Source organism: Argentina silus, assembly GCF_951799395.1.
Source record: "Argentina silus genome assembly, chromosome: 17".
In the NCBI taxonomy this organism is placed as follows: Eukaryota; Metazoa; Chordata; class Actinopteri; order Argentiniformes; family Argentinidae; genus Argentina; species Argentina silus.
In genome coordinates, this window is record NC_139671.1 from 3,024,502 (window position 1) to 3,168,680 (window position 144,179).

The 144,179-nt window shown below is 43.7% G+C and overlaps 5 protein-coding genes and 1 long non-coding RNA gene across 10 annotated transcripts; 3 read left to right on the plus strand and 3 right to left on the minus strand.

The window, feature by feature from the left end:
• Nucleotides 1-2,543: 2,543 nt before the first annotated feature.
• On the minus strand, nucleotides 2,544-5,872 carry xrcc3 (X-ray repair complementing defective repair in Chinese hamster cells 3). 2 transcript variants are annotated; one of them, XM_083688482.1, is made up of 7 exons: nucleotides 5,727-5,872; nucleotides 5,431-5,568; nucleotides 4,856-5,068; nucleotides 4,528-4,682; nucleotides 3,753-3,965; nucleotides 3,468-3,514; nucleotides 2,544-3,370 (listed from the first exon to the last, which is right to left on the minus strand). In XM_083688482.1, the coding sequence occupies exons 1-7, from the start codon at nucleotides 5,797-5,799 to the stop codon at nucleotides 3,142-3,144; spliced, it is 1,068 nt and encodes a 355-aa protein (XP_083544608.1). In that variant the 5' UTR covers nucleotides 5,800-5,872; the 3' UTR covers nucleotides 2,544-3,141. The 2 variants fall into 2 exon arrangements, with proteins under 2 accessions (XP_083544608.1, XP_083544607.1); XM_083688481.1 differs by having other exon boundaries at nucleotides 4,856-5,086.
• Nucleotides 5,873-7,033: 1,161 nt separating this feature from the next.
• brf1b (BRF1 general transcription factor IIIB subunit b) lies at nucleotides 7,034-46,647 on the plus strand. Its single transcript, XM_083688616.1, has 19 exons — nucleotides 7,034-7,242; nucleotides 7,565-7,775; nucleotides 19,195-19,275; nucleotides 20,806-20,979; nucleotides 23,127-23,158; nucleotides 23,686-23,758; nucleotides 31,544-31,693; nucleotides 32,137-32,230; nucleotides 33,115-33,241; nucleotides 33,758-33,797; nucleotides 34,118-34,213; nucleotides 35,164-35,481; nucleotides 38,951-39,012; nucleotides 39,225-39,306; nucleotides 39,904-39,956; nucleotides 40,342-40,616; nucleotides 42,448-42,499; nucleotides 44,407-44,611; nucleotides 44,969-46,647. The coding sequence occupies exons 2-19, from the start codon at nucleotides 7,592-7,594 to the stop codon at nucleotides 45,004-45,006; spliced, it is 2,136 nt and encodes a 711-aa protein (XP_083544742.1). The 5' UTR covers nucleotides 7,034-7,242; nucleotides 7,565-7,591; the 3' UTR covers nucleotides 45,007-46,647.
• Nucleotides 23,865-28,488, minus strand: btbd6b (BTB (POZ) domain containing 6b). Of its 3 annotated transcripts, none has more exons than XM_083689026.1 (5): nucleotides 28,418-28,488; nucleotides 26,943-27,234; nucleotides 26,662-26,752; nucleotides 26,269-26,387; nucleotides 23,865-25,557 (listed from the first exon to the last, which is right to left on the minus strand). In XM_083689026.1, exons 2-5 carry the CDS (start codon nucleotides 27,143-27,145, stop codon nucleotides 24,525-24,527), a joined length of 1,446 nt encoding a protein of 481 aa, XP_083545152.1. In that variant the 5' UTR covers nucleotides 27,146-27,234; nucleotides 28,418-28,488; the 3' UTR covers nucleotides 23,865-24,524. The 3 variants fall into 3 exon arrangements, with proteins under 3 accessions (XP_083545152.1, XP_083545151.1, XP_083545153.1); XM_083689025.1 differs by lacking the exon at nucleotides 28,418-28,488 and adding an exon at nucleotides 27,486-27,734; XM_083689027.1 differs by lacking the exon at nucleotides 28,418-28,488 and adding an exon at nucleotides 27,497-27,589.
• On the minus strand, nucleotides 34,855-35,289 carry LOC310817888. Its single transcript, XR_014554703.1, has 2 exons — nucleotides 35,151-35,289; nucleotides 34,855-34,976 (listed from the first exon to the last, which is right to left on the minus strand). It is a non-coding gene; the product is annotated as an uncharacterized lncRNA (long non-coding RNA).
• Nucleotides 46,648-51,558: 4,911 nt separating the features above from the next.
• ppp1r13bb (protein phosphatase 1, regulatory subunit 13Bb) lies at nucleotides 51,559-97,264 on the plus strand. Of its 2 annotated transcripts, none has more exons than XM_083688964.1 (18): nucleotides 51,559-51,855; nucleotides 52,861-53,047; nucleotides 69,739-69,886; nucleotides 75,133-75,252; nucleotides 76,231-76,301; nucleotides 81,669-81,770; nucleotides 83,619-83,793; nucleotides 84,470-84,669; nucleotides 85,727-85,891; nucleotides 86,387-86,579; nucleotides 89,049-89,182; nucleotides 89,772-90,234; nucleotides 90,756-91,528; nucleotides 91,773-91,910; nucleotides 92,112-92,245; nucleotides 92,642-92,808; nucleotides 93,140-93,339; nucleotides 94,811-97,264. In XM_083688964.1, exons 2-18 carry the CDS (start codon nucleotides 53,039-53,041, stop codon nucleotides 94,850-94,852), a joined length of 3,234 nt encoding a protein of 1,077 aa, XP_083545090.1. In that variant the 5' UTR covers nucleotides 51,559-51,855; nucleotides 52,861-53,038; the 3' UTR covers nucleotides 94,853-97,264. The 2 variants fall into 2 exon arrangements, with proteins under 2 accessions (XP_083545090.1, XP_083545091.1); XM_083688965.1 differs by having other exon boundaries at nucleotides 89,772-90,225.
• Nucleotides 97,265-99,065: 1,801 nt separating this feature from the next.
• LOC310817753 (voltage-gated delayed rectifier potassium channel KCNH5-like) lies at nucleotides 99,066-139,365 on the plus strand (the record flags this gene model as incomplete). Its single annotated transcript, XM_083688453.1, has 11 exons — nucleotides 99,066-99,138; nucleotides 107,891-108,014; nucleotides 111,197-111,303; nucleotides 111,695-111,823; nucleotides 115,274-115,389; nucleotides 116,121-116,513; nucleotides 123,209-123,638; nucleotides 132,194-132,393; nucleotides 133,508-133,760; nucleotides 134,622-134,818; nucleotides 138,274-139,365. The coding sequence occupies 11 exons, from the start codon at nucleotides 99,066-99,068 to the stop codon at nucleotides 139,363-139,365; spliced, it is 3,114 nt and encodes a 1,037-aa protein (XP_083544579.1).
• Between the last annotated feature and the right edge of the window lie 4,814 nt (nucleotides 139,366-144,179).

Genomic DNA, 144,179 nt, shown 5'->3' on the forward strand with positions numbered 1-144,179 from the left:
TGCAGCTTTTGGTACTTCTGCAGCAAAGAGGGTCAATAGGTTTATGGCTGAGGGAGGGAGGGAGCCACTCCTGCTACACACAGAGAATGAGAGAAAGAGGAGGAAGAGTTGAAAAGATGGCAGGATCTCTTTTGTGGGAAATCAGTTTGCATGTACTACTGTTAGTAGTTTGGCATGAGAACTCAAAGTGGCTTCCGTGCCTCGGAGCCAAATTCAATTTCAACTTTATTTGAAGTGCCTTTAACGTACAAGGCACGACACACTTCACAAATTTAAAGTCACTCGATGCAAGTAAGGCACTTACCCCTGATCCCCCTGTCGACATGCAGTGCCTTCCATAAGCATTGGAAAGAATAAGCATTTTGTCTTCTTTTATCTCTATACTCCGACAGTTTCGCCAATTTCGCCCAGTCAAATTTTTCTCAGTGGATAACGCTTGGTCCTCTTTTGGGCCATGTGGAATTTCACCCCAAATTCAATATGGCGGCCAAAATCCAATATGCCTGCCATAATACCATTGAATGGAAGTTTAATTGAAACTAACTAACTAAAAATAAGTTATATATCAGTGCCCATACAGACTATTTTGGTGTAAATACTCATTACTGTGGTCGTCATAATGAACCCTTTTGGGTTCCACATAGAACCCTTTTCACAGAAGGTTCTAAATGGAACCCAAAAGGGTTCAACATGGAACCCAAAAGGGTGCTTCAAAGGGTTCCCCTATGGGGTCAAATAAAGAACCCTTATTTCTAAGAGTGTACTACCTTGCATGAGATGAGACTAATTTAGTATTCAGCCTGATTCTCCTCTCTCCTAAGCACAGTAGCTAGCTGTACCGTGGTGGGTTGGCGCGGTGCTCTGTGGTAGAGGGTGCTTGTGTGTTTGTGTACATGAAAGATGATACCGCACCACTTTCGCAGCAGACAACTCATCTGGTGACCCAGCCAAACGTGAGAAACAGAAGCGCCAGGTCCAGTTTCATAAAAGGGCCTTGCGGTCCCGATGCAGAATGTCCCTGCAGCTGCAGCTCCTAACCCACCTTGGGATGTTGGATGAGCCCATTTGGCAGCAAAGAGGAGGGATCTGCTGGAAGGCCAAAGGTGGGGAGGGATTCCAGAAGGATTTAGACTTTTGGGGGGAAGTAGGGGTGAGGGTGCCAAAAGCTTGACTGGGGGGGGGGGGGGGGGGGGGGGTTGGCTCATGCTAGGCGGGTTTGGGCTTTATACTTTCTGAGATTCAAATAAAGAACAAAGAAATCATCACAAAAACACAACTAAATTGTGTATCATCTACAGTTATACATTCTAAACCCAACTATTGCCACCTCGCACATACATATTGAAGCAGAATCAGAGGTCTTTTGAGTAATGTACACATTACTGTCTCGTTTGACACTAATTTGTGTTGTTGAAATGGAGACCTGCAAGCGATTGCCAAGGGGCGAAGAGGAATCAGAGCCAGATGGAAACCACAGCCAACTCTGGAAACCACAGCCAACTCTGCGCCTAAATCAGAGGAGTGCCACCAAGACAGACAGCCACTGCTGAGGTGTGTGTGTGTGTGGGGGGGGGGGGGTTGCTCCTAGAATAGGGTATTGGAACAGGGGAAAGGACACATTGTACCAGCCCAAAGAAAATCCCCAGAGGAACTGCATGTCCTCTGTGGTCAGGAATAAGACTCTGCTCCATGTTTCCGGGACATGGCATTACTCCACCCCAAAGGTCTCAGACTAGCTAGTCCAGGTTGGCAAGTGCAAGTGAATCTTGAATTAAGCTTAGTTGACTCTGCCAGGACTGAATTCAGATTTTTTTGTATGTAACCTTTATTTATGCAGGGGAGTCTCTCTGAGACCAGGGTTTCTGTAAGCAGGGCTCTCCTGAAAAAAGGCACAAGAGGAATAAAACAAGAAACAAAACAAGAAAGACATTTCCAGGTATCCATTCTTGGGAGCGAGTGGTATAACAATATGCCAACCTTCGAGGTAGAGGTTGCTCTTAACCATAGACTGAGGATAAGATTACCCTACCCTCTCAGTACTAACTGTAAGTACAGTATTAGAAGTTTGAAAAACCTGTGTTTGTGGTAAGGGTAAACTTCATCCTAATTCGCTCTAGACAACACTGCTCAGAATGCAATTAAAAACAGAGGGGCACAATGGATTGCCGAGCAAATACAGTACTGAGCGTGGCTGACAGATGCTACACTGCTAACATGGCTGACAGATGCTACACTGCTAACATGGCTGACAGATGCTAACATGATATCAAACATTGAGGAGAGAGACTGCAGTGTAGACATACTAAGGGGAGGAGAGAGTGCAAGGGAAACATAGCAGTAAACATGATGGTCTATGTGTGTGTGTGTGCAAAGTGTTGAGTTTGATGACTGCGCTTGGGCCAGGGTTTTTGCATGTGGCCTTGCTCACACTGCCCCCTGTTGACTGACCTCTGGGCCTGCAGCCTCCAACTTTGTGAAATGCTACCAATAACCCTACTGTTAAAAACACTCAATTCCGTATAAAAAGAGGCAAGGCAAGTAAGTACTGTATAAAATAGAATTTATTTTTCAAAATAAAGAGGGACAGACTTTAGTTTATATGGGCATGGTCAGCTTAACATACGTAACATAGTGACCAATCACCTAATTAAAAACAAGATCCAACCTTTCCATACTGTTAGAAACAAACAAAAACCTGTTATAGACTAAATATTCGAATCTCTCAAATACCTAATTAAAAATTATTTCAGTTAAACAATTGATCAAGAATAAAGAAATTAATATAACTTAATATAACATAATATTCATCTTAAATACTATTTGTTCCATTTCCTCATAATATGTCTTTTTTACAATACAGGTGGATGTTGAGGCACAAGGTAAGACAGCAGTCAGTTATACCTCAGTATCTTCTGTCATGTCTCAAAATGGATCATATTATTATTAAAAATAATAAAAATTATAAAAATGATTTTTCCAGAGCAAGTACAATTGAAATAAGAGTGTCCTAGCAGTGTGTTGTGGTGTCATGTTTGTATTGTAGTGCAGTGTCTGAGGGCCAGCGAAGAGCAGCATTGTGCATCCATTAGATAGAACCCTTTCCTCTCCTCTGCAGTCTTACCATTGTCTGTGTCTGAGCCGTCACTGACCAGAGGCTGTGTCTGGTAGCCCTCTGACTCCTTCCTCCCAGACCCCACACAGGCAGCTGGCTCGAGAGAGATGGGGCGCAAACACAACCTCCAGCCTGCGGAGGGCACTAGCCTGGCCTCCTGCACCTGTGGACTCTTGCAGGCGCCTCAACATCAGTCTCACCATCACCTGGCTGGCCCAGGCCATGCCCAGGGCAGGCAGCACCTTGTTCCCCACCAGCCTGGAAATGTCCGCACACACACACACACACACACACACACACCTTTAGCCAAGGACCAATATCTATACAGATTTTTTTTACAGATAAGAGGACTTACCCAAAATTACAGAGTACTGGATCTGAGCCATCAACAACATCAGTCACCTGAGGAGAAAGTGAAAAAGATCATTTGAATAATGCGATTTTAATAATTACCACCCTATCTCAAGGCTTTGTTGTTTAGCTAAAATATCAATTCTCTGCGGCCCCTTTCAACACTAGAAGCCCCAGAGAGACATAATTAAGTCACGTAAGACGAATGTGCACCTACTTTTTGTTTACCAAGTATGCACAGATCTGCATGTTCACGTCAACAAAGGTATATTGCAAAGGTCTTGCCTACCTGGTTAATGCACAGCACAGGTGCACTGTAGTTATGACTCAGGTGGTGGAGGGTCCCGGCGAGGGCCACCAGGTGGCGCGCTCGCTCCACACCCTCGTTGGCTTGGAACTCGCAGCGGAACAGGGAGGCCACAGAGTCCACCACCACCAGCCTCACCAGGCCCCGGGACAGCAGGATGGGCACCCGCTGAGAGACACAGGCCTGCAGCGCCCCCTATGGGACAGAACACAAACACTACCACTCAGTTAAAAGCTACTGTCCACTGTGAGCATAGGTAACTCCGGTCCATGGGAGCTGCAGTCCTGATCATTTTCTCTTATCCCCTATCAGGTCATTGATTCATCAATGTTACTGGTGGAATCCAATCTGAAGGGGTCATCCCTAAACCCTGCTCATGTTTACCTGAACACTACAGAGATGCAATTCACTAATTGCCATTTTTTCATTCTGAATTAACCCCTGATCCCCCTGGAGACATACCGTGCCCTCCAGAAGTATTGGAAAGAATAAGCATTTTGTCTTCTTTTATCTCTATACTCCGACAGTTTGGAGGGTCAAAGTAGAGATTCTCATCTTTAATTCAATGTTTTTTTTCTCTCAGATTGGGTTCACCATTATTTTTTTTCGAAGTGTTGAGTTCTGAATGTACCTCAAAGGTCCTATGCAAACAGATCTGACCAACTTTCAAAGTGTAAATTATACAATGTTATATCTATATTTGTGCTGACAACCGTTCAATGCTATACAAACAACGACTGCTGCGGTCATGTCTCACCAGATCGGCAGCATGCTCAATGTAGACGTTGTCACTGAAGCGGATGCTGCGTACCAGGGCCTGGGGAAGGTCTGGCCGCAGCCGAGGCTGCTGGGTAATCAGCTGCCGCAGCCGCTTGATGGGGAAGGTGTCCTCTGTGCAGATATACACTGCTCCTGCAGGTGAAGAAACAGGACTTACAATTTACACAGAACTGGCCTGTACTGTGGCTCGTGCTCCATGAAAAAAAACAGCAATTAGCGACTGCTCGATGAAACGAATGTCAGTTGACAGAACAAAACAACCAAACTGTCGATTATTCGGGGCAGCCCTCCTATGTTGTTGTTACCTGAGTTGAGCCCCCCGTACTCCCGGGGGTACTGGACGCTGAGGCTCAGCTGGAGGCCAAACTGGGTCTTCCCTGCACCACTCTCTCCAGCCAGCTCTGTGATTCCACTCAGGGGGACTCCACCTCGTAGCAGAGCATCCAGGACAGGACAGGCCAGAGTCAGTCTGTGCCCGGGCTCCAGAGAGGGACGATCCCCGCGGTGCAGTTGGAGGGCTGTGTGGGCATTCAGTTCTGTCATTTATGATAAAAAAAAATATTGAGGGGTTGGAGTCCCTATATGCACTGGCACAGGAGGCTTTCTTTAGGCCCTGAGTGTGTGTGTGTGTGTGTGTGTGTGTGTGTGTGTTTGTGTATCTATGACCTCTAAGATATGGACCCTGGATTAGGGTTCAAGGTTAGGGTCAGGGGTGGGGAGAGGCTAGGATAAGGACCCTGGATTAGGGTTCAAGGTTAGGGTCAGGGGTGGGGGAGGGGGGATTGGATAAACACATCACTGTCAGGTTTGTGTTCTGATTGTGTTGGGATGCGGCTGCCCACCTTGCGAGGTGTGTCTTAAACAACATATTGTGGCTAACCTGTTGTAGGTGGATGTCTGCGATACGTGACAGCAACAGCAGTGTGCAGGTGGTGGACGTCGGACTTTGACAGACGGGTAAGTCGCTGCAGATCTGGACCGGAAAGACTGAGAATCTTCTTTGCTGAATTCACGGAAGCTGAAAATTATTATAATAATTGGAAAAGACGCACCCCGTTAAATCATGCATTTAGCGACAGCACATCCGACAGTATTGACAAACGATTGCTTCAGTTTTGTGCAAGAAAGCAAGAGGACACATTGTGCAGTGGCAAGCTAGATAGTTAGCTAGCTTACCTTTTTTTACGGCTGCTATAATCCTTGGGTTTAGTTCAAGTTGTTCCCAATCAATATTTCCCACAAAATCCATTTAGTCTGTGTTACATCTCGTTACTCTAACTTCAAAACTTTATTTTCTTCACTTCACTCTGAGAACTAAAATGAATCTGTGTTCTCCGCGCTCCTTTAGTGGGACTCCGCCCACCTACTTCCGATCAATGTAAATGTATGTAAATTAGGATTTCTTCCAAATAAAAGCGCTTAAGATAAACTTTATTTTGCATTTAAACATGGTAAATAAGGATCAAGGAACCACAAACAATATACGAATTACCTTTTATCCTTAGTGCAACTTTAAACTTCACTTTTAGAAAGGCATTTATAGCTTGACATGTAGATCTTTCCACTTATTTTACATTTAAATGTGTTTACCTTTTTAAATGTAAATGTTGATATTTAAAACTAGGATGTATAATGTGTTGGTTGTTTTAAATAAAATAAATTCTCTAATACTAAGTAATCTGTTTTTGTCATCTCTTACTTGGACTTGCTAGAACAGTACCTATTGATTATATAATGGAAATGCTTTCAGGACCTTGGATAGCACCTCACAAATAAATAGATTGCTTGCTGTATGGCCACAGTAAAGCCATCAACATTTGGTAAGACACCGCTTTAGACTCACTCACCTGACCTACATTCTAGAAGTGTAACCGTGTAGACTGGCACCAGAGATAAGGTGAAATTATTGAAACATATTTCTGTACAGTTCCGTTTATACAAATAATAGGCATGTGTATAATTACATGTAATTGCACCAATATGTAAATTGTAAAGCTCAACTTTAATTTTACTTTTGTTTTTTTAAATTACTCTTTCGAAATTGTATATAGTTTCTGTTCGGTAAATCGTCGTTATTTCAGCAAAAATAAGAGAAAATATTGTGATCCATTAATCTCTTATTTCGCGCTTTTATTTTGGTGTCGCGAAAACGGCTAAAAAACAAAACCGGAAGTTTTAATGAAGGAAGATGGTTATTATAGCTCATATCACAGCGCGCGCGTCGTAAATAGTTGTGGAAGGAACCAAATACAATTATGGGGATATAGACTTAGAAATAATCTTGAAAGCAATACAATACACGTTGCCACGAGCAGCTAATTATGTTAGTTCATAAATGTTTATCTGAAACGAATATATTATGTTTACAAAGTTAAATAAATCATAGATTGATCCATTCTCCCCTCAGAATATGGCATTTCGGTTTGCCCCACTACGTCAAACGTGTAGGTTCCTAAAGTCAAAACATTCGCTCTCTACCAAGTCCGATGGGAAATGTAGAATGATAGGAAAATCATTAGCACTCAAACAAAGGACATTTTGTTATTATTTCTTATGCACATATTGCAAGCAATGATAATAAACATACATGTCCGACTTTTTTGGAATGAGAAACGAGCTTGCAACAAGCTAGCCAGTTGTTTTTGTGTTTCCCTCTCTGCGTTTCTTCGTCGCTAGTTAGCTTGCTAGTAACGTAAGTATCCGGAAGATAGCGAGACTGATTTGAACGAGTAGCAAACGCCACCTGAACGTTCGTAGTCATTTGTTCGTGTCTTGACGAGGTTTTACCGTAGTTTGACAATATGTTGCATACAGCTAGCTATATCTTGTGCAATTGCTAATACACTGCAGCCACAGTACTAGTGCCGTGGGCGTGCCGTGCCTAGCCATGTTGATGGTATTGTCAACATTATTACCAATGCTGTTCTGTCCCATTGATATTGCCATTGAATGAAGCTAAGCCAGCCACCAGTAGATGATGAACAGAGAACTATCGTATGACTTTCTTGAAATAGGTTTATTTTGGGCGGCACTCGGACATCATGACTTCCCGCGTCTGCAAGAACTGTGGTTGTTCGGACATCGATCTCGACCAGGCTCGGGGAAATGCCGTCTGCACCAGCTGTGGCTCCGTCCTGGAGGACAACATCATTGTGTCCGAGGTGCAGTTCGTGGAAGGCAGCGGAGGGATTTCGTCGGCTGTGGGACAGTTCGTCTCGGCAGACGGTGAGAGACCATGCACATTGAATTGAACAGTGTATGAATAGAATGGAAACAACAACAGGGCAAAGCTGTAGTAGGCTATTACAAAAAGAAACACCCAGAAGCCCATATCAAAATGTGGAATAGTTAATTGAGATTAAGGCTGTGAGAAGTCAAAGATATTAAGACCCAAAGTCAAAATCCTTAAAATGAACAAGTGTACAGTAAACATGTTGACCCCCACGAATGATATAGCGCCCCCTATAGAGTGATGGAGAAGCCTGTGAATGAAGCAAGACATTTTTCACTATGGTTGTCTGTTTTACAGTGCAGTGTCCCCGTTGCGGAAAGAGAGGGTTTTTCTCTTGGTGCGATCACCTTCTGTGACCAAAGAGAAATGATGTGGGTGTCATTAGGCTACTATCGTACTAACTGTATTGATATAAGGCACCTTTATTTCAAACACAAATTTCACCAATAGGCTAAGACAAAATATTTGGTTACAAATGCAGCAATGTAACTAGGTTACACAACTTTTGTAAAGTTTGCCTTAAGGTCAAATAAAATAAATAGGATACATTAAATGTAAAGTTAAAATATGCATAATCTTATGCCAGCATGTAACTGGTTGCCATAGCCTACTGCTTGAGAAGCTCCCATTGAATGCACGCCATCTTCCTACTTTCCATGGAAATCACCACAAGGCAACAGTCCTCAAGAATAGAGAATGTCTGCCTAAAAAGGCTCCGGCACAAAATCTCAATTTGAATTTTATTACAACAGAAAATCTTGACATGCATGACTGTTTCCACTGGCCGTGACATATTGGCTAGAGGAACACAATTTTTAGAGGTTACCAGATATGTTTCAGAGAGGTGTCCAGGAAATGGTGCTCAGCTCATCTTTTATCTTTGAGGGCATGTTGAACTGGGCCACGTTGACCTGGGGGTAGAGTGAACATGCTTAGAAGACTCACTTCCTTTACTTAAGTGTCATTCTGTTCACCATGCACAAGTTATGGCAGGTTATCAAAGCCAAGCAAACATCTTCACATAGTAATTGAAGAACAAGGTGTTTTTGCTGAATCTGCATCCCATATCCAGCGCCTGCAACTGCATTTAAAAACTTGAAAACTAGTTTTAGCTCCTTAAAAAGTACACTTGCAGATGTAGCCAAAATGTTATATGTTGCAACCCTTCAGAGCAAATATCAAAAACCCATTTAGAAAACATTGAGGTTCTTAGAATTCTCATAAGGAAGTTTACCCACCTCTTAAAATGCCTTCATGCACACTTGCCCCGTATCTGGCCTGGCCACTGCCTTTCATGGTGTTCGAATTTCCTGCCGAGTTGCCAGAAGAACAGTTCTCATAAGGGTCCTGTCTCTCAATGTCAATATGTCTACCACCGACTCCTCCAAGCTGATATGCGTCTTGTTCTTTTACCGTGGAGATGCCGTCATCGGAGGCCATGTCTTCATATTCACTTCCACTAGGAGTAGCTTGAAAGGGGTCAGGCTGGCCAAGAATGTTCCCTCCTTGAGATGTTTGTTGGAAATAGGTGGGGGGTTTCTGAACAACACTAGTCTGGGCTATTCCGTGTTGTTTTTCCATAGATTTGGCGCTACTACTTTGAGTTGACCCATAGTTAGACAAGCCATAATCAGTTGGAACACTTCTTGGATTGTATTGGGCTCTACTGCCTTGGGCAGCAGCATGGTGGACAGCAGGGTGGGGTACTCCAGTTTCCTTTGAATCATACTGGCTTAGTATAGGAAGTAATACATCAGTGGCAGGCCTGACATCGAATCTTGAGAAAGCATACTGGCTAGAGGCAGGTTTGCTTTTGCTACCCTGTGAACCATGATAAAGACATTTGGCTGGTTTTATGCCTTTGAGTTCAGAAGCACCATGCCAGCTAGGAGCAGGTTTAACTCTGCCACTTTGTGGTCTTCCATAATGATCAGTTTCTGATTTGATCCTTAGCCGTTGAGAGGGCCCTGACTGGCTTGCATTTGGCACAACTCTGTGGCTTTGTAAACCTCCATACTGGCTAGTAGCTTGTTGGCCAATGTTATCTGGAAAAGAAGCAGACTTGATGGAAATGGGTTTAACTGTTACGCTCTGTGTACCACTGTCCTGGCTAGAGATAGGTTTGATGTTGTGAGAAGCACCATACTGGTGAGGAACTGACACAACTCCTTGTGAACCTCCATACTGACTAGTAGTTTGTGGGTTGACGTCACCTGGAGGAGTAGACTGGCTCTGGGTAGATTCAACTCTTCCACTTCGGGCATCTTCGTAAAAGACTGGTGGAAGCCTGGCCTGTTGAGGATGTGATGGTATGGTCTGTTGGAAAGGCCCTGTCTGACTTGGGGTACGTTCGCCTCTGCTGGTTGGTGCGCTTTCATATGTTGTTTCTGGTTGAATTCTGGTCTGCCAAGAAGGCCCTAACTGGCCAGAAGGCTCAACTCTGGGCCTTTGTGAACCCCGAAGCTGGCTAATGGTTTCTTGATTGACGTTACCTTGAGAAAGAACAAATTTGCTGCGAGTCGGTTTAACTCTGATGCTTAGTGGACCCCTTGCTTGGTTAATAGCTGGTTGGATTATGTCCTGTTGAGCAACACTTACTTTGATGGGGATATGCTCAACTTTGCTGCTTTGCGAACCCACAGATCTGGAAGGTTTTGAAATGCTTGAGGAAGCTTGTGCATTACTGCTTTGTGAAAAACTGTACTGGCCTGTGGCAGGTTCAACTCTCAGAATTTGTGAACCACCAAATGGGCCAGAAGGTGGACCAGACTGGCTTGGGATAGGTTCACCTCTGCCATGTTGTGGGCCCTCATATTTGCTACGCCTTTGAAAAAAATCATTCTGGCGAGTAGCTACTTCATCTGGAGTGGCATCTTCAACTGGACCACTTTGTAAACCTTGACTTTGGCTGGAAGCAGGTGTGATGCCAACGCTGTACTTACTAGGAGCTTGATTTACTGTGTGGCTTTGTGAAATTCCATTGTGACTCGTGGCTTGTTGGTTGATGTTACCTTGAGAGAGAGACTTGCTGAGAGTGGGTTTAACTCTGACACTTTGTGGACCCTTGTCCTGGTTAGCAGGTTGTTGGATTATTTTATTTTGAAAAAGAGTATTCTTGATTGTGGTGTGTTTAACTCTGTTTTGTGAATCTTCATATTTGCTCGGAGCAGATTTAATTCCAGTATTCAAGGCACCATGTCTGTTAGAAGTAGGTGGGACGTTGTGTGATTGAGAGGCGCCTTGCAGGCTAGTAGGTCGTTTTTGAGAACCACTGCCGTTCTGTGTGCCCTCATGCAGGTTAGAAGCCGGTTGGACAGTACTGCCTTTCAAAGCGTCATACTTGCTAGCATCAGGGACATAGTTTTTGTCTCTGATGATTCCATGGTGGTAAGAGGCTGCCTTATGATCAGTTTTGCCATAGCCACTTTGATGCGTGCCATTGTTGGGTTGCATGTCGTTTCTAGGGTTAGGTTCAGTGACACTTTCAGTGTGTGTGTTTTGGTAAGTACCATATGAACCAGGGAACAGTTTTACATTGTTTGGAGCACCATGTTGGTTTAGAGCCTTGACATTCCCAGCTGTATGGTGTTCACTGCCAGGCTTGGCAAAGTGATGGGGAGTAGTCTTGCCAATACTGCTTTGGGAAACTCCATACTGGCTGTAATCGCTTAAGCCAGAGATGGCAGTATATCCAGCATTATGTGGTGTGCCACCACTTTGAATAGAGGCATAGTGGCTTAGCGCAGGTTTGTTCACAGATTGGACAGTGGCATGGCGACTGGGGGTAGGTTTGTTCACAGATTGGACAGTGGCATGGTGACTGGGGGTAGGTTTGTTTACAGATTGGACAGTGGCATGGCGACTGGGGGTAGGTTCGTGTACTGTTGCAGAGTAACTAGGTCTGTCGCTTCCACCATTATAGTTCAGTTGAGGTCTCGACTCCAGTTGTGCATTATGAAGACTTTCACCTAGGTCACCTGTATATTGGCTGGGATTAACAATAGTAGGAGGTTGGACTTGGTTATTTGGAGCATTACTATTTTCTGTATATCCATAGACGTTTAAGGCAGGGGTGTCGTCACTTAAGTCATGTTGGCCAGTGCCTTGAACACCCTGTGTAAATCCATAGTGACTGGGAAAGTCTTTAACATGGCTGGATGATTGTGGGGAACTACTGCCTAGGAAACTGCTATAATAACGGGTAGGAGGATCATGGTTGTTGCCAGCTAAGGGAGATCCATAGTTGGCAAGATGGCCTTCAGTCTCGAACACCTTATGATGGTTGGAAGCAGATCCATAATTACTTGGGGAAATGTTGATGCTACCACTTTGGGCAGTGCCATAGCCTCCTTGAGCAGATGGAGCACCAGTTGAAGAATCCTGGGTGACACTTCCATAGACATGCCCATGTGCACCAATGGAAGGTTGCATTTTCCCTCCTTGGACAGTAACAAAGTTACTGGATGCAGGCTTTGGCTTACTTGGTGCAGGTCTGACTTGGTTTTGATCAGGTTTTGCACCGATAACTTGCACGCTCTCCATGTTGAAGGGCAGTTGCTGTGGGCAACCAGGAACGGGTCCATGGGTCCCACCATCTAATGACAGAGGAAATTATTGACCACTTGCCTCAAAAGCAGCATTCAGTTTTTGACTAAACCAGTCTTACCTATGGTGCTCCCTGTGACTTTAATGGAACCAAGGCCTGGCGCCTCAGATTTGAATATCCTGTCAATGAACAGCCCATTGACTGAGCTGAGTGGATAGAAGCATCGCACTGTGAGTCTGTAGAGGGAAAAGTCATTTTACATTAGAGCTGCCATTTAGAGGCATGGGCTCATAATGTACCCACATTTTGTGCAAATTTGTTATGGTCAGATATTTTAATGAGAAATTGTTGATTCAAATGCACACCACCATGCTGTTTCTCTTGTGGTGCAGGGAATTAAGACCCCAAAAGTCCATTAGTCATAGTAAAATAATTCCTTCACACCATAACCCCTTGTACACATTTACCAAATGTAGACCTTTTTTCAAGTCCCAAAAAAGGTCTTTGACCAAAACAGACAATTTGTGCAGAGGTAATGGTATGTGCGAGAATCTGTGTGTTACAACCAGATATTTTAATAAAACTTGTGATTTTATGTACTTGTGTACCACATGGCGTTTACCATGTTTTAGATCACTGTATGATGCAAAGATGACGGAGCATTGAAGGGCCAAACAGACATTCAGTTTCACAAATGAGTGAATAAGACTTTTCCTTACCTGAACTTAGAATCCCTGGACATCACATGTGTTCCATGAGGTATGAACTCCCTGTGAGACAGGATCTCATTCTCATACACGACATGAGAGTCACCAACCTAAGAACAGAAAGAAACGGCCATTACCCTTCGTATTGACGAAAGCTAGACAGGGTTTCTTCTGGCTCAAACAACGCCCTAGGTGTTAAAGGCCATGGCAGTGGGCGTAGTTGGTCCATTGCCACCTCCTGCCAACCATAACCCGCTTGACCTCCCAACATTTAGAGCTGAGCTCAACAGTGGCGTCACGCTCTGGTCCTGGAGGGGCAGCATTACTTATTCTTTAAGTCACTGACTGTCATTCACCTGGCCATCCAGATTTAAATCAGACATTGTTTCTGTAAGTGTACATTGGGAACAAAGCAATATTTCAATGCTCTTAGATCTTACCATAATCCTGGTCCCGCACGAGTTAACACTGAAGGCAAACAGAACTCTCGATCCGTCTGTTTCTTTGGGTTGGCAGGTACGGTCTATGAGCGTAGTACTACGTGGGTCTACTGTCGGCCTGGTCCCTGTGGTGGTGGCCACCACAGTCATGACTCCATCAGCTGAACACACTATAAAAACAAAGATCAATTTAAAAGGATAATTCATTCCAAACCAGAAGTTTTGTATAGATCCAGTTCTGTGCATTAAGACATATCTACAGGCCTCATTCAAAACTAAAGCATGTGCATTATGGATGCTTACCTATAAGTTCATCAGTTTTGAAAAGACATTGCTTTGATGTGGATTTCTGGATCTCCAGAGTCTTAGAATCTCTCAAAAGTACCTCAAATGTGCCAAAGAAATGGCTCAAGTTTATATCCTGAAAAACAAAGAAAAAGGCTTTGGTCCATAGCAGTGATATACTGTTGAAGTGACGGAAAATGTGCGCCAGATCTAGTTGACCATTGTCCATTGGATAACATACCTCATAAGTGTAGCCAACAGTGAACACTGGCACCTCCAAGGTCAAGCTCTGGCTCTCGTTTCTCAAGATGTATCCTCTCTGAGCTGCCAGTTCAGCTGTGAGGGGGACATGTCTGACACCCATCTCCCACAGGTGCCCCAATCTTGGGTTGTTCATCGTGAAGATAATTCCCCCTTCTGTGCAGACCCCATTGAGCTCAGGGGGGACTTGGGTCAGGAGTAAAGAATTCAAGCACGTTAAAGAGATGCTACAGGATTTGTGCGAGATGTATTTATGAAAAGGTCAGACAAAGCATTTAAGGAGAACTGAGTTTCTAATTGGTGTTTCTCCTGCCGCTTGTTCACAAGAGAAAATCCTTCAATCAGGAAATTGCTTCAGGAAGGGTTAGTTATATTCATGTATATGAAAAGTTATATTGACTATATATATATTATATATAGCTCCATTTCAAGGTGAAAGTAAAGGTTAAAAATGATTATCCTTCACCGGTCAACACCGAAAAATTGAGCAAACAATTGAACATCTCAGACTTAAAGTAGAAGTAAAGATGTCTCACATGCGTTGCTGAGTTGTGCCATAACAAAGGCTACATGGTAGTACGGGTCGTTCTGGGGCATGATACTCAAAGTGTAGTTTATGTCCAAGGAGTATTGGAGGAGCCCCTCACCCAAGTACTTAGAAGAGAGAGAAATAACTTTAAATCCACAAGTTCAAATTCATATCAATAATGCCCCATAGATGGCAACAGATTTTTGAAAGTTATTGGCGTTAAGTGATCTTACCGTCCTCTGCACAGCCCTGTCTTCAAAGGGGACCCCAAGAGTATAGCCATGGGTGCCGTTAGTGTTGACAAGCTTCCTGATGACATAGCCGTGCTCAGCAGCCTCTGATACAGAGAGCTGCTTCTCGTTGAACGTCACTCCCGTCAGAGCGACGTCATGAGGAAAGTGTCCCAAGTACACTGTGAACACATGCTCTTCAACTACAGTCTCTGCAGAGGAAACGGAGGGTGTGACATTATCAAATCATGCACAGACAGGATTAACAAGAATTTCAGGGTTGTCTCACAGTAGCTAGGACCAGGAGTTCTTTCTAACCATGTGACCTGAACAGGAAAAACTGAGCTTTTCCTGGTGTCCTATTCTGGCCCTACTACGTTGGGAAATTATGGAATTGTGTTACAGTTATGAGATAATGATAGGAGTATGCAATGCATCGAAAGGATGGACATACGGTCAATAGTGAAGGGCCGTTGGCACAGCAGTGGAGTATCAACAACCCTGAGAAGCCGGTGTCTGGTTTCCACAGTGCTGCCATCGCCATACACATGGAAGAACACATGTTCGTAGAACAGGGATACCACATACATCTCCCTGTAGGCGTTGTTCATCACCAAACTCTGTAATACAAGAAACTGTCTTAATACTTACTGCAGACCATTCCTGATTGAGAAAAGATCTAGTTCAAATGTGTAGGTTGAAATTAAAGCCTTTCCATGTGTAGGTCTCCAGGGGGTGGTCATTCTGATCCACAGGTAAATCACAGATTTATTTCACGTACCCCCTAGATCGGTACGCGTACCCCACTTTGACAATAGTGGGGTTAGATCATGTGTGTTAGCTAGAACAACATGCACACGCAACGGTCCTCATGGAATTTGAGACCTCTGCTTTACACAATTGGCTGGATCCCACATCAGAGCAGAAGTGCACTGCGGTCTTACCCTTCTGTAGCCTCCCTCGGCACCAAAGGGAATGCCAATCTGCACCATGGGCCCCCTGAGCTCCAGTGTGTAGCCCCTGGCCCTCGTGGTGCTCTCGTCCAGAAGTTGGCTCTCCACACCCATACTGATGCGCTTGCTTTCAAAGCCAGCGCCGCTATGCACCAATGGGGTCACGACCCTCGGGATGTCCCAGAGGAGCCTGGACCCCTCAAAGGAGCCAGGATCTTAAGAGTGCAATGAAAGACATTCGCATGGTACACAATTCCACTTTTAAGGGCATCAAATGATTATCTACAAATACATTCATGCACAATTATGTTTAATTAGATTAGTGTTGAGAATTGATCAATCTAGAGGATTTTGGGCCATTTTAGCACGTCAAAACATTTGCATAGGGTTGACATGAGGCGAGTATATCAAACCGGCTACCGTTTGTGGCCATCCAAGTATTAGGGAAAGAGGTAAATTCAACACTTACTTATTGTGCAGGCCATAGACATGTCAATCATGATGACCATCAATTTCTGCCTGAAGAACATTGTCGCGTGAATGACCTCCACTGCAACACCATCCACCTGATAGCAATAACAGTAAGAGTAGCCAATCCAGTGATGGGCTAAAATGACTTTAAATTGGTCTCAGTAGTAATGTCTTCCTTATCTCCTTTGAATAATCTGCTTTCCCTTGATGCATTGTTTTCAGATCAGTGCAGATGAACAAACGAGACAAGAGAAAGTCACTTAAGACAGACACTTGGCATTTCTTGGAATATGAGGTTTTTACCATTACGGCCTCTGAGTGGGGCTGTCTGTAGGCAGTGCGGAAGACCACCCTATTTTGAGTGTCACTTAATGTATAGCCCAGTCGATGGGCCTCACTGATGGACATGGCAGCCATGTTCTCCTCATCCCGCAGGAACATAACCTTCCAGGCATAATTGGCTGTTTTCTGGGCCTAGAGAGAACATGGATTCAATACACACAAAAAACGTAATCTACAACAATCAGAAGGATACGTCCGCTCCTCACAAGAGAAGCAGCACAACTTTTGGTCCAAACACTTGTATTTGTTGTAAGTCGCTTTGGATAAAGGCGTCTGCTAAATGCCATAAATGTAAAAAGTAAATCTCTTTTTCCCATACAGTATCTCAACGTAAAGATGAGGGGTACGACAAGAATGTCTAGGCCATAACTAGGCTCAGAATGTCTAGGCTATAAGTAGTGTCCCTTACCACAGAGAGGGCCGCCCTCCACTCTGCTTTAGAGGTTCCCTCTGAGGGGGCACACGGTATGTCCCTCGTCACAGTCACCTATGGGAGGTAGAAGCATCTTAATCAATCATTCAACTAAATAGGACATGTTTACCTTTACTGCAGACTGAAATCAACCTCCCTTTTTCCCCCTCATTGCAAAATGTTCCTTTGGTCCTGGAGGCCCAGAGTTTATCCTAAGTTTCAATCAAGAAATTAAATTCCAAAACAATTAAAAAATATATACATCAACCAGTTATGAGGCCCAGACATTTCTCAGTGGGACTAATCTTAGTATGGTTCCCTAAAAACAAACAGTTTGACCAGTTTTTGTCCATCTATGCAGTTGGACTGACTTCCCGATTGCCCAATGGGTCTCCAAGACCAGAATTTGAAGTGTCGGTCATACTTAACCTCCATGTAGTCCTCTTCACAGATGACCTCCCTTTGGGACCAGGACAGTGGCAGTGAACAGGTTTGAGACAGAGGGTAGCTGGTCTGTTGCCCATCAGCGTCAGTGATGATGATGTTCAATTTAAAGGCAAAAACCTCATCGTTCTAGAACAGCAAGGAAATCAGTTTTAAACAGCAAGACGCCACAGTAAAAGGTCTCCAAACACTAGTCTTAGAGAGCTATTTGGTGTGTGCAGACATTCATTCCAGCCCTGCACTAACACATAATTTAATTTATTGCAGCCCAGGCTAAAGTTGGAGTGTTAAGTGCTGGTCTGGAATGAATGCATACCCCCCCAGTAGCTCTCTAAGACCAGAGTTGTTTAATCTGGCTCAGAGGGTGTGACCCACGACCTCCGTCATGAGACGTACCTGGTTCTCAGTGTGGCAGGAGAAGTAGGCGGCCCTGAGAGTGGTATGGCCATCCATCTTGAAAGTGCTGATGGTGTAACCACACTGTGAGGCATACTGTCCATCGATGGCGTGCACACCAGCGGCATCTGTGGAGAGACTCATTTACACTCCTACACACTACAGACCGTACGCTGCTCACGATGTGACCAATGCCATGGTCACAGCTAATGCTGAGGAGGATAGTACATAAAAAAGTGCCATCTGTGCAACCACCCACCTTCAGCCTCGAACTGAAGTGCACTTCCTGTAAAACCGACATGCACCCACAGGTATCGGTCCCGGCATTCTGACTGCATGTCGACTCCTGGAAGAGTTGATGTGGTAACAGTATTACTGACCGCTACCTTGGACAACTAATGTAATGGACACAGACTGGTATGACAACCGCATTGGTTCACGTGCCTGACTATTGAGGGCAATATTGTGCAATGCAATTATACAGAGTGTTGTATCAGACTAACTTAGGCTTCATGATCAGCAGTGAACATAATCACACCCTCTGGTTTGCTCACCATTCACACTTGGAACAAGCTCCATGCAAAGCAATGCAAGTCTGGGCGTAAAGAGAAAGTTGACATTTTTCATTAGAAAAAGAATGGAGAACCAAATAAAATAGTTTAAGTAGGCCTACATCCGAATAAGGGAAATGAAACTTACCCAATACAAATGCCAAGACTTGTAGCCATCATTTGGCTGTATAGTTATTAGCTTGACAAAATGAAGTAAGCTAATCAGCCAACAGCAAAATGACAGAAACAGTAAGCAAAGTATTTGTTGCTCAGACAAAAACTAAACTAAACTCCTGCCTTCGCTGACCTGAAGTGACACAATACTTTTGAATCAAGTCACAGGTGGATTAATCACCAGGGACAGGTTGTCATAGTAACAGCCCCATGAGAGAATTGAACCAAGGTGCTGCTGATTCAGCCTGATTGAACTTGAACCTTTGAGAACCGTGTTGAAAGGCACTATGAATGTGACTTATTCGGCTTTGCAATGTATACATACACAAATTGGGACATTTGGTGCTTGAGATTCATACAGCACAGATTGTTCAAGGTACATAATTTGGTGTTTTCATGGAAAAAAAGATATAAGGGATTGTCAAGCTAACCAGCAGAGGGAAGCATGCTCTCATATACAGTAGGCTACAGCTGTTTTTGTAATGTCAAACCACTAGATGGTGATGTTCTTTGACTCGTGTCAATGGATTTTACACAGAGTGAGGTCATTTATGTATTTTTTGGTAGGATTTCACTCTTGTATATCCCTTTATAATATTAGAACTCATAGCATTTAGGCTCTTAATGTTTTTCTTTTTGTCAACGATGTAGTGTTTGTTTTCCCTCCACAGGTCCTGTGAAGGCCCCTGTCCTGGGAACCGGGTTCCACACCAGCCTGGGAAAGGAGTCCCGCGCCCAGACGCTACAGAATGGTGAGTTCCCTCTATCATCCCTCTCAACTGCCCTCTATCATCCCTCTCAACTGCCCTCCATCATCCCTCTCAACTGCCCTGCCATCATCCCTCTCAACTGCCCTGCCATCATCCCTCTCAACTGCCCTCCATCATCATCTCAACTGCCCTCCATCATCCCTCTCAACTGCCCTGCCATCATCCCTCTCAACTGCCCTGCCATCATCCCTCTCAACTGCCCTCCATCATCCCTCTCAACTGCCCTGCCATCATCCCTCTCAACCACCCTCCATCATCATCTCAACTGCCCTGCCATCATCCCTCTCAACTGCCCTCCATCATCCCTCTCAACCACCCTCCATAATCCCTCTCAACTGCCCTGCCATCATCCCTCTCAACTGCCCTGCCATCATCCTTGAGCAAGGCACTTAACCCCTAACTGCTCCAGGGGTGCCGGAATACGGCAGCACACAAGCACAGGCTGACCCTGTGCAGGGCTCCCTCGGAAAGAGACCCTGGTCTCAATGTAACGCCCTGCCTAAATAAAGGTTACATACAAACAAATATAAAACAGCAATCAGATTGTGTGAAGTGCAAGCTAAATTGATTGCATTGCTACTTTTTCAGTTACAGGTGTCCGTACAGACATGCTTACATCACTGATCATCGATTATTCTTATCCTTAAAATGATTAAAATCTCATTTAAACTTTTAAAAAAAACGACGCTCAACTGTGGAGTTTGTTATTGACCAACGTTAATTTAAAAGTCAAATCACCCCCCATGTGCCGCTCCCAAATGTGGTCATATTACCAATCATTTTTAAAATGCCACTATTGTTGTTTTTACATTATTGTGTTGCATAACATAAGCTCACATTCATTATGCTAGTGTGGTTACGTAACGGTGGTGCCACACACACTCTTTCTAGTGTGTGTGTGTGTGTGTGTGTGTGTGTGTGTATGTGTGTGTGTGTGTGTGTGTGTGTGTATGTGTGTGTGTGTGTGTGTGTGTGTGTGTGTGTGTGTGTGTGTGTGTGTGTGTGCGCGTGCATGTAGTTACAAAGGGGTGGGTAGAGACAGCACTCACTCACACACACACACACACACACACACACACTCACAGGGATTATGCTCTTAAAAGCTTTTGGGGTTATTTCAGGGGATGGCTGGCTGGTAGACAACAAACAGCCTTTACTCCAACTCCACCACAACCCAAACCAACCTGTCCAGCATGAACACACACACACACACACACATGTACACGCACACACACGCACGCACACACACGTACACGCAGGCCGCATCAGTACATCATGTGTCATGCACACACAGACACACAAACACTCTCGCTCATACACTCACTTGCATGCACGCGTGTGTATGCTGAATTTGTGTTTTTTCCCCCAATGTGTGTGTGTTTATCCTAACCTGTGTGTGTGTGTGTGTGTGTGTGTGTGTGTGAGTGTGTGTGTGTGTGTGTGTGTGTGTCCGTGTCCTAAACACACGTGTGTGTTTACCCTAATGTGTGAATGTGTGTGTTTTGTCTCCAGGGAAACGGCAGATCCACAACCTGGGCAGCCAGCTGCAGCTCAACCAGCACTGCCTGGACACGGCCTTCAACTTCTTCAAGATGGTGGTGAGCAAACACCTGACGCGCGGCCGCAAGATGGCGCACGTCATCGCCGCCTGCCTCTACCTGGTGTGCCGGACGGAGGGCACGCCCCGTATCCTTATGACGGCACCACCCTGGTAGTACGGAGGGGACAGGGAACACCACCCTGGTAGTATGGAGGGAACAGGGAACACCACCCTGGTAGTATGGAGGGAACACCACCCTGGTAGTACGGAGGGAACAGGGAACACCACCCTGGTAGTATGGAGGGAACAGGGAACACCACCCTGGTAGTATGGAGGGAACAGGGAACACCACCCTGGTAGTATGGAGGGAACACCACCCTGGTAGTATGGAGGGTGGAGGTGATCACACTATATTGCGGAAGTGTTTTTGATAAGAAAACCGATTAATGAGGATGGCCACAGGATTTTGCCCCTGAACAGCATCACTGTTGTATAGGCCTAAACAGTGTATTTTGCGTACAATGCATTTCCATTTTAAATATTGTGAAACTTCACCTGTCAAGATTCACCTGTCAACACTTCCTGGGTGCAGGAGCAAACTATAGGCAGGCAGTTTTGGTTGAGGTAGAGAAGCTGTGTGTATGTTGGTGTGGGAGAACGCATGCAAGGGCGTTCCTCTCCCCCTAGGGGTTGGGTTGGGTTGGGTTGGGTTGGGCCTGTACAGTTTGGGTGTTTTCACACTCGGTGCCCTTCAGCCAATTTTGTGAACTCGGTTTGCCCATATTTTCATGTACGTGCATGTGAATGCTCCAGGTGAGCTCCAAATGAAACGAGTGAACCTACAGTAACGATGGGTGTTTTCACACTTGGTCCCTTTCAGCCAATTTCTGTGAGCTCAGAGCGGTTAACCCAAATTGTCAGGATATTTTCACATATAGTCCCTTTTAAAATAATCGAACTCAATCCTCTTTAAGTGACCCGAGAGGTGCAGGAAAAGTACAAGAACTCAGTTATTTTTGTGTCCACACCGCGCTTCTCTTTGGATGAGAACTTCATTAGTTTTCTTGCTGGTCCGTTTCAGCAGACGCCTCAGTCCACTTTGTTTTCACAGCGCCATCTTTTATTGGTACTCAGGCCAATTAACTGCTTTGCACCTTGACACGACTTCTGTCCTGTTCTTGTTGTCTTGGCGACGGGTGTCATGGCTTCTTTCACAATGCTACCGTCGGTAAACGACTTCTTGTTCTTGGCCAATAAAATTGCTGCGAGGCCTCCGTGTATTTGTTTTTTGCCTTTTGGCTGGTACTGCCTCGGCATTCATGTTCAAATTAAATTGCCTTTTGCTAGGAAGCTTAAAACTGCTCCATGGTGCTCAAACTGCTCTTTCCCGGCTTCAAGTTCAAAAGACTGCTCTAGAGAGAAGATGCCCAGAGTGATGGTCTTTGCCATGTGTCTGTATCTGTATCTTGATGGTAGCACAGGATTATCCTTTTCCCTTTCCATGGCGTTAATCTCACCCCTCACTGGGATCAATGGACCACTTAATCTCTTCTGCCTGTGTGTCTCCCAGGTGGGTGTTATGTATAGTACGATTATGATTACGACTACGATTATGTATAGTACGGGAGGTGTATGCGAACTGCACAGTGATGAGGGGTTTTGTGTTGTGTGTAAGCTCCACTCATGAATATTGTACGGTCTCTTCATTACTTTTTGTGTATAAAGGCCTACTGCATAAACTCCCAGCTTACCCAACCTCATGATTGAAATTCAAGAACATAAATTACCTAACTCGTTCTCAGAGTTGGTTAACTCTTGAGGTTCCTCGGGTCTCCACCAAATTGGGTAAATCCACTTTTAGTTTTGGTGCACCGCACTGTTGGAACAATCTACACAAAACATTACAGTTGGTTGTTCTGGTGCTGCTCAGGCAATTTAGGGTGTTGATCGAGGACCTCTTTGGTGAAGGATGGGGTTGTTTCTCTTGATATATTGTGGTTTTATATGATGTATTGATTTCTGTATTTAATATAATATATATAATATATGCCATTTAGCTGACGCTTTTGTCCAAAGCGACTTGCAGTGAGTGCATACATTGTTCAGTATATATTTTTATATATTATAAAACAAATATCTTATATTTAACTGTGTTGTATTTTGTACGTGTTGTTTTGTATGTTGTTTTTATATGGTGGACAGGGTGTACCTGCAAAAGAGGCCTTGTTGTCAGTGTGTTTTCCCTCGTGTAAATAAATGTTCAATAAAACAAGTCCTTAACTCTCACTCATAGACATGCTTCTGGACCTGAGTGATCTCCTACAGGTAGGTTTACACCTGTGTCTCCCTCCACCTTAAGTGTACCAAAGGTTCCTTACGTTTAGCTCAGATAGGAGAAATAAGGCTAAACATTCAGTCCACTGGTTCAGCCTTCTTTCATGTTGAGGTGAAATGTCATCTTACCCTGAGTTGTCCTCATAGGCCAGGAGTGAAAGCTTCTCTGGTTCTCTGTTATGTGCTGTGCTACTATAGAATAGAATAGAATAGAATAGAATAGAATAGAATAGAATCCTTTGAAACCATGATTTTGGTGGGCTTCTTGACATTCCTTAATTACTATGTAAAGTCACACTCATAGGCAGTATGAAATTAATTAGAATCCCTTTCTTCCTTCCTTCCTTCCTGAAGAAACTACAGATCTAGCAACGTTTGGTTGGTTAAAGTAATAGGATCGAAATATTGCCTTCAAGTGATTCAATCACAGAAGACACTTGGTTAAGGAGGAGAGGTGGGAAGGAAGGTTGCAATTTGAAAGTATTTGAACTGGGCCTAATGTTCCCTCCTCTCTACAGGTCAACGTGTACATTCTGGGGAAGACCTTCCTTCTGCTGGCCCGGGAGCTCTGCATCAACTCCCCAGCCATAGGTAAATGACTTCCATTAGACCTCGCAGAACTGATGTGAGTTCCTTTTCAACAAAGGTAAAGGGATAGTTCACTATTTTACACCTTATAGTCAGATGATTCCTTACCTTAAAAGTAGTCTATGGGCCAGGAGAAACTGGAATCCATGGTTCAGAGATGTTTAAATAGCCATTACTAGCCATTACTAGTTATTCCACACACTGCAGCATAATTAAAATAATTTCTCAGCTATGCCCCCTTTCGACAGACATACTCACATTATCACACATTATCGGTGCATGTGTTACAGAAGAAAAAGTGGCAACACTTGAGTCACAGAATGTTTTATGTCCTGCAGTTCCATAAAGCTGTGAAACTAATACACATCATGTCATTTGTCAACCAGCCTCAGGCTGTAAACAAATTAGCTTTAAGTTATGTACAAAACTACACACTAGGGGAATGGCCCAGTAGGAGTGCAATGCAACTTCTCTCTGTATATACACATGATGCTGCATCAAAAGTTAAATAAAGAATGTCTTTTCTCAATAAATAAAACTGAATAGGATTTCTGCACTCATACATTTGTCAAAGGACTAACAGGCATTTTTGCATTTTACATCATTTACCGCTGCTACATTGTTGAAGAAGGCAAGAACTATTTTAACCCAACAATATGCGCACGTACGCACGCACGCGCTCGCACACATACACGCCACCCCCCCATGCGGGGCAGCATGTTCATCAAATCCAGTGGCCATGTGAACCATGGGCGAACTGTGTCACGGCTCATGCATAGAAGACCAGTTCAGGGATCTGCCCTCCTTGCACGCCCGTGCCGTTCGTACTGTCTGAAGAACACTGGAACTGGAAGGTCACTTTCCCACACTGCACCTCTGTCATGCCCTCCTGCCCAAAGTAGCTCAGCTCGTTGCCGTCCAGTACCGCGCTGACTGTGTAGAACGCGTCCTGCTCCACTTGGACCGGGTGCTCAAACCACACGGAGAATGTACTGCTCGAGCCGTCCGACACGAACTTGGTCAGGTTCTGTGCCAGGGTGGCGCCCTGCCGCTTCAGTTCAATCTTGGCGCTGTACTCAGCCTTCCCTCCGCTGGAGCCGTACAGGCCCAGGCCGGCGATGAAGATCCGCTTGTCCACCGCAAACTGGATGCTGTCGCATCGACCCCTGTAGCGCCACTGGTTGCTCCGGTAGGCAGAAGACTGGAAGCGGTGGCACCTCTGTGGCGACAGGCCCGTCCTGTGAGCCAAGGGGAACTCCAGCTTGGGCTTGCTGGCTGCTGTGTACCACAGGAAGATGTTGTGCGTCTCCTCCAGGGTCAGCACGTCCGACTGAGCCGCCCCGTCTGCAAACTCCTCCAGGGTCATGGTGGGGATGCGCACCAGATACAGCGTCTTTCCCAGTACCGCCCGCTTGTTGCGCGCCGTGGGCCCCATCCCCTGCCTACGGCACTCGGCCACTGCCCACTCTAGCAAGGCCTGGAAGACCACTGCCTCGCTAGTGTTGAGGGTCTCCCGTCGCAGGATGATTTCCAGGGTCTGCAGGTCGATCTCGCAGAAGCCCTCAGAGCGGAGGGCCAGCTCTGCCTGGGCATCAATTACCTCCCAGCAGCGCTGGGTCAGCTCGGGCTCCTCGAACAGCCGGCTCTGGGAGAGCAGCACGCAGGCATTCTTAGCCTCCAGGCTGGTCTCCAGGAAGTTCACGCAGGCCTTGGCCAAGGCAGGCACAATGTACTTCTTGGCAGCATACAGAGTGGCCAGCACCGTGTCCGCCTCCAGTTCAATCTCATCGCTGTACATATACCTGGTGGAGGGAAGGGTGAAGACAATGTTACTGAGATCACTACAACCACTTTGTGTCTACTCGATAGGCTTATAACTACTGGTCCATTTGTGACCACAGCATCTTAACTTGGTAACTGCCAAAGTGTTTTTGCTGAATGCCAACAACAAATACTGAAACACAAGAGACAAGACTTGCACAGATGCAGTGCCATCTGTAAGTATTGCAAAGAGGAAACATTATGTCTTCTTTTTGCGCTGTACTCCCAACAGTTTGTAACAATTACTGGGGTCAAAGTAGAGATTCTCAGCATTAATTCAATGTTGTTGTTTTTTTTCAGTTTAGAAATGACAATCTCTACTTTAACCTCATAGTAATTGTTTGATTTCAAATCCTAACTGTTGGGAGTATAGAGCTAAAAAAAATACTCCAATACAGTTGAACCTCGAGATACGAATTTAATCCAAGTCAAAACATTCGTATCTCAAAAAAAAAAGAAAAAGGGTTCGTGTGCAGGCGGCTGCCAGTTCTCGCGCGCGGCTGCCACTTCTCGCGAAAAAAAAGGATTCGTATCTCAAATTTTCATTCGTATCTCAGAGCACAAATTCTACGAAATTTCAATTCGTAACTCAAAGCATTCGTATATTGGGACATTCGTATCTCGAGGTTCCACTGTACGTCCAATACTTATGGAGGGCACTGTATAAAGACTCAAATGGTTACTTTACTTACTTTAAAAGAATTAAAAAAGCAGCAGGCTCCACATCAGGGATGTGAATCTCAGACTCTCCTTCTGCAAGGTCTCCATAAAACATGGCACCAAAAACAGAGCTGCCTACTGCCAACACATACTGTAAACACAAGAGGAACAGCAATCTATTTCAATGCCCATGCTTGCATTATCCTTCCTTGAATCCGGTTTTTTGGTTGCATGTTAGGAAAAGCTTAACATCTGCAAATTATTCTTCCCATCCAAACATTGTTTTTTTGGGGTATTTTATGTGAAATACATAAGAGGATTGAAGTGAATGCCGTTGGCTAAATTAACGTGTATAGACAGTCTGATACGGCGCAGGCTACACAATAAAATCACGTGACTGGCACAGGTGAAAGAAACCCTCTTACCTTGTGTGCTGGAACTTTCTGTGATTCACCGGGGGGACCCACAATGAAATGAACATCGGCCATGTGTTCGTTATTGAACATTAAGGCATTCCTAAAACAGACAAATGAAGACATGCAACTGGCAGTATTTGCGAATGCTTTTAGACATCTCTTTTTGCAACATAATTTCCATAAATTAGGACATATGACATTTTTAGGCAAGAGGCGACTATGATTATGCAACCTTTCGGATGTACAATCACTATAATTGAATTGAAAGAGCGTTTAAAACGTTCCCGTACCTTTCTCGCAATGTGGGATGTGTGGACTGCCAGCTGGTTGTCTCAACGTTGTTGTTGATGTTCTGCTGGGCGGCAGTAGTAGTGGACACGGTCAACGTCTGGGGGACCTGAACGATGCTCTTCTTGCTGGCAGCAGTCACTGCGGCGCCGTGGCTGTTCGGGAGGTTGGTGTTTATGCTTGCAGGGCACAGTTCTGCAGCCATCTTCTTCTTCAAGGACAAAGTCACGATTTCATAGCATATTGGCAGCTTGCCAGATTGCTTCGCACTCTTTTTAGTTCTTTTTAGGGTTTCTGGAAGCAAAAGGAAAAATGTAAAAAACGTCATGATCGGCCATAAACGCAATCTGAGGGTGCCGGCATCGGCAAACAAATCCACCTGTCAACCTTTCGACAAGGCGAAGTGCATTTTATTGGCAATTGTAGTTTTAAAAAAAAATATAATTCAGTTTTCAAATGAATAATTCCACATAACTAGTTGTTAAGAAATGTATTGCCATTTCCGTAATTGGTCGACTACAGTATCAACCAACACTCGTACGCACCCTGGAAGTACCTGAACAGCAACATCAAGTGCCCGTCCAGAGGAAATATTCCAAAGCGGTTACTCATCACTCATTCTCGTCGCATCCCTGAAGTAAACCATAACGACATCCTTCCAAAACACTCGTCTCCGCGTTACAACCCCCGACTAAACTACACAATGGAGCATACTAAGCACAGGTCCGCTACATAGCACTTAGATCAAACAGTATATACTGTACGCGTAGCGGGAGTGGAGTATAATCATGTATGTCGGTACTGTAGTTTAGTGTCCTGACGGACGCCCAGGTCCAGGTTGACAAATCAGACCCGGAGATGCCTGCGCGTCATGAGCCCGGAGGCCCCTCCCCAGCGGATCTCTCTCTCTCTCTCTCTCTCTACAAATGGAGACCGATACGGCGGAGTTTCAACACGACCATATTGTTGACAAGCGTTCAACTCACCGCTTCCGAGTGTCCCAATAAATCATATGTTTCAATTGATGCATTGCTCTATCTAATTAGGCCCCAGATGGTGTTATCTATGTATGTATTTTGAAAGTATAAGATGGAACAGTATAATAATCACCAGTAAATATCCGAGTTATTTTAGACCATACTTGAGCAACAATTAATTTGCGGGCAGTGGTCGCCAAACGGACGTTGTTTGTAATTGCGTTCTGTGTAACATCTGCAACGAAGTGCATGCGTAATTATCAAAATCTATTTAAATATATGAACACAAGTGTAGAATTCATTTAATTTTGTTTCAATGTTCATCATTTGAAGATAAAAATGCTGCTCCACAATCCGTGCGTTTTGAAGATCACGAAGTGCCTGCTGAATCTCGGCTGAAATTATTTAGTAATCGTACATTCGAAGTGATGTCAACCTTAGCGTTTGATTCACACTATTTCAATCCGACCCTTGACTAAAAAGACAAATATTTCCCTTACCGATGTGCAGAATGGCCGATTGACAGAGAATAACACATTCAGGTTTGGTTACTGGACGCTTGGTCGCAGCCAGAAGCCATGTTAAATTGGAGGACTTGGTAACGGGAGGGGGGTTGGGCTTACCCAGTCCGGCTTCCCTGGCTTTCCAACAGAGGGCCCCGGCGCTGCTAAATGGAGGCGGTGTGGGCTTAGATAATGACTGATGTCGAAAGAGGCTTTTAACCTACTTCTAACCCTAACTCTACATCTAGGCAGGCAAAGTGTTGTTATCATTATCTATTGCAAAGTCATACAGAAGAAACATGAAAATAAACAAAATGTGCTCAAACCTATCACAACAAAACTATGAAATAGTTGATTAGGGAATAGGCAATTAGCCACTTCTAACCAGAACTCTCACTCTTTCATTGGCACATCCAAGGCATTCAGTAGTTTGACCATAGTTTAGGGACGTTTTTATTCTCAAGAGGAGAAATGACAAATATATGTTATGTATATTTGTGTTTGTATATCTACTGTAGACATACTTCTTAAACAGCTAAACACACAGCATATGAATGAGTAAACAGTCAAAGAAGAGCTAATAGTCAGGTTATTTGGAAATTTAAATTGTGTCCATATTGAAGACCTTGATTAGTTCATAATTGAAGTTGGTGTCTGACTCAGCGATATGATTTTGCCACATGAAGTGGGATGACTGATGTTTCAAGCAAGTAAGACGCTTCTCTCATGAATGATTCCATAGGCATCTGTGATAGCGTGATAGCCTGGTGACAATAGGCTGGTGAGGGAATTATCTTGTTCCATGCTAACAATCTCTGCCGGTAGTTGCCTCAGTATTTTGTATTTCGGGGGCAAGGCAGAACGTTTAAACCAAGTGACACACACACACACACATACACACACACACACACACACACACACACTATTCACTTCACTTTACTTTATCATGTAGTTTGTTTAACCCTAACCCTTTAAAATCACTTTCAGTTTCAGCTTAATGCAGAATTTCCTGTTAAATTGTTCCACATGCTAATTGAGTTCTCTGAGATGCTTGAAGCTTCATTTTCTGTTATGAATGTCTGCTTCAATAATGTGTGAAATCAATAATTACATACAATGTAAAAAATAAAAGATGGTCATACTGTATAGAAAACATACCTGGCCTATGGCAAGGTTACGTTTGGTAGTCTATAATCCTTATAGTGTTGTCAGTTGAAGCATTTTATTTGGGCTTATTCTGTAATTACTGGGAGTGCAAGTTTGTAGGATGGAAGTATTTCACCTTCCAACTAGATGGTACTGGCCCTGGCTCACTACCCGACCGGGCATGCAACCTTGGTCTGACACCACTACCCGTGGAGAAAAGTCCCCATAGAGCAGCACTGCTCCATAAAACAGACCTAGATTCTCCCTGAACTCTGTGAGGATTTGGCCAATTTCTTTTTCCATGTTGTACTTCAAAAAGAGGCCCCCTGTGGAATCATATTTCTCGTATGAACTCTACCTACTGTATGGCCTTGAGCAAATGTCAGTCTAACCTTTTTGCTTTTCAACTTGCCCCTTTGGTAACCTGTTGGGAGTAACAGAGCTGCTACACAAACAAAGTGCCTGAAATAATTTGTGTAAATCCTTTTTTAACACTTTATAGTATGGTAATAGAATAGAATAGGACAACATATGGTACCAGTATGAAGAACTAACTGATTAACAGAAATACAGTTAACCTAATTGTATTTGGAGGTATCGGATGTTGTAGACAAACCCCCTTTCGAAGATAAGATTTGACAGAACATGAAACATAAAAGTTCAACATCAGGAATCGCCTGAAGTGTTTTGCCTGAAGTGTTTTGCCTGAAGTGTTTTGCAGTTAATTTGCGCCTTTTCTTCTCCATGCATTTTTTGCGACCCTGTTGACTATTTCCAATAAAACGTTTGATTGTCTGGTGGTCAAGACTCAATAGTTTGGCTATTTCAAGAGTGTTGCATCCATCTGAAAGGCATGTTACAACTTGTGACTTTTCAGTGTCAGTTAAATCTCTTTTTTGACCCATTTTACCTGAGGTAATGAAGCTGCCTAATAATTCCGCACACTAAAACTCACTTTTCCTTTGTTAAACATTCAGGTTTGAGATTCAGTGACATTTTGGGGATTGACTGAGAGCATTGTATTTGTTCAACAATAAAAATGTATCCTGAGGGATACAATTTGCCTAATAATTGTGCACGCAGTGTAGATGATTTGACCACTTTGATATGTTGAGTTACCTCTTGGTGTATCTGCTCTGCACAGATTTAGCTGCAACATAGGCGGAGAAGTAAATGGGAAAGTAAAGTGTTCAGACTTGTCAAGGGGAGTGGGCAAATTAGCCATTCCACATCAATTATTAACAGGCAAAACTAGACACTTTCATGACAGGCACAGCAGTAGGCAGAGATAATCCCCCGTACGACACATTCTCTACAAATATGTGGAAGTAGGCTTCTCGCATAACTAAATTCTGTGTATTCCCTAAAACAGTGGTTCCCAAACGTTTTCAATGTTTGATTACTTTGATAACTAATTTGACAGATGTAATTAATATAAATACTTTTTGGCATACCTTCTGACACCGTATGTAGAAGAGACGGGAGGAAAACGTGGGCTATTATTAGAATTACATGTTCATTACCACTGCTCTGTCTGCTTTCCCGCTTTGTGACAGTGCCATTGTAAAAACATAAATTAGAATAATTAAAATTACATACAAATTAATATCAGCTAACAAATGGAGCATGTGCAGACGCAGATATGAGCTACTGTAATAACACATTAAGCCTATTCATTAAAACTGCTCAACGTCGCCCCCTGGGGTCTGTTTTGTTGAGGTGAAATACTTGTGTGAAACAGTCAAGTTGATTTGCTGCTGCTGTCACGGCGCCCATGTCATTCATCCATGAACCTTTAAACACTGACCTACTGTCGGCCTACATCCATGAACCTTTAAAGACTGACCTACTGTAGGCCTACATCCATGAACCTTTAAAGACTGACCTACTGTAGGCCTACATCCATGAACCTTTAAAGACTGACCTACTGTAGGCCTACTTTCATGACAAATTTGCTACTCTCTCTCTCTCTCTCAGACCCTTGCCTGTACATCCCTCGTTTCGCCCATATGCTGGAGTTTGGTGAGAAGACCCATGAGGTGTCCATGACGGCTCTGCGGCTGCTCCAGAGGATGAAGAGGGACTGGATGCACACAGGACGCAGACCCTCAGGGCTGTGTGGAGCAGGTACGTCGCTGTTCAGACCCTCAGGGCTGTGTGGAGCAGGTACGTCGCTGTTCAGACCCTCAGGGCTGTGTGGAGCAGGTACGTTAGACGTGAAATGGGTATTGAAGCTACAATTGTTCAGATATCCTGGCCAAAAATGACAAGGTGAAATCTTCTGCATTGAATTAGACAGCTAGAACTGTCACTCTCATTGAGAGAGAGACTTAAACTTGTCCGGGCCTGTTTAAAATATCGTCACAGAGAGACAACACAATTGAAAAGCTGTACACAGTAACGAGCTTATTCCGCGCTATCACCTAGAGACTTGCCCTCCACTCTAGAGCAACGCCGCTGAGCCCAGCAATCGCAAATCCTCATGTGAAACATCTGGAGACGGCATGTGTTGCGTGCGTGTTGCACGTGCGTTGACTGCTCACCGTGTCGTTCTCTCTATCCTCCTGCAGCCCTGCTGGTGGCTGCACGCATGCACGAGTTCCGACGCACGGTGAAGGACGTGATCGGAGTTGTGAAGGTGTGTGAGGCGACCCTTCGGAAGAGGTGAGAGTTACAGATGTTTCTGTCTTAGATAGATAGATAGATAGATAGATAGATAGAAACTTTATTTATCCCAGGGGGAAATTCAGGTTCCAAGTAGCGTACAGACATAGAGGTATCACACATAACATACACATACAACATACAACATCAGCAGGATTGTAAACAGGCGAGGTGCAGTTGTAAACGTCTTTGCAGTTAGGTGAGGTGCAAAAAGGTCTTGTCTGTATTCCTACTCTAGGCAAGGCTCACAATTCATTGTGATCCACCAGGATCACTCTCTTCACTTTGCTTCCATGGCAACACCCCCTGGCCTCTCATGAACCCCTTCTCCACAGTGGTACCAACGCTGTGCGTGCCAGGGCGTGCCAAGGCCAAGTGCTTTTTCCACAGTCACTTCCGGGCCTCAACACACTCTGTGTGACCTGAACCTGTTGGATAACCACTGTTTGACATGTTGTTATTGTCTCTTTTGTAGTTTCCCGCCACACAAACGTAAATAAGGTGGAGATCAGACTACGGGGCGGGATTTCAAAGGCAAGCTGTGGAAATTCAAACAGGCTTCTTCACTTGAGAAGGCTCGAGGCGCAGGGTTTTGAGCACTCGCTGACCACAAATTAGCACCGCTATGTAAACCTAATCTAAAACCTCTTGTTAGCTACAAGTATCTAAAGGTTGATTTGGCTATAATGCTAATACCATACCGTTATAAATTGGTGGGGAGATATTACTTTTAAACACTAGTCGCTCCATGCTTTCATTTTTCATATGCTGTAGTACAGTGAACATGTCATGTGTGGCTTCTTTAAGGTTAGGGGTTCCTGGTAGATACAGTCAGTGATTCTTACCTATGGCCACCCAACTCCACCTTTCTTTCTTTTGCCCAGATTGACAGAGTTTGAGGACACTCCTACCAGTCAGCTAACGATCGATGAGTTTATGCGGGTGGACCTAGAGCAGGAGTGTGACCCCCCCTCTTTCACTGCTGGCCAGAGGAAGGTCAGGATGCAGCAGGTACGTGTCCTGGCACTGGCAGGTCGGCCTGAATGGATGCTAATCGATGTTCACAGCACACAGGATGCTGTTCACACACAGGATGCTGTTCGCACACGGGATGCTGTTCACACATAGGATGCTGTTCACACACAGGATGCTGTTCACACACGGGATGCTATTCACACACGGGATGCTGTTCACACACAGGACGCTGTTCACAAGCATCGGATGAAGACAAGTTTCATTATTGTACCTTTTTCATAGGAAGCTTTGCTTGTTTGTTAATTGATAAAGTGACTGGAGCCTAAGTATTGGCCACCCTTTAATGTCCTGAAGTTACTTGGACAGTATGTTTATTGAGTGTGGTAACCCCAGAATTTATGTAAAGCATTCATTTGTTTTTATTTGTTGGATGCTTATTTTTAGCTATTTTGTGTGTACTATGTATTCATGTAAGTCATTAGGGCTTTAGTTTCTATTGCATAACCCATGTTTTGGCCAAGACACTTTCTCACTGTCACTCTCTTTGTTTAGCTTGAACACGAGTTAGCCAAGAAGCTTGACGAAGTTCAAGGTAGGTTTTGCTTTTTCCTAGTGCATGGTAATAGTTGTGGCCTCAATGTAGGGTTTCATCAGCCTGGAATGTATTAACGGGCAAAAACAAATACACAAATCAACTGATGTTTACTGCAATTGACACTCAGATGTTATCAAGAATCAGTGACTATATAGAAAGTAAAAAAAAAAAAAAAAAGAATCAGTGACTATCTATAAATACATGTGAGTGCTCCTATAGTATGTTATTAAAACATTGTAGGACAGGATTGAGTATTAGGATGTGTAACACTTGAGTTGTCTCAAGTTAACAATCTCTGACCCACCCCCTGCCCTCAGGTGAAATCTGCTCCTACAGAGATGAGATTGAGACAGAGTTGGAGAACAGTAGACCAAAACTCAGAGGAATGTATGCTGCCTATGCCAAAGAAATAGGTGAGTGTGTGTTTATCAGGGGTGTAACAGTTCAACAAGGCTATGGTTAGGTTCGTAGAAATAGGTGAGTGTGTGTTTATCAGGGGTGTAACAGTTCAACAAGGCCGTGGTTAGGTTCGTACCGCGGTTGTGGGGTCACTAGAGCTTTAAACAGACCTAAAAATTCAAGCCCGAACCGGAGAGTCTGAGGGCGTACCCTAATGCCAGTGGGGCTGACAACTGGCATTAGGGCTGACGGGCTGACAACTTTAGGGCTGACTGGCTGACTGGCTGACAATTCTGGGTTCAGTCTTCTAGCCTACATTGAGAGCGTCAGTTCCTATTAAATAGCCTAAATGTATAACATTTCAAATGTACTCTAATTGCTTATTACAAAGAATAGCTGTGTTTACTGACAGTCTAAGAAAAACGGAATGCATAGACTACAGTACAGTAACATCGCAATGCACCGTAATAGCAGCTGTACTCATAACTATTACTACTAACTAACATTTAGATGGAAGTCGACTGGAACATGTTTGATGACTGTTTTACCAAAGTTACATTTGGGAACAAATGTTAAAATCTTTGGAAACACTTGAAGGTGTAATGGCTGTAGTACGCAGGCAGAGGACTTGAAAGCACGACTCGGGAACAAAAACTGAAATCCAAAAGAATAGCCTTTAATAGCAAAAGCAGGGGTCGGCACACAGGTAGGCAATCAATGCGTAGGCAGATAGTCCAATAAGGAGTAGGCAAAAAGCCTGCTGATGGTGAACCCAATCTGAAAGTAAAAACCATTGAATTAAAGCTGAGAATCTCGACTTTGACCTCATAGTAATTGTTCGACTTCAAATCCAAACTGTTGGTAATATGGAGCTAAAAGAAGACGAAATGCTTCCTCTTTCCAATAAGTATGTATATGTATACTTATGTACATCCATATAACCCTCTTCACCTCTGGCCCCCAGACCCCATGGATGACGTGCTGTCCCAGGCCTCCTGCTCCAGCCCCAGAGAGGTGGACCATGACGACGAGGAGTTGGAAGCGGCTGCCCTACACCTCAACCAGGACTTCCTCTGCCAGGTCATCCAGGGGGAGCAGGAGGGGAGCCAGCCAGAGGCCGCGAAGGAGGGAGGAATAAAAGGGACAAAGGAAGAGGGGGTGGAGGCCCAGCCTCTGCCCAAACACCCGACCCTGGCCTCCATCTTGGGGCCCCTGCCCAGCGCAGCCAGCTTGGCCCTCAGTGAGTCCATCCTGGAAAGCATCGCTGAGGACAAGGACAGTGGTGAGTGGCTCACTAACTTTAACCTAACTTTAAGACATGGTTTTTAATGACTTGATTGGTAAAGTGTTGTTGTTGTTTTCTCTACAAAGAACTGCCTCAAAAGAATTCTCTTGACAACAAAATAAAAAGTGAGCCCCCCCCCCCACCCCCCTGTCTCGAATACATGCCCAGATCCAAGCAATGGCAAAGCAAGCTTTCTCTTAGAGGAGACGTTTGAGTGGAACCAGACGTGTTTTTATGCTTACCTCACCTGGTTCACCTGGCTGATGTCCATCTCAGTGACATTCTCCTTTTGTTTCATGAGTTGAAGGTTTTCTCATTTGATAAAGAAGTGTATGAAGCTTCTTCAGAAGGAGGGAAGCCAGAAGCTTTTATCTTCAGAAGCTTTTCTATTGCGCATTTCAATCAAGGAAACCCAAAGTTCTCTCTGTGGAGATCTCTCACCGCTTTTTTCCAGAGCTCTCACCACACATCCATAATTTCGGTGAAGAGTTGAGGAATCATTTAGACATGACTTAACCGCCTCTTCCCAGTAGGTGTTTAACACATTTCATCAGATATTCCTTTGGCTTAAATGGGTTCTATATTTTATTTAACATACCGGATTGATGTGATAGCCGGGATCTGCCTAGAGAAAGGGCACTGCATCTGCTGACATTAGATTTTTAGGTCCAATACCGATGGTGATTTAAATTCACAGATAACCGATATATCTGATATAGAATATGGAATATATAGAAATAGAATATAAAAGTCAAAAGTAGATTAGTTGTAGTGGTGGATGTCAAGGCTTCACCCTGCTTTGCTTGGTACAAAGCTGAGTGTGAGATTCTGAGACCGGTAATGCAAGAGTAAAAGTTGTCTTGTAATCATATTTGTATTGTAAACAGGACGCACCTCTTTGGCTATGTTCAGCCCCAGGACCTGTAAACACACAGCTTTATTGGCTTGGCCTTTTGCAGAGATACATCTCCCTCCCACACACGGAAATATGGGCGTATCAGTGTCCTGGTCGATTAAAATCCCATTCTGTGTGTCTGTGTGTTTGTCAGGGAGTGTTTGCCCGTGCCTGTGTGTGTCTGTTTGAATCTTTGTGACTGCATTTTTACTGCATGTTTGTTTGTGTGTGTGTGTGTGTGTGTGTGTGTGTGTGTGTGTGTGTGTGTGTGTGTGTGTGTGTGTGTGTGTGTGTGTGTGTGTGTGTGTGTGTGTGTGTGTGTGTATTGTGTGCCTCCCTGTGTCTGTGTGTTAATGCGTGTGCTTGTGTACGGTCTGCCAAACACACAAACACACTCATCAAAGCTGACGTTGTGGGGCCAGTCTCTGCAGGCTGTCTACAGTAGGTGGGGCCAGTCTCTGCAGGCTGTCTACAGTAGGTGGGGCCAGTCTCTGCAGGCTGTCTACAGTAGCTCTGTGGACTCTCCATTTTTTCCAGTCCCAACATTACCCCAGAATCTTGGCAACACAAAGTGCATCTGCCCTCCATAGACACTCTGTAATGAGCCAAAACGACGAGACAGTCTTTGATCCCTCTGCCTATTTGAAGCAGATACTTTTCCCAAGACACCTTTAACTCCTCGGAGACAAATCAAGTTGCAATTAGTTCATGCTGATGTCATCAAAATGTGGATGACACACAAGGGCAGGTGGTGAAGTGTCTGAAACGAGAGACAAGGTGAGGAACACAAAACAAACGGGAAACAAAAAATGAATCACATGAAACACAGACGAACATAAACCAAGAAACCGGACGAGACGTTACAGACGCACTTATCAGACAAGCTTAGATGTAGGCAGTGATCTAAACTTGACACAGTTAATATCAAAGCCCATGGTTTCCACCAATCAGAAACAGTCTTTATGCGTACTCCCCCTGTTTCAAGGTACCCCAAAGTGATGGGACATATTTATCAAATGTCCAAATTAATGGATGTTTCGTATTTGGTTGACAATTCTTTGCATGCAATAACTGCCTGAAGTCTGCGACCCATTGACCACACCAGGCGCTGGGTATATTCTCTGGTGATGCTCTGCCAGGCCTGTACTGCAGCCATCTTCAGTTGTTTGTTTTGAGGTATTTTTGCCTAAAATCTTATCAGGAAATTAAATGTATGTTCAATTTAACAACAAAAGTTGTTACAGTATGGCAGTATGTTTTGGGTCATTGTCTTACTGTATGCTGAAGCGCCATCCAATGAATTATGCTGTAAATCTTGGGTAGATCCTTTTTTCTCCAAACTTTCCACTTGCAATCACTCTGGTACATGATAATATTTATCTTATCTGTCCACAAGACCCTTTTCCAGACCTCTGTGGGCTTTTTAGGTACTTTTTAACAAACTGCAATGAAGCATCTGTAATTCGGCTGGTGACATATTCTGGTAGTCTCTTGGGGGCATGGGTAGAGGATCTTGTCGGAAGTAATGTACTTAAAAGTCCTTGAACATGTCTAGTTACCGCTGGTCGATCAAATATACATCTTGTGCCAGGTCTGGCTTGTGGCCATATGTAACAGGAAGCACTATCATGGCCAATGTCATTGCGTGAGGCTCTGTGCAGTGCCAGTCCCCCCTCCCCCGCCACCATTGTCCTCTGTTGGAGCCGAAAGGTGTGTTGACAGTAAAGGGCGATTGGCCGTGGCCTGACCTCCCACGGTGATGCAATTAGACAGCTGCTCCCCCTCCTTGCCCACCCTCTGCCAGTGACATCACAGCTGCGGCCCCGCTCAGCAGACTAGCCCGGTGTCTTAAAGGGACAGGCCCCCTTCCATGGGGCTGCTGCTGGTGTTGGAAACCCATGAAAACTCCATACACATAGTTACTGTTGTTTGAAGTAATTTTTCTCATAATGCATATGCACTGTTAAGTTTGCACAGCTGCGGGTGAAGCACCTTTTTTGTTTCATGTGAAATGTGAGTGGCTCAGCTGGCTGGCTGATTTCTAAAAACCTGTTTTCACTTTGTCATTCCGGCGTATTGTGTGTGGATTGATGGCAAATTCTTTTAATTTAATCAATTTTAAATTGAGTCTATAACACATCAAAATGTGGAAAAAGTGACGGGGTCTGAATAATTTCCGAAGCACTATATGACTCATACTACAATGATTATGATAATGTATTTATATAGCGATTTAAGTGCTCACAGCACGTTACATGGCGATAACATTGGAAACTACTGTCATCATAACCCCTGTAAAGCTACTGGTAAAAGTTTGTATGTTTATAATATGTAATTCTGTAACAACTCTTTGTGTTGATACTGTATCTGCCTAAATACAGGCTGTTGCATTATAACGGGAATGGTGGGGATTAATGGAAAACTATTTCCAAATGTCTCCAAAAACAAAATCCTTTCATCTTACCGCTAAGCCTTTGTCCAACAATTATGCCCTAAAAGCCATCAAATGATAATCCATGCTCCATTATTATTAGATGTTAAATGGTTTTTGTTCTGTCTCTCTATTTTCAGATGACAAGTCAGAGAGTGGAGAGCTGGACCTGGATGGTATTGACGATAAGGAAATCGACAGGGTGCGTTCCTTCTCACTCTCAGTGTTTGAGATAAGGACACTTATAGAGCAGATCATGAGGCTTCACACAAGCTTCCCTTTCAGAAGTTACTACTTGCAATTGAGAGCTTTGGGAATATTATAAGGTGAAAAAAAGATGATCCTACCTCCCTGGATGAGAACCTACTAAAACTGATGTCCCTCCTTCCTTCCTTCCTTCCTTCCTCCCTGCAGTATATCCTCAATGACAAAGAAGTCAGCACTAAGACAGAGCTGTGGATGAAACAGAATCAAGAGTATCTGAAGGAACAGAAAGGTGAGACGACAACACTTCATACACGTTTTTAGAACGTACATACGTAAATATACAATGGCATTCCCAGGTTCATGTTAGCTGACTAAAATGTAGGGATTGAACCACATTTTTTATATCCTTTTTACAGAATGAATTTAAAGAGGGTTTAGGGTACACTGGGATGATGTACACCGCTTCTTGGGATCCACTTCAGCTCAGTCTATGGGATTAGTTTTTTAATTCGCCTTTCAATTCAATAGATATACATACCCCTGAATAGCGTGAAATATTGAAATGTAAATTCACGATGGCACGTTTATATATAATGTCATTAATTATTATAATAATACTGTCTCTGACATTGAATGTATTTTAATGTACTGTCTCTGACATTGAATGTATTTTAATGTTCTGTCTCTGTCATTGAATGTATTTTAATGTTCTGTCTCTGACATTGAATGTATTTTAATCTTCTGTCTCTGTCATTGAATGTATTTTAATGTACTGTCTCTGTCATTGAATGTATTTTAATCTTCTGTCTCTGTCATTGAATGTATTTTAATGTACTGTCTCTGTCATTGAATGTATTTTAATGTACTGTCTCTGTCATTGTTTCAGAAAAAGAGGAGAGGATAGCTAAGGAAAAGGAGCAGGGGACATACAAGGAGAAGGTGAGCATAGATGATGGAGATGGTGCGTGCGTGCATGCGTATTTTATTTGGACATTATATGATTTTCCCCCAATACTTTTGGAGCCCTGAAATAGGGGGAGTATGCTTTAAATGGTGAACCCAATCTGAAAAAAAACCCTGTTGAATTAAAGTTGAGAATTTCTATTTTGACCCAATAGTAATTGTTTGATTTCAAATCCAAACTGTTGGGAGTATAGAGCTAAAAGAAGACACAATGCTTCCTCTTTCCAATACTAATGGAGGGCTGATTTAGCTTGCTTCACGCAATGGAAACCAAAAGTGCAAACTCCACACAGCTCAAATACCTGTTGTGCCTCCTGCCCTCAAAAATGATCTTCTAACCGTTGCCTTTTTCCACCTGCAGCCCAAGAAGACCTCCAAGAAACGCGAGCCCATTCGTGCCAGCACGGCCGGCGAGGCCATCGAGAAGATGCTGGAGCAGAAGAAGATCTCCAGCAAGATCAACTACGACGTGCTCCGCGACCTCAACAGCAAGGGCAACGGGAACAGCAGCCCCACCAGGCCGGCTGTCGACGCTTCCCCTAGCAGCTCTGGACGCAAGAAGCTGACGCGCCGCAAGAAGCAGCCCAACAAGACCAACCTGGGCCTGGCCGTCAACGCTAGTATGATGGGCAAGAGGTGAGGAACCTGAACAGTGGAGGGTTTTAATTGGTGTGGATAAGGATGATATTTGAAAGGAATAATAATCCTTGTGATGTTTGAATGTCAGCGGCCTTCTTCGGACGTTTGAAGGTTCAGTCGCTTTAGACGGACAACTCACACTTTGAGGATAATGGTTTTTATTTTGTGTAAAGGCTCTGAGTTGACTGACAGCTGAGATGACACAAGAGTGCGATGACAACAATAGCAACCATGGCTGTGTCTTAATCCAAATGTAGCTGCCTGCTGCCTCTTTGTCTCCAAAGTCATTATTCTTCCAAAGTATCGTTTTTGTCTGAAGGTAACTGAAAAGATAAAAGAAAAAATTGATTTGAGACAGATTTCAAGGTAGCCGCTACATAATAGTGTTCGCCCTTCATTCACGGAAAAGACCTGATTGTTGTTGCTTGGCAGAAAATTGAAGATTTCACGAGAGTTACATCTTTTAGATGAGTTGCTAACCCCTTACAAATGCACCAAATGTAAACTCACTGGATAACTAACTGGCTGTCTTGCATTACAGTTTATCTAAAGTCAAGCTGACAAACTCATTAGCTGAACTGTGAACACAGCCAGCCAGTTAGCTTTGCTTAATTTGAACCGAATGTAATAGCCGTTACCTCAAAAACAGACTCGGATTTCTCAGTGTTCAGTTATACTCTGACTGTAACTGGCTCTTTCTCGCTCCTCGGCCGATACTCAAAGTTCAGAACTCTTTCTCAACAACATCACGACACGACCACATATCTATGGCCTTGAAGACAGTGGACACCAACTGTGGTGTAAAGGATGTTAAGTCCGACACCTTAGTCGCATGCCGTCACCCACCCCTTCTTCTCCTCCGGCTGCAAACACCCCTCGCTCCCACACCCCGCACTGCATGCTGAGATTTAGCTCCTCTGTCCAATTAATCTTCCAGCAGAACTCCAAATGTCCTTGTGAGAAATGTAATGAACTAGGAGCTCATGGATCAGTGACAAGAAGGCAGATGAAGAAGAAAAAAAATTGCAATCTTTCTCAATCATGCCCAATCATGCCCAAGACCACATAAATGATCATGATCAAATTCTGAATCGGTAATGAAAATTAGGCACGGCTGGATAAATTGCATACCCCCTCCCCCTCCACTATTGGGGCTCAAGGGTCTGCTATCTTATGCTCCTTCCAACTAGACCCCCCTGTGGGCCTAATTTTCTCATCAATGCAGAAGCTGGGTTTTAATTACATTTAATTACATTTTCGCTGCAGCAATGGCAGCCATCCAAGTGCAGATAGTACTGGTGGAACCGCTGCACTTCTGCCTATTCAGTATGTTCACTGATTGCACATACAGGTGTACAATATGTGCTTTTTTTTTAAATTAGGCTCTCAATAACATCTCCTTCAGATCTAAACATCAAGATTAAACCAAGAAAAAGCCAGTAGGCCTTCAGTACATTTTTAGATAGAAAGAGAATTGTGCCTTTCATTCGCTTTCAGTGTTGTCACATTGTTGGCAGCATCTCCTCCCCAGTCCCATCACTGCTACCTGAATTTCTACCAACACCGATTCCCAGTATGTGGTCAGCTTTGTGGGGGAAGGTGAGCGGCATATGACAATGCGGAACAAATCTGAAAGTGAACTAGAGTTTTAGTTCCAGTGCCGCAGTGGATCCAAGCCTCCTGCTGGAGTGTGGAAAAGAGACTGGTCAGGCTTAGTAGCAGCACCCTGAAACCTGTGTTAACAGAGCTATTTAATTATTTATTAATTATTTTACTCATAGCTGTATTCTGCCATTGTGATAATATTTACCTCACTGTTTTCTTGCAGGCTTCGTCCACTCATATCTTCCACACCTAAAAAGAAGAGAGCTGCTTCCCAGGTGAGCCTCAGCCCACATGAAAATGTTGTATATGGTTTTGATGCTATGGTTCCCTGTACTCATCCAGCTAGCTTTTGGTCAGTGGGTCAGCAGTCAAATCAAATCCAGCTTTATTGATATTGTACATTTCATACAATGCACTTGAAAAAAACAAAGAGAAAATAAAAACACAAGACAATAAAGGAGGACAATAAAGGTATCACAGCCATGGAAGTTTAAACAGTGAATGCAAAGACCAAGTGAGGACAGTAGAGGGTTGTAGAGACTAATGCAAGGTCATAAATAAATAAATAAATAATAATAATAATAATAACTAAAATGTAATAAAAGGGGATAAGATAAAAGACTAAAAGCCCTGTAAGTAAACCAGGTTAAAAAGGTGCGCCTCTTAAAAATGTCCACAGTTTTTTGGCCCACCTCATGTCCTCTGGCAGGCTCAGGCTGTTCCAGCGGCTGGTGGCATTATGACTAAAAGCTGCCTCTAAACGCTGCCTCTAAACGCTGCCTCTAAACGCTGCCTCTAAAAGCTGCCTCTAAAAGCTGCCTCTAAAAGCTGCCTCTCCAGTCAACTTTATATCAGTGCTAAGGTAACATTGGGTAAACATTTGGCCGGATTAGCATCGGGCTTCCTGTTGCTCATCACAGGAGTTGGCATGTTCACAGTCCACCCAGTGAGCTTCGCTGAAAAGGCCTCGCACAAGAGCCTGGCGGGGGTCAGCTGCCAGTTGCCAGGCAACCCAGTGCCACCCCCCGGGAGCTAAAGAAAGGCCTCTAATTGGTTGGATCCTGGTGTGCAGGGAGAAGGTCTTATGTAACTCAGCCTATATTCAGGGAAGGAGAAGGAAAGAAATGGAGGGAAAGACATGAATTGACCCTAGTGTTTTGAAAGTAACCAATAAAGCTGACATTGGAAGCCACATCGCTGTGTGTGTGTGTGTGTGTGTGTGTGTGTGTGTGTGTGTGTGTGTGTGTGTAAAATAATACAAAATGTGTTTTGTTCAAGCAAATGGTAACAAAATATTTTTTTTAAAACGGTTCTTAAAATGTATTTTGAAAAAACATTTTCAAGTAGTAGGTAAGAAGATTTAGTTTTTACGTCTTTAAGTAAATATATATATGTGACAGCCGGGGCTCGAATCCAGGTCTCATCTCAGCCCTTTGACTTCCTCCCTTGTGTAGAGACCTATAAGCAACCAGAGTGGCTTCTGGCGACAACACACTTGCATGCAAATGCATGTGAGAGCATCTTTAGTCCCTAAGTGCAAACCAGGCTAGTCAACATCTGTGTGTCATGGGGCGCCTGCCGTCTGCGCTTTGAGTGACAGTCTACTCACTAACACAACAAAATGTGGGAAAAGTGAAGGGGTCTGAATACTTTCCGAAGGCACTGTACATAAAGGAATTCTCCATAAACTCCCACACTATCTTACATCCCTTGTCTTGAAGACCTATTGTAGCACTCAGAACACTCAGAGACACGAGTCTCAAGATTGGTTAGTCCTCAAGGTCCCACGTGTCTCCTCTGAGCTGGGTAGAACTGCCTTGAGCCATTGTGCTCCTCGGGCATGGCATGACCTGCAGGATACACGAAGACTTCCTGCTTTAGTATCATTGGGCCATTTTAGGAACTTGATTAAGGATTGTTCTGTCTTGTTCTAATTGTTCTGTCTTGTTCTAATTGTTCTGTCTTGTTCTAATTCTGATTCAAGACTGTCTTCCATTCATCCCTCTTTGTACTGCCTCTCTGCTTTGTTTTCCTTTTGTCCCGACTCCCCTCCTTTCTCCGGTGCCCATCCCATAACCATTCACTTTTTCTAAAGGATAAAGCACATGATTTGACAACAGCAGGGTTGAGTGCCCCCAGGCAGATGACCGCTTTCACACTCAAAACTCTGGTTGTCTCCTAGGTCACCCCCAACATCACCCCGGCTGCAAACCCTGCTAGGATTGCCCCGTCTACCCCACCCGCCCAACTCTGCCAGCTTCCTACAGCGCCTCCACCAACCCTGGTGGAGAGTGGACCGGTGGCCTACGATGAGGCGGCGGAGGAAGAGGAGGAGGAGGAGGTGGAGGAGCCGTGTGTCAGCGCTTTGCAGCTTATGGGTGGAAACGGTGAGGGGCCATAAACAAACACACACACCTTCACACGCACACACACACACCTACGCACACGCACGCACGCACACACACTCACACACACACACACACACACACACACACACACACACACACCTACACAAAGAAACAGTGATGAGTCATAACACGTCAGTGCGGTGCAGAACTATAGAGAGAATCCATTGCACAATAGATGGCTAAAAACATCTAGTGTTTTCCTTGAATCATTGTTCCTCTGTATCATTGTTCCTCTGTATCATTGTTTATTTTTTTTCGGGACCCGTCATCAGGTATTGTATACCTGCTTTGCTGCTGTCAGTAACAGTAACATTTCTACCTTTTTTTTTTTTACAGAATATGGATGTGAAGCTGAGGAAGAGGAGGCATTCTAACCCTTTCTTCAGTGGCCTCTCGGTTGACTGGTGTTGGTTTGGGGAGAGGAAGAGGGGAGAGGAAAACAACATCCACAGGTCAGATGCAACGAGAGCAGAGACTTGTTGAAGAAGGGGTTTGGATCGTACTAAATGTATAAACCATCCTTTGAAAAGACTCAAGAGGCAGGCAGAGCAGTGAATGAAGAGAGGGGAAGGGCATATGCAGATTGCATGATATTCATGTGCGGCATCTAGGCTGTAGTAGCTACGGTGGGGCCCCGCCCCTTACCTATCTTGAAATCTGAACCAGGAAGCACTTACTTTTTTTTTTACGCTGAGCTCTCTGCTCACTCATGACTGAAATGGACATTTTGCCCTAGCTAGACATTTCAGCTTTTAATTTTTTATTCATTTGTAAACATTTCTAAAAAGATCACTTTAACATTATGGGATATTTAGTGTAAATCAGTTTCAAAACATCTCAATTAAATCTATTTTAAAGGTTGTAACACAACAAAATGTGAAAAACGTCCAGGTGGGTGAATGCTTACTGAAGGCACTGTATGTGGCTCAATGCCACAATGCCTTTACTATTCAATTGAACATAGAATTAGAATTTTTAGAAATGTCAATTTTGATCAAAAGTTTTGTAACCGAATGACCCTGATTTGAATTGGAAATGACATCAACTCTGCTTACCCCCATCCTTTTTTACCCCTGTCTTTTTATCTTTGTCGAAACGTCTTGGGTGATTGTCAAATGTATGTATTCACATATGCAGCTAAGTTACTTATTTGAGAGTTTTTTGAGAATGAAAATGAACCAATTAGTTAAAGCATCCATTTAGTACATTTTCTATCGGCCCCAAAGTCAACACACTGGTCACAAGTACACAATGAGTTTGTAAAACAACAGTTAACAACAGTTGGATTGCATATCCATATTGTTCGTAGCATGATCTAGACACAAGGATATGTTCTGAAGTAAATGCTGTTACCTGTACGTGTATTTATGATAATGTAGTCTCATGTAGCCTTAACTAGTCAAAATGGGGGACCCAATATGTCCATGGACCCAGGGTAGGGCAAGGACTCAGAGTAAGCTTTCGATTGGTACCACACTGTGTTGCTGAATAAGATTCATGTTTACATCATTGTAAAAAAAAAAAAAGTTTAAAAAAAAATTTTAATTAATAAAAAAAAAAAAAAAAGAATAGTTTACTAAATAGCTGACTTCTTTTTAGACATGTTGTTAGATTTTAGCTATCGTTGTATTTTAGCTATTTCATCTTGTTTATACTTATACAAAGAAGATGTTTTGATTATATCCAATTATGAATGAGTGTTAATAACTATCGTTGTACTGCAGTCTGTTTATACATGTTTATGTACTGTATGTAGTTTCACCTTGTGGCATTTTCAGATGGAATGAAATATTAGCCTGCTTTTGTGTTTTTGTATTTACCTAGTGCTCATTTTATGTTTTATTAATGTGCTGAAAATGATTGTAAACTCTTGTTCTGTACAATATTGTCTCTACATGACAATGTCACCAGCTTTTAGAGAGGATGTTTTCAAAGCTGATCCAGTCAACGAGCACACCCTCTCAATCACATACATTCCCTTTATATCGGTGAATAAAGCCATTTTAGTAACTACAGTGGTTCCGTGTGTGTTTTCTCTGTTTTAAGCTGTATTTACACTGCTGATACGCCATGAAAACCCATCACAGTGCCGTTGTATTACGCTGATAAAGTGATTGCATCACAATCAAAGAATACCGTGACAACGAAAATACCTGGAGACAAACATAGCGAGCATGTATAGAAAGCTCCATAGGATACTGTAAATACAGCTATTTTAGCTAGATGGCTTTTGAAAAAAAGTTCATTAAACACTGCCAGACCGCCAACATTGAACACATGACCTTGCGGTATTGACATTTTTGCTCTTAATGTTGGTAGCTGTCACCACTACCCAACCCTTTGGCTGACCTTTCTGTTGTGTATGAAGTAGTCAGTCTTGTTTGTGACATCATCATCTGACGATCATAGACCACCACATTCATATTAATTTCATTATTTTATATATAATGTGTATTATAATGTATATATATATATGTGTGTGTGTGTGTGTGTGATTTTTCTAATTTTAAGACCACCTTTTCCTAAACTTCAGCACTTATTACCACCTTCTACCTTTTTCCTAAAACGTTTGTTCATATATCACAGCACTTAGAGATATTACGATAATTTTCTCTTCTATAGAATATGCATATGGGTTTTTGACCTATTTTTTAGTTTTTACTTATTATTTCCCTTATTACTATGCTTATTTTTTACCTTATAATTGTTTTTTACGTAATTTCTCTATTTATACAGTACATGCAATCCTGGTCTAGTTTAAAATCAACGTCCCACTTTGCACTTTGGCCCGTTTATTCTCAAGGCAGTTACACTCTAATGCTCATTTGCACTACAATACATTCCTCTAGGTTGCCCTCTGGTGTCCATTTTTAGCAGCACACACAGTCCACTCTTCAGACACTCATGGCTACATAAATGTACCACAATAAGAAATAATATCGTAGTATAATATTAGTTATATGTATTTATTATATAAAATATAATAATGTACTCCCAGGCCAAATCACCAACTCCCAGGCCAAATTGTTCCCTCTATTGTAGTTTTATTAGTTCAGAAAGCCCTTTATCTGCATGCAATGGCTCCATGCTCTAAGCATGTATACATAAAGAATTACATAAAACCAATTAGAAGGGTCATCCTCAGCCTCATCACTCTTTGTCGCCTGACTCTGCCTCTTCAACCTGAAGAAGGGGAGAGACATTACTCTCAAAAAGTTACAGCATACAGAGAAACATGGAGTTAGCAGTTAACTTAAACAGTGCATCTCAATGTTCTGTTATGGCGTCCTCTCTTCATACCCTAGATGCCCCATGCTCCGATGTGAAAGAACTGTTCAGACATGAAAACAGAATCCACCATATTAGTTTGTATCTTGGTGTTCTGTGTGTTCTTTGGTTGAGGTCAGGAGACAAGAAGGGAGAAACCACTTTAGTAGAATGAGATGCACCCTCTTAGTAGGATCTATCAGTGGCAGGGTCTGACCTGGGTAGGAGTCTCCGGATTGGTTGTGGTGTTGACCCCATCCCCAGATGACGTCTTTGTGGCACGCAGACAAAAAGGGGAGGAGATGTCTATGTTCTCAAGGGTCTCCTTAATAGCAGTCTGTGTGTAATGACTAGTACTTGGGCAGAGGACTCAATAGCACGACTCAGGCTTGATCCAAAAGAATAGTATTTACTAGAAAAAGGTTCGGTACACAGGGGAGGGGGGAGGGGGGGGGGAGGGGGGGGGGGGGGGGAGGGGAGGGGGGGGGGGGGGAGGGGGGCCAGTCAATAGCATATATCCAGAAAGGGGTAGGCAAAACAGAGAACGGTACACAGGTAATCAAATCCGAGATCCAGGCAGATAGTCCAACAAGGAGAAGGCAAAAAGGCGAAGGCAAAAAGAACACTCAAAGATCAATAACCATGAAAAAAACTAGACACTAGGGAGATTGCTGGGACGTATTGACACAGAGGCACAATAAACAAACTGGCAACGAAACAGAGGCACACACATACTAAATACACAGGGAATTGTAAGGAACAGGTGAAATCAACCGGGGCGGAGCAGACAAACGGGAAAACACACAACGGCAGATAACGAAGTGACAGAAATGAAAAAACAATGTGAGTAAAACTGGAAATCAATGAATAACAAAAACAAACACAACCAACACTAATGCACAGGACGGGATGTTACACTGTGAAGCAATGGGAAATAGCTGCTTCAGAACTGAGGTTTGGGGTTGCTGAATTAATTAAACGAAATCGGGTAGATTTCGTGGTTGTGGTGGCGGGCAACAAACAAGTTTTAACACTAATCAACACCACCTGTCGTCATTACAGCGCCAAGAAAACAATTAACAAAGAAGTAGGCCTACGAGACAGTACACTAATTGGCTATGAGAATATATGTTTAAAAGATATAAATTGGCTTTCTAAATAAGGTCTATACATTCACTAACCAAGATGCCATTTAACGTGAACGAGGACAAGTTCTTCTTTCTCTGCGGAAAGTTTTATTTTTGACTGCAAGTAGAATATATTTAAAAGTCCTTGAAATTAATTGATAAGAATAACCACATATTAGGCTATTAGAGTATAATCTGACGAACGTGTATTTAATTTAAGAAGATGGAACAAAACGACCTATGGCGGGATAGACCTATTTCTATTGAATCCTACATTGACTTAGCCACAACTGCCTTACAAGTAGACTGTACAAGAGAGAGCAACAATACGGTAGAAAGAAAACACTTACAACAGACAAACAAACGGTATTTCAAACCAGTACTTTTAGGATAATTGCGGATAATGAATGACAACTTAATTTGACTTAAGTTTTCATAAAGCAATGGCTGTGTAACAATCGAATCCTAGATGTGCGGCTTATAATGTCTTTACAGTCCAATACTCAATTTATTTAAGTAATCTTAATTGACAACACTTAGCCTACATTTCAATTTCTCAAATAAATCATGAAGCATTTTTGTGTCACTTATGCTACTGCAAGGATAATCTACAAAGGCCTATACTCACCGATCGATAAAGCCTACAGACGTTATCAATCTTCCACCATCATTGAATCAAATAGTTTTTAGCTATTTTCTGAGCCCACTCGCTTGTCCAGATTACGATAACCTATGACTCAGCTGGATAAATACAAAAACAACACCAAAACATAATGTACTTGAGGACCACAGATAACATTTCCTGCCGTCATTGTAGGTCATATGAAAACACAGACAGAGGAAAAAAATGGCTAAAATCAGTCCTAATTGCGGGCCAAAGGGCCAACCAGGCATGCAGAGGGGAGGAGATCCATTTCAGGATATCCTCAATTTGGGATGTCTGCACTGTTGTTGCGGTTTCCGTATTTGTGGTGGATGATGACCAGGACCACGCCCAGGGTTAAACACACAGCGCCCACAGTGATGTAAGCGATGTCCAGGAAGGGGTTCTTGCCTCCCATCCAGGAGATGGTGCTCAGGATCATGCGATTTCGGCCCTCGAAGCTGCACACAGGGTAATCTAAATATGGCATTAATGGTAAACTCAACATCTGATAACCTGGTCACGATTATGTCATGCTGTTTTAACATAATCTTTATCTAGCGCACATCACATTAATGCACATAGGAGGAATGACAATAGAGTATCAACAAATTAACCATTTTAACAGTTTCAAAGAATAAAATGAACAGGCTGTAGTAAACGAATGGAAGTTTAACCATACGTCCAATGCTTGACATCGATGGGAGAAGCCTATTGGCCTATACTACAGTATATACATTACAATAGCAAAGGAATTGACAACAGGCGCGATATACTCAGGACGTCTACCAGGCATGCTCATTCAACTGTAAATACGTGTTCTTCTCACCATTCACAATGGAAGATCAGATGATCACTGTCTTTGTATCAGTCATATTTTGGTGGTGCCACCAAAATCCGTCTACAATTCATGATTCACATCCAAGATTTTACCTCTTCCAGACTGCAGACTGTGACAAGGTTGACAGAGCAGATGTTGTGTCAGGCTTAGTTTTTTTTATCGACACCTGTGTGTAATCTGTGTAGCAGTGGATCTGGACACTGCGCTGTCTAAAGATCTGGTCACGTGTGAGCATGTAGAGAAGGAAGTGGAGGTCCTAAAACTGACCCTTGTGGGACACTGCAGGTGATGATGGACTCACCAAGGGTGATATACTGCTTGGGGTTACAGAGGTGAACCAGTTTAGGGCAGTCCCACAGGTGGCAGTGTGCTCTCTGCGGTCACTGCAGTAGAATGGTATGATCTACTGTGTCAAAAGCAGCACTGAGGTCCAGAAGAATTAAGAGGGGATCCTGTAGCTGCAGCCACGAGCATGAGGTAATAGAGGAATTCATCAAGGAATCGAGATCCACTGAGAACTCACTTCAATTGTATTACTTTAATGCAACACAGATTTTTTACCAAAGGCTCCAAAGAGACTTATTTATTACAGGAAGAACTCTTTTAGCCAAAGTAGAAGGCCTATGTGGTATATACCACCTTAGCTTCAGATGTTCCAAAAGAAACATGCTCATTAATTGATAAACTACGACTCAAATGTATCTGGAAAACCAAATATTTGATAGCTAACATATAGTTCAGTTGGTCTTTACTTATAAAAAAAAAAAAAAAAAAAAAAAAGCAGATATAGTGCCTCGGCCCACCACTATATCAGAGGAAATTACGTTCAAAAAAGAAAAGTAGTTTAAATATACTTTTTTTGTACTTTTTATGAACGGTTGTGGATGTATTTACCATTTACATGTAATGCCACCCAACTCTAAGCGATGCGCCTGGTCCGTCGCTGATGTGCGGTTCGTTCTTTAAACAAGCAGCACGACATTTCTGACATTCCACGTCAACGTGTGACATCATTTACTACACGGCTGAGCGCTGGTGTAGATACACTATAGCCCTCCTTGCTGTTAATTCTCCTCAATTCTTCGTTTTTCAAACCCGACAACATCACACACTTTGTGTTAGTGTATAAAAACCTTATTTTTTAAGTCACATTGTCAGATCGTTCGTCAGCGTGAAACGGCGGTAGGCGGGCTGTAGCGTGCGTGGTGTAGTCTATTTTCCTGCCCTCGCTGGCTAACGGGGTAGCTAGCTAGCTAACTAACTAAGTTGTCGTTTACTCGGATTGTCTGGTCTCTGCAAGCAAGAATTGGCTAGCTGCTATAACACCATGAACTCGCTTTAACGTGTAAGTAAAGGTTTGCTTTGTATTGTTAGCCAGGTTGCCGACTGTATCGTCAACACACTTTATCTGACACTTTGTCTGGTTGTGTGCTTGTGTTCACATAGCTGTCCTCATATCCCACTCAGCCAGGCTTGGGAAGTCGATCCCGAATCAATGTCGACGCCAAGCTATCTATCAGGTCCCCAAATGTGGCTCGCTAGCTTTCCTGAATTCTTCAGAAAATAAATTGTGAACACGCAACTTTTCGTTTGTATGTTTTTTGATACTGAACGTCGTTCCACGGCGATGGCATCTCATCCCATTCCAGCAATTAGACTGATCCCCCCCCGAGCAAACATCACCAGCAGGCTTTAGCTTCGTAGCTAAGCACCCTCCTTGCCAAGGCCCATCCAGATTGAGGTAGCTAGCTGTGCTACTAGTCAGAAAAACAAGATTTTTACATGGTTGTCACTAAATTCCGAAGTAGCAACGCTCAGTTCAGATTTAAGCTACCTAATGAATCATGTTGTCCACCTTTCGTTTTGTTTTCGTCTAGCTTGTTAGCTAACGCCCAAACAGCTGTGACTTAACCAGCTAACATTAGCTGGATGGAATAAGATGATCCTTGTCAATGAATGTGTGTTAACTAGCTGTGCCGATGCGACTTCCACTGGACACTGTCTGCTGGCTAGTATAACACTGAGGTGACGGCAGCTAGATTGCTAACCAGCTAATGTGAGCTATTTATTGACACACATGCCCCATGTTTATCAAAACGACAGCTGTGTTCTAACTTTCATAGGTTGCTCGTCTCAGTTGACTATGTTAAAGGCCATGACAACTTCCATCACATTTCTCCGTAGGTACACTAGATAGCTGAAAGAAGATTGATTAGGAACACCAAATAGTCAATTTCATCAATGTAATGCTTTAAATCCCATTACTTGGCCTAGAAGTAGGGAGATAACCTAGACTGGGTCCACTGGCTATGTTACAGACGATCATCAGTCTTCTTTTCTTATGTTGCAGATGACCGAGGCCCGGGCTGGCCCACTTGAAATCACAAGATTGTTGTTGACTAGGAGTGCCATATCCCCAGCTATTACCACTTTGGATACCAGAGCAACTGAAAGACACCGCAGCCTCTGTTGCACGTTGGATGTGCCTCTAATGCCCGTCTCATTCTGACACCAACAGAGCTGCCAACATGATGCCGGTGAGTATCTACTGATATAAGCCTTTTTTCCATGCCCTGCTTGTTTTGTTTTTTGGGGGTTTTTAAAAATATATTTTTAGGGCATTTCTGCTTTATTGGGATAGAGATAGTAGAGATTGACAGGAAGGATGGGTGAGAGAGAGAGGAGGGATGACACGCAGGATGTGTCGATGGCCGGAACCGAACCAGGGACCCCGCGACGACACGGTACGCGCCCTCGTGTGCTACGCCACTGAGCGCCCCCCCCCACCCTGCTTGTTGTTGACGCTGATGTTTGTCCCAGAAGTTAGAACAGAGTGAGACTCATTTATGAACTGTAGCGCAGGTTTCACCTCAAAAGTGATTTGCTTCGTCGTGTCGTGCTTTCTCACTCAATACAGAGCAATACCATTTTTACCTGTCCTCTATTCTCCCGCTCTGCCTTGCACTGTTTTAAGGGTAGTCACATATTAACTGTTGCCTCAGACAGCCAATTTAAAAACCTTAGTGTGGTGCAAAGAGGATGGTGATACAGCTTGCCTGTAAGATCTTGCTGCAACCCCCTCTCTCATCTTTTGAAGCAGTGTTCCATCTCTGATCTCAGTTTTTTTGAATGAACATCAGAGCAATGGAGGCCTGTGCTTTTCTGTAATTGAGAGTTTCTATATCATCATTCTGTTAAATACTGATACTGTTAAGTAATCCCATTTGTTAGTCTTTGGGGATACCCTTCAAGCATGCGATTAAGGTGGAGAAAGTTGGGATAATCCTATGGCTCAATGTGGGAGAGGCAGCACTCTCCCCGTCCAATCACTTTGCTCCTTTAAAGCTGTCAATATGCTGCTAGTCTGTGGTCTATTGGGCCGTTCAATAAGCAGATTTTCATATTTAGGAGCTAAGCTGTGTGATGCTGTTCACTTTCATTCAGATGAGACTAGTCATCTGCTCCTGTTCCTGGAGAGCTTGGGTTTCACCCTACCCTAGGTTGTAAGAGCAATACATTGTTCGCACTTATAGCCATGGCGTAAAACAAAGGCATCTTAACAAAATGTGGATTTTCTCCTGACGACACAAATCAAGAGTGTGGAGAATTAAATGACTTAATTGGGTAATGTCACTGCCAGATTGTCATCATGACCCTGGCTTGTCAGAGTGCACTGTAAAAATGAGGGCTGTAATAAAATCGTTGTTTGGAATAAAATACATGAAAGTACAGCAGGTCAGAGTTTAAAAGATTGACGCTTGTGCGACGATGTCACCGGGTTACCACGGCAGCAGTCAGGAATCAGCTTGACTATTTGCCATGTTTTATTTCAGGTCATTCACATCAGCAAAAAAAGTAGTAGTTTTTAGTTTGATCATATTAAGCCTGGGACTACGACACTGGCTGCAACAGTGTACTTCCGCTGGATGTTTTGGCCAGATCAAGGCTACTTTTCATAGGTTTGAATGCAAAGCGCAAGCAAACTTTCTCTATATATATTGAAACATGTGGCAACGTGTCTCAATAATCCTCAATTCAGACATTAGTTTGTACATGGATAAAGCTGAGAGAACATGAGATCCTACTCCCTCCTCCATCATTAGCAACAGTCTCTCTCCCCTTCTCTGCATCCACTGTAACTTACACCCTCCTCCCTCCCCTCCATTCCACTGTCACTCTCCCCCCCCCCCCCCCCCCCCCCCCCCCCCCGGGACATTCCATGTGCCTTGTTTTGAAGAGGAAAGGACTATATGTATATTTGGAAAATTCTGTTGAAAATAGAGCTTCCCAAACCTTTGACTCACGCCTCTGGTTATGTGTCCTCCTACCTTTCTATTAGTGTGACATAGAATGGCAAAAGCTGTTCCACATAGAGCTCTGTGCCTTCAGAGTGTAGTTCGTTTGAGTTTGTTGAACTTCCAAGCCAAAAATCCCAATTACAAAATCCCATACATCAGGATGTTTTCACCCAGCTTAATATATGCATGTCGATTCAACCGTCTAATGGCCTGAGGGTAATTCCGAAACCTGTTGGTCCGGGACTTGGTGCTTCAGTACCGTCTGCTTGATGGAAGCAGGGAGAACAAGTTGTGACTGGGATGGCTGTTGTCCTTGATGATCTTCCTGACCCTTCCTCTTGCATCTCAGAGTAGATGGTGTGGACGGCTGGGAGCTCACAGCCCGTGATGGACTGGGCTGTTTTCACCATTCTCTGCACGGTTGCGTGCAGTGCAGCTGCCATACCAGGCGGTGATGCAGCCGAACAGGATGCTCTCAATGGTGCACCTGTAAATGTGTGTCAGGATCTGGGGGGGACATGGCGAATTTCCTCAGCCTCCTGAGAAAAAACCCGACGCTGGCGTGCCGACTTGATCACACTGTGTGGGTGTGGTGTGACCTTGTTAGATCCTTAGTGAGGAATCTGAAGCCTGATGTGACATTCATGATCTGTCGGCTACACATTCTCATTCAGCTCGTGTGTGTACACATGCTTGAGCTCTGCTTACGTCAAGCTCAAGTCGTTTCCCATTAACAAGCAAAAGCGTGACGATTTATCTAGCCACTAGAGAGAGAAAAATTGTATGATTGTACTACTGTCCACATGAAGGTATACATGAAAAAAAAAAGACTTTGTGATGTGATCCAACCTGTGGACGAGCTTGCATTGCGGACAAATGTAAATGCAATCCGGACACAGAGGTCGTTAACCACATTCTGTTCAACTTGGTTTCAATTAGACATGTGACCGCGGGACGAGAGAAGGAACATTTAAACAAACTAAGATCACAATGCAGCCGCGGACGTCAGGTAAACGGCACATTTTATTGTAAGGTGTAAGGTGTTTATATAGGTGTATCTGTGAGTGGAGCAGGTCCTTATCAGATCACACGTATCAGACACAGTACCCATGTTAATGCAAGGTGGGAATGGGAAGCAAAATAACGAGAATACTGAGAAACTGTTACCAGAAACAAACACTAGTTAATCTGAAAAGAAAACCATGTAGAAAAAAACATGCGGAAGAAATCCTGATGGGGAGAATGGGAATTTTCAGCTGGAAGTGGAAGTAAGATCCCAGAGTATGTTTTGACAACACGACTTCGCCTCTGTGTTGGTAAATGATGCTACCTGTCACATCCACCCTGAAGCTAACTAACATACAACGTGATAACAGCGGATGTCAGATTTGAAATGAGCCAAAGTAAGACAGTGGTCCCGGCCCACTCACAAACCACCAGCGTTGATTTGATGATATGATTCTATGACCTGGTGGACGTGTCCCACACCTGTGTTCTGTGACACTCTCGACATTTGAGTGATACAGAGACCTGCACGGCTGGCTCATCGTAGAAGTAAGCCATGACCTAGATTGTTGTCTCATGCTGGGAACAAGTGGTGGATTGTGGGAAATTGTGTCAGCAGCCCACAAACAATCTGCCTAGACAGCGAGAGGAACACACACAGAGGGTTGGAACCCCCACCCTGCTCTCCAACTATCACGTTGGTGTTAGCTATTGCTTACCATTGATCTATAAATACTAATGCTTACCCTGTTCAGCCATAGCTGATGTCCCATAGCATTCCAGTTAGCCAGCCTAGGTGTAGCCTGGCTAATAAGCCATATTATTTAGCAATTCTTAGCGAGCTACATGGCTAATTAGTCAGGGGGGAAGAGGATAAAGAGAGGGAGCGTTTTGTGTGTTATGTTTGTATTAGTTTCATGTGCGCTTTTAGAGATTGGAGAGAGTGTCTTGTCCTTTTGTGTGTTTACAAATGCAGATGAGAAAGTTGTGGGGGAAGGTGAACATCTTCACCTCTTGTTTACGTTCAAGGAAGAGTTTCTGTCATGCATTGTTGAGTTAAGTCAGAATAGGCCGGATTTGATTATTGACCTTCATAGAGTCCATGTCTCATCGTCAGTTCATCACTCACTATCCTCTCCAGTGGTCTCACACACACACACACACCTGCATAACTGGATAACATGCATAACATCTCCCTGCCAGGTGCCTCTGAGGTAGGACTATCTACACACACGCACACCCTGTAGGCAAGGGAGGACAAATCACTCATCACAAACTAGTATTTCACCCTTCCATTATTATACACTGAGTGGGAAGAGAACGGAATAGTAGGCTTGTGTTATTTGCTGTGGAATTTGGGTAGGTGCTTCTTTGAATGTTGGAAGCATTGAACTTATGAATTGAGGGATTTGCTCCCTTTTCTTCTCTTTTTATGTACAAACAAAAGAAAAGTTGTTCCGAGGGTGTGGTCATTTCTATGTTGTTCTGGAGCTGAATATGAGCTCTGAGGAAACAAGAGTGTGAGCTTAGAGCTGTTATTTGCGTGGTCCTCCTCAAACCCTAACCCAAGAAGTCTTCTCTCGGCTTGCCCTGGCAAAGTTGGTGTCGCAAGCCAACCCTTGCGTAGCTCCCGGTAGCTTCCCGCTTAGCGTATCTGACAGAGTTGATTGAGTGAACAATTAGCATACTACTGCTTGGGCTTGCTTTTGTAGCTAATCTCTTTAATATCTCTGAGCTTGATTCATTTATGTAAAAGTTGTGGCTCAATAGACCCATTTAAAAATCTGGTCCATTTTGAAAAGGAAGTTAAGGAACCCTAACCTTTAAGATTAAATAGCTAAATGACATGCAATATTCATTATTTTACTCAAAGAAGCCTTGGGAAGACGATCATTTGGATTCCCTGTCAATGGTGTAAGTCTGAGTGTCTATGTTTGTCTGTGAGTGTTGTATCGGGTGTGGTATTTGATTGCAGGGTGTCAGGCGATGGTATTGTTTTTAATTAAGCCTGATTGATTGGGTCATGCCCCTTCTCCCACCTCTCTGCTAAGTGACACTGTCTGTAGCATAGGACTATCTAATATGTAGCATGTAAGAACATCTAGTAATATCAAATTGTGGCAATATCTGTAGTTGGATCACAACATTCAATTGTAATTTTTTTGCAGACCGGTTTGAAAAAACCCTGAAAGCATGAGCATTGGTACTTAAGTAGCTAGATTTTGGAACAATACAAACAGCTATTTCATAGCTTGTTGGTCTGATTAAACATGATCAGTGTGGGTCTTCAAACTTTATATGGAAATATTATAAGGGATGGCTGACTTTGGAGAAGTGTGAAATGCTTGATTCTTATTTACAGTTACACATTCTCCAGCCCGGTATTATTGGTGGTTTGTAGTATTTTCTATATGGAGACCCATGTTTGGACCTTTGCCATTTTAGAAACTTTGATGACTGGACCTTCATAGATTGTTCTTATTACCCCTGCCAAAGCAGTATAGCAGTGCACATAGCACACGTCAAAGAAAGTGTAGTTTGAAGTAGTGAACAGGACACAATGGTATTCCGGAGAGGGCAGTTGAGTTAAAGCGAGGGGGCGGGCAGTCTTGAGTTCCTCTTCATCAGTGTTCTCCGCTGGGAGTGACTCCACCGCCGGCCCGTAGCGCCACTGAGCCATCAGTGTCACACAGCCACTGGACCGGAGAGCAGCCTTTCCTCTCTTCTCACGTGACCCCACCAGCCAATGAGGCCCGGGCGGCAGGAATGGCTGCGCTGGCTAATGCGCTGTTGTTGGGGCGAACTCTGAGGCGGATCGTCAAACGCCATCTATATCACACAGCCGTGGTGGAGCAGGGCAAGGGGGGGGGTTAGGGTTAGGGTGTTCTTTTTCCTTTTGCTTGGTTTTGAAGAATGGCAGAACAGGATAATTCAAGCTAAGCCATTGTGTCAGAGGTGACAGCGATGTAGTTGGAGTTGTTGCTCTTCAGTGCCCTTGTGACCTGTTCACCCGTGCTAACCTGTAAGGCTGAGGCTGTAGATGTACTGTATGAATGAGTTCAATATTGTGTGATTGTAGATCCTTTTTTTAAATAATTTATATTAAAGTAGAGATTCTCAGCTTCAATTCAGTGTTTTTCTTTTTTCAGATTGGTTTCACCATTTAGAAATGCATAGTCCCCCTTTTTCAGGGAACCGGAAGTATTGGAAAATTGGCTCGACACGTGTTTCAGGTTAGTCAGGTGTGTTCTGTCACATAATTTGTGCAGGCATAAGAGAGCTGTCAATGTCTAGTATTGATTATAGGCTTTGCATTTGCTTTTAGAAACCATTATGAGGCTGAAATATCAGAAAGAAATCTATCAGAAACAAAGCTAAAACCTTAGACTTGCCAAAATCAACAGTTTGTAACATCATAAAAAATAAAAAAACACTGGTGACCTCAGCAATAGCAAATGGCCTGGTAGGCCAAGGAAGAGTTCTCCAGTGGATGACTGAATGCTCACCGTAGTTAAGAATATCCCCAAAACAAATGTCCCACAGATAAGGAACACTCTCCAGGAGGTAGGCGTGACTGTGTCAGAGACTACCATGCACAGAATACGTCACCAGCAGAACTACAGAGACTTCACTGCAAGTTACAGTTTGCTAAAAGCCTGCAGAGGTCTGGAAAACGTTCTTGTGGACAGATGAGACGGATATTACCTTGTACCAGAGTGATTGCAAGAGGAAAATTGCCCAAGATTTACAGCATACCACCTCATCTGTGAAACATGGTGGGGATGTTTGGCATGATTTATTAACATTTAATAATAGTGTTGCACAATTTTTGTAACACAATATAACCTTATATAATTTCAGTACCAGCATGACTAGCCGTGTCACCCCTGGTCTGCTCAGATCCATTTAGTGACTGCTTGACTAAACAAATCTCAGTTCATAGAGAGCAAAACTAGTAAACTGTGGACTTAACAGGGTCAGTCCTAATGATCTCATACATGATGCATTTGATGTTCTATATGTAGTTATTTCAATCAGTAAGTCATACATTAATGAATGAATGAATTATTCATATAACATAAGTCTTTATTGACTGTTTCAGAGATATCTTCGAAATAATCAAATATTAAATACCGAGTTTCTCACTAAGAACTGTCTCCTGTCAGAGTTGACCCAGAAAGGATGAAAGTTAGTCAGCTGTTGAATTATTTAAAACTCCCAATACCTGTAGGTCTCTCTTTCTCTTCTTTGTTCATTTCATAGTCATTGTTCTTGCCTAAATGCACTCCTCTAAATTGTCATCTTTGATAACGAAGAGCTTTTCAAATGCTAATGCATGGCAGCCTGTCATGAGAGCTTTGAATCAAAGGGACAGCCCTTCACTGTGAGCAGTCTTCCCTATGGGACCCTTACTCTTCAGACACTGCTGAGCCTGTGCCCAGTTGTTTGGCCCTACTTCTTAAGAGGTAGTACAGTATGAAAGGAAGAATAATAGTAAAATCGCACCTACAAATTAAGGAAATGAGCCTATGAAATGAACTACAATGTAGCTGAAATTAGTGTAACCTTGATTTGGTCTTTTCTTACTCTTTGTGCCATATATGGAGCACTTAAAGGACTCAATCTGTCTGAAAAGTGCTATTATGAAGAGATTTAATAATAATGCATAGTCTATTCAAGCATAATTTCTAAATGAAATCATTTCATTTCATCATTTCATCATTTCATTTATTTCCTTCTGAGTACTTAGGTCCTCTGTGTAGGCTTAAATGGCAGATAAAATCTTTGTGGATTGTACCGGTGTAAACGCTTGCCCCATTAGTGCTTTCTACTTGAAATTAGACTTTCAGCGCCTTTATACAATAGAGCACAGAAAAGGGCTCGGCTGGATGCACTTAGCTAGCTTTTAGGAAACTGAGTTGAGTGCCGAGCCAAAGGGTCTTGGATCTATTTTAATCACATCTGCCAAGACTCTCACCTTGATTTGCATTTTCAAGCACGTTGACCTTATTTGGAGGTTAATATATGCAAGGTCTAATCGATAGCAAAATGCTTTATTTCATGTCCATCAGGCTGTAAAAGCGCACAATGTTGAGACATTGTTGTAAGAAGGTATGTTTTTGTGTTTCATTTGTTAATACTTTTTTTTAATTCCCATTAACTTTTTACTTTTTTGTTTTCTTTTAACTGATCTTCAGTGATGGTGCCTTGAAAAAGAGGGATCCTAAATGAATGTCAATTTCTGACTTTAATGCAACACAACCTAAAAACTGTGCAGGGGGGTGAATTATTTTTCAAGGCACTGTCTGCTGCTGTTGTTGGTTTTCGAAAGGTAGTGTGTCAAATCCCCTCCATTGGAGACACTATTTGAAGCTCAAACTGATCTAGGACAAGCATACATTTTTCATGACAAACCCTTTGCCCTGCCTTTAAGATGTGCAGAGGACTTGCAGAGGTCACACGGCCCCTGATGAGGCCACTTCCTGCCCTGACACGAGGCTCACTGCCCTGCACCAAACCACTATCCATGGCTGGCCAGACTTATTCAGGAACGTTCGGCTATAAGCTTCGTCTCTCAGACCAAATCCCTGATGTCTTTTGACATGTAGTACTTTCCTACCAACGTTCTTGGTGCTGACTTTTTTTGTATTATGAAAACTATTTTTTAAATTTGTATCTGATCTTGGAAATTGATTTGTCAAATTACCATCAAGGATGCTGAGAGGAGTAACCCTAACCTTTTTCTAGCCTATTCTTTATACATTCCTGTATATTATTAGTATTGGAAGATTGAAAGAATTTCTGTAAAAGAAGGAAAGAATCATTTGCAATGATGGGATGATGCAGTGATGCTTAAAGCTGACTCTGTCCACAAATGTACAAACAAACAAACCCTGTCTGTGCTGCAGGATACCATCAGTATTTCTGTCATCTCGCCGCCATTTGGCATCTTGCAGTTGCCTATCTTCCAGATGCACAACTGATGACACAGTAAGTTTCCAGAACACTTATGAGTCCGCAATCAGAGTTTAACAGGTTCGTCTGACTGTTTTGTCTGACTGTTTACAGTAGGTCAGAGTTTAACAGGTTCCTCTGACTGTTTTGTCTGACTGTTTCCAGTAGGTCAGAGTTTAACAGGTTCATCTGACTGTTTCCAGTAGGTCAGAGTTTAACAGGTTTGTCTGACTGTTTCCAGTAGGTCTGAGTTTAACAGGTTCGTCTGACTGTTTACAGGAGACTACCATTGCACTAGGAACCTTTTTAAGTCCTGGCCTAGTGTAGTAACAGAATGAACTAAACCTGTTCTAGACCTGCTGAAGGACTTCCTGGGTTGTTTTGGCACACACCCAACTAAATATTGGGGTCTATATTTAAGTAATAAACGGATGAGTGATGTTGAAGCAACCAAGATCCAAAGCTGCATACGGTATTACATAAAAGGTTTGCTAAGACATTTTATGGGGCCATTAATAATTTCTAACGCCTGGAAAAGTTGGCAGAAGAAAAGAAAATGGCTTTTTGGAAAATATTTCCATTAAATTGGAAATGTATCTTGAGCTAGATGATACTCTGAAGAAGACTTTTTCACTGGGATATTTCAAGGGCTAGCCTATCACTTCAAACACTGCTGTAATGTCCCAGATGAAGAGATTAAGTAAGACGAGGCTATTTCCCGACACTGATGCGATTGGAGCCTGTCTCTGTGTAGAAGGGCTTTTCCCAACTAATGTCAGTTAGCTGAATATGTTGCGGTGTGATCCTGCATTTTAACAAATGCTATTGCAAATGGTGAGAAATTATCACGCAAAAATCTAACTTTTGACCCAATTCCCACAAGAAAACCATATCTACAATCTTACCCCATTCATTTGAGAGAGAGAGAGAGTGTTGTCTTTGGCCAAAACAAGGCCACAGTTTCAACAGGAGGGGGGGTCCATATAATTGATTCTATTTATTCATACAACCCACCGATCCGGAAAATGTATTGTCGATGAGGATTTTTTTTCAGTTAATTAATTCGACTTCCAATTCACAAAATTGACTTCTTTAGAATGAATAGGTTTTCAACCCTGAGGCTGACATACTCCTTGCTCTAGAAATCGTTTTCATAGGCCTACACACAAGGTTGACCAAATTAAAACACAATGATAATACGGTAGCTGCATGACAAAATATATTCGAGGGTGGATATTTTACCGGTTCAGTCCAGTGCTATCAGCCCAACCATGAATGGCCTTCGAAACCTTTTTGTTTTTTCTTTTGTCTTTGTGGGTCCTACACACACACACACACACACACACTAGAGATATGACGTGATTGGAGTGGTCAGAAGTGATGACTATGTGAATCACTCGGCTAGGGAGCAGTCATTGCACACAGTCCCTTCCTCCCTTTCTTTATTTCCCTCTCCGTCCGCTGCCTGTGTAGCATGATGTTTGCCTTTCTTTCTTTCTCTCTCACTGCCCTTTGCAGAGTCATCATTTCCCCACTTCTTCGCAAACAGGATTGCCTTCTTGAACCAGCGGGGAGAACGATCCAAGTCCCACTCCTAGTCACCGTTTCAAGGTTGAATGCTCTGACGGGGTTGGCCCCGCTAGCTGTCCGTCACCGCCTCTGCCTCAGCCCGCCCACTCTCATTAGTAGTGTGTCATAGCTACTACTGTCACTAGCGCGCCCCCGGGGATCCTCGTTCAGGAGGGGGGCTCGCTGACGCACCTCTCCCTTTTTCTCAGTGTTTCTCTCTCTCTCTCTCTCCTCTCTTTACTCCGTCCCTCCCTGGGTGCTCGCACAGCAAGTCTCCCTCCGTCCGCAGGGCTCTGTCTGCTGCTGCGTTGCCCCAGCACTGTGCTTAGTGTGCCGGTGCGTTCTTGTGAATCTCACCGGTGGTGGCGGGGGGCACTGAGACTTTAGGCGCGGGCTACAATGAAGAAGTTTGTGACCATAGTGCTCCGTGGCCTTGTCAGCCTGTCGAAGGACCGTACCGCCCGGGCGAAGGAGCGCCACCGACTGCCGAAGAAGGAGGGCAGGAGGAGACGGACAGTGGTCAAAGGGGCAAAGCCAATGGGCAGGGGCCAGTTTGGGAGAGGGACCAGAGGGACCAGTATTCCTCTCGAGGTGAGATCACTCACTGGCTCCAGTTTTGATTCAGGGCTGCACTCTGATACCGTCCAAGATTCCTATTGTATGTAGTCTTGTTTGGTTTTTTAGTATTGATATGTGAAGATGACCCTTATTGTTTTATGTTTCATTATCTTTTCTTTTTCGTCTCTGTCAGGCAGCGATGCTCAGTTATGAGCACCCATAAGGTCCCTGTGTTTTGGAGGATGGTTTTTTACTATTTTGCATGTCTAGGAACACAAACAATGACAGGTGCCAGATCACTGGTACCTCAGGAACCTCGTACTTGGTGGATCTAGAGAGGAGGGCTACTGAGCTCAGCGGTTGAGCGATTGCACTAATTGGTAACACTTAGCTCCGTTCTGCATGGGTGAGAACTCTCATCGCAGAATTAGTACGACTATTTCAAAAGACTACGCAGACTAACTAGCCATGTAGCTCACTAGCAATGGCTAAATATGATGACTTATTCGCCAGGCTAGACAACAAAGGCGTTGCGTAATAGCCCCATGACATGAAATGACTTCATGACAGATTGTGCTGTCAGACTGTGCTGTTTTATAGACGATATGTTTTCATACAAACATTTTTGTTTGAGCAAGTTGTTTGTTGGAGGGATGCATTTCCTTTGCCTGGTCCTAGATTTGTTGTGCCTCAACTAATCCATCTGTCGTATTTATGCCAAACATGACAGTGATTTCAGAGAAGTTGAAAAAAAAAGCAACAGATCTAGAACCAGCACTGCATGTCTTGAAAAGATGTGGTGGATTTGATAGCCAGGGTCAAAGTAGTACAGTATCATTTTGCAACACTATAGTCACCAATAAGCTTTCTTGTCCATGTGTTGACACCGCTGGTCTCTCTGTGTATGATATAATCTGGCACAGAATGAGTTGGTCAGTAGCCTTGATATGGCTAGCCTCCTTTATGTTTGTGACTAGCAGCAATGGACACCGTAATGGGCATAGGGTTAGGACACTTTTTTTAAATTGATGCCACCCATATCAGGGCTAGGTTTTAAGCAGTATACTCCAGCCCTGTCCAGAGATTAACCCTAACCTCTACTCCGTAGACACTAAATGTATGTCTGAAAAGATTACACGGGTATAAGCAAGATGGCTTTAATTCCACTTAAACCAATTAAACCTATCCATTTCTGTTAGATCTACATAAGTGTCTAGGGTGAAGGGGCCATTGAGTCTGGTCCCAACCATTTACAGAAGATGATTCACCACAAACCAACCTTTGACCAGGGCGTTTTTAGTAAGGTTTAAGCATCCGGGCTTTTGCCAAGATCATCAGTTACGTGCATTTACCATCCTGGCTCAATAGGCTTTGTTTCATTGCACTTAATAGAATTGCTTGGGATTATGATTTAATCTGATATATTGATGCGGAGGGAGGTGGATCTGCAGGGAGAGAAACTGACTTAAGGAGAAGCTCTTGAGTTTGCCTGTGTCCTGTGTCGTCAGTGGTAATCTTCATTCATCACGGTTGTTCTGATTCATCTCATCAGAAGAAGACTACTAACGCTACCGCTTTTCCGGCACCCGGACTGATGCATTATGTATTTGTACCTGGAAAATGGGCATCATTTAAAATTTTCCATTGTGATTGGCCAAGGCCTACTCTGTTAGGATTGAGATGACAGGAAGAGCCCTCTTGGGAGTCAGATCTGTTGACACCAGACTGGTGTTGGTCACTGATGTCATGTCCTGCTGTGAATGATCAGGTTTTCCAGCACCCCCGCTGTGAGAATGTAGGCTAACAATTTCTCTCTTAACCCCTGCTGCTCTCTTGATTGACTCTAGCACCCAGTACTCAGCATTTTTTTGTGCCGGTGTCCTCCTCTCAAATAAATGTTATCGTTGTATCAGCTATGGCAGAATCATTGGTGCAAAAATTCATAATCATAATTTGGATGACGGAGCTAGGCGTGGAAAGGAAAATGTGGTCTTCTACATTTTTAATCAGCAGTTTGCTGCGGTCCGAGCCACGACATCTTTTGTTGACCGTTGAAACCCATGCTGAGTTGTACAATATGAACAATGTCAAAATGGTTTCTTCAGCTTTCTTAATTAAGAGTTTTGAGAACGTTATGATGTTGGTTTTGGGTTCCTAGCCTCGATAGCGTGGTTCTAAGAATTGCAAAGAGCCTGGGGGTAGTTCAGTGGAGTGAGAGACACGGTTTTTCCTGGCTCAAAAAAGGGCTTAGGTGAAGGGGGTGGAGCCGTGTCTGCTAGATTTTACATCCCTGCTATAGAATTACTAATATAATCACTGAATTGTAACCTATTCCTGCCTTACTGCATACAACAAAATAAATTAAAAAAAAGTAGTTGGCTGGCCTATGCTTCCCAGCTAGTTGGTTAAAGAAAAATAAATCATTTATTATACATGTTTATCCATACAACCATTCATATTCCAACCCTGATTCTCACCCCTATCCCTCATTTGGGAGCCTCAGACTGCAGTTTGTCTGCTACCTTTCTCTGGCTCTGTCCCTCCTTCAGAGCCTGTGTTTTTTCCTGCTGCTTAGCCCTAAATTGTTGCTGACTACAGTGATTTTAACGGTGCCAAATTCAAAATCACTTTAATTGCATTTAACATATGTTAAAAAAAATACATAAAACTCGTAAATTGATATTATTAAATTTGGTGGTTGTGTGTACTTTGAACGCTACTGTTTTACCTTGTTTGTCTGGCTCTTATCAGTCTGGCTCTTTTGCTAAATGATCAATCTATTAAAAAAACAAATATATACACTAATGTTATATACACCTCCAACTGTGTCAACCTAACCTTTCGATTTATAGTGTTCAAATTATCTACTGCAACTCACAAGGTATCCCCTCAATACTCACCACCTCCCTCAATACACACTGCAGTTATCTTACAGTTTGCTACAGCATTTCTTCTCCTGTTCTTTCTAATACTACCCTGCAGATACACTCCCACCTACGTACTGATGTATTGCATGAAAATGCGTCTAAGGGCGTAAATAGCAAGAGTTTCTTTTTTTATATATATATATATATAGTTTTTTGCACAATTCTATGCATTTTCCTTAGGCAGCCCAACATTTTTTAAGGCAGGCCGCCCAAAGATTCTCTATGCAGGAAAAACCCTGAGAGACTAGAATCTTCAATCTGTAATTAACTACTAACTAACCCACAGTAAATACACTTTCTATACTTAAGCTGTTGAAGAAATAGAAAGTGGGAGATGCAGGAACAACAGTGAAAAGGTATGATGCATTTTGCCACAGGTGGGCCTCTGGGGATAGGTCTTGGCGCAGAGGCTTCTGGCCACTATGAGTGAAAGGGGGGCGCTGTTCTCCTTTTGCAGCTGCTGCACAAGATGCATTTTTTACATAGTGAGAAACCTTTGAGATGTCTTCAAGTGAAGTAAGCACAATGAAAAGTAATCTGATGGTGACTATTTAAACCCAATGGAATGTTGATTGGTATTAAAAGTGTGCAGTATCAAACAACTGTATTAATGTTTATAAAGTTGAGCCATACTACACACTGTTGAATTGTTTTTCTAAACATTGTGAAGTTGCTTTAGTCTTCTTGGTCTTCTTAGTCCAACATCGTAAGAGCAGAGAGGTTCAGTGAAGCGAGGGAGTTTTCACCCGAGGCCTATTAAGTACATTTAACCTTAAGTTACCTCATTAAGTCAACAGTAAACATTATTTCTGTACTTAAGTTATTGAAGAAAGAGAAAGTGAGAGATTGCTGAAGAAAGCCCACTAATAAGAACGACATAACTATAGCTGTCTTGCTAGTTATTTCTAGATTAGATTGAACGGTGGTATCCTATCTAGTTAGTCTGTTTGTAAAACACAGAGCTAGCTAGCTGGAGACATAAGAAACTTGCTAACCAGCAAGATGGCTAGCTAGCAATTTCTTTTCTTCGCTATGTATTTTTGATGTATAAGCTATCTTCCCAATGGCTGTTTGCCATCTTCCCAATGGCTGTGAATGCATTTGTAGGCAACATAAGGTATTGAATTTACAAGTGTAATTTTGACAACATTTGCGAGAGTCACCATATAAAAAGGTATGTGAAAGAAAGTGAGTCTTATTATGGAAGTAAAGTTTAAGATGGGTTGGATGAATGGTTGGTTGGTTGGTTGGATGGATGAATTGATGGTTAGATATGATGGAATATCTGTCTCATTGTGATCTTTTGGAAGTTTCTGCGTTTTTTCCCCCGAAAGGGTGAAAATGGTTTACCCCACTGTTCCATTACCCTAGTTAATGCATCACATGTCTGTTGACGGGGTACCTCATGAAAACAATGTCCCTGGTCCGGATCCCACCGTCACCCAGCAGCTCATGGAGGACTATTGAGATGCAGCTCCAGTCTCCACTCCCACTCCTCACCTTGCCCGACCCGGCCCGGCGCTGCAGCACTTAGCTCCCCTCCACTGCAGCGGATCCATCTCTCCTCCTGTCAGGCTGCCCAGCAGCCAGCGCCACCAGAACCGGCCCGCTCACACGTCAATCAGCCGCTGTCTGACAGCAGCCAGCTCCTCCCTGTCAGCACCGTTATTCGTCAGAACTCTCAGAGGGAGGTGGGGGCTGTGAGTGAGGAGACACCTTTTGTTTACCTTGCGTGTGCCCGGTACAATTTGTTAGGTTGTTACAGGGCTGTTACACCAGGCGCGTGAAACTGACAGGTGTGAAACAGGGTTGATGGGCTCCTTCTGTTGTCTGTGTTACCTGCTACATCGGCTGCGTTGGCAGCAACATCACGCAGCAACATTTTACACTTGGAGTCTATTTCAACAAATCCACACATGTGAGATGCACGTAAACCCAGAGTTAACCCATTTCTCAAGATAGTGGAAAATCACTTATCATATCTAGTAGGATACTCAGTCGAAATATGTTGTGTGTACAATGCATTAAGGTTATCTTTTGGAGAGTTTATGTTCATTGTTACTGTCTGTCTAAAGGGGAGCAGTTTGCCAGGATGGGGCTGGTTGTGGCTTGTATAAATGCCCTCAGCAGAAGCAGGGAGGGGTACAGCTGATGGCACATTGGGCATTAAGCCTTGTTGTGTTACCAAAATGTCAACTACCACAAAAGTGAAATCTCTCGACCACTAAGATGCTTTGTTTGTCTCCTGGCTTCGGCCAGTGCCTGTGGCCATCGGCTCGACCATCGCCAACTGGAGCCTTTGGCCACCGAAGCCAGGAGACAAACAAAGTATGTATGATGTGCGTATTGTATTGCGTAGAGGAGCACACGTAATCCTAAAGCCAACCGCCCATGAAGAGCATCAGACTCTGAAAGGCGCAGGGTGGCGTACTGTTTACCTTGCAGTTTACCTGTTGATGCCACGCCAAGAGTCAAATCCAATCAAGTCGGCTCGAAACGCACTTTTTGTTTTTAAGCATTGGCTCCATGGGAAAGACCATCAAACCCATGGTTTTCCATGCGTACACAAGCTGTGGCGTCACCTTTGCTAAGTTGGCAAACCTAATGCTAGGATATTGTTTTTTTAGCTAGCAAACTAACCTGATGCACTCTTTATCTTTACGTACTTCTCCTCCTAAATGTGCAACTTCCATAGTGTGGGAGGTATGCTGTAACACCCTCATAACAGAAAGATAAAAAAAGAAACAGAAAAAGGCATTATTCAAGACTGATATTATAGATTAGAAATAACTCGACCTGAAAACCCACCGGGCTCCTCACCCCACCCACCCACATCATGTGTGCCGCATACCCTCCACAGATGGACAGACACGTACACACAGCTCCTAACCCTGCCTCTCTCTCCCCCTCTTCCAGATGATCCTGACGGTGTACCTCAGCGATGGGGAGCAGGCGCTGACGGAGGTGCCCATCACCCCGGAGACGTCGTGCCGCGATGTGGTCGAGTTCTGTAAGGAGCCTGGCGAGAGCGGGTGCCACCTGGCCGAAATGTGGCGAGGCAACGGTAAATCAGAGGTTTTATATCTATATATTTTATATATAGATTTTAATATATATTTATTTATTTATTTATTACAGGTCTATGGTGCCTTGGAAAAGCACCCCCCCCCCAGGCACAATGTTCAAATGTGCTTGCTTGATGAGCCTGAAATTTAAAGGAATTAAATTTGTTTTCACACTCATCTACACAGCTCTCACGGGACAATTTAAAAGCGGAAAATAACATTTCGGAAACTGTGGCCAAATCGGCTCATCCGTGTTTGTTCAGGTCACAGAGGTGAGCAACTCTGATCCCCGAGGGTCACGTTCCTGCTGTGCTTCTCTGCAGAAACCCTGGGCTTGATGGATGAGCTTGATGGATGTTGGTAAAGACCGATTTTCTGTCAGTGGCATATCTGGGGAGCATTTACACACTTTTTTGAACGATTTGCTGTGCTTGGATTATGTGTATGAAGCATGTGGACCTGTGCCTGTGTTCTCTGCATTAAATCTCCCCCAGGATAAGCTTGTTTCCCCTCAGTAAATGAAGGATGACAGGCACTTACTCTCAATTTGTGGCAGTTTTAAAGAGATGCTACATGATTTGTCGCCAAATCTTTACAGCATATTTTGTCTTTGGTTGATGATATAATGTTAATTGATTTCTTATGTCATTAGATGACGACAGTCCTTTACGACAGTTTAATGCTTTCGCAAAATAAGCTTTCGCTCATGGTAGTAGGGAGATGTGCCCCTCTGTCCAATCAGGTAAATTTTTGACAATTTCTTCTATTTCAGGAACCCGTTTTTGGCTTGAGCGCTCATTTTATAACTAGTGACCTAACAATATGACTAACAATATACACATCCTGTACCATCTCTTTAAAGCACCATGTCCAAACAGATGTCTGACCCATGCAAATGTTATGGTCTACAGGTTGTACATGTACAAATGTTGAATTTCTCTCTGGCAAATCATTAGAGAGAGAGAGAGAGACTAGCCAAACGGGATTGCGTAACTGGGTCTGATAAACACGCTGGCTGGATGCTATGCTTTCCTCAGGAGTGGTCCCCCTTAGCAAGACAGCGATGACGGACGCGTCAGCTGCACACGACAGAGTGTGGCCACCATCCACAACAGATAGATAGATAGATAGAAACTTTATTTATCCCTAGGGGAAATTCAGGTTCCAAGTAGCTTAAAGACATAGAGACATCACACATAACATACACATACAACATAAGCACGATTGTAAACAGGAAGTCTATATGAACGCTATAGACAGATAAGAATAAAGAATAATAAAATGTAGTGATGACGGAAGCGTCAGCTGCACCTGACAGAGTGTGGCCACCATCCACAACAGATGTAGGCTGGTGAACCCTGCTTCAGAGCAGGACAGAGTGCGGCCACCATCCACAACAGATGTAGGCTGGTGAACCCTGCTTCAGAGCAGGACAGAGTGCGGCCACCATCCACAACAGATGTAGGCTGGTGAACCCTGCTTCAGAGCAGGACAGAGTGTGGCCACCATCCACAACAGATGTAGGCTGGTGAACCCTGCTTCAGAGCAGGACAGAGTGCGGCCACCATCCACAACAGATGTAGGCTGGTGAACCCTGCTTCAGAGCAGGACAGAGTGTGGCCACCATCCACAACAGATGTAGGCTGGTGAACCCTGCTTCAGAGCAGGACAGAGTGTGGCCACCATCCACAACAGATGTAGGCTGGTGAACCCTGCTTCAGAGCAGGACAGAGTGTGGCCACCATCCACAACAGATGTAGGCTGGTGAACCCTGCTTCAGAGCAGGACAGAGTGTGGCCACCATCCACAACAGATGTAGGCTGGTGAACCCTGCTTCAGAGCAGGACAGAGTGCGGCCACCATCCACAACAGATGTAGGCTGGTGAACCCTGCTTCAGAGCAGGACAGAGTGTGGCCACCATCCACAACAGATGTAGGCTGGTGAACCCTGCTTCAGAGCAGGACAGAGTGTGGCCACCATCCACAACAGATGTAGGCTGGTGAACCCTGCTTCAGAGCAGGACAGAGTGCGGCCACCATCCACAACAGATGTAGGCTGGTGAACCCTGCTTCAGAACCCTGCTTCAGAACCCTGCTTCAGAACCCTGCCCCAGTCTCAATCAGAGACTCCTGCTGTTGTTGACTCCAGTTTGTAGAAGGAGAGAAGCGAGTGAGGGAAGCAGGCCAAGCTGCCTTTCTTCTTTCTGCATCATTACCTTGTGCGTTGCGTACATGCCGGTGCCTAATGGGAACGAATGGGGCCAGGAGTCAGCTTGAGTTGGGCCTGGAGGAGAGGAGCTCGCTTATTGGTTTTTAAAGCTCCCTCTACATGCCAGTCTGTCGAGTGGAGAGACGCTGTTCTCCCCCCACTAGTACTGTTGTCAGACGAGATAGAGACGCTGTTCTCCCTCACTAGTACTGTTGTCAGACTAGATAGAGACGCTGTTCCCCCCACTAGTACTGTTGTCAGACGAGATAGAGACGCTGTTCTCCCCCCACTAGTACTGTTGTCAGACGAGATAGAGACGCTGTTCTCCCCCCACTAGTACTGTTGTCAGACGAGATAGAGACGCTGTTCTCCCCCCACTAGTACTGTTGTCAGACTAGATAGAGACGCTGTTCTCTCCCCACTAGTACTGTTGTCAGACTAGATAGAGACGCTGTTCCCCCCACTAGTACTGTTGTCAGACTAGATAGAGACGCTGTTCTCCCCACTAGTACTGTTGTCAGACGAGATAGAGACGCTGTTCTCCCCACTAGTACTGTTGTCAGACTAGATAGAGACGCTGTTCCCCCCACTAGTACTGTTGTCAGACTAGATAGAGAGGCTGTTCTCCCCACTAGTACTGTTGTCAGACGAGATAGAGACGCTGTTCTCCCCCCACTAGTACTGTTGTCAGACGAGATAGAGACGCTGTTCTCCCCCCACTAGTACTGTTGTCAGACGAGATAGAGACGCTGTTCTCCCCCCACTAGTACTGTTGTCAGACGAGATAGAGACGCTGTTCTCCCCCCACTAGTACTGTTGTCAGACGAGATAGAGACGCTGTTCTCCCTCACTAGTACTGTTGTCAGACTAGATAGAGACGCTGTTCTCCCCCCACTAGTACTGTTGTCAGACTAGATAGAGACGCTGTTCTCCCCCCACTAGTACTGTTGTCAGACTAGATAGAGACGCTGTTCTCCCCCCACTAGTACTGTTGTCAGACTAGATAGAGACGCTGTTCTCCCCACTAGTACTGTTGTCAGACGAGATAGAGACGCTGTTCTCCCCCCACTAGTACTGTTGTCAGACTAGATAGAGACGCTGTTCTCCCCCCACTAGTACTGTTGTCAGACTAGATAGAGACGCTGTTCTCCCCACTAGTACTGTTGTCAGACTAGATAGAGAGGCTGTTCTCCCCACTAGTACTGTTGTCAGACTAGATAGAGAGGCTGTTCTCCCCCCACTAGTACTGTTGTCAGACTAGATAGAGAGGCTGTTCTCCCCCCACTAGTACTGTTGTCAGACTAGATAGAGACGCTGTTCTCCCCCCACTAGTACTGTTGTCAGACTAGATAGAGAGGCTGTTCTCCCCACTAGTACTGTTGTCAGACGAGATAGAGACGCTGTTCTCCCCACTAGTACTGTTGTCAGACTAGATAGAGACGCTGTTCTCCCCACTAGTACTGTTGTCAGACGAGATAGAGACGCTGTTCTCCCCCCACTAGTACTGTTGTCAGACTAGATAGAGACGCTGTTCTCCCCCCACTAGTACTGTTGTCAGACGAGATAGAGACGCTGTTCTCCCCACTAGTACTGTTGTCAGACTAGATAGAGACGCTGTTCTCCCCACTAGTACTGTTGTCAGACGAGATAGAGACGCTGTTCTCCCCACTAGTACTGTTGTCAGACTAGATAGAGAGGCTGTTCTCCCCACTAGTACTGTTGTCAGACTAGATAGAGAGGCTGTTCTCCCCACTAGTACTGTTGTCAGACTAGATAGAGACGCTGTTCTCCCCACTAGTACTGTTGTCAGACTAGATAGAGAGGCTGTTCTCCCCACTAGTACTGTTGTCAGACGAGATAGAGACGCTGTTCTCCCCACTAGTACTGTTGTCAGACTAGATAGCACCGGGCTTTCCATAAGCGATGGGAAAGATGGAGGTAAATGGGTGTGCAAGTGCTTGTAAGCAATTTCTGCCATCTCTTGTTCTCTCTCTGTTACCGTCTTTCTTTTTTGCCAGTGGCTATTTCATATTTGCTGTCACTCTTTCACTGTCCCTCCTACCCACTCTCTGCTCTTCCTCTCTCTCCCTGTGTATGATTTAGACAGTTAGGAGACATGCTAATCAGGCCAACCATTTGGAACTGGCTTTCACAACATCCTGTGATGGTGACAAAATGCAATGTACTTGAATACTTGAGTATTACCCGCAAGACAAGACTTGGCAACAGTGACACAGTCGGACATTTGGTTTAGTATGAATTTGAGATTGATTATTGAATGTAGTAACTTGATACAAGGCAGGGACTCAATAAGGTGTGACAGCAACACCTTGGGGATAGACTGGGACAACATGATTAGTAGACTTCACGTCCAATTGCCTACAACTGCGGTCAGTGACCATTTACATAATCCAGGAAGTGTTCAAAGAAAGAGCAGAATCAGATGGACGAAAGACAAGTCAGACAACCGAGGAACATCTAGCCTCATCAAAAACAATGGACATTGGATACATCAGATTGATCAAGACATTGGCCAGTGTGTGGATACATCAGATTTAATATTTCCTCAGATGGTGTTTTGAAATCGGGATTTATCATCTAAGGAGATATCGCATGAACACTACTATTGCACAGAATTGAACCTCTGAAGGAGAATCCATAGCCTTAAACATGAAGGACTGGTATACATATTTTAAAGTGTGACCATTTTGTTTCTTTCTACCCTAAACCCCTAACCCTTTCTGTATTTGGCTCATCCCAGTTGATCTCACTCTTTCGCTCCCTCCTTGTCTCACTCAAGGTTAGTGTTTTGTCCAGCACTTAGCCCAGATGGAGAAAGCAGAGGGGAACCACTTGACAAGCCCATGCTGGCTTCTTTTTAGGTTACTACAGGTTCTGTTTATAACTAGTGTACCAAACCCTCTGCTGTTAGTGCAGATAAAACAATGTTTTTCTGTTCCCCAGGAAGTGAAAAGGTTTTAACCGCTCTTGCCTCTCTTTTTTTGTGTCCCCCCCCTTTCTCTCTCCCTTCCACAGAGCGAGCAATCCCCTTTGAGCACATGATGTATGAGCATCTGCAGAAGTGGGGCCCCCGGAAACAAGAAGTCAAGTTCTTCCTCAGGCATGAAGACTCACCCACTGAGAGCAGTGATCAAGGTGGGCTTTCTGTCTGTCTCTCCTTCTGTCTCTCCTTCTGCTCTCAGTCTCTTGTGCCTTCCTGCTCTCTCTCTCTTTTTGTTTCCCTTTCATAATGTAGCCTTTTACAAACACAAGATTGTGTGTCTTTCAGCAAAAGAGGGACACTAAATGCACGCACGTACACACACACACACACACACACACACACACATTCATACCCCTGCCTCTTTTCAATAGCTGAACATTCAGCCTGAGTACATTCAAATGTCTTCTGTTGGTCCAGTAATCAGAACGTGTTGATATGGCCCGATCCCTAACTCTTTCATTGGTTGGAGTCTCAGCCCGATATTCATGCGGTTATCCCCGTGGATTTTTTTTACACGCCATTTTTCTGCCTTTCAGTGACCTACTTAACCATTCCTCTCGCCAATCACCTAAAAGCGAGGGACTCTAGGAAGGTCGAGCGGCATCATTTTAATGCCTACTCTGGCACTGGCTGTGTTGATTGGCATTGCCTTTAATCAGGGAACACACCTTACATAACTAATCAGCTTTGGCCGTAATGGGCCTCCTCTGTGGTAAACCAGACATACCCTCCCCCATGGAGACCTCCTAACATACATGCACACAACAGACACATATCACAGAGTCCCATAGAGTATACTTCAATATATATACACACACACACACACACACACACACACACACATACACACACACACACACACACTGTCATTGGCAACCACTGTTTTGTCCATCCCGGATTGCCCCTCTTGCATCATCACTTTCCAACCACTAAGTGTGTAATACTCCAAACCATATATAACCATGTTTGCACCCCAAATGCACCCAGTCCAAACCTAAAATAGCATTGCAACCTTTGGTTGTGGTTTGTCGGGTACCTTTTTGCCAAAGCAATGTGCCCGTTGAAAGTCCCGCTTTTCAGCCAGCTCCGCTTACGCCTTCAGTGTCTGCTTCTTCTTCTTTCATCTCCAGGCAGCCAGCAGTCTCAAGAACAGGCCAACCGGAGGAGTGGAGGCAGCGGGGAGAAGCACAACGAGAACGGGGTAAGAACTCTTTAACACGTCATGTAGAATAGTTGGAATGTCCTGGCAGGAGTTTTTCCTCACTGCGGGGACCATACCAGGAAATATTTGGTAAATGCTCCCAGGCAAAAAAAATAAATAATAATCTATGTAAAAGTGTAAATCTCCACCTCTGTACCTCTCCCCCATTCACATCATGTTATTGCTCAATGTTCCACTCTCTTGGTTTGCCCACTCTGACACATTGTGGAACTAAACCTACAGCTTTGTGAACAGTCTTCAACATGCATGTAACCATGAAATATAATCTGGTAACTTCACAAATTATGTCCCGCTGTTTCAACTACTTTCATATCTCACTCTTTCACAGTTGTTTTTAAAGCTACGGTGCCCTCCATAAGTATTGGAAAGAGGAAGCGTTTTGTCTTCTTTTTGGATCTATGCTCCAACAGTTTGGATTTTAAATCAATTAATTACTATGGGGTCAAAGTAGAGATTCTGAGCTTTAATTCAGTAATGTCCAAATAAAGCACTCATGTTTAGTATTTGATCGACAATCCTTTGCATGCAGTAACTGCCAGAGATCCGCGACCCATTGACCTCACCAGATGCTGGGTGTCTTCTGGTCATGCTCTGCCAGGCCTGTACTGGGCAATGTGTACAGTGTTGGTTTACAATTACATTGGTTACAAACAATGGACTAAAACAAGCCTATATTTTGGGTTATGAGACAGTTGAACTAAGCTCATGAGGCATTCAGAAGTTAATTTTTTTTAAGAATCAATGGCTATATACATAATTTAAAAGTCCAAAAATAGATCTCAGATTGCCACTTTAACAATAAAATGATTCATTTAAAATCGGAACAGGTTTTTATGTATGTACCTGTCTTTCATCCATTTGCTGCGTCTCTCAGACCACACTCTCCCATAGCAACACAATGTGTATCCACCCCACTCTGGCATTACCACACAATACATGATGACCCTCTTAAATACAGTCAGACAATACCATTGAGTCTCTTTCCCAGAAGCACTCCATACACGTCATGCTTTTACACACAACTGTGCTGTACGGTGAGCCATTATCCCAATCCCAGTTCCATTTCCCCTTCTTAAAAGCTATAATGGGAGCCTCAGTCCCAATCCCAGTTCCATCCCCCCTCATAAAGGGCACAACGCTGTTTGTGTCCTGGCCCCCGCTGGCTGTAGGAAGGCCAGTGGATGGGATGAGGATGGCACACTGGTAAGAGCAGCCTCTGGCACACCATGTCCCCCCCCCCCCCCCCTTCTCTCTCTCTCTTACCATCTGTCCCAGATTCCAGAATGGGAAGAGCCGTGGTTGAGGAAGCAGAACTAATTTAACCTTAACAGGGTGGTAACAAATCGTCACGGCACGCAATGTTGGAGGATCAGTTATCTATGTATTTATTTATTTATTTAGGTAGCTATTTATTTGTGAGACGACAGCATTGCGACACTCCACACTGGCTCTCTTTTGGAGTCCTTCCCCAGATACGGGTGTGTTATGGGTGGGTGGCTGCATGTTGGTGTGAGAGAGAGGAAGGCATCGCGTGTCCATGTTTTCCATTTGTGTGGGTGAAAGGCCAGAGTGCTCCGTTTGAGTGAGGGGAGCCAGGCGGGAAGGGGACCTCACAGAGACTGACTGGTCAGGCGGGAAGGGGACCTCACAGAGACTGACTGGTCAGGCGGGCTGTCAGCCAGAGAGCCGATTAGCACTGAGGCGCTAACGCACGCAGGCAGAGAATTTAGCGTATAGCTTGTTTCCCTCTATGACAGGCGGGAGTCCCAGAGAAAGTGCTGTCAGAACAGAATCCACCATCTAAAGACGCTAACGTCCTCCTAACTCTTATCTAGACGACTGTGGCTATTGTCATGAAAAGAAAGAAAATCTCCATTGAAAAATGTCTAAGTTGTGTTTTCAGTTTAGACATCTCGCAAGGAGATGCTAATACTTGCTAGCTATGAGTTTAGCTTAAAATATACCCTTGCAATGCCAAGAATAACGGTAACAAAAAGTGTTGAAACATTATAATGACTGCCAATGAGTCATTGTATTCTTACTGTCTAAATGGCAACAGCCTGTTGTTGGCCAACTCTTTCAGGGCTGGCTACGTCCCCCTGGCTCTCAGCAAACACAATCAAATGTGTTCTACTCTAACCAAGTCCATGATAACACCCCACCAACAACCACAGCCTCCACACCGGTTATTCACCTTCCCCTTACACCTGATGCAGGGGAGACGGGGCACCTGTGGCGTTTGTGTCGAGCTTCTTCAGTGCAGGGAAGCCCAGTCGTCTAAGCTCAGTTTCTCCACTTCAGATTGAGGGGATTAGATTACGGGATTAGATTAGATTAGATTACGGGCAGGTTCATGACATAACTGCTTCTAAGAAGATCAGTGTGGTTATCCACTGGACTCTGGCCAGGCAGGGGGCACACAAAACACACACACAAAAACAAGGACTCACACACACACACACACACACACACACAAAAACAAGGACTCTCACACACACACGAAAACAAGGACTCACACACAAGCATTATACACACACATAAATGTCCGTGCATAAGGAGAGCTGTGCAGAGGAAGGGCGGGTAATCCCCAGGGGACACGTGTCTGTCAGGAGGGAAAACCCATGTCTCCCATTACCCCCCCCCCATCATTGTGGAGGCTCTCTCTCTCTCGCTCTCTCTCTCTCTCCCCCTCGGGTGTGTGTGTGTGTGTGTGTGTTTTCCTTCTACAGTCCTAGTCACTGTCTTGCCTGGCTGCATTCGAGTGTTGCTCTTTGTGCCAGTGGCTCTCTCTCTGTCCCCCTCTCTGTGGAGCACATTTAGTTGATCCCCCCCCCTCCTCATCCCCCCCCCTCCTCATTCCACCACCCTCCCTTGTCGTCAGTTCCATCTCGTTACTCTTCCACTCTCGTCGCGTTATATCCTACACACACACACACACACACTCACACTCACACACAGCCAGGATTCACTCACTGCTGTCGGGGGAAGACTGTGAGCGAGGTAAGGACATTCTCCGTTTGCGTGACACAACCAACTTTACATTGTGTAGCTTTGTAGTCTTCACTTTTCAACATGTAATGTTGACGGTACCGTCCCGCTGTACCAGAGTAGGGGATGTGGAACTGTGAGGTAGTCGATTTCTTCGGAAGTTGAGTGTCATGTGAGCAAGGGCAGAGTTTAAGTTGTATCAGGAAGCTTTGAGTGAGGGGGTGGTTGTCGGTGGACTGTGGTGGTCTCTGTCAGGGATTAGACGCGCATGTACTTAGATGTGCCTGTGCGGTGAGGTTCTGGGTGAAGGAGGGGGGGACCTTTTAGACATTTTGGGCACTTTACAAACGCTTCATTGAACTCCAGAACGCCAGTGGAGACCTGGGGCTCAATTCCAAATGTGTACAGTGAGGCAGGATTTGGTTTTTGAGATGTCACATTCAAGGGAGTGAAACAGACAGACCACAGTGTTTGTTGGCAGCGTGCGCGAGTCCACTTTGGTTTAGATTAGATTTCTGTAGTCTGTCTCTTTAAGCAGGATTTCCAGCGGATGGACCCTTGTTTAATCTAAAAGGCAGTCGTCAATCTTCCATTGAGCGATTTAGCAGACGGACTGGTCTGTGAGGCATTCCCAGTTTTTGCTGGGTAATCCCTGAGTTTACACACACACACACACACACACACACACACTTTGTGTCTTACTGAGCACTCAAACCAATCAGTTTCTAACCTGGGTTGCCCTCGTTGCATTTTACAGGCCCACTATGAATAGACCAATGTTGTTGTTTCTCAAGCAGCATTTGTTATTGGATATACATGGAACATACTCAGCAGGGGGGCGTTGGATTTTTGCCATGAGGGTACTAGTTTTTGACGAATTATATGACTATCATATAATATGCCCGGATTTGCGCTTTCAAATTTCAACCATGGTGCAGGGGCAGTATGCTGAGGGGGGGATTCAGGGCATATTAGAAGTTTTTTTTAGTGGGGCACAGTTATTGCCCCCAACGGGTGACGTTGCGATACAAACCCTGCGCCATGTGTGCAAACAAAGACCGACACGGTCACCCTCACAGCTGGGATCCAACCATCCGCCCGCTAATTGAATCAAGTAATTTGTAAACGCATGGTAATGAAATTGGGATCGTTGCCATGTGAGGGGTGGGGAGAGGCCTCAGTTACAGACACAACACTGGCTCCAGTTAAAAACAGACCACTGCTGGTGGTGGTGTCAGTACCAATCAGGAGCTGGACTGAACTAAGAAGGTACTGTGTACATGCTTTGCTTTCGTTCTTTTTTTAATTTATTTTTATTATAGCTGGTGAATGTTCTTGGAGTGTTTATCATGGCTGTGCATCGGGAGTAACAAGCCGACTTCGTTTTGTCGGTCCTGAAGTGTGCCGTTGGTATTTGTGGCCTGGCTGTGTGATTGAGGCTCCTGACACGGCCGATTTAGGACTGAGGACGGTTGTCATGGAGTGGCGACGGGCTAATGCACCGCCGCAGGCATTAAAACGGCACAGATATGTGTTCTTGGTGCAGTTAATATTAGTAAAATGAATTGTTCTTACATTTATCTCAGCTTTGTCTTCGTCAACAAAAAAAACTGTGATTAAAAACCAAGACATTGCTGCTGGCTTCCAACTCAGTCGGGGATTTTAGCTTGAGGCTTTTCCAAGTGATGACAGAGAGGAGAGTCACTGTCTCTCATAGTACCACCTTCCTTCTCTCTGCCTGCGTCTGTCAGCTCTCACACATGCATAGACACTAGGCTAGGGTGAGCCTGTACTAATCCATCACAAAATAGTGTAATAGAAAATACACTCAGAAGGAGTGCACTCACTGAGAACTTTATTAGGAACACTATACTAATGCTGGGTAGGGCCTCCCTTTATTAGGAACATTATACTAATGCTGGGTAGGGACTCCCTTTATTAGGAACAGTATACTAATGCTGGGTTGGGCCTCCCTTTGCTCTTTATTAGGAACAGTATACTAATGCTGGGTTGGGCCTCCCTTTGCTCTTTATTAGGAACAGTATACTAATGCTGGGTTGGGCCTCCCTTTGCTCTTTATTAGGAACAGTATACTAATGCTGGGTTGGGCCTCCCTTTGCTCTCAAAACAGCCCCAATTCTTCGTGGCATTGATTCCACAAGATGTTGGAAACATTCCTTTAAGATTCTGGTCCATGATGGCATGAGTGCATCACACAATTCCTGCAGATTTTTCAGGTGCACTTTCAAGCTGTAAATCTCCCGTTATACCACAAACCAGAATATAATATTTACAAGATTTTGGGAAAGCTGAAAGGAGTTGTTGACGCAGGTTTGTTTTGTGTGTGTGTGTGTGTAGGTGGGGAACCCCCGTGTGGAGCTCACGCTCTCTGAGCTGCAGGAGATGGCCACGCGTCAGCAGCAGCAGATCGAGGCCCAGCAGCAGATGCTTGTCGCCAAGGTAACGGACCCTAACCCTGATGTTTCTGACTGTGTCGGCTGTGTCATACTGCCGTCTTTACGTGTGTGTGTGTGTGTGTGTGTGTGTGTGTGTGTGTGTGTGTGTGTCACTCCAAGTGACTTCAAGCCCTATGTGGAGTCGGGGGGGGAACTGAGGACTGGGCACAGAAACAGCTTGATATCACAGAATGGACATGGTTTATCACTGTACAGAACATCATCAGGAACAGTACCAACATCCTCTCATGTCACTATATAACACACACTGATTTCTGGCCCAAAAGTGCTTGTTGGCGCACACAGTTCCAGTATATTCATGGCCGGCCTGAAACATCGTACATTCTCACATGTGTACAGCCAGCCCGGGCCCTTCAAATGGCCCAGTCAGCATTCCCACAAACAAGCATGCATCTCTGTTAAAGGCAGTCTGACATACACCAGCCTCAGGCTAGGGGCTAATGGTTCATTCTAGCAATGCATCAGCCAGCATACTTCATTAACCTCAAGCTCGGTGCTCTCAATGCAGCTTTCAATGCAGCTCTCGATGCAGCTCTCGATGCAGCTCTCGATGCAGCTCTCGATGCAGCTCTCGATGCAGCTCTCGATGCAGCTCTCGATGCAGCTCTCAATAGCATCGCAAATACTTGAGCTAATTTAGCCAGTGCAATGTTAGAATGTTTCCAATCTTTTTGCAGGAATGTATTGAAGGAAAAAAAGGTGAACATTTCTGCTCTCATGACATGAACTTGAGCATACATTTTCTCTTCTTTTATTTTGTCGTAGTTGATTGACTGAGCTAAGAAGTAGGCATCAGTCATTTCTGCATGCGGGGTCACCAACAATATGTAAACAATGAGGAAGATGCATTTGAACAATATGACCAGTATGACCTCTGTTGTTCTCAGAGATTCCATATGAGCTTTTTTTTTTTTTTTTTTTTTAAGCTACTTTTTTTAAGCTAAAAAACATGATTTAAAGCTATACATCATGTCAACAAAAACAACACAGTCATAAGTCTGTATTGCTTTGATGATGACGATACAACACTACTACTCTCATGAAGGAAAATATATTTAGGAGTTATATCAATGATGGATTTTCCCTTTTTTATATTATCACTGATGGCTTCAACAAGTAACACATCACCTAAAGAATGCCATCACCACTGGACAAGTAATGAACGTTTGACTTCATCCTGCTAACTATAGCCCAGGCCCTAAGACGTTGCGTCACCAGAATAACTGAGACGGAGCGTTTTTAGAATGCCTTGAGTGTGCTTGGTGCCAGAGAGCGCTTTTGAAAGTAGGCCTACTCGATGCCCCGCGGTCATTCCGGAAAACGTGAGCGTGTCCCATTTTTATCTCGGAAGTGAACTGGAGCAACACACTGTCGGATACACAGCGAGAGAGATGAAGTCATCCCACCCTCCTCTCCTCTCCTCTCCTCCTCTCCTCTCCTCTCCTCTCCTCTCCTCTCCTCTCCTCCTCCAGACAGTCACTCATGAATATGTCATGTGAATAGAAGTAGATCATAACATGTTAGTGATGGAATATTCAGCAAGATGGATGCTCAGGCATTTTCAGAGCCTTTCAAAGCGAATGTTTATGAGCGTGGTTCATGCACCTGAAGGGGGTGTGCGCGTACGTGCGCAAGAGTGTTGGATGTTTTTTATTATTGTGTGTTATTACAAGCATCTATCAAGTCTGTGACAGACTTGTTGCTGTGTGTGTGTGTGTGTGTGTGTGTGTGTGTGTGGCGTGCGCATGTGTAAAGTGCAGATGTTACACAAGCCTTTGATTTGATTTTTCTACATTAGCGATTGCTTTTGCTTAATATTGTACCCCCCCAGGAGCAGCGTCTGCGCTACCTGAAGCAGCAGGAGCGGCGGCAGCAGCAGTCGGTGTCGGAGAGCGAGAAGCTCCAGAGGCTGAAGGAGCGCGTGGAGAGCCAGGAGGCCAAGCTCAAGAAGATACGAGCCTTGAGGGGCCAGGTGGACTACAGCAAGGTCATCAACGGCAACCTGTGTATGTACACACACACACACACACACACACACACCCTCTTGGCCAGGAACAGTGTAGCATCTCCCCAGAATCACCACCTCTCTCTGTCCATCCACCTTTCCTCATTCTTCCCCGTACTCTTTTTTTTTTTTGTTCATCAAAGTGCTCCTTCGGTGTTCTCCTCAGGGTTTTTGAACGATGTGGCGCTGGATTGCATTATCAAAAACCGGCTTGTGTTTGTTCATGTCAAAATGGGCTAAAAATGCTGTTTTAAATACTGAATTAACTGAGGAACGTAATAACGCTTTCAACAACGATGTCATTGGTGATCAAAGATAGTTACTCTATCATTACTGAATATGAGTTTAATTTGCTCTGAAATGTTTACATAGTGGCAGGGCCAAGTCGACAAGTTGGCACATCTCCCCTTTGGCCGTATATTATGTTAATAGTAAACCATATTTTAATATTATTAATAAGCACTTATGTGCAAAGAACTGTTGAGTTTGTGCTGAACTCATCCTGGCACAGAACATGGCTGCCTCGGTTGGAGCTGCTCTTCAACTCTATTTTGTTGATATTTTTGTTGGTATTTGTTACTTTTTGTGTACAGAACGTCTCTGCTAAAAAAAAAAAAATGTATGGCCGGCAAACACTTCCGTGTGTAAAATGTCTTCCCTGTGTCTCCTGCTCCCAGCTGCAGAGATCGAGCAGGTGAGCGGCCTGTTCCATGAGAAGCAGACGGAGCTGCAGTCGGCGGTGCTGCGGGTGGAGCAGCTGAGCCTGCAGCTGGAGGACCTGCGCAGGGGCAAGCTGAACGGCCTGCAGGCGGCCCTGGGAGGACAGGTCACTGGAACCGCAGCCCTGGAGCTGCGCAAACTCTACCAAGAGCTCCAGGTACCGCATCACCTGCCCTTATACTTCTCACACCTACAGAGCCCTCCATAAGTATTGGAAAAAATAAGTATTTTCTTCTTTTTCTTCTTTTAGCTCTATACTCCAACAGTTTGGATTTGCAATGAAGCAGTTACTATGAGGTTGAAGAAGGATAGAGATTCTTAGCTTTAATTTAGTTTTGTTTTTCCAGATTGGTTTCACCATTTAGAAAGTAAACCATTTTTTAAACACACCCCCTATTTCAGGGCTCCAAAAGTATTGGAAAAAATCATATGATGTCGGAATAAAGTACTCATATTTAGTATTTGTCTGCGACCCTTCGACCTGGGTATATTCTCTGGTGATGCTCTGCCAGGACTGTACTGCAGCCATCTTCAGTTGTTTGTTTTGAGATCTTTTTGCCATCATCAGGAAATTAAATTAATGTTCAATTGGATTTAAATCTGAACATCCCCCCTCTCCCTCCCACACGAGGTCCTTCTGTTGAACAGCGCGAGAGCTAGCGCATGCTGCTCTGGGAATCACTGGCGTAGCAGAGCAGGGTCAGAGTGCAAAAACTCTCCTCTTTTTTAGGAAGTAAACACAGACCTTGCGTTTCAATAGCTATGATGCAGCTGCACGTGAAATGATAGTTTGAGGCGGTATGCACCTTGGATTGACTAGAAATACACATGAAAATTGTTTTTGGGTAAACTTCCCTTTTAAAGTCTAGACGTCTTCAGGTCAAGTCACAAATCATCTTGTGAAACAATGTAAATGTAATCTCGTGAGCGCGACATGCACACATCACCTGCTTAGGAACGCGGCGTAAAATCGCCACGTTCAAATTCTGGAATTGATTGACGTCTGTTTGTCTGTGTCTGTCTGTCTGTCTGTGTCTGTCTGTCTGTCTGTCTGTGTCTGTCTGTCTGTCTGTCTGTCTGTCTGTGTCTGTCTGTGTCTGTCTGTCTGTGTCTGTCTGTGTCTGTCTGTGTCTGTCTGTGTCTGTCTGTCTGTCTGTCTGTGTCTGTCTGTGTCTGTCTGTCTGTCTGTCTGTCTGTCTGTCTGTCACCCTCAGATTCGGAACAAGCTGAACCAGGACCAGAACAACAAGCTGCAGCAGCAGAAGGAGCTGCTGAACAAGCGCAACATGGAGGTGACTCTGATGGACAAGCGCATCGGGGAGCTGCGGGAGCGCCTCTATAAGAAAAAAGCTGAGGCACGTCAAAAAGAGAACATGCCTGTAAGGCTAGGAGCGCACAACACACACACACACACACACACACACACACAACAAGCAAACACACACACACACACACACACACAACAAACAAACACACACAACAAGCACACACACACACACACAACAAGCAAACACACACGCACACACACACAACAAGCAAACACACGCACACACACACAACAAACAAACACACACGCACACAGGCTGACATACGCACACAGGCAGACATACACACTCTAAATCCTACATGTACATTAATGTCCGTAAGCATACACGTATGAGAGAGGAGTTGAGACCCTGTGTTTAAGCCTACAAGTGTCTACTGCTGTTCAACAGCCCCAGATCCTGCCACACTTTCTCATATGCACACCACCGCACACTGGGGGACAGCCTTCTGAAACCCCTCAACACACAGAAAGAAGCCCATGTTTGAGACACAAGCTATCGCTGATCTCCCCCCACCCTCCCTCTCTCGCTCGCTCGCTCTCCCCACAGCTGAACAGAACCAACGGGCCCCCGTCCCCTCAACCAGCTACTGGAACCCTGGGCCGCGTGGCTGCCGTGGGTCCCTACATCCAGGTCCCGGCGCCGGGCAGACAGGAGGGCGGCTACAACATGCCCCCGGACCCACTGAAGCCTCAGACGCTGGGGGTCAACGCTCCTGCCAACCACGCCCGCTCCAAATCAGGTTGGTCTCCTTCGCCACGGGACTGTTCTTAAACTGGTTGTTTTCCTCTTTTTCCTGCTGCTAGTGACTGGGATTCACTTTGAGTTTCCTCAGTCCTTTACTGAGTCTTTGCTCCTCCCTCCGGCTGGGGATGGTGCGATTTGGAGTCCCCTGCCTACGCGTACGTTGTTAAAAATGGGGTAACAGGAAATCTATTGATTAGGAAACGGCGATATAAAGTTGTCGTATTTATTCTTTGACCGAGCGTTGTTGCGGAGACGGTATATTTTAGCAACGATGGAACTAATCCTCATGCAGTCCTGTGGACCCAAATTCAGGTCCGCTCTGCCCCCAACTGCTCGAGTCCCATGTCTCCCTCCATCCTGACTTTTCAGTTTATACTTATGCACTTTTATTCATTTATTTATTTCCCTCCTCCTCCTGCTCTAACTTCCTTCTCTCCCTTTTTTATTCTGTGGTATATCTCGTTTCCCTCCCTCCCTCTCTCTTCTCTCCTCCCCTGTCCTATCCGTGTGGTTGTGTCATCTTTATTCCACCGGGGGGCAACAACACTCCTCCTACCAGGGACAGACACTGTGCCAAAGCCCCCTGGCCCGTGGAAGGTGTCTGATTTAGACATCCTAGTGGACCCGGTGCCCCCGTCCCCTCCAGAGGCACGGCTCGGCCCCGGGGCCCCCGCTGGCCCGGACACCGCGTCCCGTGAGTGCGCAGGTTGCCTGAATGGAGGGATTGGGTTTGCTCTGAACCTTTATCTCGCCGTAATGGGCAGGATCCTCAACATTATAGAGAATTCTTAACAATAATCTAAAACCATGATTTTTTTTTTATAAATACATATTTACCCCGCCTACAACCAAAGCAAACAAAGTCTGTCAGGGAGGCCAACCTAACAGACTAAAGGTATGAGGGTTGTACATTAGCTCCCCCTTCAGGCCGTTTGGTGCTAGTGCAGGGAGAGGAAAAAACATTGATCACAAGTGGGGCGCAGGTGACAGAGCTATGCTGATCGTGTGTGAGTGAGACACTACTCTGAGAAGGTTCACTGCGCTCCTATACCCTCAATAGGTGGATCAGTGCCTGAGTCAAATTTACTTCTTTGCCACCCTAGTAAATTTGAGCTCTGATCTGTCATAACCTTCACAGACCACCTAACCATTCACCTTCTAGCTGGGATGCAGCCTTGACATCATTGCTATTCTATTCATGGATCAAAATCCACTGTCCCAGTGGAGTGACCAGGATAGATCATTCAGTTACACTTTTAACAAAGTATATAAATGTTTAATGAAGCCGTCCCAAACCCTGACAGGTTTGAAAGAGCGGATAGGCTTCTTGCCTTCAAGTATAGGCTTTAACTGGCATACCTTGTTTAAAGTGTGACCGATTTGTTTTCTCTATGCATGAAGATGTCTTACTGTAGTTTTCTTGGGCTCTGTGTAGGATTACTATAAACCCGGCTAAGATATCTTCATACCGGTTTTGACGTAGCCAACGGTTGACATTTAGATTAAATGCAAACCAAAACACCTGACTTAATTGACTATTTTTGTATCAGACTATTTGATCATGAACGTTTTATTTTTAACCTTGAAATAGACACAGGAGAATTGGACCTATTGTGTATGTTTGCATCTGGATTGGCTGATTTTTGTGTTTGATTGATTATGTGTTTTGGGACTTCTTTGAATTGGCATTAATTGAACGCTGAGTTAAGGCTTTGAGGTTTCAGGTCAAGTCATTGATTGATTGGGTAGATTTCTGACCATCCTTTGCTCGATGAGGGACTTTTTATGATATTTATTTTCTCTTTCTCTACTATTAGATTGAGCAAGCTACGTATGTTTGTCGTGTGAAAATCTTCCATGTCCTGTATCAAAAAAAACAACTATTATCTGGGGAAAAAGATGGAGCCGAAAACTGGATTTGATTGAAAAGCGGGACCTGAAAAGCAGCCTCACTTGGGCCATAACCACAGTGCCTGCTGTCATTTGATTAGCATGCTAGCTAGCTACCTCTCTACCCCCAATTAACCCCCAGCTAACAGAATAATCCACAACTGCAGGACTGGACTGGCCCAGTGTGGCAAGTGTAGGCATCAGTTTCATCCATCCCCCATGGCAGTCATCTTTGTAGACATCAGAACTGGATTGAAATTGTATTATTTGGTTTGCTTCAAATCCTTTCTTTCCAATACTTGTTTTCCTCAAATAATGTGCACTTGATTTATTTTTTGCCTGAAGCGCAGGGTGAGGGTTTACACTTTTAGGACTATTACATTGGCTGAACCAGGCACCCCTGAAGTATTTGAAAGAAAACGAATACTACTTCGATCCACTTCTGATTGACAGGCTAAATCCATGCTTAGTGAGTCCTAAGGCAGTCCTAGCTTTAACATAACACTCCTGCCCTGTGGCCCTCTCTTCAACCACACACTCACCCGACACTCCCTTCTCTCCCCTTCGTCTGTAGCGAATGACTCCAGCTGGCCCACCCTGGGCAAGGGCAACGCCTCACTCAAACCCCCCGACTGGAGGGATTCTGGGACAGACATGCAGGGCAAGACCCCCCCTCTGGCCTCCCCCGCCACCGCTACTGCAGACAAGGTCAGTATGGTTAACTGTCTAGACTGGTCTGGTTAACTGTCTAGTCTGGTCTTCTTAACTATCTAGTCTGGTCTGGTTAACTGTCTAGTCTGATCTGGTTAACTATCTAGTCTGGTGGTCTTAACTATCGAGACCGGTCTGGTTAACTTTCTAGACCAGTCTGGTTAACTATGTAAATTGGAGTGCTACAGGTCAGACGTAGGATGTCTACGAGATACATCCCACAGTGACAAAAGTGTACACATTTGTCTTTAGAATTCCGTTCAGGATTGACCTGATTTCTATATTTGCGTGCCTCCCCCAAGGTTACCTGCTTCCACGGTCAAAAACCAAATGAGCTGCAACCTCATTCATTCCTACGAGTATATAATGAATGAACACGAAACAAACATAACGAGACACAGTTAAATCCTAGACAAGCCTGATATTTCCTTTAAGTGTGGATGATTTGTGTGCTACACATGTTGAGTTGTATGTAGTATGCATGTAGTTATCAGTTGTTTTTTGTTAAGTGCTTTTAATTGTGCAAGACAGCTTCCCTCTTGAGGTTAATAAAGTTTATATTTGTATTATTATTCTTATTTTTAAGATGGTTGACTCCAACAAGATGGCGGTCTCCTCCCCTGCTGTATCCAAGCCGCAGCCCCCTCCCTATGGCTCACACATTTCCTCCATGAGCTCCGGCAGTTCCCTGGAGCGACGCAAGGACGTCCCCCCTCCCCGACCCCTCCCCAACCCCCCGGCCCAGGTCTGGCCCCGCGTCCCCCCCTCCACCGGCTCCTCCTCTCAGCAGATACAGCAGCGCATCTCTGTGCCCCCCAGCCCCACCTTCCAGCCCAATGCGCCCCTCTTTCCCGTGGGGACAGGGGAGCGGCCAGACCCCCCCCTGGCCGTGGCTGTGAGGCCCTTTGTGGCAGACAGAGGCTCCAGACCCCAGTCCCCCCGCAAAGGCCCGGCCACCATGAACTCCAGCTCCATCTACCACATGTACCTCCAGCAGGCCGCGCCCAAGAGCTACCCCCTCAAGCCCGCGCTTAAAGCAGGTAGATATCGTAAGCAACCCCCTTTATTCCCCATTTCTCCATGGAAATAAGTCTTATTGATGTGATAGAAATCCCTAATTTCCAGATTGGGTTGAGAGCACAGCACAGTGATGGGAAATGTGAATTCAATCCAATGCGAATTTCAAGTCACCCAATGGCACAGAGTAAATTGAAATGGAATTCATGAATTGAAAATGACTTTTTTTTTTTTTCATTGTACTGATTTTCATGCTTTAATCTACCGCATATTGTTTTTTTTCCACTGGCACCGGACTATTGAGGATTTTGCAATTCATGACTTGAATTTCAATTCACTTTGTGCACGGAGTGAATTAAAATGGACCCCAGCCCTAGTCTTGAGGACAAAGTGCAGTTATGCATGGTCATGATGACTATTGATGAGAAAAATGAATGGGACATTTATCAGGTGATCTTATGTCATGCTCTGTCTTAACTTTGTCTCTTCTCTTTTGTGTGCGTGTGTGTGTGTGTGTGTGTGTGTGTGTGTGTGTGTGTGTGTGTGCGCCCAGTGTACGGGAAGCCTGTCCTCCCCTCCAGCTCCACGTCCCCCTCCCCCCTGCCCTTCATGCCGTCGGGGGGGGCTTTCCCTGCGCTCCAGGACTCTGTGGACGGCGAGGGCCCGGACCAGGAACCCGGCCAGCCCCCGGAGTCGTCAGCGGCCCCGCCCAACGTGGAGAACATCCCCCGGCCCCTCAGCCCCACCAAGCTGACCCCCATGGTGCACTCCCCGCTGCGCTACCAGAGCGACGCAGACCTGGAGGCCCTGCGCAAGAAGCTGGCCAACGCCCCGCGGCCGCTCAAGAAACGCAGCTCCATCACAGAGCCAGAGGGCCCCGCGGGGCCCAACATCCAGAAGCTGCTCTACCAGCGCTTCAACACTCTGGCGGGGGGCATGGAGGGGGGCGTAGGAGGAGGAGGGGTGGGGGCCGGGGGCGGCATGCCCTTCTACCAGCCCGCCAACCCACCCGACTACCCTGGCAGCAGTAGTGCCGGCGGCGGCGACCCCTCGGCCGACGCCGACAATGGAAACCCGCCGTCGGAGACGCTGCAGCCGCCTCCCGCGGTGGAGGGGCCGGCCACGGACCCCCTCCCGCCCCCGACCGATGACAACGATAACCTGCCACTGCCTCCCGCCTCCGAAGGGCTCCTCAGCCCCCCGGAACCGGAGGCCTCGGAGGACAACAACAACAACAGCCTGGGGAGCTCCGCTGCCACCCTGCCCAGCCCTGTGCCTGAGGTCAGCTCCCAGGAGGAGGCCGGAACCACAACTTTGCAACTGGTGGTGAGGGACGCGCGCACACACACACACACACACACACACACACACACACACACACACACACCCACAAGGTCCTTATATGTCTTTGGTGCAGAGCTGTGTAACTCCATTCAACTCAACTATGCAATGACAGGCTAATGACTAAATGACTGTGTATTACATTTAATGCAAGTGTAAAGAAACCAAAACCGATCCGGCCCCGTCACGCAGGCTACTTATCACCCTCTCCCTTCCTGTCCGTCTCCAGGACAAGCGTACCAACCTGAAGAAGCCCAACTCTGAGCGCACGGGCCACGGGCTCAGGGTGAAGTTCAACCCCCTGGCTCTGTTGCTGGACGCCTCCCTGGAGGGAGAGTTTGACCTGGTGCAGAGAATCATCTATGAGGTGGGAATCCAACTGTGGTGGTTGGCGGGCGGGCGGGCGGGCGGGTAAACGAGTATACCTCAGAGGTCTTTAGTGGCTTGTACGTCTGTGTGTGTGTGTGTGTGTGTGTGTGTGTGTGTGTGTGTGTGTGGTGTGCTGTGACAGGCTAACACTATGGTCCTGTTCCTAGTGGCAGTGGTCTAACCTGCCCCTCTGTCCCAGGTGGAGAACCCCAGCACGGCCAACGATGAGGGCATCACCCCCCTACACAACGCTGTGTGTGCCGGTCACCACCACATAGTCAAGTTCCTGCTGGACTTCGGCGTCAACGTCAATGCTGCTGACAGCGACGGCTGGTGAGCCACAATGAACTCACCTGCACCCGGGGGCCTTGTTCACCTGCACCCGGGGGCCTTGTTCACCTGCACATGGGGGCCTTCTTCACCTGCACCTTGTGTTGGCCCCGATCTAGTTTTTGATGAACAAAAAAAGTAGCAGCTCTCTATTCTATTTTTGCGAACCCCACAACTTTTTGTACAAATGTCTTCACTGATTGTATACCCCAACTAGGGCTTTCCAACCTACACTGAGCTGGGAGAGCAGGTTGGGTCTCCTGTGATCAGGACACACAGCCTCCTTACACACATTCTGCCGTATTGTGTCATATGTTTTGGCCAAGGTGATTGGTCTGTGTGTGTCCACTGACCGCTCTGATTTCGTCCTGTCTGTTTTGTGTTTTGCGTGGTGGACAGGACGCCCTTGCACTGCGCGGCTTCCTGTAACAGCGTCCACCTCTGCAAGGTGCTGGTGGAGTCGGGGGCGGCCATCTTTGCCAGCACCATCAGCGACGTGGAAACCGCAGCAGACAAGTGTGAGGAGATGGAGGAGGGCTTCATCCAGTGCTCCCAGTTCCTCTACGGTGAGTCCCCCCGTTGGCCGTACTGGGAAAGAGCTGCTGTTGGTTGTTGGTCTCATTTATCAGATGTTTTCCCTTCTCGATCCAGAAACTAGACTAAAATAGCGGACTTTTCTTTATAAATCAGGATCAGAAGACACTCTCAACAGTCTCAACAATCTCAAACGTCTCAAACTGCCCCCACTAAACACTAAGAAATAAATAATATGTAATAAAAATGTAATAAAAGTATTTAAATGTGTTGAATGAAGTTAGCAGTAGATGGTGGATACAGTGGTTGTAGTGGATAGTGTTTGGGTAGTTTGTTCAGACCTCCTCTCTCCTGTGCGTCCAGGGGTCCAGGAGAAGCTGGGTGTGATGAACAAGGGGGCGGTGTACGCCCTGTGGGAGTACGAGGCCCAGAGCCCTGACGAGCTGTCGCTGGGGGAGGGAGACGCCATCACCATCCTGAGGAGGCAGGACGACTCAGAGACCGAGTGGTGGTGGGCTCGCCTGGACGACAAGGAGGGCTACGTGCCCCGCAACCTGCTGGGGGTGAGGGCCTGCTCCTCTACACACACACACACACACACACACACACACACACACACACACACACACACACACTCTACACCAGTGCTTCCCAAACTTTTTTCTGGGGACCCAATTTTAAAAATGACAAATCATCACGACCCAATTCACAATAGGCCTTACCTATAAACTGCGAGAAGAGCGTATTTGTGCATAAATTAACGTTCCTGATCATTTTTACTGCCATTTCCGCATCACCTTACATTATCTTCAATAGGTAAACCAGCCATTTAGAAGAGATATACGTTTGATAAACCACAACTTTGTTTTGTGCACGTGTTATTGAAAACATATAAACATGATATGCTGGACAGGCAAAAAAGAACTGGACAGTTAGGTAGCTACAAATGACTCGTACGGGATGACTCAACCATGAACCTTCTAAACACTGTCCTACTGAACACCAGCCATATGACTCTACCATGAACCTTCTAAACACTGACCTACTGAACACCAGCCATATGACTCTACCATGAACCTTCTAAACACTGTCCTACTGAACACCAGCCGCATCACAACCATGAACCTTCTAAACACTGTCCTACTGAACACCAGCCATATGACTCTACCATGAACCTTCTAAACACTGTCCTACTGGACACCAGCCCCATGTCTCTACCATGAACCTTCTAAACACTGTCCTACTGAACACCAGCCACATGTCTCTACCATGAACCTTCTAAACACTGTCCTACTGGACACCAGCCCCATGTCTCCACCATGAACCTTCTAAACACTGTCCTACTGAACACCAGCCACATGTCTCTACCATGAACCTCCTAAACACTGTCCTACTGAACACCAGCCCCATGTCTCTACCATGAACCTTCTAAACACTGTCCTACTGAACACCAGCCCCATGTCTCTACCATGAACCTTCTAAACACTGTCCTACTGGACACCAGCCCCATGTCTCTACCATGAACCTTCTAAACACTGACCTACTGGACACCAGCCATATGTCTCTACCATGAACCTTCTAAATACTGTCCTACTGAACACCAGCCACATGTCTCTACCATGAACCTTCTAAACACTGTCCTACTGAACACCAGCCACATGTCTCTACCATGAACCTTCTAAACACTGTCCTACTGAACACCAGCCACATGTCTCTACCATGAACCTTGTAAACACTGACCTACTGAACACCAGCCACATGTCTCTACCATGAACCTTCTAAACACTGACCTACTGGACACCAGCCCCATGTCAGTGAAGCAGACTCTTTTTAGGCTTAAGTCTCCTTCAAGCATGTCATGCCTGTGTCTGTTTTCAACTGCAAAAAGGTAGGGTGTGGGCTTTGGATTTCTGCTTCTGGTGTAGCATACTAAACACAATGCCAATGGAAGCTAAAAACCAGATACTTGGCGTGTAGCACACTCCCTTTTATCTGATGTATAACCCTGTTCTCTCTTTTTGGCTCTGTCTGCAGCTCTACCCCAGGATAAAGCCTCGTCAGCGCTCCCTGGCATAGCCCCCCTTCTCCGGATGAACACCTGACCTACAGGCGGAGCCAGGCACTCCCCTCTCCCCCTCTGCTGTGGTTCCCTATGCATCCCGCTTTTCCGACATCCTGATTATAAGGCAACAGACTTCATTCAAACCTCACATGCACACAAACACACGCGTTTAAGGAGGAGAGGATCCTTCCGGCCTGTCGGAGCCACCTTCTCGCTCTCTCCAACTTTCTCCTTCCAACTTAATTTATCCCCCTGGCTCAGTGAAGAGTAAAGCACTAACCAGGTGCGAGAGTGTCGCGGGACACCGCTCACCTTGGCCAGGCTAATTACTGCTGATGCTTCAGGTTGAAATCTCAACATGAAGCAACCGCATCGTGCGTGTTTTAAAGACAGTTTAGACGGGGCTTGTGTGTGTACGAGTGGTTTGTGTGTGAGGTGCAAAAGAGAACTTGTGTGTATGTGTGGAATTGATATGTTTAACAGATTTGGGTGGTGTATGTGCTTTGTGTGCAAGCGTGGTTTGACAGATTGTGTTATGTGCAGTGAAGAGGAATGAAAGAATGATTCTGTATGTAGTGAGGCGTTTTTAGCAGATCCAGAATGTTTGCTGCGTGGCAGGATGATGGAGAGAGGTTATGAGGTCTATGTACAGGAGTGTGCTACATGTGATGTGAATGTGTTATGTACAATCAAAGATCATTATGAATTTGTGGAACACTAAAATGTACCCATTTTGATTCTGTCGGTGCTACAGAAGACGTCACTGACTAGGCCTGTGTTTAGCTTTTTATCACAACTTCCTCCTTTTTGAAATTACAAAAATTAAATTAAAATTTGAAATTAATTTGGGTTCCACAACGTTCCTCCAATTTGTCCCCCTTCCCACGATAAAACATGCTGGATGCTGACTTTTGAGAGCTTGCCTTTCTGACCATGTAGGCTTTGGGATTTACATCTGAGGGTCAGCACCGTCAGTGAAGGTTTTGTTGGTATTTCTTTTGTTGGTATTTCAGGATCTGATGACATGATGAGAACAGGTATTGTAGTTAAACAATCTAATCTTCCCACAAATTGAACCTCTCTACCCTGGTTCCTTTGCTATCCTAGGACCATGCAATTGAAACATGTCCAACCCTCACAGTTCATCACGTTGCCCTCTAGATTTGATTGAGCATTTAGAATAACCCCCATAATTTATCAGATTACTCCAAAGAGGTTCCCAACAGTAGCTAATGGATACTCCTTTGAGTTGGGGAGAGGTGGGTGTACAGTATGGGTTGCTATGCTGTTCCCTATACAACTTTGTTGTAGTGCGAAATCCTTCAGACAAAACATTTCTTATTAGATTTCGGCTATTCAATTGGATTTGATCTCAGAGCTAGGTTTTTCAAAACAATAGAATGAGATCATCATTCAGGATGATGATCCCTGCAAGAACAGTGGATTTAGAAGTTGAAAGGCAGTAAGACTTGGAAATTACAATGTAACCACAGAGGAGATGTTTGTTAAAGGAAAATACGTCTTGAAACCAAAGGTTACTAATTGTATGTACTAATTGTCAATGTTTTGAATAGTGTACAATTAACAAAACAAATACATTGAAAATTGTTTGAGAGGTTGCATATAGATAAGTGATACTCAGAATCTCTTTTTGTCTTATTTATCCTTATTCATGCTGTTCAATCATCTATGACTCTGAATGGCAGTTGAGAGGAACAACATGCTGTCCTATTAGATGGCAGAACACTGAAATCTTAAATATTTTGGATCTGAATGATCCAATCCTGTCTTGTTCTGGCTCAAAATTAGACCGGTTGATATGATCCGAGATTATCAAAATCATCCAGATTAAAAAACTGTGAGAGAGAGAAAGGGGAAGCCTCAAGCTTCACTCACCATTGATCAGGAGGAGACTTCACTACGTGTGTGTGTGTGTGTGTGTGTGTGTGTGTGTGTGTGTGTGTGTGTGTGTGTGTGTGTGTGTGTGTGTGTGTGTGTGTGTGTGTGTGTGTGTGTGTGTGTGTGTGTGTGTGTGTGTGTGTGTGTGTGTGTGTGTGTGTGTGTGTGTGTGTGTGTGAGTGAGTGTGAGAGAGAGAACAATCAAATCCAAGAGCTTTTTCCACTCTTGCAGGTCTGAGGGGTCTGTGACCTTGAGCTAAATGAGCGGTGCTTACTGTCACATTATGGTATTGTTTGCATTCCCCCCAGTTCAGCCCACCTTCCTGTTTTCTGTACTGTGAGATGAGATTTATACCCTGCCTGGCAGGACGGAGCTTGACCGTGAATCAACCTTGTAAATACCATGAGAAGAGACATAGTTGTTTGACTCTGCTGTATGATAACTAAATTGACCCGAGGAGGTTCTGTATAGTGTAAGGATGTCGTGCCCACACATCCTGTTCTGTAAATGTGCACAATAAAAAGTCCCGGCATGACACACAGAGTCTGTTTCCTTTATTTGGTGTGTTTGGTTTGCTTCATTTACCGTTGGAATAGCAGCAGGTGGTGCAGGAACACAGCCGGGGACCAGGATGGAGGTGCAAAAACTACAACGTAGTGTCTAAGTTTGAAATAAACAGGCACAAAGGTATACAGGTGAAGGCAGCCAGCCTTAAGATGACAAAGAAAACATAAACTCACTTAAAATCATGTAAACTGCAAGTGGGCCAAAAGATTTAAACTTAGTTACTTTTTTTTTTATTTTATTTTTTTTTAATGTTTTTTTATGCCATTTCTGCTTTATTGGGATAGAGACAGTAGAGATTGACAGGAAGGATGGAGAGAGAGGAGTGATGACATGCGAGATAGGTCGAGGGTCGGAATCGAACCAGGAACCTTGCGATTACGTGGTAAGCGCGTTAGTGTGCTACGGCACTAAGCGCCCCTAATTTAGTTACATTATGGAAGATTTTGCCATAATGTAGTTGAGGCCATAGGACTCCTCAACTGACCCCCCCCCCACCCCCCCTCCGTTGTGTTTGTAACAATGAATTCAAGTGATACAACAAAGAAATGTGTTTATTTGGTTTTTACTACAAAGCATTAAGTTTGGTGCAAATCCAGAACAGGCAATGCAGTTTCCGCACCATCTCTCGTGTGAAGAATAGTGGTAGCTGCATCATGTTATGGGTATGTTTGTCAGCGGCAGGGACTGGGGAGTTTTGTATGAGAAAAATTATGAAATTTGCTGAGTTAGTAGTGACATCCTAATCTACACAGTGTGTAATCGATTCTCATGCAAATCAGAGACCCTATAAAAACAATGATATTAATTTAAAGATTACATGAACTATTATCCTTGCATTAAGTTGGACACATTTGGACACATTTCTCAACTTATTGAGTGATTTGTTGATGACATTTTTGCATTTTAGGTCATTTTAAGAGTGTCATAGCAAAGGGTCTGAATACTTATGTATATGAGGTATTTCTGTATTTCAATTTTAATAAATTTCCTGAAATGTCAAAAAACGTGTTTTTGCTTTGTAATTCTGGGGTATTGTGTGTGGATTGATGGCAAATTCTTTTAATTTAATCCATTTTAAATTGAGTCTATAACACAACAAAATGTGGAAAAAATGCAAGGGTCCGAATACTTTCCGAAGGCACTGTATATTGTGTAAATGACCATTACAATTTTATTTTATTTTTTTATTTTATTTCCCTAACATTTTCAGTTCAAGCAAGGGCCATGTGTGTGGCTGTTCCAGACACTTCAATGATTAAACATCCGAGGCAAACTTGTAAAAGGTTTAAATTCAATTGAGCACTAGCAATACATGGCAATGTATACAATCTATTTCATTTGAACACTGGCAATGTATAGATGTTAAAACGCTGTTGATGGGATTTATTCAGTGGCAGAAGCGGCTATCTTAACACTGAACATAATTAACATTGAAATACTGTTGTCGCTGTTCTGTTATATATCTGTGGTCTGTGGCAGCCAGATCCGTGCGTTGCGTGATATCATCGCATTGAACATCACATAATTCCCATTCCATGGAGTTTGGACCAGCCAGAGCGCAGGCGCAGGCGCACCAGGACCAGTTGGCTGGTTCCTCAGCTTCCAGAGCTCAGTGATACAGAACCTACGACAAGCCATGCTCGCCGCATCATTACCATGAGCCGCTCCACCCAACAGACGCATACCTATTTTAACCATCTCACCTCCTCGACCAGCTTTCACAAAGCTTGCGACCACGAACGACACTTCCCGAACAAAGAATGCACGGGGGAAAGAGAGGCTTGGTGGCACCACAGAACACTTTTTTGGAAAACATTGTCCGGCGCTCGAGTGGTAAGTTGTCTACAAGTATAGCGACCGGCATATTATCCCTGAACACAATTACACATGCACATTCCAGTGTTGTTGTGAAAATGCCGATGGCCATTGGTTTGATGAGTTTCTTTAATTCATGCAATATCCAACTTGCGACCCTGCGGCGTTATAGTAAGAGAAGAAACTAGGTTTGTCATAAGATACCGTTCTGTGAATAATGGAGGTAGTTTATTATTGTCTGAAAAAACTCCAAGTGACACTGGCAAGATTATAGAGCCAAAAACTTATGTGATGCTTTTGCGCTTTCTATTGATGCGTAACAGCGAGAGCCATGGTGCTGTAAATTACTGCTAAGGATAGGCCTACATTTGGCTCAACATTTTTATTGTTAAATTCTCCTTTGATTATTCAGTCAATATTTGTATACTCATATGCTAAGCGATTATGGTTATGACAATTAATGTTGTTTAATGACTGAAATCCATAATTAAATCGCTATTTGCTGTGTGCGGATATGTTTTCACATATGTTTATTTATAAAAAAAATAAAAATAATTGTGCTCCCGAATGTAAACAGTATTATCATCTGAAATTGGCGTGGAAAGCACTGAGGTTGTTTCGCCTGGTTGTTGTTTGCCTAATTATAGGCTACCGATTAAGTTATGTACACTATTTAGTGCTCGACCATTGTGGCAGCATCAGACGTGTATTCTACAGTATTGGGGAAGCTACTCTGAAAATGTATTTAACTAAATTAGCAATTACTTTACAAGGAAGAAGTTCAACTACATTAAAGCTACCCTTAAGAGAAATATAGTTTGTCAAACTAAAGCTACTTTGAAAAAGTACTTCACTACATGGAAGCATTGTCCAAAACACAACAGTCAGTTACTGTGAAATGATTGCTTGTGCTAAAAGTGTTTCAGACATGTGCTAACATCTGTGAACTGGAGGCTACAGGTAATGTTAGGGTCAGGGTTAGGGGTAGGCAAATCAATTTATTTGTTAAAAAGTTGGGATCATAGTATGTAGTGTTGCTTTGACAGATTTTCCTATAGAATAGAAGCTATAAAATGTGTCCATAACTGACAGTTTTTGCGACTTGCTGGCTAGTTCACTGCTCCTGTTGGTGGGGCTGGGTGGGGTTGGCCCCTCTCAGTCAAGAGGGGAACATGTCAATGCACCTGCTCAACATATTGCTTTCCATTGAGGCAAAACAATGATCCGCTGGCCCCACAGTCAGACTAGTGGTTGAAAAAAGTATTGCCAGAGTTAAATGACGATAAATAATGTGCAATAACACAAAACGGATGATCGGTGGACAGGAACTACAATGGGCCAGGTACACAAACCTCTGAACTGGTCGTATATTATGAATGGTTGTATTTCGTGCATTATTGTGGGTATGCGAATAGACAGTATAGTGCGTAGAAAAGTGTTTACTGCATTATATGGCAGGTGTTTTGTTTTGACTGTTCCTACCAGGATTTTGGTGTTAAAAACTGTAACAGATAAAGTAACAGTGATAGTAATTGCACATGCTCCTTGAGTGGCATTTTGATTTGTGATATTTCAAATGACACATAATTTATTACCCTAAATGCTTGATAACCCACAGTGACTTGTAATACTTTGTGATACTCACCATTGTGATGTTGCAACCCAGAAATATTTGATGCCAAAAATATAACAGAATCAGCAGAGTGACATGTGAAGGAGTGGTTGGTTTATTGAAATTTGAAAAATGTAGCTTTGCAGTTTAGAGTGGGATTAGATTAGATTATATTAGATTCAACTTTATTGTCATTGTGCAGAGTACAAGTACAGAGACAACGAAATGCAGTTAGCGTCTAAGTGCAAAAAAGCAGAAAAGTGCAGTGTGAACAATATATACAGGTAGTGCAGTATAAGTCTCTTTGGCAGGTTTAGTGCTGTGCTTTGCAGTAAGAATGACTCACTTCCGTTACATTCAAAGCAATGCAACACTGGTTACACATATGGTGATAAAATGTTATTGATCGTTTATTTGTGTAGGGACAGATACACACGTTGAGTTAACAAATCCACATTACGTCTCAGCACCCCTCTGGACACTGCTGTGTGTGTGGATTGGTTGGTTTCATAGTTCAAAACTCCAGAATGGGATTGAATTGGCTTCCCTGGCAGGGTTCTGCTCTCACACACTATTGATGTGACACAAACCTCAGTCCACTACCAAACACACGCACACGCACATGCGCACACGCACACGCACACACACACACACACACACACACACACACACATACACACACACACACACACACACACACATATAGTCCATCTCCTCTTTGCCCCTGGGTGGCAGAGTATGATGTTTGGTTGGGAAACTGTGGGGGTGGGTCATGGCATGTTAATGCACCTTCTACTCCCTTTTTCTGTGATCAGTTTCACAGATTGCTGTAGAAGCTGCAGCTGATTGTGATTTTTCTCCTACTACTTAGTACCACAATCTATAAAATAAGCAAATTTCCATTATATTGAAACCAACATGTATGAATTCTGGAAGCTTAGTTGCATATGTATCAACTAGCATTTTGTGTCCAATGTAAATTATTTGGATCATATATTTGATCCTCATTAAATTATGAATTCTTAGTTTTGGGACAAACATTTAACATTATATACCTGGATGTCTACCATGGCCAACGTTTGCTACCTTTGCACTTGTGATGTTCAATGAATGCCACTCATAAGGATACAGATGAAGTGCAGAGACAAAGTGAAATTAATTTGATTTAAGCTTTTCCCTTGAACTTCCCAAGCAATTTGAGTGCGCTCTCGGTTTCTGTCACATGTTTATGTAAAAGGGAGCAATCACTGCATTGTGTCTAGGCGATCTTGGCATGCAACTCAGACGATGCTATTCTTGGGTATATCGAAATCCAGCCTATTGGAGAGGGAGCTGCTACCGGATTGGCGGGGATGCTTTCAGTAGTGGGCTATTAGTGGCCTAACTCTATATAGGCTGAACCATCCCCATTAAGTCTAAATAAATTGAGGGGCAACAGGCTCTCTCTCCCTCTTTGGACAAATAAAAGCGTCCACAGTGTGGTAATGAATGCCCTTTCTGTGCACTCTGACAGCTGTTTATTTCACCCTCCACAGCCACCCAGAGGCGCCTTGGGGCGTCGACTGATTTGGTTTTGGATTGTTAGTTTTGTTTCGTGTGGGGTCGAGTGTAGAGCTGTATTTTTGCATGACTGGCCATCTTTCCCCTCCTCCAGAGGAGCACAGGTCCAGGTTCTTCAGTCTTACGCAACAGCACAAGGAACAGCACAAGCAACAGCACAAGCAATAGCTGTAGGCAATACAATAGCACTGACCACAACATGACAATACCGAAAAGGGGCCGTTGATGATGTTGGAGAATGTAATGGACGACACGGGGGACAAGTACAGTAGAACACAAAGAAACAGCGAGATGTGGATGAGTGGAGAAATGTGGAGAAAGGACATACAGTATAAGGTACAGAAATAAGAATCTGGAAGACATACACAGTACTGTGTTAATTCAACTGATTTTGAAGAATAAAGACAAATGACAAAAACAGAGATATGAGAGAGAGGGAAGACGGCGTGGGGCAGACGAAGGGAAAATAAGTAGAAAAGCATGTCCAATACTACGGCGTTGTGCTCTGGGAGGAAGCCGGTTGTCACTTCCTCTTAAGGCCTTTCCGTGTGGAGCTGACTCTTTTATTTGTTGTTTAGACCGCCGAGGCATGGCAACCAAACTGTCTGCTCTGGCATCTTTGCCTCGTATTTTATGAATATTATAGTGCCGTTTGAATATTAATTATGAATGAGCTTATATCTATCCGCGGCAAGTGTGCACCCACTTTATAGTCAAATTAGGTAATTAAAACATACCGTTGAAGCAAATTGGCACACGTGTTGTTATTTATATCAGTAGTGACTAAATGTTTTGAATAATCTCTTTTATTACCCCTTTCATGCAATCATTCTAGCCAATAAGAGACTGGTGAAAGGAGGATGGCCAGGTAGTTGAAAGATTAGATAGATATGAGGTTGGAAAGATAGAATGTTAGATAGATAGATAGATAGATAGATAGATAGATAGATAGATAGATAGATAGAATGATAGATAGATAGATAGATAGATAGATAGATAGATAGATAGATAGATAGATAGATAGATAGATAGGATGAGCCAAGGGTAGTTGAATGCTTGAGAGTGATAGAGTTGGTATCCTGTTGTTTTTATTCAAGAGTTGTGAAAGTTCCATAGTTGAGGTAACAGTTGAGGTCACAATGGGGCTTTCAGAATGATTTTTTCAGTTGATGATTTTTTTAGATCAACATTCCACTATCTTAAAAGATAGGAGTTTTTGAGTTACAAAAAGTGGAATACTTTCAATAGTATAATGAGTTTGAAAACTATAAAACTCAAGTTAGAAACTCTGCACGTTTTAAAGTTTGATTGGTGTTAATAGCTTAAAAGTTGTAGGTGGAGTAGCATATTGAAAAATCTGAATTGGAATAATAATAATAATAATAATAATAATAATAATAATAATAATAATAATAATAATAAATATGAGGAATAACAATAGTTGGACTTCAAATCAACAGCCCTAGCTCACACAGAGCATATGTACGCCGTTTATCTTAAAACTGATAATTGAACTGAAAAGGTTTCCAAACACTGAAGGCCAGGCTGCTACCCAGCTTACCAGCAAGAATGCTTAATATATGGGGCATTGAACAGTCAGCCTTGTGCAGATTCTGCCATGAGGCAACAGAATCAATAAATCATCTATTTTGGTACTGTCCGGGTGGCTCTCTTTTGGATTCAGGTCCAGGAATGGTTGTTAAGACATAATATCAGTGTGCAGATAGACAATCTAAGCTGGCTGCCAGTTCTACACTGCAACAAAGTACATTTTGACTGCGGCGTTCAGGGGCGTAGCACACTAAGGTGCATACCATATCATCATACCATATCATACCATATCATCGCAACGTCTCCGGTTCGATTCCGGCCATCAACATATCCTGCATGTCATCCCTCCTCTCTCTCTCTCTCTCATCCTTCCTGTCAATCTCTGCTATCTCTATCCCAATAAAGCAGAAATGCCCTAAAAACATATTTTAAAAAAAGTACATTTTGACTTTAGTGGTGAACTGCCCAGATAATCCCTCTGTTATTGTAGGCTTTTTATACCAGATAAAAAAAGAGGAACTGAAGAGAAAACTTTTCCGGTTGAAAACGACCTACGTGGCTTTGGTGGTCGTCATATACACACATTTTAGCCCCAAAATGTACTAAAAAGTGTAAAAACATTTGAACATGAACCCAGTGTTTTCGTGGAGCATGACTGGCGGTGTGCTGTAACATTCTGATTCACCCTGAGAAATGTTGAAGGGTGGGTTTGGCTCAAACTGCACCTCCTTTACTAATTCCACTTCCACTTCTACTAGTACTACTCCATGCCTTTGATTAACACTGGGTCCTCTTCAGTTCCTGTAAAACCCGATCACCAGATTTGACAGAGAACTGGAGAACGGCCCAGCAGCTGCAGGTCTTCCTCCCACACAGAAGGGGAAAGCGTGGTGCTGTATCTTTCAACTGCAGCAATATGCCTCCTATTCATCAACCACATCATAAGCCAGCATAGCATCAGCTCACACCTATGCTGAGTGAGTGTCTTTGTCACATTTGTCACAGCCTGTGACAATATTTGCATCAACATGTTTTTTTCCAGGACTGCAAGTCATAGAAATAGGCTGACAAACAGTGCCCTGCGTACATAATGGGACAGTGAAGCATGTTTTCTTCTTTTGGCTCTACATTTGAAATCAAAACAATTACTGTGAAGTTAATGTAGAGATTCTTAGCAATACTTTTTATGCATAGTCCCCCTGTTTCAGGGTACCTCAAAATTATGGGACAGATTTATCAGATGCCCAAAATAAGCACTCATGTTTAGTATTTGGTCGACAATCCTTTGCATGCAGTAACTGCTTGATGTTATATTCTCTGGTGATGCTCTGCCAGGACTGTACTGCAGCCACCTTCAGTTGTTTTTTTTCCTTAGAGGACTTGAATAGAATTTAAATCTGGAGATTGACTTAGCCAGTCAACAACTTTCCACTTTTTGGCCCTGAAAAGTTGCTATGGCAATATGTTTTGGGTGATTGTCCTGCTGTATGAGGTATTTGCTTATACTTGGGCTGACAAGATGTTTCTGTACACTTCAGAATTCATCCTGCTGCTGCTGTCAGCAGTTACACTCATCAATTCACGAATCAAGACAAGTTAGCCAGTTCTAGTAGCAGCTATACATGCCCTAACACCCCCTCACAGATGGGGTGGTATACTGTGGATATTGGGTAGATCCTTTTTTTCTACACACTTTAATATTGCCATCACTCTGGTACATGTTAATCTTTGTCTCATCAGTCCACAATACAATGGCTTCCCTGACTTCCATTGACATCTCTTTGGTCCTCATGTTGACAGACACCAACCGCAGATTCCAAAGGCAATCAATACTAGACATTGAGAGGTCTCTTATGACTGCACAAATGATGTGACAAAGCATGTCTGAATAAGCACTCATGTTTACACACTTGACAAATCTGTCAAGCCAATTGTCCCATCACTTTTGGGTACCCTGGAATAGGGGGACTATGCATAAAAAGTGTAATTTCTGAATGGTGAAACCAATATCTACACAAGTACCATCAAATAAAAGCTGTTAATCTGTACTTCAACCTCACAGTAATTGTTTTATTTCAAATCTCAACTTTTGGAGTGTAGAGCCACAGAGTACTGTACTGTATACCATCGTTGGTGATTGTGTTCTTTTTGATGATTGTGTCATCAGCCAGGCTGTAGTGTGGAGTTGTCTAACGGTTCATTTATGCTTGTGCACCTCCCTAACCTTCTTATGTCGCTGACGCCGTCATAGATTGTCTATGAAATGGTGAGCAACACTTCGACAATATGTTGAGCAACACATATTAAAAAGCAAACAGCTTAAGGCTTTTGAACTACTCAGACTGTACCAGTGCGTTTGCTCTTCCTTGGTGAACTGGGTGGATTTATCACCAGTGACAGTGGGCAACGTGATTAATGCATCTGAACAGTCGGATCTCAGGGCAGGAAGTGAGTGGCGTCCACCCTTGGGAGCATGGCCCTTCTACAAAGTCACACACCCCTGACCCCCGAGGCCACAGTCGATCAGCTCCTATTATGAGCCCTGGACTCTTCGCCCAGTTTGATTGAGGGAAAAGATGAGAGAGAGAGAGAGAGAGAGAGAGAGAGAGAGAGAGAGAGAGAGAGAGGGTCATTCAACCAGAGATGGATGCTGCTGCTTCATTTAATGGCTGTGTCAAGTGCTTCCCTCTCCATCTTTCCGCTTCTCTCTTTCAGTCTTTGGCTCTCTATGCCTACAGTGCCTTCAAAAAGTATTCAGTCCCCTTCACTTTTTCCACATTTTGTTTTGTTATAGACTCAATTTAAAATGGATTTAATTAAAAGAATCTGCCATAAATCCACACACAATACCCCAGAATGATAAAGCAAAAACAGGTTTTTAGACATTTCAGTAAATTTATTAAAACTGAAGTACAGAAATACCTCATGTACACAAGTATTCAGACTCTTTGCTAAAAATTAGCTAAAATGCAAAAATGTCATCAACAAATCACTCAATAAGTTGAATTGAGTCCATCTTAATGCAAGGATAATAGTTCATGCAAATTTCATTTTTTTTTTTTGATCCTGACAAACTCCCCAGTCCCTGCCAGTGACAAACATACCCATGACATGATGCAGCTACCACTATTCTTTGTAGTAAAACCAAATAAACACATTTCCAGCCACTTTCTTTGCTGTATCACTTGAATTCATTATTGCAAATACAATTATGGATATGAGAGAGATTCTTTTCCATTAAGGGATTATTTTTGGCCACTTGGTTATAGACCAATTTTGTAGAGTGACTGAGATGATGTTGTCCGATCGACTGTGCTTTTTCCTCTCCACCATTCAACTTTGCAGGTGAACACGCCTCCATAGCTCTGTGTGTTCTGTTGGTTGTTGCTGGCTATGAGAGCATTCTTAGTGTGGTCATATTGGTGTTTTAATTAACAGGCAAAGCAGACTTTTCCATGCAAAGTGCAATAAAATTACCAGCAACTCAACACTGTAGCTATGTATACTGTAATGTCATAAATAAATGCCCTAATTTCACTGCAAATGTCACAGATGCCCTTTTTAGCTGTCTATTTTTGGTCTTTTGTGAAGCAACTGAGTGATTTGCTGACTCAGGGCTCATTTGGGGAGAGACAAAAGAAAAAGTTGATAAATTGTGAATAAACAAAGTGTCACTAAAAGACCATTAGATATTGTATCTTACACAAATGTTACCCTGAAACGCCACTGCAAGTGGAAACGTAGGGAAAGTAGGGTGGCTGTCAGGCAGATGGCTCTGTAAAATCTAGGGCGAGGAAGATCGTCTCTCCCACACAATAACATTGTGTACCATTTTGGTGCCCTCAGGACCAATAATGGGAGACTATTTTACCATACTCCAAATGAACATGAACTACTTTTACACTTACCTTGCAGGACAATGATAACCTAGGATGCATTCACAAGGAGAAACAAAACAATATTTATTTATATAAATTAAAAGGGTCCACATGCTGTGCAAAACCCCCCTTTTTGTTCTTGACCCCTGTTTACATGTGTTTGTTTCAGAAACTAGTTTCCTGTTGGGAAATGCCCAGATAGTGGAGTGGCCAGTAGTGTACAGTAATGACGGGTTCTGTCAGCTGTCTGGGTACCACCGGGCCGAGGTCATGCAGAGGAGCAGCACATGCAGGTAAGAGAGGGTCATTCCTAGGGGGGTTTCTTTGTGCACCATGACTTCTATGCACTTCTGGCTGGCACTGTCCAAAAATAGTATTCCCATTTTGAAATGGCATGTGCGCATCTGGCCAAATAGGTGTTATAGATTTTACACACCTACTCTGCCTGAAAATCACACCCCTCTGTTGGCCATGTTTGCCAAAAGAAATCATCTCTAGCTTTTAATTGTAGATAGGTTTTTCTATGTAATACACATGTGCTATGGGTTTAAAATCTGTATTTACGTTATACGAAGGCAGTCCTTCTTGGAAGATAATACAATATAAAAACTGGAATGGTATTATCATTATAAACTAGAAAAAAAGAAACTTTGTGGTCTTGCAAAGTGTTATTTTGGTAGTTGAAAGGGTTTAAAGATGTTTCGATAAATAGATCGATTTGCTGGGTAGTTGAAAGAAAGTATTTCTGGTAAGTCAGGTGTGTTCCGTCAAATCATTTGTGCAACCATAAGAGAGCTGTCAATGCTTAGTATTGATTCTAGGCTTTGTGTTTGCCTTTGGAGTCTGCTATTGGTGTCTCTCAACATGAGGACCAAAGCAATCAATGAATGTCAAGGAAGCCTTTATTAGGCTGAAAAATCAGAGAAAGAATATCAGAAACATAGCCAAAAAAACCTTTGAACATTATTAAAAAGAAAAAAAAGCACTGGTGAGCTCAGCAATCGCAGGCTGATAGGCCAAGGAAGACTTCTACAGTGGATGACCAAAGAATGCTCACTATAATTAAGAAAACCCCCAAAACAACTGTCCCACAGATCAGGAACAATCTCCAGGAGGTAGGCGTGAATGTGCCAGAGACTACCACCCGCAGAATACGTTACCAGTTGAACGACAGAGGCTTCACTGCAAGGTGCAAACCACTAGTTATCCTCAAAAAGGATGGTAGTCAGGTTACAGTTTGCTAAAAAGTACCTAAAAAGTCTGCAGGGGTCTGAACAATGTATTTTGGACATATAAGATGAATATGATCATGTACCTGAGTGATTGCAAGTGGAGAGTTTGAAGAGAAAAGGATCTGCCCAAGATTTTCATATGTGAAACATGGTGGGGGGGGTGCTATGGTGTGTGTTTATTGAATTTTGTTGTAGCTATGTAAAACGCCCTTTCTATAATGACGCATCCACAAACAGTAGGGGAAACGCAGGTTACACTGTTAGTACAAGTTACGTAAGAACTGAGCTACGTCAGAACTGTTAATGCTTAAAAATCAGCTGACGTAGCAAATGAGTGTCTCCAACGTAAAGGGAGAGGAATGGAAAACCTGAGGTGGCAACGATGTTTCTGAGGAACTGCCCCGACCCGTCTCTGTCTGTTTAGTTTAAGAGCAAGTTTGTTGACAGCCGGACAGCAAAGGAGGCGTAGGAGAGAATCAATGAGTATCAATGAGAGTTGAAATCCAAGCCCAGTAAGCACTCATTCGATAGGCTGGATAGGCAGGCAATTGCGGTGGTGAGTGACAGCATACAGTCAGATGCTTCGTGTGACCCTGGGACGGCGCTGCGGATATGTAAACAAAACATCCAGCTGCCCCGGAGAAGTGATGAGAACGCCTCAATGCAAAGCAGTGGCAGACATGCTGAGTTAAGTCCGGAATAGCCCGTCTCCTCCACTCCTCTCCTCCTAAAAATGTGCTCCTTTCATTCTCACCCACAGCAGAGAAGGTTCACAGGATGAAGAGCATGTGACGTGTCTAATGGGTTCCCACACAACCGTATGAATCACCTCTGTTTCATCTCGCATGAGCCAGGCCACATGAGGGAACAATGCCAGTTGTGGACTGGCCATCTGAAGCACCGGTAGAATTCTGGTGGGCTGGTTGATCTGTGGGTTGTAGGGCCATTGAGCCGCGTGACCTGTGGGCTGTAGGGCCAGTTGTTAATGGGTGTGTTACAGTGAAGGCCAATAGTAACCGAAGCAAAAAGGACTTATTACTGTGCTGTTTTTGTTGACAAATGTACAATATAGTTTGAAATCAAGTGTCGGAACAAGTAATGCTACTCTTACGGAATGGAATTCCTTGAGCATGTCAGATCAGATTTATTGTAAGAAGTTGAGGTCTTCAACGCCATCGGTTAGTGAGATAATGCAATGAAAATTCACATTCTGCTGCTGTCGAGGTCGAGCATTGGCCTTTACGTACCTATTTTACATTTTGTTTTATTTACAAGGATATGCTCATGTTTCCTGCCATTAGAAAACATAACGTGTACATTTTCACATTTTCAGTGGGGCAAGAGAGTGTAGCAATGCGCAGAGCTACATGCTTCACCTTTACAATGCATCACACTGTGTTATAACAAGTGTTATAAGGCCTGGCGAATCTTGAATCTTCATACATTTCGTAATGGTCATGTATTGGTCTTATAATGCCTTATTCAAATAATAATAATAAATAATCCACTGTTACACAGTGCACACAACTCCCACATTTCATTGTAGTTATTCTATTTGCTGTACTTGAGTACCAAGATATACATGCTTGAATACCAAGATATACATGCTTGAATACCAAGATATACCCATTTGTGGTACTCAGGTAGTTAAAATAGCTACAATGTGCGGGAGTCATGTGCACTGTGTACCTGTAACTGTGCACCAGACCTCCATGGTTCACCTACGGTTGGGTTGGGAAGCTTATCAGTTTTCTCTTGTTGACTCGAGCGCTGCTTTTGTTCAACACAAGAGCTGGGTTCCTAGGATTTGACAGAAAATGTCATCACATTCCCATGAGCAAAATGATGAGTGCAATGATAGATCAGATGTAGCCTGTTGAGCGGATGCCTGTGCCACACAGGTCTGCATGCACTACTAACCCCCTCTCCTTTCATCGCCCTCATCTGTCTTTTACTCTTTCTTCTACCATCCTACTACCCCTGCCTACTCTGCCTTCTTTACCTTCCTTCCTTTCTTCTACCATCCTACCCCTGCCTACTCTGCCTTCTTTACCTTCCTTCCTTTCTTCTACCATCCTACCCCTGCCTACTCTGCCTTCTTTACCTTCCTTCCTTTCTTCTACCATCCTACCCCTGCCTACTCTGCCTTCTTTACCTTCCTTCCTTTCTTCTACCATCCTACCCCTGCCTACTCTGCCTTCTTTACCTTCCTTCCTTCCTTTCTCCTTTTTTTGCTCTCATAGTTTCATGTATGGAGAACTGACAGACAAGAAGACAATAGACAAAGTCAGGCAGACTTTTGATACCTATGAATCCAATTGCTTTGAAGTGCTGCTCTATAAGAACAACAGTGAGTATTCTCTTAAGATGTCACCAGCAATCAGTGTCTCTTTAAAGGGATGATCCACACTGAATGACAAAGTGAAAACAGGTTTTTAGAAAAAAAAAAATAATAATCTAATTTATTCAAATTGAAATACAGAAATACCTTATGCACATAAGTATTCAGACCATTTCTATGACACTCTTAAATTTAGCTAAAATGCAAAAATGTCATCAACAAATCACTCAATAAGTTGAATTGAGTCCATCTTAATGCAAGGATAATAGTTAATGTAATTTTGGAATTAATATCTTTGTTTTTATAGGGTCTCTGATTTGCATCATACAATCTTCCGCTGTTTAATTTCCTGCTGCATTACTCTCCTTCCTTTGTTCCCCCTCTTCTTTCACTCTGGCAGGGACACCAATATGGCTGTATATGCAGGTAGCCCCCATCAGGAACGAAAATGACAAGGTGGTCCTGTTCCTCTGCACCTTCAAAGATATAACAGTATTCAAGCAGCCCATTGAGGACGAAACCACCAAGGGTGAGTTAACTTATGATCCTACGATGTGTCTGTTCATCATTAGCTAACGTTAACTACTACATTAGTTCATGTTTAAGTACTACAGTCATTTTTAATTAACATGGATGTAGACTCAATGTAATAAACCACAAATATATATTCCGCTAGAAAGAACAAATCTGGTTTGAGATCAGGGGGTAGAATTTGACTGCAGGGCCCTGAACACATACACACAGTAACTCTCAAACACAACAATGAAAACAAGATAGACTTTGAAAGTGAAGATGGGAGTGTCATCTTCACAACAAGATGTTCTGAATCAGGGCAGTTCTGTGACTTCTGGTGAAACATATGGAAAAGCATCTAAAAAAAACATCTACCAGTCTTCCAGAATCAGTCAAAAGTCTTTAAAGATGTTCCAAAAAACATCAGAGTGAGGATAATGAAAGTGAATAAAAGTAAGAAGTATCTAGGCCTAGACCTCCCAAATACTTGATATTGATTTAGTTTACGAATTAATAAGTGATTAAAACTAGTCATTCTGTTACTAAATTGGTATTAGAACGGAATTGCTGAAATTGAATTGGCTACATTCACTTATTGTACAGAACCTAAAATGGTTATTTTGGTTGTCCCTGTGGGAGAACCCTTTAAGGAACCCTTTTGGGTTGCATGTACTATCCTTTTCACAGAGAGTTAGGGTTAGGGTTTCACAGAGGGTTTCTACTTAAAAGGGTTCCAAAAGGGTTCTTCCACAGGGACCGCTGAAAAACAGGGGGAAATCATACAGTAGTAGTTACAAACCACTGCATCAACATCCTCACCAAGCAATATATCAACATCCTCATCTAATGCTCTAAATGGAGAGTATAGTGGGGAAGGCAAAGCCAGCAAATCACACACATACACTCTATACTCCAAAAGTTTGGATCTGAAATCAAGCACTTGCTATGAGGTTAAAATATAGATTGTCAGATTGTGAGTATTTTTGTACATGGTCACTGGTCTTATTTCTTGTTTATTGTAAATAGTGCCTATGAAGACACTTGTCTGTGAGGATGTCTCAACATTTTTTAGATGGCATACCTTTGCCCTTCCTTCTCTGAGCCAAAATACTATATTGACATACTGCGTCTCCTGAGTGCATACTGCAACAGCTCTCACTCAGACTCTTAGGGGCATAAGTGGATGAACTGGACGGTCTCCATGGCAACAGTGTCTTTTGCAGGGTGACTGTTCTGTTCCCACCTGCCTCCAGACTGTTTCAGTAGCTGCTGTCCAGAGGAGAATAGCCCCACTACCTACTTAGGTTAGGTCTGATGTGATGCTTTGACAATGATTAAGTACCACACAGTGATTAAGAAAATAAGAAGAGGAAGATCAACTTGAATCCAATCTCATTTGACCAGGAGTACACTGATGGACTGTGACAACAGACTTTCATCAGTGGGGAATGGGGAGTGCTGTGTGTGTGTGTGTGTGTGTGTGTGTGTGTGTGTGTGTGTGTGTGTGTGTGTGTGCCTGTGTGTACCTGTGTGTGTGTGCCTGTGTGTACCTGTGTGTGTGTACCTGTGTGTGTGTGTGCCTGTGTGTACCTGTGTGTGTGTACCTGTGTGTGTGTACCTGTGTACCTGTGTGCCTGTGTGTACCTGTGTGTACCTGTGTGTACCTGTGTGTGTGTACCTGTGTGCCTGTGTGCCTGTGTGCCTGTGTGTACCTGTGTGTACCTGTGTGTACCTGTGTGTACCTGTGTGTGTGTACCTGTGTGTGTGTACCTGTGTGTGTGTACCTGTGTGTGTGTACCTGTGTGTGTGTACCTGTGTGTGTGTACCTGTGTGTGTGTACCTGTGTGTGTGTACCTGTGTGTACCTGTGTGTGTGTACCTGTGTGCCTGTGTGCCTGTGTGCCTGTGTGCCTGTGTGCCTGCGTGCATGCGAAGGGGATTACAATGGACCCGCTATTTAGTCACCAATTAAATATGCACTGACCAAAACTGGGTGTTGCTGAGGTCAAGGACGCTGGCTATGTGTGGTGTCACTTCGCAGTGCAGTACTGTAGCTTTGACATGGCAGACATTGTACCAGACGTGTGTCTGAGTGGAGCGACGTGTGTACCCCTCTGGGTCCTCACGGACACATCTCCGGGGATCCTGTGACAAGCAGTGTGACAGGCTGTAATGACAAGCAGATGGCGAGGATGAACTCTCTCCATATTTGAGGGAATGACAGACGCAACTGCTTATGTCCATCGCAAAAAGACTGCTCATGCATTTAACAGACAACTGGACATCAGTCTGTCGAGCAGTAGCACACGTCAACTGTCAAGATGACGCTAAGTCATTTAACTAATAAACACGTTTATTTCCTGTTGTGTGATGCCAAGCATCGCGTAATGTTATGAAATAGTGAGCATTAGCAAGAGGTTGGCCTGGATAAGATAGTTTTTAGTCCTACCATCTGGGCTCACATTTTATTTGTGTTCTCAACTGAGAGGGCTGAGACAGGCCAGCAAACTATTATAATCCGCCCCGCATGGTTGACTTCACCTGTTTAACCCTTGAATTAATTAATGTTTCGGTGCTTCAAAAGTGCTCGGCTTTTTAGTGGCTTTTAGCATTGTTGAGCCTGATAGGAGATAACACGTCCACGTCTTTGTCCAAAGTGAACTCCTAGGTTGTTGTTTTTGTTGTTGCTATCTGCTCACGTTCACCAGAGTGACTGAAACTTAAGGGGGAATTTATCCATCAGATTTTTTTATTTACCCGAGCAAACAGATACGCCGCCAGCATTCGTTTGAGACACCGTTCATGTTCATGTCACAATGCATTCTGTGGTTCTCCCTTTCCCCCAACTTCAACAGCTGACGCAATCTGTACCGTAGAGCCATGGGAGAGTGCCTTGAAAGTAAACCTCTTGATGTTAAAACATTTATGATAGAGCTTGCATCTAACGAAGCTCCCAGCTGGGATTTTATGCCTCACACCATCATCTTGCTATTCAGTTTGAAGTCCTGAGGAGACGTTGTATGAGGTCCCCCGGGGCATTACGATCTACTTTAAAGCTCCTGACAAAAAAAAAATAGCTGGTTAACTTGTAATTTGTTGACAAGGGCATACTGTAATGTCACAACTGGAGTGCTGGTGCGCACATCCCATTTGAATTCTAGAATTAGAATTAGAACCCTAACCCCAGATGAAAATGTAGGAAGTAAGGAAACAGATAAACTGACAATGGAGTAGAAGCGGACTCAATGAACTCAGTGAAACTTTATGCTCATTCAATTTAGTGGTACAAGATGGATGGCATAAGCACCTTTTCAACCATTCCATTGGCTCTAAAAGTGTGTGTGTGTGTGTGTGTGTGTTTGTGTGTGTGTGTGTGTGTGTGTTTGTGTTTGTGTGTGTGCATGTGTGTGTGTGTGCGTGTGTGTGTTCATTAGTGATTTCACTGGTCTTCTGCTCATCTCTGGCAGGATGGACCAAGTTTGCCCGGCTGGCGCGGGCCCTGACCAACACCCGCAGCCCCCACCAGCAGCTGACGCCCATGAACACCACAGAGGTCAGCCACAAGCACTCCAGACTGGCTGAGGTGAGAAATGCCCAGAAGCAGGCACATGCACTTGTAAAACTGTGCATATAGACCTACCTGATCATGTTTTGGAGTATCTACACCTGGGGCTCCATTTTGCTTGAGCAAAAACGTGCCAAGAAGTAAGCAAAGTTGGCCATAATAACCAAAATATGTCTAAGAGTTGTTAAGAGAACCTTTGCACTTCATTATTAGTTATTTGGCTGTCCCTGTGGGAGAACCCTTTGTGGAACCCTTATGGGAGAACCCTTTATGGAACCCACTTTGGGTTCCATTTAGAACCTTCTGTGGAAAGGGATTTTACATGGAACCCAAAAGAGTTCTACCTGGAAAACCAAAAGGGTTCTTAAAAGCGTTCTCCCACAAGGACAGCCAAAGAGCCCTTTGCACAGAGCACACAGAACATGTAGTGTCTCTGTCATGAATATAAAGATAGGCCCAATGGACAAAATGCATAGTCTGTTTCACTCAGTTATCTTGTGTGCTTCTAGGTTCTAGGTAAGGGTTCTCTCACTCTGGTCCTGGGAAGCTATTTGTAAAGCTTTTTCTAGACTTGCACCAACATACCTGAGTCAAGTAGTAATGATTAATACTTATTATTATTATTATTTGAATCAGTTTTGTTGAGCTGAAACAAAAGCCTGCACTCCTATTAGCTCTCCGGAAGTTGGAGAACCCTGTTAAGTTTCAGATTTAAAGTATTCCTGTCTTTGTTTATGTCTGGTCCTCAGGCTCTCCAGCTGGGCTCTGACATCCTCCCACAGTACAAACAGGAGGCACCAAAGACCCCCCCACACATCATTCTCCACTACTGTGCCTTCAAGACCACCTGGGACTGGGTCATCCTCATCCTCACCTTCTACACGGCCATCATGGTACCCTACAACGTCTCCTTCAAGACCAAGCAGAACAACTTGGCCTGGCTCGTGCTGGACAGCGTAGTAGACGTCATCTTCCTTGTGGACATCGTGCTGAACTTCCACACCACCTTTGTGGGGCCCGGTGGAGAGGTCATTTCGGACCCGAAGCTGATTCGAATGAACTACTTGAAGACGTGGTTCGTCATTGACCTGCTGTCCTGCCTGCCCTACGACATCATCAATGCTTTTGAAAACGTGGATGAGGTAGGTTTGGTTCACCTAGATTACTATTAGCTATTTTGACCCATAATAACCAGTTTTATCATCAAAGCCGATGGTTATTTCAATTGGTTATCAGGTAATGATTTACATGGTCATCTTCCATATGTAGGTCATAGTACCATAATGTTCTTTCATCTTTTGCCCTGTGAAATTCTCCCAGTGATTTTCACAATGGAGTTATTGATTTAATCAAAGAACAGCAGCCTCTGTAAGGATCTGGCAATTTCTTGAAGACCTTGAGGTATTTGTAGATTCATAAGATACAATACTAACATTTTGATGTGAACTGTATTAATATGTTACATTATAGGTTCAACTAGAAAGGGGATAATCTAATTGGAATAAAGCCAAACTGCTTCATAATAGGCTAGATGGTTCTTGTTGTTCTCAATCATTCATTACATAATCCATCAGTATTTGTTTTTTAACTTTATATGTCCTCAGCAAGATTGATCTAAATCATGATCCCTCTTTCAAGACAGAATTGATGGGAGGCTCAATATGGTGCATCAGTGTATGAGAAGCACAGGGATATCTTTCCTCTCTGCCAGCTAATTTGTTTCCCAGGCAACACACATAATTTCCCTCCTGGTGCTACAGCTACTGGTTGGTAAATCCTCAGTATGGGTGAAAAGCAATAAAGCATTAAAATTACACCAAGCTAAGATTTCAATAAAATGGCCTCAGTGTTATCCGGGGCTCTGCATATTGTTTAATAAATCCTGATGTGTTTCAGTATGCAAGAATCAGCATGGAATGTGCAACTCACAACATTGTCAGATTTGCCCTGTATAACAGGGGAAAGGTAACGACAATAGGAGCCTTCTTAGAGTACATTCCGTAAACTTCCAGAGAAAACCCATCTCTATTGCTTATACCGAAAAAAGTTGTGATTGGCTATTCTCCAAAGCCAGAATTTTTTGTCTCTTTGTAAAGGGCTGCAACACTCCTATTGGGACCAACTCCTATCTACTCTCATACCATCATCACACATTCTCTCACAGAGCAGAGAAGCGGGGGAAATGTTTTGAAACAGAAGTAAGGATTTGGGGTTTCAAGTAAGAATTTTGGATCGTGGGATAGAGACTCGATAGAAAAGTAGTCTGTAGTTGTTATCATAAAAGAAACGTCATAATAGAATGTCGACATTTTCAGCAAGGGCAGCGTTCTCTCGTCCACTCATTGTAATAATAATAACAATAATAATAATGAGGCATTTATTTTGCATACCGCTTTTCTTAGTATTTAAATACACTACATTTCATGGAGAGAACAATAATGGATAGATAAATAAAAAGTAAAACAAAAGCACTGTCAGTAAAAACAAAACAAAAATAGTTAAAGATTAAAAGCATGATTAAAAGATGGGTTTTCAGGCATCGTTTGAAGGAGGAGGGCATGCTGGATTCTTTGATGTGGTTTGAGAGAGTGTTCCAAAGAGTGGGGGCTGCAGTGGAGAAAGCCCGGTCCCCCCATAAAAACAATGCTCCATCTTTATATCAGAATTATGATTATTTCTACTCATTGTAGAAAGTTGGTTTCTGATAGGTTTCCAATAAAGTGGGCATGGATTTGGCAGAGCCTATTGTGATGCTTAATGAGGACAACCTATATAGGACAGCAGAAGATGACTGTGTTGCCCACAGTTACTGACAAATTCGCTCACCTTCCCCCACTCCACACCTTCCCCCACTATATAGTAATTCACTGCCCATCACTGACAAAAGAGACTTCGTTCTGTCTGTATAAATTACTGAACCCTCATCATCCTGATTGCCTTACTTATCACAGCGAGAGATGTTTGTCATGACTCTGTGATCTGTCTAATGTTAGACTACGCATATTGCCATGTTACGATGCAGTTGTCATAGAGAACATAAGTATTTCCAAGTCTCTCTGTTTTAGCTCAGTACTTAATATACCAATAGCAACTTGCACTCTGGTAGCCTAGATATCATTGTTTTAGGCTACTCCTAAAGGCCACACTTCCAAGCTGGGTAGCCTATAAATAACTTGAAATGTATAAATTAACTCAAATAGATTTTTTGTCAATCTTCAATTCGTTAAATTAAGAACTTTGCTATTCTAGGGGAGGAGTGGGACTGGATTGTACTCAGCATTCAAATTGTACCCCTAAAAGAGTACCTAGGTAAATGGTCACACTTTTGTTTATTAATGGAAAATGATTCGAGCTCAAGCAAGCACAAACAGGAGTTAAATCAAAATGTGTAGCCTACCGATTATGAATGTCACACATATCAAGAACTGTCCAAGGCTACAGCAATGATATGACACCTATGTGAAAATGATTCATTTGTAGCCAACTATGACACATGATATGATGGAAAAAGAACAATCAAATACGAACAGTAGGCAAATACAAATGACTCGTTGGATATTGGCAGTAAAAGAGTGAAAATGAACAATTGTTTAATACGAGTTGTGTATATATAAGCTATATATATATATATATATAGCCTACAGAAATATATGAATAAAAGCGTGTCAACATGACACCTTACTTTCACTGATCACAGTGTATCAGAAGGGCTGATCTGCTATACTCTCCCTCGCTGTTCCTCATCCAAGCCTTTCTCAGTGTCAAGGGATGAGACCATTTATTCTAATTTATTATTATTCTAATGAGACAATTTATTCTCGCCATTGCAAATGGCGAATTTTTGATTGAATGTATTTCACTTAGCTTTCATGAATCAATCTGAACTCACAGTGCCAGAGCGGAAAATGAATGACACAAACTGCACTCTTTGCTTTGTGCGTGTGCTGTGTCCATATAGCCTGCTGCTGAAATGCGCGGAATCAACTGAGAAACATTATATCGCTATGAGTTCATTAATATGCACTTTCACGGACACACTGCCAGAACTGTTTTTCTTTTACTTGTCAATACCTACTTCTTGGAATCTGCCAGATTTAAACTTGTTAATTATATGTTTGTGGTGTATTGTCATGTGTAAAGTGACACAGGAGAGCAAGTTTCACCTAACAACACTCTTTGGCTGCTTCGCGACTGGTCTGCAGCACTTGTGAATTCACAAAAGAATTGAAGTAGTACGTGAGCCACGAAGGGTTTTGAGAAACCCGCCTGAACTGACGAAGAATCGTAAGTGACTTCAAGAAGTACTTATTGCTATGAAGCGTTCGGGAAACTCAGAGCAGTCAAGAGAAAAACATCTGTGAGAACACCACTTGTTGTTGTTTGCATTACTGCTCAATTACTCTCACGATCAGGCACCACATGGTGGTATCAACATTCGGCTGACTCTGGCATATACTGGAAGATGAAAATATGTGGATAGATGAGTGCCTAAAATATGTAAATAAATGTATAACATTCACAAACAATTCAATTTGTTGACAAAATACTTTTTCATTTGTCCTCATTCATTGTTATTTACGAATGTATATAAATACATTTGCAAAAACAAATCAAAATATGTGTATTAATCATATAGGATTTGGCAACATACAGTATATATCATGATGTGTGTGTATAAAAAAAAAAACGTTTTCACAAACATGCATCAAAAGATGTGCATAATTGTACCATGCCATGAAGTTGTAATTTCTTCTCAAATACAGGGCTCTCTGTTAATTATGTGAAATGTTGACTATGTATTTGCTAGTCAAAGTACATTTGTCCAGAGTGCACTCTGCATTTGTAAATGTATTTTCTGTGCACTGAAAATACTGCATTTTGACAATATTACACTGTTGTGTCACAACAACAAAAAAGCTGTGGATATTTCCTGGCCAATTACAGTAAAGTGACTGCCCTCGCAGTTATGATGAAGCTTTTTAACTCTACATGATGATAAATATGCAGATTATCATTTCTAAACAGTTGTTAACCCAGTTTCCACATTTTAAAACACTAGCATTTAGAACATAAAACTCTCCTAATGAGTACTGCAGTTGCTGTGGATTTAGATGAGAAGGATATAGCTTGATCTTCTGCTATGTTTTGTAGACTGAGACCAACTTGGCAATATTTTTGACAACTGTTATCCTGCAACCAGTCGTATATGCCCTAGAAATGCACCAACCTTGACCTCTCTAGCAGGATAACTACAACTAACGCAAACAATGTCTCCTGAATATCTCCTGAACATGTTTACTGTATATTCATTAAGCTATTTCCAGCTCTCCAGTACAATGGATCAGTTAGACAAAAAAGATTCTGCAAACTCCTATTGGTTGAATGGCCGATGGTTTTAGAATATTCTGGTTATGTTGGGCAGCATTGCACTCTTTTGTGAACAGATGTAAAAAAAAAAACTAAAAAAAAAAAAAAACTAAAAAAGGAACAGTTATGTTGTCAAAACACACCATCTCACTCAAAACTGCTGCTAACATGGAGTGTTAAATCGGCCTTGCCATCCATCCCTAAACTGTGGGGAATACAGAAGCAGCTCAATGACTCCTGACCAGGGTGGCCTCCAAGATACTGCATTATTTAGGCTGCTTAGTGTTGCATAAGAGAATTCACTTTAGAGCAGATTAAGTGTGAATTATAGATGTATGAGCCAGGATGTGCTCTGTTGCTTCTATTCTTTATTAGTTCCCGTGCACTTGTGTAGATGTGAACTACTAACGTCTTAACTTGTTCGATTAATTCATGGCCGTGTTTTCCCCTGAACAGAGGCATTTCCTCAAGCCTCCATATATTGCCCATCGATACTTGTGGCGTTATAATGACGCAAGAGGTTTGGTTAGAATATGAGAGCATACTGACATCAACGTATCATCCCCTCCCCCCCCAATGAAAGAGCTATTTTCATCAGAGACTATGTCAACAATGGTACATTATGGAGACACGTGACTGGAGTGCCTTTGACATTGCATTGGAAAAGGGTGTTTTGCCTATCATCAAGTTTGTACTGTCTGCCCCCTTGTCTGTATGTCTCTGTGAAGGAGGCCATCTTGGACGGGGTAGGGCATTTACGAGAATCATCAAGTTTGCAGAGGAATGCCACACGAGCAGAGGACTCAGTTCTTCCGGTAAGCAGATTTGGGTAATGCTCTATCTTGCAGTCTGGTTATCACCTGATATTTCCCTATTTTAGTAATGTACAATATCATAACAATTACATACATTATTACCATTTACAGTAGATTTACATTTACAGTAGATTATTTGGGATTCATTGAAACAAGAAACACTGAGCACCATTTAGCGTCACAGTGGTTACAATTCATTGTGGAATTCTTGGAAGTGGGTACAAGGAAGCACTCATTGTTACCACATGATTTCTATGAATATACCAGATAGATACATATGCCAGATCTTGGTCATAATAAGGGCAAAGATGGGCCGGATCTAGCAGTCACACCAGATCTTGTCAATTTCTGGACCATACTTCTGAGTAGTAAGTGGGACACATCCAGGTGTTGGCCCAGGTCTGGCCTGCTTATGGTAATTTCTGGCTTTGGCATGGAAACCAGATCTGTTCCACTGCTGAACTGTGAGTCCAAAAGGTAACTGGGCTGCATCCAGGTGCCGGCCCAGGTCTGGCCACTTATGGTAACCATCTGCCTTGGACATGGAAACCAGATCCAGTCTAATTCCAAGTGGTAATTGGGCCACATTCACTTGGTGTAAGTTTTTGTTTTATTTTTAAATATATTTTTATTTAAGGGACACTTCAGTACTTTTTAACCTCATATTCATCAGGGCACCTTTAAAGACAGCAAATCATAAGGTTACAGTGATCTTTGAGTTTTTCACCCTGGATTAACAAACGTAACCCTCCCTCTTCCCACTACACCCAGGAATAAATATTTCAAAAGGTGAGAATGACATCCTTTTCATAGCTCAAGGTAAAACTTTAGCGTGCTTTAAACCAAGGTGCTGAGAACACAGCAATGACGGTTATGCAGATGTGAGTCTAAATTCTCTCGGTGCGCCATAGTTGGTTTTAGGCATGACTATGCTAAGCTAGCTGTCAGAGCAATAGCCCCAGTGGGTTTACACTCTCATGCTATGTATGGTTTCCGTGTAAGCAATAGCTCTAGTTATTTTCTGTCCCCACGTTGCACAATACACCACAAACTCAGTGCCTTATTTAATTAGACCACATTCTTAGATTGCTGAGATGAGAACAACACTCCTCCTGTGCCTTCGGGATGCACTCAACAAAATGAAAACGAAATTCCTTATTGTTGATTTGGAGGCTGTATTTTGTTGATGTAACTAATAGATCTTTTTGCATTTTATGATAATTGTAGTTTACTTCTGTAGATTTTTCCGCTGCATGCTTTTGGGGTTTGAGGTTTGGGGCTTAGTAAATCTCAGCACTCCATGGGACTCAATTGTAACTGCACACAGAAAGGCTGAACATGAACAAAGATACACAATACTGAGACCAATACCAAGATTCTCCTCGTAAGATACGCTTCAAAATTAAACCTGACATGACATGACTATGAAACATCTATAAATCATTCAAATGTAGAAATGACAGTCTTTCCTGAGAAATGTGTGACCTTGCTGCTAACTTCTGTCCCCACTTTTAACTTCCTTCGCCCCCAGAATCTCAATCGAGAGAAAAGGTTGTATTTGAGCTCCCCTAACTTTCCTCTGTTTCCCTCTCTCCCCCTCTCCTTCCCTTCCCATATGTCTACCCTCCCCCCCTCACTCCTCCCTCAATCTCCAGGGTCTCAGTAGCCTGTTCAGCTCCCTGAAGGTGATCCGGCTGCTGCGTCTGGGTCGCGTGGCCCGGAAGTTGGACCACTACCTGGAGTACGGGGCGGCCGTCCTGGTCCTGTTGGTGTGCGTGTTCGGCTTGGTGGCCCACTGGCTGGCCTGCATCTGGTACAGCATCGGGGACTACGAGGTCATCGACGAGGCCACCAACACCATCAAGACAGACAGCTGGCTCTACCAGCTGGCCGCCAGCATCGGGACTCCCTATCGGTACAACACCAGTGGGTCTGGCCAATGGGAGGGCGGCCCCAGCAAGGACACGCTATACATCTCCTCTCTCTACTTCACCATGACCAGTCTCACCACCATCGGCTTCGGCAACATTGCCCCCACCACAGACGGCGAGAAGATCTTCTCCGTAGCGATGATGATGGTGGGCTGTAAGTATTCTGAGAGAGTACATGCAGTGGCTCAGTGTATATGTGTGCTCCCTCTCTATTGAGAAACAGGAACCTGCCCAGTTCTACATTGTGAAAAGTCGTTGCAACTTGTGGGCTTCGAGCTTAGGTCTCTCCTCTCAAGAGATGGTTTGTGCACGATGATAGAGACTTAAGATGACCCAGATTAAGGGTGCATTCAGCCATGAGTTTTGTATCCACAGAAGCGAATTGTTTTCCTATGGGGCTCACGATCATTAGATAAAAGGGCAGGCAGGCAGGTAGGGCAGGCAGGGCAGGTGGGCACGTAGGGCAGGCAGGCAGGTAGGGCAGGCAGATAGGAAGGCAGAGCAGGTAGACTAGGCAGGCAGGACAGGCGGGTAGGCAGGCAGGTAGGGCAGGCAGATAGAAAAGACAGGGCAGGTGGGCACGTAGGGCAGGTTGGGCAGGCAGAGCAGGTAGACTAGGCAGGCAGGGCAGGCGGGCAGGCGGGCAGACAGGTGATAACCGGGCAGGGTTTCTGGAGCATAAAGAAAGGAACATCAAAACAAACACGAAGACTAGGTATCTATTAGACTAAGAGGCCGAGAACGAGACGAAGATGTAAGAACACAAAACAACGATCTGGTGATGAGTAGATGGTAAGCCGGGGGTTTAAATACAGCCAGATGATTAGTAGATGAACAGCAGGTGTGTAGATCGGGCAGGTGGAGATGATGACATGAACAGAGAACTGGAGCCTGGCCACGCCCACACACAACACAGACAGACAGACACAGACAGACAGACAAGAGAGAGGCACCGACTAGGAGGAAGTGGAGGGCATGACAATAAGTGGCACTATGGCTTTGACACAAGCTGTGTAAAACGTCTTGAACTGTCCTCCACCCTTCAGGGGTGAGTTCCTTGAAAGCATGGTAGCTAAAGTATCTATTCTAATGACAAGTGTGTTTTCAGTAGTGATAGGGATAGAAGGATCAATCAGACATTATACAGAGTTGATGTTCGTAATGTAAGTGTCTGTGGAAGATCCGAATTTTGACCATAGTTATTTTTTCCACAAATATTGTATTTAGAATCAGGATGAATCATTAATGCAGTGTGTGTGTCTGTGTGTCTGTGTGTGCGTGTGTGTGTGTGTGTGTGTGTGTGTGTGTCTGTGTGTCTGTGTGTGTCTGTGTGTGTGTGTGTGTGTGTGTGTGTGTCTGTGTGTGTGAAAGAAAGGGAGCAAGTGTGAACACCACTGGGCCCAGGATGGAGCTCAGGAGACCTGTCCCATGTAATTTATAGTACACACATTCTCTTACGTAACAATCTGCCCCACTTGCCTCCACACACACACACACACACACACACACACACACACACACACACACAGACACACAGACACACACACACACACACACACACACACACACACACAGACACACACAGACACACACACACACACACACACACACTTGGCTGCTGCCCAATAGTACACCTCTGCAGACTGGCCAGAATTTCATTTTAATTTGAACAGAGGCGATAGCGTATGCTGACTTGGCGAGTCTTATTCTGGGCCCTGGGGCTCCTCCTGGTGCAGCGTTGTCTCACCCACAGACACTGCATGTCCTACTGGGTCCTACTGTCCTACTGGGACCAGGCCTCCTGTCTGCTGACACTTTAAATCACCCAGCCGCTCTCCAACCTGCAGCTATGGAGAATCAGTTACACTGCACACAGAAGTATATATGACACAATACTACACTTTTAAAGTCCCCATTAGCTGTGAGAAAATATACACAAACATGCCAGGAATTATTTCTACTATTATTGCTGACAAGGTGATTTGTTTGGCTGGTGTGGCAGCACTAATGGGATACTAATGCTCCAATAACTTTTCTAAACTCATTATAATACTTTGCGGCATGGAGAGGGTCTAAGTCATTGTAATAATTGCTAGATTTATACAAATTAAATGTAGGCCTCGGGTAGCCTATTAAATCATTTATGACTGAGGACAGGGATTATGAAGCGGTCAAATATACTCCTATTTGTTTTCACATTCTTACACGGTTGCATGGTTTAATGTGTCTGTGGTGGTAATCGATAAGTTACGATAAACTATTTCCCTAAAGGAAAATTGTCTTGGACACACAGTGCGTCTGTATACACAATTTCATCTACATTGGCTGTAAACATACAATTGTACACTCCATTCAACATAACACGTGATTCATATATTGCACAATGCCCGTTCATACTTAATAATTTACATCTCATACATTTACCTTGCATGATGCATGCACACATCCCGCATTGCCCACTGTCCATGAATACACATCAGATACAGTAGATCTCATATACGCACATTGCACTAGACAAGTTTAGCAGTAATGCATTTTTTTATAGCAGTGGTGAGCCCGAATCTTTGGGATCTGGGGTCCGGAGTAATACAGCTGTTAGACGGTCTGTACTGGTGACTTTTTACAACAATATTCAGTGTGGGGAATGCTACCAACAGCAGCTAAAGACATCAAATGAATCTGGGAAATACAACCCATTTTGGGTCCCATCCAGATTACCTGTGTTTCTCTGGCGACCTCACTCTTCTCTGGCGACCTCACTCCTCCTCCCTCTCCTCCCTTTCTCTCTCTCCTCTCCATAATCTATTCCTTCATTCTGCCCTCCTGGCTCTGCTCCACTCGCCTCTCCTATCCGTAGACATATCCATCACTGGTCCTATCTGTCTCCCTGTCTGGTAAAGTGAACCAATATACTTGATAGCAACAATTTCTATTGATTTTCTTCATCATTCTCTCGTAAGTAATTATTTAGGCAACCTGCTGGTAGCTATAGCTATTATTTTAAATCCTGTAGCTACTGTAAGTTACATAACCTACCCAGCAGGGTAATGTATCTGCAGCTTGCTAGCTACCTGACACACCTCTGCATTTGGCTCTCTCTTGGAGAAATACCTCAACAAACTCATAAAAACAAATGCGATTAAGAATTTATTTTATTTTATAAATATATATATATATATTTTTGCACATGGTTTTAGCGATGCACTGCGCTCTTTAGCGGAAGAAAATTGGGAGCCCAAAGACTCCGCGCAACATTTTTGTAAGTGGGTACACTCATTGTTGGGAGTATAATCTTGACGTACGTATGACCCTCTTGTCCTCCATAAATAGAAATGTTACTCCAGATCAGTGCGTACCCTACACTGCTTTGCGTTCGCCTTTTTCCAGTGTCTCTGTACCTCTTGTCAGGCAGGGTTTGAATGAGGGCCAGCCTCAAGCAGTCGATGGGGCTTTGTGGTGATTAAGTGCTGTAGAGTCATGCGAGAGTATCCTCGTTTCAGGGGCTGTTGATACTTTGTGCTGACTATTCAGTGAGCTGCGGAGAAGGAGACAGAGTGAGGGGGGGAGAAAGCGGGATAAGTGTTAGCGAGAGGGGGCTAATCTGATGTTTTCAGTCCTGTGCTCGAGGCGATGAGCCGAGACCTAGAATGGGCCGTGATACCCCTCCGTTGACCTGTGTGGCGATTCTGTCAGTTCTGCGAAGTATCTTGCACGGTGCTCCGTTTCCCCTTTCTCTCTGTATCATTCTCACGTTGCATTGCCCCTTTCAACCATCACTGTGCATTTATCTGCAATTTCTTTCACCTTGTCTTCTCTGTTTCTCTATGACCCCCCACCCCCCCCTCCGTCACCGTCAAGGCAAGTTGCTCTAAGGCATTGATTTTAACATTGTGCCATATTCCAGCCCTTAGTGGCATGATTAAGTTTGTGCTTCATGTCTGATGACCTGTAATAAGACAGTGTGTAGTGACTGCCATCAGTTAAATGACAAGGAGCAGTTCAATGAAGGGCCAGAGGGCTGTCTGAGACCGTGAGTGTTCCACCATGTTCTATTTGCATGATATGGAAATTGGATAGGAAAGACCATACCCCGCTCATCAAACCGCAAAACCCCAAAAGGACAGTGGGATGAGCTGAGCAATTACACAGAGGTCCCTCCACAATCAATAGCCTGTCCTAATCATAATAATAATAATAGGGGTATGTCATGAAGCAAGATAAAGGAGTTAGCAAGCATCAAATACAGCCTCAACTCGGGCTAACCCATGTAAGTACGTTCAGCCAGGCGGACACTTTGCGATTTTTACAAACGCAAACGATTCTAACTGATGAATGTCTCAAACTACAAAAACAAATTCTCCATGTCGCGCTGTCTTCATGCAATGTACACTGCATAAGCAGACCCGATGGTAGCTCTCATACTGGGTGGTAGCTCTCTCACCTCTCACCCTCCCCGATAAATGTTTGTTTGCCAGGACAACGGCAGAAATGCCGCTGGCGACGAAACAGTGAGGCATTTCAGCTGTAGCCATAGTTTTCTTATGCACAGAGAAAAAGCCTAAAAAACGTAAGGAGAATTTGGACACGATATCATGGCGTGGACAGCAGGGGTTGTCTGTTCTTACAAAAGAATAGTAATTTCTAACGATCATGACCATTTCCGCTAGATAGGCCTATATTAGGCAGCTTTGGTGATGCCAGTTTCTGGCATCACCAAACCGTCTCCTGGGCAGGCTAACTCCACATTTTCCTGAATTGGTGCCCAATGCTGCCTGCCGAGAAGGCATTTCCTTGTACTCGACCAGACAAGATGTTTCTGTACACTGCTGTCAACAGTTACATATGAAGTTTGCGTCAGTTGACGGACAGCTGATTCACACGTATGCAAAGACATGCATCGCATGTTCAGGGACAAGGCTTAAAAACAACCGAGTTTGCAACACTAATAATGTATCTGCAGCTTGCTAGCTACCTGACACACCTCTGCATTTGGCTCTCTCTTGGAGAAATACCTCAACAAACTCATATAGCCACTGGCTATAAGAGCAATACTTGTTGGTTGTCCCACCCACTGCCCCAGCCTCCACCCGCTCAGTTGCTCTGTATTTAGCCTACCTACGGAGGTTTGATACAGTGTATTCGGAAAGCATTCAGACCCTTTCACTTTTTCCACATTTTGTTATGTTACAGTCTTATTCTAAAATGGATTAAATTATTTTTTTGTCCCTCATCAATCTACACACAATACCCCATAATGACAAAGCCAAAACAGGAATGTTTGCTCATTTATTAAAAATAAAAAACGGAAATATCACATTTAGATAAGTATTCAGACCCTTTACTCAGTACTTTGTTGAAGCACCTTTGGCAGTGATTACAGCCTCAAGTCTTCTTGGGTATGACGCTACAAGCTTGGCACACCTGTATTTGGGGAGTTTCTCCATTCTTCTCTGCAGATCCTCTCAAGCTCTGTCAGGTTGGATGGGGAGCTTCGGTGCACAGCTATTTTCAGGTCTCTCCAGAGATGTTCGATCAAGTCCGGGCTCTGGCTGGGCCACTCAAGGACATTCAGACTTGTCCTGAAGCCACTCCTGCGTTGTCTTGGCTGTGTGCTTTGGGTCATTTGTCCTGTTGGAAGGTGAACCTTCGCCCCAGTCTGAGGTCCTGAGTGCCCTGGGGCAGGTTTTCATCGTGGATCTCTCTGTACTTTGCTCCGTTCATCTTTCCTTAGATCCTGACTAGTTGGGTTGACCTGTTTACATTCTGAAGGTTGGAATAAGATATGGAATGGACGGTTGACTGGCCGATTCACTTATGAAACCAATACAGGCAATGATGGGAAATTATAAGTGTCTATATGCGTGTATATGTGTATACAGTATGTGTAAGTATATGTACCTTACCATGTAAATAACTGTACAATAAGTAGAATTATAATTATTATTCTCTTTTCATGTCCTCCAAGTACAGGAGGGTGGGGGCAGGGGAAAGAAATACAAATAAAAAGGGACGAGAAAGCGGAGGACGTTGCAGTAATGAGTGAGTGGAACAATGTTCTCCATATCAGCCTCTCAATCTCCCAATATCATACCTCCTGAGAAGTAGCCTAATCATCCCCTGATTCCTCACCTGTTAGCTGACGTGTTTGGGGAGCTTTCTGTCACAATAAGTGACACCATGGCATCAATCAAGTGAGTTCCACACATCGATAGTGGGTGTGGTGACAGGGCATCAAGTTAGATAGGTGAACCTTGTTGGTCTCATCCCAAGAATAGAGTCCAAGTTCTCCTTCCCCCTGAGTGGATACAACTCACTATAAGCGACACTAACTGACTCTTTTGGGTCATTGCAGCTTCCAGCACTGAGTACTCCTGCTGAGGAAATGTGCATTCCAAATTAGGACTTGACTCCAGTCTCTGAGAGCTGTGCGTGTGTGCATGTGCGGTCGTACACGTGTGTGTAAACTTAAAAGGTTTCACAGGGGAGTTGCATAGAGGCAGTTCTAATTGTTGTTTCCTTGAAATACAGGTCCCAAAGGGTCTTTGCCTAAGGCTTACAAATGCACCATTGCCTCATTAGGCCACCTAATTGGATGCAATTTGTTATCTGCTGTGTTCTGCTTCTTAATAAGGCAGATATGTAGAGGACAACATTCATCTGTGGGTCACAAGAGAATTGGAGGGTTTGCAGTAATTGTCACATCCTGATGGTTTTAAATTTCACCCAAACTTCTGTGTATTTGTTTTGCTGTTCTATGTGCCACCGTCGAGATGGAATGGATTGATACACTTTACCTGTGGATGTAATCTGTATAGTGTCCTTGAGTCTAGGGTTGGGCGGGGTCTATATTGTCACACCTTTATACCACGCTCAGGTGTTCCTGGGGTGTATACAGTATTAGCATGATAAATAAAAAATAACAGCCGTCACATTCACTTAGTTATAAAACATACAATACTTAAACCATATGAAGCTAAAATCACTTCAACATGTGACTCTCTACTTTAGCATTTCATTGGAATAAACTGGTTGTCATAAGAAAAATTACATAAGAGTTTGTTATGAAATGATGATACTGCGCCAAGCGTTAATTCCCTGGTCAGATTTGTGTACATTTCGGCCGTCCCGCCTAAAATGCACTGCAAGCAAGGTGCACAGTGCTTCTATTGTATTCCAGTAGTAATCCATTTTGATATTTACTAACAGCAACACCTTGACCTATGATAAGATAAATAGCCCAACGCATAACCTTTAAACTGCTACTGGAATACTATAGTACTATCACTGCAGTCTTTTTATCTCTCTCTCTCTCTCTCTCTCTCTCTCTCTCTCTCTCTCTCTCTCTCTCTCTCTCTCTCTCTCTCTCTCTCTCTCTCTCTCTCTCTCTCTCTCTCTCTCTCTCTCTCTCTCTCTCTCTCTCTCTCTCTCTAGGAATCAGTGGATTTTGTATGCTCAGCTTTAGTAAAGCTGCAGGCACCTTGCTCACAAAATATTTGTTTGACTTTTCTGTGTTCAAGGGCTGCAACCACTGAAACCCTGTCTTATCAATTACTATCAAGAGCACAATAATCCCCCCATAATTACAAATCTTATTGGGTAGATATGAAATGTTGTCTGAAGTGATTATGTGAACTCCATTCATATGCTGTACTATAATTGCCTCTATGTTTATGTCGTAATGAAAATCAGGATAATTACATAAACTTAAGCTTAAGTGTAGGTTCAACCTGGACGATCTGATCGTCATTTCACCTTGTTAACTAATATCCAACAGGCTCACAACATGACATAAAACCACTGTTTCGCTTCAAAACATGGTTAAAACTAATCAGTCAGTCCTTGCATCCGTAGCTCCGTCTGAGTTTTAGAGTACTTCCCAGCCTCATCCCTCAGCTGTTTACCAAAATAAGTGGTGAGCATTATGCTTTGTTGTTGTTTGAATCCCTGATTGCCCCTTTAAATCTCTCATTGAATTGCAGCCATTTGCTCTGTGCCTCAGATCTGGTCCACCCACTCCTCCGAAAACAATCTCCCCATTTTCTTATTGGGAGCAAAATGACAATTATTTTAGGAAACTATTTTGGTAGAGGGTTCCCATGGCAACATCACCTGGTGTGCTGCGCTGGGGGGGAAGAGGGAGGGGGGGAAGAGCAGCCTTTCATTGTAAACAGGGAGAGAGGACAGAGGCGTAAAATGCTGAGTCGGACAGAGACTTCAGTCTGCAAAGCATTTCTTTGCAGAGGATGTCTTTCTCCAAGAAATGTCAGCACATATGGCTACTTTGCGGTCTGACATGCTAAACGTTTTTTAACTCAATAAACAAACTTGGTTGCGCTGTGTGCATGCTACATGAGTGTTGTTTCGCAATGCTAAAGGCGAGAGACACAGCTCATTGCGGCATCCACCACACAACATTGAGCATTCCACCATTTGTGTAATGACATTCCTGCTATTTGTGTCACCAGTAGCCATAATAATAATAATAATAATAATAATGCATTTTATTTGGAGGCGCCTTTCAGGTCACCCAAGGTCACCTTACAGAAGAGAAGTAAAAGCAAAAGCATGACATCAATCATTAAAAACAAAACAAACAACACATTAAGATAAAAACAAGTGAAGTGCAGAGTGTCCAATTTATAGATAGTATGCCAGTTTGAACAGGTGGGTTTTGAATATAATAATACTTTTACCTATCTTGTCTTCCAGCCCTGTTGTACGCCACCATTTTTGGGAATGTCACCACCATCTTCCAGCAGATGTACACCAACACTAACCGCTACCACGAAATACTCAACAACGTGCGAGACTTTCTCAAGCTCTACCAGGTGCCCAAAGGACTGAGTGAACGGGTCATGGACTACATTGTTTCCACCTGGGCTATGTCCAAAGGCATTGACACAGACAGGGTAAGTTAATAGAATTATAATAATGCTGATAATGATTAGTGTTAGGCTATATTAATTGATAAATCAATTAATCAGACACATTAATCAACTAATGTTTTATAGTGTTGGGGAGATTGGGAGACATCTTTCTTGGTCTCCTGTATATTGGAATAATCACAACACATGATCTACACATAGTGATCCACACATAGTTATATTATCACATTGACAATTACATACATGATTTGAAGAAAGGATAAAATATCAATATTTAATGAAATTACTGTTTAAACTTACAACACATTATAATGCAGATTTTCTGATCTCAGGCCAAGATCGCAGAGACGTTTGTGTGCTATCTAGGTATGCATGTGCATATAGTGTAGTTTGTGTACATTTATACTGCAGTTGCATAGCTTGTTAGAATTGGCTTTGGTCTCTGTGATAAAAACATATTTTTTTTGTGATGAAACTTAAATTACAAAACTGATTTTAGTAAGCTATTGGGAAGCTGTTTGTTTAACATGCTCATTAAACATAATTGTAGCAGTCAGATTATCTTGGCCCATCGCCTCTATTACCTGTCTACGTTGAGGGGGGGAGTACATCAAACAGAATGGCCGCTATCGATTCATTGAACATAAAGCTTTTGTCCTGCTGACGTTCTCATTCGACTTCACCTCCATTAGGTTTACAGACTGCTGATGGACTGGGAGGAATATCCGGTAGAGATCAATAAATCCAGCGGGTGGTTAAGGGTTTAATAGCTGTTTGGATTCACTCCCAAGCGTATTCACTACTCCAACGGCTATTTTTCTGGAGATAAACAAAACAAACGTGGAACGTCTGCTGTGGAATTGTTTACCATCTCTAGCTCTAGCTGGATCCAATTAGAAGTGAATGTGAGATGATGGTTCATCTAGGGTCCCAGAATCAAGCATAGGCCCTGTCTGCCTTGAGCATGTTTGGTTTATCATTAAGCTAAGCTCTCTAATGATACTTAAAGGGATTGTTCACTATTTCTACATTAATTTATATCTGTGTTGACAATGATCTGTTTCAATCATACAGTTCAGATAATCCTTTTACTCCAGTTTTACCACGTTGTGCTCATGTTCCCATTGCGTCCCCTCAGGTCCTGTCAATCTGTCCCAAAGACATGCGAGCAGACATCTGTGTCCACCTCAACAGACAGGTGTTCAATGAGCACCCAGCGTTTCGGCTGGCCAGTGACGGCTGTCTGCGCTCCCTGGCCGTTGAGTTTCAGACCACACATTGCGCACCAGGAGACCTCATATTCCACGCTGGCGAAAGCGTGGACACCCTTTGCTTTGTAGTATCTGGGTCATTGGAGGTCATTCAGGACGATGAGGTCATTGCCATACTGGGTAAGCACCTATTGGCCGTCATTTTCCCCTCTCAGGGCCTGATTCCTGTTTTGCAGTATTTTCAATATGGGATAAAACACCAAGAACAAAACTTTTAATTTGTGTTTATTTACATTTCTCTTTCCTAACCTTTATTTGAAATTTAAATAAACGTTACCTTCTATGTTTAATTTCTTCTGGAAAAAAATGCTTAGTGGATCAGACCCCCAGTGCCCAAAAAAAAAACCTTGTCACTTACAAAACTTAAAGGAGAAGCATGCAGTTTTGTGCTTTGCTGTCATCTTTGGCTACTCTGAACATTTGAAAACATATATATGCTATTTTTCTAATAGCGGCAAATATGTGGATATTTTTTGTAAACAAACAAAAGTGTGTTTGGAAACAAAAACAGAAAGTGTGTTTGGAAACAAAAACAGCGCTCTTCACTGAATGTTCTTTATCATGTGATCTTGTGTTAAACAAGCAATTATGGTGTCTTTTGACGGGAGAATATTTATCTTAGCTCCGTGACATACAGTAGGCGCCTGCTACTGTAGATTGCAGTGCATGATTGGATGAGTTGGAATTGACAAATATATGCAACGCTTATCTGAGCTGTTTATAGGCCTTATGTCATAAACCTGAGATCCGATCATTTCATGCTTTTCACTCACACTAACCACTACCTTATTCTCCCGTCAAACGTAACCAGAATTGCTTTTTATATCGTGGTATATCGTGGTACTCCAGCGATATCGTCTTACAGGCATGAACCTTTTAAACTCTGACCCTACTGTATGTTCTAAGCTCTTTCGAGCAATTTCAAGGCATCATTGAGTGTTTCTAACAAAATGGCCCTTTCCTCTCACCCGTCCCCTCCAGGTAAGGGAGACGTGTTTGGGGACGTCTTCTGGAAGGAAGCCACCCTGGCGCATGCCTGTGCCAACGTGCGGGCGCTCACCTACTGCGACCTCCATGTCATCCGGAGGGACGCTCTGCTGAAGGTGCTGGAGTTCTACACAGCATTTGCCAACTCCTTCTCCCGCAACTTGTACCTCACCTGCAATCTGCGTAAACGGGTAAGGAGTATGCGCTCACACACACACACACACACACACACACACACACACACACACACACACACACACACACACACACACACACACACACACACACACACACACACACAAAAGTCTAGGAACTGCATCACATTTCTACCAAACTTGAGTGGGCTAGCAGAGAAGGCTGGCTGTCAAAGTGGAATTAACCAAAAGGGTGAAAATGACTGTGAATTCTAGCGTGGCTAGGGATGTGCTGAACAGCTAAAAATACATTACATCTCCGCGCCTACTTTGAGTCTTCAAATGAATGAAACACCACCAGTTATTGCATATTGGTAATCTAGTATCCAGCTAGGTTTGCTAGCAACTTGGGGAACAATGCTAAATGCACGTTGGGCTCTATTGAGAGATGAGATTAAATAGATAGATATTAAACCCTTAATACCACAATTATGTATCTCTCACTGATTCCTGTCACTTTCACTTGGATGTGATGGTGTGGGGATGTTTACATGTCTTTTTGCCTTCTTTGCAAGATTTTCCTCTAAAATTAATAATTAATGTCTCTGAGGAGAGCTTTTGATTATCGTTATTCAAGCACTCAGCCCTAAAGCTGTCTTCCTTTACCATGACACCCTTGACACACCATGACACCCTTTAAAAACATCAACATCAACGTATTTTCTTGATCAATTCATGACAACTGATGATTTCTAATTACGTTATTTCCATAATAGCCTTCTGATATTGAAGCATACAAATCATCTTGAATAATTGGAATGTGTTAGTTGGACCAAATGTATTTGAACCCTCAAGAGTCTAAGCAAATTTTTTTGGGTTTTTCAGAACTCCCCCCCCCCCCTCCCCCTTTTCTCATAAATTCATGTTGTATAACAATCCAATAGACATGAGCTATAAAGTGCCAAGTTCTTTTTCAGGACAGTTAGGGGAATTTAGTTATATAGGTTTCATGTGTTTTTGTGAAAGTTTTGAAAATGGCATATCACTTGGTTTATAGCTAACTATAAATCATTTGATCTTTTCAATGCCAGATAATGGCAGAATCTCAAGTTTGAGCAATAAGAAGGAGACGTTGACATGATTCCAGAACAGATCAAACAGAACTAATACCATTTGGGAAAAATAACTTTTTTCACCAGTCCATCTTAAAATATCTATAATACACAAACATCCATCAGGACATCCATCCAAATATGACAGTTTGCCGTATCTCAGGCTGTGAAGCTCACACAGGCATGATTTGCATATTGCCAGAGCCGTCCAGTGCTTCTAACCAGCGGGGGGGAAACGCCTGTCTCTCAGTGAAACGATTCCTCGGATTTACCTACTTGACTTTGGAGGTCCGTTTCTACCTCCCTGATTGGCCCATCAGAACAAGTCAGTGTGGTGCACAAAGACCCACCACTACAACATCAATTTGAATGCAACTCTCTCGGTCAAAGCGTACATGAGAGCTGATTGTCTGTGCTAAGTCATTCCAGTCACTCAATACTAGGAGGATTTGTTGTCTTTAGATCGCTGCAGTTAAAGTTCTATACATCCTAGCGGAAAAAAACAAAACAGTTTCAAAGAGGAGGGTTGTCAGATTACATTTGTAAAAATGGCTTCGCAGGGTGCTTGGTGGCGTAGCACATTAAGCACATAGCATATAACTGCAAGGTTCCTGGTTCAATTCCGACCCTCGACATATCTTGCATGTCATCCCTCCTCTCTCACCCAATCTTCCTGTCAGTCTCTGTCCCAATAAAGCAGAAATGCCATTAAAAAACTTGAGAGGGTTAAGGCCCCTAAAGCCAGCCTCGGGCAGACGGATTGTACCTGTTAAATACACACACTAGGAGGTGGGAACACAAAGTCAGCTGCAGACTCAGATCACAGTCGGATTTCCGATTGCTACAGAGAAAGAATTAAAATAGAATTAAAGGAAAGTGGACGTAGAGGATGGCTAATGTTTGTATGTTTGTTTGGTTCTCTGGAACGTGTAGCTCCTGGTTAGTGAAGTCATAACTCCAACGCGAATGCAGTGCTTTTGAAGTGGGAACAATATTTTAACAAATGAGATTTTGTTTGCTTCTCAGAAATAGGTAACTATGACATTTCCCCAGGGAAACTCATTGTACATGTTACCTAAGTTTCCCACCTTGGAAATATTAAAATCAACCAATAAAATGCAATTTCGGCAGCTCTCCGGGAGGTTCTGAACAGCCCAATTCAATCAATGCAGGACATCCTCAGTCTACAGAGGCTAGGTTAGGTTAGGTTAGGCAGTACTATTTAATGCACGTTTAATGCAAACTGCTCAGATGGCTTTGCTGCAAGTCTCAGATGTTCCTTGAACAGCCTTGCTGTTCACACCAATTGTGTTTTACTCTCAGCCTCTGAAGCGCCAACGGACAAAAAAAAAGTGGCAGTTGAATAATTTGAAGTGACATCGGGGCTGGGTGTATTGTGTGCATGAGACGATGAGAGGTGACATGTGACTGCAGTGAGGGGGAGGGGGTGAGGGGGGGGGGGGGGGGTGCTGTGCACTGCTCTATTTTTACCTGTCGAACGACTAAATGCCTCACAGAGATGACATTTCTGTTGGCCAGCATGGTTGTAGTGACGTCAGTGCAGACAAACCTACACAGTACATGGTTGGTGTAGTGGCCTCCATGCTTAGATGAATACACTGGGAAACACAACTCTTAGTTCAACATAAATCAACATGGTGAGATGCCTCAGGTTCCTATTGTGGCAAGATTAAAATGAACAGGACGGAAATCCCAAATGGTTTCTAGAAATGGTACTGAGAACCTTATTAAGGTAAAAAAACTATATAGTGCACTGACGTCACTACAACCATGCTGGCCAACAGAAATGTCATCTCTGTGAAATGTCATCTCAAAGCTAAGAGCCAACTACATGTCCGTTGCAGTTCATGCCTCCCCAGGGCATTGAGCAAAGGGCCTGGACAACTAATTAACGTAATCTAATTAACACTGTGTGTGATCAAAGCTTTACTAGGCAGCACGCTAATGCACAGTCAAAGGAGGTCAAGATAGAAGGCGAGAAAGGGTAACCCCACTGGGTATGCATTACGCCTTACGGCCAAACTGTACAGCAAGCCCAGTGTATCCGTTTTTCTCACGCCTCATTAGCCGCAGTTGGAACAGACTCACGGTCGTCAAGGAGACATGCTACACCGGCCGTGGAACATGAATGTCAGTGAGGCGAGCTCACGCAGCAGAAGCATATTTTCAAGTGTTTCCTGTGTGTCTGAAGCATTCTTCTGCCTCAGTTTTGCCACTTCTGGTGGCATTCTAACAACACCACTCACAGTTATCATTGTCCAAGTGGCATGTGGCTTGCTTTGTGTATCCAATCCTAAGCTGAAATCCATGTCCTTGTGACATATGTTCATTAATGGAGATTCACCACAGATATGTCATAACTTCTCAATATCTCCACAGATAATCTTCAGAAAGATCTCTGACATGAAGAAGGAGGAGGAGGATCGCCGACGCCAGAAGAACGAAGTGACGCTCTCTATTCCTGTTGACCACCCAGTCCGCAAGCTCTTCCAGAAGTTCAAGCAGCAGAAGGACAGTCGCATGCAGTGTGGTCTGGACCACAGCAGGCTGCAGGTGGAGTCCCTCCACCACCCCCACCCACAGTGCCACACCCACCCCTTGCAGCTCCAGCATGGCACCCCTATGCAGAATGGCACACCCAGCACGGGTGGAAGGAGTGTTGGAGGTGAGTCCAGCGTGGTTACCGTCTCTGGGATCACCCCTTTGCAGAGCTCCCTGGCCTTTGTCCATTCTGGCAATGAAGAGGTCATGGAGCTCAAATCCAGCCTTGGTGTGGTGGACCAGAACTGTCTGACCGTCACGAGCCCAGTACGGCCCAGGGGCGGTGGTCGAGGGTGGATACAGTTTAGAAATGCCTCTACAGTGCCACTGCCACCAGGCCCCGTCGAGCAAGAAAGGCAGCTGCAGAAAGAAGAGGAAGAATGGGGAGACGGGTCCCAGTCCTCGGAACAGTTGACGGAGGACAGCAAAAGTCAAGAGGCGGAAGGTGGGGATATGAGCGGGGGTGGCAGCAGCAGCGCAGGAGAGGGCGGAGAAGAAAATAGCACTCTACACAAGACAGACTCGTGTGACAGTGGCATTACAAAGAGTGATCTGCGGATCGACAGGGCGGGGGACGCACGCAGCCCCTACGAGAGGAGTCCCATGGAGAGAAGCCCCTTTGAACCTGGTGCTGGGGTCGGCAGCGAGGGGAGGCTGGGGCACACCTTCCAGCCCCTGGCCGAACAGGCCCTGCTCCACGCCACACTCCAGGATGCCAAACTGGAGCTGAAGGGGGACATCCAGATCCTGAGTGGCCGTTTGTTGGCACTTGAGGTCCAGGTGAGCGAGATACTAAAATTGCTCTCAGAGAAAAGGAGGCCCACACTGCCACTGGTCTCCACCCCCAAGACTAAAATCAAATGCCAGGATATTTTCACGGTGTCCAGGCCTGTCACCCCGGACACAGAGATAGACAATGGGCCATTTTGAATGGGAGCAAAAAAACATTGATTATAATATGTATTTATTTGGTCTTATTTCAGTTCCCATTTCTTCTTCTTAAAAGGGAAACTATGTTCGATGGAAAATAGTCTCCATGTAAATACACACTTGCATGTCCAGCTGGATTCTGGCCTGCCAAAGAAACCTGGATTGTAATTGCTTTTATTACATGAATGCAGTTGACTGCATGCAGAACATATTTTAAGATATACTTTTCACAGTACCTCCAGTACAGTAGCCCAGGGATTTGACAGTTTTTGACTTGTTAATGCACATTCAGGGTTGTGAGTCTGTTAAGCCTGCTCCTCTGGGGTCCAGACTATGGGCTCTCTATACTGAGCACAAACAGCTAATGCGAGTAAAGAGCTTTCATTTAAAATAATATGTACTTCGTACAAGGCCGAGAATCAGCCAACACTTGTGTCTGATTTTGGCTAAAATATCCCTAATTCTTCTCTACTTGGATTTAGGGTTCGGTATTGGAAATTAAAGACATTGGGGCGTTATTTCCCTAAATATGAGTTGGGCAAAGTAGCCTCCCAATCATGGCTGCCTTGCTCCATTGCCCCCCCCCCAAAAAAAACAGTTGTCTTGTGTTAGCAGCACTTGTTGTTGGTTCGGCTATCATCATTAAGTATTTGGGAGAGACTGCATGAATTTATTGAATTTATTTAAAGTTGAAGTTATTGGTTGATTAAATCTGTGCCTTAGTTTCTTGAATAGCACCTAAAAAACAGTAATGATTAGTTATGCTTCCAGACCGGACATCGGTGTTCTAAACTCGCTTAGCTGGTCAGTGTAGTTTTTTTATTACAACGAGAGTGCCAACCACACATTCCCCCTCAGTTTCATATACTATAATAATATTTTATACAAAATGTTTACAAAGATGCAGAGCCTATGTGGAGTATGTTTATAGAGGACTTGCATGCATGTGTTGGAGTTCAGGGGAGAGGAATGGAATGATCCTCATTTATTTAACCAAGGAGTTATATCAAGGGGAGAAGTTGTTTGGATGCTTTTTGATGTTTCTTGTTCGTATCTAAATTGTTAGTTTGGACCTACATGAATATTTCCTCTTACCACTGAAAGATGGCAGTTTTCTGATCTACTTCAACCTGTTTGCCTTGACATGGCAGGGACACCATTAATGGAGGTGTTTTCTGATGAAAATCATCTGGCGCATTGCTTGTTTGTTAAACATAGGCAAACACAAGCAAGATATTTATATCCACCAAAACCGAAAGTTTTGGTTTGGTTAGGTTTCACATTGACAAAATTGGTAAATTGATAAATAAAACCATGTTTTCATGCATGCCATTCATTCATTGGACATACAGTTGTGATAACATTGTTCATCTATGCAAGCCCACTAATGATACATATTAATACACTCAATAGAGATACAAGGCTCCCTTAAATAAAAGCCAGTCTGAACAGGTGTTCTTAATGGGGTTTTTTAAATATCTGGTAGGCTGTTTCAAAGCCTGGTTCCACAGACTATGAAAGCTGCATCTCCTTTGTCTTTGTTTTTGTAATTACAGATACACTATAGAAGTTAAGTTGCTAATTGTTTACCTCAAAGTCTTAGCTTGAGTGTTGACTGTATGGTTACCATAGTCATATGATACATATCAATACATTTCTTGCATCATGAAACCACACATTCCTTACTTTGGCAAAATATGTGTATGCTCTTGGGCATGTGGCCAAATATTTCAGACAAATAAAGGGATGGTTCATTATTTTCAGACTTTCAGGCAAACTGTTTTTTCAGTTGTTGGCACTGATGCAGGACCATTCAGATATTTTTAATGTTCATATATTTGTTAATAAGCAAGTACAGCTGCCTCTGTCCATGCTCCAGCTCACTGTATTGGCAGTGAACAAGGCAAGGAGACTCACTAAATGTCCTTTTAGAAACTGTTGACAATATACAGTAGATATAAGTATATAGGTTGTATGTTCGAATATCGGCACACAATTATTCGTAACAGATGCTTACTCTTATGCTTTTTTTTTTCCTTTTTTTTTTTTTAATCTAAAGCAATCTAAAGAAGTGGCTTGTATGTGCTACTACGCTACTACACTACTACTAATACTACTACTGTACACTACTACACAGGGGAGTTACCCGCCATGACTTCCACCAGGAGGTACAACAGGAATCTAAACGCAAAAGCGCATAATAAACGCACATACTACTGCTGAAAAGATGTTAGCACTTTATTCTTTGCTTTGACTGTTACGAAATTTATATATTTTAGCTTTATAGAGTGAGAGTCTGCTTGCCCCATTGGCTTTCATTACAGTGAGCTGGGGCCACGTTCCCCGATAGCTGTGAAACTTAAGCTTTCGCAAGAGTTTTAACGAAGCGTTCCTTAAAAACGACCACGTAACATCTGTTTACCAAAACACCTTGTAGAGAAAACAGTGAATCTTAAGAGCATCGTAAGAACAGAGGGACACACATCGATTATGAATCAACAATAGGCACTCAGATAAGTTTTCTCTGTTCCAATTCTTATTTTCACATGAGGAGTTACACAGTTCTGACACGAGAGCAGCTCTTGGAGATGTTATTTCCACCTATGGCAGCGCATCTCAACACAACAGCGGCAAACGTCGGCTTTCTCAATTCTTGTGAAACCGTTGTATGAATGTTTACTATATTGAACAGATTTGGTTTAGGCTACTTTTATGTGCACAAGATCAAGCGATTACATCAGATTATGAAATCTATAAGCGGTCAAAATAAAGAATATTCTCAATCACATTTGCAGGTTTCAAAACAGCTTATTGATTAGTAATTCCTTAATATGCTTGTTTGCAAATATTAAACAAAGTTGCCTTTAAAGCAGGGGTCTCAAACTCGCAGCCCGCGGGACGATATTTTGTGGCCCCCTACTTGACATCATAGTGTAGTGCTCGTGCGGCCCGCGCGTTTTTCTCACACGCGCCTTTTCGCCGAGTCGTTGCCCTGGGCGACCATAGCTCAGGCTCGCCACAGCTTCGGTGGTGTTTGTTGACAAGTTAGCTCAACGCGAATTAGCGAATTTTTCCTGAAATTGTCTGTGGTCGTCGCCAACCTTTCTCTTCACGGCAGGTTTTTGTGGAATACTTGATGCGGCCCAGCCTCACCCAGACTCTACCTCCAGCGGCCCCCAGGTAAATTGAGTTTGAGACCCCTGATTTAAAGAGAAGAGAGATATCGCGGTATCGTGAATATATTAACGAATCGCTGTTTTTACCTCATTCAGCCACGGAATTCCTATTTTGTCACATGGTCTTACCTCATTCAGCCACGGAAGGGACTTTAATTTAATTATGTATCGAGTGCCTGTGGCATTGGGCTGTGTGGAATCCACGCCACACTGCGGACATGCGACAGGAACTCGTTTCTGCACATTAGCGCCACGTTTAGAACTGATGGCTGAAATTATGCAAATTCTCCCGTAGCATCAGTTCAGGGGGTCGGAGGTCTCAGGGAGGTGAAAAACTATTGTTTCTGTGTTTGACGGGCATGTTGTAGGTGTAAAGTGACTCGGAACAGCAAAAGTCCACCTTACAATGGACATTGCTGCTGTATGAGTGGTCTGACACGCTCGGTAATTAGTTACGAGGGTTTTGGGAAACAGCGAAAAAAAGGTTAACGATGATCTTATGCACTAATGTGGCTTCTAACGATGAATGTAGAAAAAGGCCCTGGATGGTCCTACATCAACTGGAAAAACAATTACAAGTGTAAAAATAGTGAACCATCCCTTTAAGGTGACCGCTTTTGGCCCAAGACCACTCCCAGAGGCAAATCTTCCATAATGTAGATTTAAAGGAATAGTTCAGAAAGTTTGTTTGAGTTGATTTGGCCATGCAATGTTAAAATTTGTCTACTGATTCCATTCACACCCATTGATTTTATCTTAGCGGTGGCTAAAGTTAACTTAAGTTAGTAGTGGCTATTTAAACAACTCTGAACCATGGATTACAGTTTCTCCTGGCCCATGGACTACTTTCAGGGTAAGGAACCATCTGACAACAGTGTAAAAAGTGAACTATTCCTTTAAGGGTTTATCTTTGTTTAGTATGTACTCTACTACACACAGGTGCTGCTGTTTTCCATGTCCAGGACGTTTGGTATGTTATGTGCATGCTTCAAAGTGTCCTGCATTTTTTTAAATGTAGAAATCAATGCAAATTATAATTATGCCTGCCTATTAAAGTTGCATTTTGCTGTATCATTTGACCAAACATGAGACATTGGACATGCATAATGTATGTTGTCAATGCCCCAGCCCTCTTCCCTCCAACCCTCTGAATGCTGTGAACAATACATGTATACAGCTCCTTTACAGAGATATCAGCACTGGCAGAAACAAGCCCTAACTCCTCCGCTTTAGTTTAGCCTATCTAGCCTATACGAGGGCAAGGTGAAGGTACCGCCATCTTGTTTCTACCTATCCAATCCTTTCAGATCTACAAAGTGTTTGAGGTGGAGAGGCTGGGCGTTGTGGAGAGGCTGGGGGTTGTGGAGAGGCTGGGGGTTGTTTCTAAACAGGGCCTTAGCTTCTATTGGAAAAATGTTTCTTTTTTTAATTTGTTGGCATGGTGAAGAATCTAATTTAATCTCTTTTGACTATTCTATGAATAAAGATATTTATTGTGCTAGTACTGAGTTAAACCCTTTTATTTAGTTTTAATACCTTGCATATGATAAATACTGTTTGGGGAGGATTGAAAATGCTCCAAAACGGAAACGGTGTTGAATTGTTTTTGGAAAAAAAACATTGAAGCATTTTGTCTTC

What these genes read in the sequence shown, in the direction of transcription:
- btbd6b (XM_083689025.1), bottom strand. Translation starts at nt 27,552, where the DNA reads ATGAGTAACCGCTTTGGAATATTTCCTCTGGACGGGCACTTGATGTTG. An exon ending in GCTGTTCAGGTACTTCCAGG is followed by an intron (nt 27,235 to 27,485) that starts GTGCGTACGAGT and finishes TTTTGCTTCCAG; the next exon opens with AAACCCTAAAAAGAACTAAA. An exon ending in GCTTTTTTAATTCTTTTAAA is followed by an intron (nt 25,558 to 26,268) that starts GTAAGTAAAGTA and finishes TCCCTCCACCAG; the next exon opens with GTATATGTACAGCGATGAGA.
- brf1b (XM_083688616.1), top strand. Translation starts at nt 7,592, where the DNA reads ATGACTTCCCGCGTCTGCAAGAACTGTGGTTGTTCGGACATCGATCTC. An exon ending in CATCAACTCCCCAGCCATAG is followed by an intron (nt 23,759 to 31,543) that starts GTAAATGACTTC and finishes TCTCTCTCTCAG; the next exon opens with ACCCTTGCCTGTACATCCCT. An exon ending in ACGATAAGGAAATCGACAGG is followed by an intron (nt 39,013 to 39,224) that starts GTGCGTTCCTTC and finishes TCCTCCCTGCAG; the next exon opens with TATATCCTCAATGACAAAGA.
- ppp1r13bb (XM_083688964.1), top strand. An exon ending in GTCAAAAAGAGAACATGCCT is followed by an intron (nt 85,892 to 86,386) that starts GTAAGGCTAGGA and finishes CTCTCCCCACAG; the next exon opens with CTGAACAGAACCAACGGGCC. An exon ending in TGCAGAGAATCATCTATGAG is followed by an intron (nt 91,911 to 92,111) that starts GTGGGAATCCAA and finishes CCTCTGTCCCAG; the next exon opens with GTGGAGAACCCCAGCACGGC.
- xrcc3 (XM_083688481.1), bottom strand. Translation starts at nt 5,799, where the DNA reads ATGGATTTTGTGGGAAATATTGATTGGGAACAACTTGAACTAAACCCA. An exon ending in TATAGCAGCCGTAAAAAAAG is followed by an intron (nt 5,569 to 5,726) that starts GTAAGCTAGCTA and finishes AATAATTTTCAG; the next exon opens with CTTCCGTGAATTCAGCAAAG. An exon ending in CTGTGCTGTGCATTAACCAG is followed by an intron (nt 3,515 to 3,752) that starts GTAGGCAAGACC and finishes CTTTCTCCTCAG; the next exon opens with GTGACTGATGTTGTTGATGG.